General features: G+C 41.4%; 2 protein-coding genes across 5 annotated transcripts; one reads left to right on the forward strand and one right to left on the reverse strand.

The window, feature by feature from the left end:
- Window positions 1-6,373: 6,373 nt before the first annotated feature.
- EDRF1 (erythroid differentiation regulatory factor 1) lies at window positions 6,374-53,509 on the reverse strand. 3 transcript variants are annotated; one of them, XR_008445643.1, is made up of 26 exons: window positions 53,299-53,502; window positions 49,881-50,089; window positions 48,159-48,225; window positions 43,230-43,355; window positions 42,322-42,446; window positions 41,701-41,860; window positions 39,701-39,802; window positions 39,274-39,395; window positions 37,883-37,994; window positions 35,960-36,107; window positions 35,765-35,873; window positions 35,268-35,379; window positions 28,574-28,831; window positions 26,775-26,846; window positions 26,513-26,663; window positions 23,995-24,183; window positions 22,669-22,869; window positions 21,982-22,200; window positions 20,753-20,976; window positions 18,251-18,409; window positions 17,719-17,868; window positions 13,324-13,477; window positions 12,491-12,606; window positions 10,629-10,795; window positions 8,691-8,778; window positions 7,176-7,262 (listed from the first exon to the last, which is right to left on the reverse strand). XR_008445643.1 is itself a non-coding variant. In XM_054034288.1 (25 exons), the coding sequence occupies exons 1-25, from the start codon at window positions 53,413-53,415 to the stop codon at window positions 7,091-7,093; spliced, it is 3,741 nt and encodes a 1,246-aa protein (XP_053890263.1). In that variant the 5' UTR covers window positions 53,416-53,509; the 3' UTR covers window positions 6,374-7,090. The 3 variants fall into 3 exon arrangements, 2 of the variants coding, with proteins under 2 accessions (XP_053890263.1, XP_053890262.1); XM_054034288.1 differs by lacking the exon at window positions 8,691-8,778 and having other exon boundaries at window positions 6,374-7,262; window positions 53,299-53,509; XM_054034287.1 differs by lacking the exons at window positions 8,691-8,778; window positions 39,701-39,802 and having other exon boundaries at window positions 6,374-7,262.
- On the forward strand, window positions 52,940-81,142 carry TEX36 (testis expressed 36). 2 transcript variants are annotated; one of them, XM_054034289.1, is made up of 5 exons: window positions 52,940-53,113; window positions 70,850-70,906; window positions 74,727-74,858; window positions 78,445-78,525; window positions 80,755-81,142. In XM_054034289.1, the coding sequence occupies exons 1-5, from the start codon at window positions 52,958-52,960 to the stop codon at window positions 80,983-80,985; spliced, it is 657 nt and encodes a 218-aa protein (XP_053890264.1). In that variant the 5' UTR covers window positions 52,940-52,957; the 3' UTR covers window positions 80,986-81,142. The 2 variants fall into 2 exon arrangements, with proteins under 2 accessions (XP_053890264.1, XP_053890265.1); XM_054034290.1 differs by lacking the exon at window positions 70,850-70,906.
- Window positions 81,143-144,179: the final 63,037 nt, after the last annotated feature.

The raw sequence follows: 144,179 nt of genomic DNA on the forward strand, positions 1-144,179 counted from the left end.
AGCTCAGAAAAACATAGGGTCGGCCATACCAGGTCAGACCAATGGTCCATCTAGCCCAGTATCCTGTCTTCCAACAATGACTGGTGCCAGCTGCTTCAGACGGAGTAAACAGAACAGGGCAATTTATCGAGTCATCCAGTCCCAGCTTCTAGCAGTCGGAGTTTTGGGACAGCAGAGTATAGAGTTGCAGCCCTGTCCATCCTGGCTAATAGCCATTGAAGGCCCGATCCTTCATAAACTTAGCCAATGAGTGGCAATGAGTTCCACAGATTATGCGTTGTGTGAAGAACTACTGCCTTTTGTTTTAAACCTGCTGCTTATTAATTGTATTGGGTGACCTCTGGTTCGTGTGTTTTGTAAAGGGGTTTTATTCATTTAGGCATTTAAAATTAGAGGCCCGTTGTGAAAATTTAGCCTGTATGTGTTGAAAAAAAAGATGCTTAATACAGCTTTCACCCTTCCTCCCTCCTCCTGTCCCACCCCCGCAATACGTGGTGCAATAAGATTAGTTTTTGCTCTGTTTAGGTCAGAAATTGGGGTGTGCTTGCGACATACACTGGATCAACAAATCAGGGATTTGCACATGCTTAGTTTCTGGCACTGCCCCCCCCGTTACTAGGGAAAATGCACCTTAGGCTAAGTAGAAAACATTTGGTCCCCAAAACACAAGATGTGTTCCCACCTTCACCTGCAATTTATTCATAAAATCTCCGGCAGTGAAAGAGTTAGAATATTTCTGTATCTATTAATGTGAAGGCATCTAAAAACTGAGCTAATGCTGGTTAATTTGAGTTCATCTTAGTGATAGCAGTTCATTTTACAGGTCATGTCCTAGCATTGGCTCATAGCCGGAGCACTGTATTCATATATTCTCCCATTAGATGGGGTTTGAACTGGGTTTTAGAAATATAGTACAAAAGTGGCATGACAAGGAAGTCTGAGAGACCAGATAACAATGTGGAGGCTCTGCATAAAGAATGCATATTATTTCACAGGAAGAGAAATGTTTCACTTACTTCTCTAGGAGATCTGTACTTTGAATAGCACCAAGACCGCACTGCCCAGCTACCTCTCCATTAGTAGAAGCTCCTAATTCTCAGACAAGAGATGGGCTGCCTGGCCACCTTACTACAGAGCAAAAGAAAAGGTACATTACCCAGGTTATTTAGTATTCTGGCTTGTGTTCTGACAGTCCCTGCTGTGTAATTTCGCTCAGATGCCAAAGTGCATTAACTGTGAGAAGACCGGAGAGTGAATTGCTGCTTATAAAACACAGGGAACAGAATTATAGGCACTATAGCCATTCCGCTGTTTTTACAATGACTGGTCAGCATAACCACATGACCAATAGTGTCCACATAAACCATCTGGATCAGACCTTGATGGAGGAAGTTGGTCCCTATCCCAACAGGTAAAAATACATGGCTTAAGTTATTTTTAATATTCCTGCCACAGATATCTATAATTGTAATTTAAGGGAGAATGCTAACAGGGCTTACTAATTTAATTAAAATGACAAAAATAGAGACCCATAAATTAGAATGGCAGCTGGGATAATGAAGGATTCCACTAACATCACTTGGGAAGAGTGGTAATGAGGGTGAAACACAGGCCACATTGCAGTAACCTGGTCTGAAAACAAAAGGTAACCTAACCACGTCAACGGCTATAGCTATAAACAACAAGGAGAAATAAAGGCACAGGCGCTTCCTAGAGCCATTGAGCCACACAATACAGTGGAGTACAGGCCTAGTGCTTTGCTCCGAATTTCGTTCACTTCTCCATGCCAAAGCGTGGCTGACACACGCTTCTGAAAAACCCCAAATCCCGCAGAACAATTTAGGCTTGCTCCTGTTCCAACTGCCATCTAATGGCAAAGTGACCTTTGAGTTTTGGGGGTTCTAAGGTGCAACTGATGTGTGTTTTCGTTCCAGTTCCTGGCAATGGTTTCTCTCATTTACGTGGGCTAACAAGAGTCAGCCAAAAAATCAGTTCCTCTGCTGTTGCCCAGCTTTCTTGTTTACAGCAAACAAAATCTGAGCACAGCGAGCAGTCAGCCTGGCTTCAATTTCAAGTGTTGTTAATTCTGATTTAAAAGAATTTGAGTATCTAAAGATGCTAGATGTAGAAAGGTGCATTTTCTATTCTGCTTTAGCAGACAGAGTGCAACGCTGTTCTCCAGGAAAGAAAAGGTGATATGGAGAGTTAGTGAGATGATTTAATATTTACTTCTTTTATGGCCGTTGGTACTGGCTTCATGAGAACTATAATCACAGCACACTCTGAAGGGCCCCAACTCTAGCCAAAATAGCAACATGGAATTGCAGCCTGATACTGGTGCCTTTGTGCATGTCTGGATACACAGGGAAAAAAAAAATATATAGAAAAAGGCATGAGTGTCCACTTCAAGGAACAAAGAATTTCGCAGTGTTGCCAATGCTCACTGTTTTAGCATGAATATCATATTTGGTACTTTTCTTAAAGGCTGAGTTCCTGGAATCATGTTATATCTAGGACTCTCAGCTTTCATGTGAAAGTATGGGCTTGTCTACACTTACTGGGGGATTGATGAGCGATGATTGATGCGGTAGTCGATTTAGCGAGTCTAGTGAAGACCTGCTAAATCGATTGCAGATTGCTCTCCTGTACTCCACTGGATTGAGAAGACTAGGGGAAGTTAACGAGACAGCATGTCGACATCACGTAGTGTGAACCCCGCAGTAAGCAGATCTAAGCTACATCGATTTGAGTTATGCTATTCATGTAACTCCAATTACGTAGCTTAGATCGAATTTCCCCTGTAGTGTAGTCAAAGCCTAAGTTTGTGTCCTTTATGGGTTCAGAAAACAGTTTGAAAACATGAACCCTAAATACACAAAAAACAGAAGAGTTATTCTTTTAACGCATAATTTTGTGGGTGCCTGACTCATGACTTTCGATTGGTTCAGGTTAGCCATACTGCATTTGGTAATTTGAAGAAAAGAAAATATATCATTATGGATAGTGTGACACATATTGCAACCCTGCACATTATCTCTAGGAACCACTGTATTAAATTCATTAACGTTTTCTGTATGACTGTGTTCTACTTCATGGTGGAGGGTTACCACAACTCCTCCGAGAACTAAAAACAGTCAGCAGGGTATGTGTGAATACCCCTGGGATTGCAAACCGATCTAGAGCACCACCCACTGGAATGACTTGCATATATTCAATGAGGCTGGGTGTTCCAGACACTAGGAATCAAAGAAAGGGCTTCTAGTATAAAAGGATGAACTAAATTACATGTGGTCTTCCTTTTGATTCAGCAAACAGACAGGACTGTTGGTCCTAGGGGACCCCCAACCCTAGCGGGAAGAGTTGGAAGGCATTGGCCTACCAAGGTCCAAAAGACTGATAAACATACCAAAAATTGCCCATTAGTAAGTGTATAGGAACTTCTTTTAAAAATAGGTTTTCCCTATTATGCTTTTGCCTTAAACATAAACATGCTTGCTGAGAAAGCAGTATGGATTATTAGTACAAATGTTGTCATTGTCCTCAGAGAGAAAGCACAGTTTAGGAGCGGTCATTAGACAAACTGGCTTGCTGGGATATCACAATGTACAGCAGGGAACGTGCAGCCTTAAAAACCTCTGGCCAGAAAGGAGGAGGACACAAATTCCTGCCACGAGACAGATGATGGCTGGACTCTTGAGGCCTGACTGGGCACTCCTGGAATGGACAATGGAAGGGGAATATATGTACAGTTACCTCTCAAACTGTGAGACACACTGACTGGTGAAGGCATAAACCCCGAAAGAAACATTGTCTTGTCAAACTTTGTTAGAATATGCTTTAGGAAGGGAGTGGGCTGGCTTTATGGATTTAACATTGTCATGTATATGAATCATATGTTCTGATCAGCTGGTGCAAGCTAAACAGTGTTAGGCTGGGTCACACCCAAATAGGAGACCCCCAGGGAACATGTGAAGGACCTGGTGCTTATGATTCAGCAGTTGGTACTGTGATGGTGAAGGTCCTGATCCTGCAAGAAGACTTACACACATGAATAACGTCATGCCTGTGAACTCCTAGTGATGCTATTTATGCATAATTTTTTGTTGTACTGAATTAATGGGGCAGCCTCATGTTAGAATGCACCATGCCGCCTTGCAGATCAAGGCTTAAAAAATGAGATCTTAACCACTTGTAACAACTATTGAACAATTATTGGGAGGTAGATTTAAACACTGATGCCCTGCTGAAATTCCAGTTTTGAAAGCAGTCAAAAGTCAAAGTGATAATCTCAGCCAGATGCTAAATAGCAGAAAATACCTGACCCTGCTCTTATAAATTCTGCAAATATTTAAAGCATTTTTTTAGAACTTGCATTAGTTTACAGTACTAGGTTGGGCTTCTAGCAGTTAAAGACCAATGCAATAACAAACGACAACTGGCCTTTAGTTTCAAAGTTTTGTACTTTTGCATCAATGGATGGTTGTGGGGACATTTTCTGGCACTCCACTATCAGCACCAGTTGGGGAGCCAAGGAAAAGCTTGTCCACGTTACTCTACATTTATTTGCAGTTAGAGATTGTACACAGATGAAATGATAACTAGGTGGGGGTTTTTCTCTCATCAGCAACTCAGTATTTAAGATAGGATCATGAATAGATTAGATATCCACTGAACAAGTCACAATGACACCCATAGAAAAGGTGTTTATAAAAGAGATTATGTACATCAATGGGATTATTATTCCAAATTCTGACTACAGCAAGCCAAAGTTGTTTCCCAGTGCTTCACAACAGATGAGTTTTCATGCTTGAGGAAAAAGGTGTAGCTTGCTAACCACAAATGCCTGGTGAACATGTCAAAGAAGAACAACTTCTGTTTTGCAATCTAGTTTCCACTGCAGTGTGGAATTGTATCATGATTAGCCATTAAGAAATTACAGAAGTTACCTACAGAAGTTACCATTTTTACAGGGAATCAGACTCAACGGATTAGATTAGACGTCTTAGGCTCCCTGTTTACTTTTTGGCTCTATAACTATAGCCCTTTAAAAACAAATCAGAAGAATCTTACCCTTTCTTACTTCACAGGTGTTTGTTTTTGATGTAAACAGAAAATTAAAAAAAAAAAAAAAAACACTGAAGTTGCTAATCATCCTCAATTGATAAAATTGCTAGGAAAGTATGGCCATCCTAGCAGAAATCTAGATTCAACATATTATTCATATGCATACACCTCTGAATAAATGGCAAGGTCCAAAGTGAGCCACGACAATTCCAGAACCATTTGGGTGGCTGCATAACAATAGGTATGATTGGAAGACAGGAGGTTGTAAAAGGATGTTCTCTTGGTAATACATTTGGCTTGTTCATTTGATGGGTCCGGATGTCTAATGAAAAAGATCTACCTTGACCTGCTGAGTCCAGGTCAAGTTTGACAAGAAAAATGTCATCTTCATAATATGAGCAAAATTTAATATTAAAATCAGTGAGATGCAACATGAAAAGCCATATAATTTTTATAGTCAGTTTTCAGAGTGAAACTGCACTCCAACATGATGATAATCAGGATTTCATGATGAAACCTACTTCCTCCCTCCCCCCCAATATAGGACCTTCCAGAATAAATACTGTTCAACTCCCTCCCTCCCCATTGATGGCTACATGCTAGTTCTCAAAAGAAAGGCAATGAAATAGGTTTCAGTCTTAAGCAGAAAACACTGCTTTGGTTTTGCACTAGCATTTAGAGAATTTCTAAACAACTTCAGACAGAATTTCTTCTTGCTTGATGTGAATATGGAGCGGACAATTAAAAATAGTAATGGAAGGCACTGTCCAACACTAACATCTCTAGTAGGTAGATTGCAGGGAGTCCAGATTAATGATGAACACATATACAGTACTGTTTAACTTGTGTAACTTTTTACTTCAAGAAAAGAGAGAGACACATGGCTTCCAATCCGATTTTGATTCAGGAGAGTTAGGAACATGATAGCTATTCACCAAAATAAAAACTTGCATCTAAGAACTTCTGACAAATCAGATGACAAATCACTGCTGTACAAATATAGTTGTAATACTTCTAATTTATAGAGCAACACTAGTAAAAGTGACTTCGTATCTCATGCTTCTGAATTCCTCATTGACACTTTGGGAGAGATAGCTACCTGTTTTAAGTCCTAACATATTGACATGAGACTAAAGCCTGATTTTCAGATTTCCTAGTGAAGTTAATCGGAGCTACGGATGCTCAGCACATATGAAAACGAGGCCTGTGTTTTTTAAACCTGTTTTCAATGCGATTGTGGAGTTTGTGATCTCTTGGACAGAAACATTAAATGATGGCAATAAAAAAAATAATCACTCAGATTTGTATGTTCTAGTTTTAATAAATAAAATTTATTTAAAATATGCTTTATCATTTATTCACAGTTTCAAGTTTGAAGAAGAGGATAATACTATTCCTGATCCAAAAAATCAAAATACAGCTAAATCCATTTCACTCTGTGGTGAAAATGACATTCCAGCAAAGGCTAATATCTGTGAAAAATCTTGTATTGAAGCTAAAAAGGCACACATTTATTTTTGTGCATGGTATTAACTGTAGTTAAAAAGGAAATATGTTTGCATATATAAGGGAAATTTCTTTGTACAGTTTCAGTTAACATTACTGGAAAAAGTCTTCCAATACCGCTTTGCTTACGAAGTAACATTTTATACAAAAAATATCAAACTGATCCAACTGTAACAGATTACATTTTTATGCTAAACATTTTATTTTGCATCACTGCAAAGCCCACTGCTTTTCAGAGAAATCAACTTTGTATTTCTCAAATGTTAAAGATTGGGAGCTTTACCTCTAGATTTCAATTTTAGCACTTCACAAATGTAAAAACATTAATAACCAAATCATAACTGAGCTGTCATGGGATAGCCATGAACTCCTGTTCTTTTCCAGCTGTACCATGTTATAAATAGGCAATGCTTACCTCAACTTCAATAAAACTAAGCACCACATGGGACAGAACCACTGACCCCATGTTTAACAAGGCACTGATATTTCTGCTATCTGTAGCAGTTTTATATTTAGTAAGTCACCGAATTCCTGTCTTATCGGCTTCACTGTTCTGAGTCAGCTGCCCCAGCAAATTTAAAATGACTTCTATTCTTGCTAGCAGAGTCACACTTTTGTTGGCAGTTGCACGCAATAAAAGGGAGTAAACTTGCTTGTTGGTCTTAAGAACTTCCTCCTCTTCATTACTGCCACTGAAAAAGGAACCAAAGATATCCTGAACTATTACATTGTATCAAAGCATAAACAATTACATTGTGCAAATATTAATGTATTAAAACTGACTACCCAAACCATCAAAATCTTGTTCTCCCTAGGATTCCATGACTCCTGGTTCTCCCACTACCTCTCTAATCACTCCTTCAGTGTTTCATTCAGAGTATCCACCTCATCCCTATTCCAGCTTTCAGAAAAAGTCCTATGGGGCTCTGATCCTCACCTTGTCATCTTCCTTTATGGTCTCTGGGCAGCATATGCACAAACATGACTTCAAGTGCCATCTATATTACTCCATGCTACCTGTCTCCAAACAGAAATCTCAGCCTGCCTTTCTGACAGCTCTTCATGACCATTGAGCCACCAGTTTAAACTCAGTGGGGCCAACCCAAAACTCTTAATCTTTCCCTACACAAGCCCTTCTGCTTTCTCTGCCACCATGGGCACCACCATCATTCTCCCTGTCACTCAGGCCTGTAATCTGGGCATCATCATCTTTGACCCAGCGCTTTCTCTTACATAATATCTTTAGGATCTTGCCTTTCCTCTCCATACACAGCTAAATATGTTATCCAGTCCCTCATTATCTTGTGTCTTGGCTACAGCAGCCTTCTCCTTTCTGGCCTTGACAAATGACATCTTGCCCCACTTATCCATTCAAAACACGGATGGCTAAGATAATTTTGCTGGCTCATCGCTTCAACTGTATTACCTTTCTCTCTGAACCCCTACACTGGCTTCCCCTTCTCCGGTACATTTATGCCATGTTAGGAAATAAAACTCTAAAAGCCAGTTTTTAAAATTTTAGAAAAAACAAGGTAATTTTTTTTTTAAATATATGTGACTAGTTGGTTTAATTGTAAATCCATCAAGAATTGCCAAGAAATAAAGCAGCAATTAGTTCATAACATTTGGCACAAAGCAGTGTCAGGTTTATTTAACACAGAGAACAGGTATTCAATAAAAAAAAAAAAAGCCACTGAAATGCAAGCTATTTCCAGGATAAATTACAAAAATGCCCAGGATGAAACATCACTTTGAATTACTTTTCCCCTGCTCACAATTTTACACAGCCAAATTCAGTTCGGCTTAAGCACTTAATTTTTAAAGACATCTTGCTTTATGCAGGGTTATAGCCAGATTGTAACTTTTGTGGCTTGAGCACCGCAGTTTCAAAGAGGAGGTAAAAAATTCCCTTCTGCATTCCCCTTGAATGAGTGCATCAATAACCATGGATCAGCAAAAGCAATTACTCAATTTCCAATCTGACCAAGCTAACCATTGGTGTGGAGGCATGGGGGAGGGTAGGCATTCCCCCCTCACCCTATAGACAGAAAATGTAATGTGCAAATATTGTATGCCCACTTCATGTAAAAAGGTTAGAGAGAAAAGAGAATTTGACTTACCCTCAAAGCACTTCTACAATTTTTGAATGACACACATTAGCTGTATTAAGTTTGTATGGCAATAGCATTCTGCTTTTATTTTGCAGACCTTGAAAAATTAAACACTAACATAATTAAATTGAAATGTATGTACCATGTATACAGCCTATCAATTTAAACAGAATATTAGTGATTAGAACAGTATATGGGAAAAGAAACCCTAAATATTCTACTCTGACATCACACCCTCTTCAAGCCTATGAAGTATGATAGCACAGAACCAACACAATTACTAGTGTTAGTCAATTACCCTGCACATCAATTTGTTTAAAAAGACGGATTATAGTTATACTCTGGTCCTTGGCATTGCGTATATTTACACTGCCACCCTGTGGAAGCTTTTTTAAAAATTAAAGGCACCTTACTGCTGCTACATAGAAAAAGTCAGTCTCTTTTCTAGTCTTTTGTCCTTCCAGATATACATCTCTCCCCGCTCTGCTTTATGGTCCTTGTATACAGGAGGATGGATACTTCCCTAAATTGCATTTAGCCACACAGCATCCAACATAACAGCTGCTTAAACCCTGGCCAACGACTGTATTCTAATGTGAAAATACAGTACTTCGATCTTAATGCCAACTGTGCAGCTAATACAGCATTCAACAATAAAGAAAAAAAACTGTCAATGTACACAAGACTGGAACTAGCTGGTAGAACAGGTTTTGTAAACATGACTCCAAAAAGGTGATTTTTTGCTATTATTTATGCTATTTCTGATGCTCTACAAGCTGCCATAGTGTCTACACAGTCTCAGCTGATGAGGTCACCACATATTTGCAGCTGATGGGATAGAATGTATTTTCTGGCTCTCCCTAGGCTAGATTAAATATAATTACATCCAAGAGGAGTGATCCTGGTGTCGGCAATCATTACACTGCCACAACTCTGTTCTAGAGAGCACTTTAAGGTCAACTCAAAAAGAAAAAGAAAAGAAAGAAAGAGGCCATGTTTTTGTTTTGATTTAAATCCTAGCGGTTAGATACTGTTTGAGAACATAAGGAAATGCTTACACAAAAAAAGATAATCCTTTGGCTGCCACTCCAATACTTATTTTAGAAAATATACAGTTCAACCTTGCTAAGCATTAGCCCCAAATTTGCACATAAAAACATCACTCTTCATATTTTTTAGCTGTAGTGGGGACTTCAGCATATCGTAAATGTCATACTTCAAACTACATCATCATCTGCAAAATTCAGTACTTTGCAATGGGTCTCCCAGTGTCTGTTAGCAATGTTCTGTCATAGGTGGAAACGTAAGGTAGACCCACCCATGTCAAAGGAAAGCACATCCACCTAACATGCGGCACAAACAATATATCACTATAGAAAGATGATGCCAAAAGTCAGAGATTTTAGGCTACCTGCCAACAGGTGATTGCAGTGCAAGTTATAGATGATCTCTGTACATGTGCACGCACCTTCCCCGCGCGCACACACACCCCACCCCCGGGATGAGGGACAGATAGACATTATGAAACATGGTGAAACAGACACTCCCTCTCTCTAATCTACCAGGGACAATATAAAGTTTTGATCATTTTTCTTTTTGTTACGGCCATTCATAGGTTGTTTTTATTTTCTCTTCTCGAGATCTTAGGCAGTTCTTTGGAAACAACAGATACAAGAATCTGCCCACACACAAAGAGCAGACAATTTTTTTAGGTCATTCCCTCAGTTACACAAATCACAAAATAGTAAATACTCAGAAGAGTAAGTCAGAGTTGAGATGTAGCTTGATCATTTACACATGCACACATACAAATTATCTTTCCAAAAAATACAAATGACATATACAAACACTGCATTTTCTTGCATGTGTGTAATATGTATAGAATCAAATTTACAATGCATATAATCCAGGATGCATCTTACCAAAGCTTAACAAGTCTCAACTTACCCAATTTTCTTTTTTGTTGACGTTAGCAATTTAATTGATTGGAGGAGGAGGAATGACAATCGAGATTCAAATATACTGAGGAGTTTTATTACTTCATCTTTATTAAGGTTAGAAGAGGAGTCACCAGGTGGTGTCTTCTCATCACTACTTTTCACATCCTCATTTATCTAAAAAACAGAAAGATATTTCACCTAACCCAACTAGCAAATTATATTTTTAAATCAGGTTCAAATAGTACAATTTCAATTTAATTCACTTGTTAAAATAGACAATGTTAATGTCAAGGCTATTATTCCATGCTGTTTATGAAATTGTTTTGGTAGTAACTTACAGCAGCATTTTCACCAGTTACATAAGGCTGGCTGTGACTTTTTTGATGTACTCGATCAAATTTAGTTACGAAAATAATGGGAAAGCGTGGATTTTAGTATCTTGCTCAGATTATCATTGCCATTGGAGAATGACAAATGTATCTCAGCATAAGCAGCAATATTTACTTATTCAGCCATCAAGATCCCGCTGATAGGGCTCAACTGCAAATGACCTTCAAAACTGTTAACACTTGAGTGACATGGTGGATCTTAATGGAAAATATAAACCTCGTTCAAAAGTTTATATGCAACTCTCAAAGACTTCAGAAGATCAATAAGTGTACTATAGATGAGGACTACTACTGGAAAGGAAAGACTCATCATGTCCCGTTATGCAGAAATACATCAGTCCCAATCAATCTCTGCAGAACTATGAGAATTCAGAACTACATTTCTCTTTGAAATGTTGGCAATTAGCTTTAATAAAACTACAGTTAGGTCCAGTGTTACTAGGATTACATTAAAACTTGTTTTATAAACTTGAATTCATCTGACCAAGTTACAATATGTCATGCCAATAATCTACAACGAGGTTTGGGTATACTATTTTTGTCCTCAACATTTTAATGCAGAACTTCAGTTCTGCTTAGATCGTCAACTATACTGTTGCTGTCTGACAAGGCAGAACTTGACAGGATTCCAAAATGGGTTTAGCCTCAAAACATAAGATTGTTTAACTTGTGCCTTCTCTTTGTGCCTATAGAACAGTGGTGGGCAAACTTTTTGGCCCAAGGGCCACATCGGGGTTGCAAAACTGTATGGCGGACTGGGTAGGGAAGGCAGTGCCTCCCCAAACAGCCTGGCCCCCACTTCCCGTCCCTTGACTGCCCCCCTCTGAACCTCTGACCCATCCAACCTCCCTGCTCTTTGTCCCCTGACCACCCCCTCCCGGGACCCCCAGACCCTAACCGCTCTCCCGGGACCCCACCCCCAATCCAACCCCCCCTTCCCCCTGTCCCCTGACTACCCCGACCCCTATCCATACCCTGACAGGCCCCACGGGACTCCCACACCTATCCAACCCGCCCCCCCCGCTCCCTGTCCCGACTGCCCCCCCCAGAACCTTCTGCCCCATACAATACCCCCGCTCCCTGTCCCCTGACTGCACCCCTGCCCCTTATCCAACCCCCCGACCCCCATACCATGCCACTCAGAGCAGCATGTCTGGCAGCTGCGCCGCTCGGCCGGAGCCAGACACGCAGCCCTGCTGCCCAGAGCGCTGCTCGCATGGCAGCATGGCTGTGGGGGAGGGGGGACAGCAGGGGAGGGGCCGGGGCTAGCCTCCCCGGCGGGAACTCAAGGGCCAGGCAGGACAATCCAGACACAAAGAGAATTTAACAAAAACCTGAAGATGAACTGTGATAGCTTAATATTTAAAGAATAGTTCAATTACAATTTAAAAACCAGTATTTTATTCCCAAATGAAAAGGTATACGTGACTACACAAGGTGCAAAGCAATAGATAATCAGACCACTTGTCCTTTTGCTTACCTGTTCACATTCAGCTAAAAGCTCCTTTCTGATCAGCTGGAATGCACACTGGGTCTTTATCAATATGTCTAGAGCCCCAGACAGAGTCTTTAATTTTCCAGCACTACTGTTTTGACCTAAAATGAGAGAGACATGAGCTCTGGACTAATACAGCTACTTTCATGCAAGGATCTCAGTGTGTCTTACAAACCTATTATCATTTGTATTACTGTGGTGCCTAGGAGCCCATGTCATGAACCAGGGTCTCACTGTACCAGGTGCTGTACACAAAATACAGACAGCCCCTGCTCAAAGGAGCTTACAGTCCAAAGTATAAGACAAGAGGCAACAGATGGATACAGACAGGGAAGTACAAGTACACCATATAACAAGACTGGTCAGCATGACAGGCAGTGGTCTCAGCATTCCAGCAGCCTAGCTGTTGTCAAGGGTTAGTTTTTGGGGGTTTTTTTGGGGTGGGGAGAGGCATTGTGGAAAGAGGAGACTACTAAGGAGGCATTTTAAAGGTGGATAATACTTATGGGGAGTGCCTCCCAAATGGGTGGGGACAGCACAGGAGAAAGCACAAAGGTGCTTGTTTGAAAATTTCACAAGTGGGCAATGGACTAAAATAGGTCTTTCCCAGAGTGTGGTTGTGTCCCAAAACAGTAGAAGATTATTACTTTCTCAAGAAAATGGGGAAATGGACAGTAACCATTTTAGTGTAGTTGTGGCCATATTGGTCCCAGGATATTAAAAAGAAAAGGTGGTTAAGGAATATCTTTTACTGCACCATATTCCATTGGTGAAGGAGATAAACTTTCAAGAGATTCTCTATTTGTAGTCCAACTTACTTGCCATCTGAAACTCTGCAAATGCTACTCTTTCCAACTGCACACGAAGGAGCTCACAGGGTGCATCCTTTAAGAATTGAAAAAGCTTCACTGCTTTACTGTAATGAAGTTCAGCTAATACTCGATGCTGTTTCCTTAGATGCTCATCGCCAACCTGTAACAGAAGTACATTATGTAGTAAGTGTTTAGGCATTCACGTAACAGTGAAAAAAAAAACTGTCTGGGGGGGCAGGGCACAGACGCAATCACTCTTCTGCTCAATCCACAATTGTGAAATTTGGGGGGGGAGGGGGGCGAGAGAATGTAGGGTCAGCAATTTCCCAGGAAAAGCTAGTTTAAGACAGTGCGCTAGTAAATACCCATTTAAACCAGGAAAAATAAAATTATTCTTAGAATATACCAATGGAAATTACTAAAAAATACTTAGCTATTTGATAATAGTTTTGCAGTAACAGTCTATATTTTCAATTAAAGAAAATAAAACAAAAACAGCATCTAAAGTTGTATGCTATTGTCTTTGTTACCTCAAACAAAAACCTTCTGAATATGAGAATTTCCCTTCTTTGTCGGGCAATGAAAATTATATGTTTGTTGAGCAAATAAAGAAGGGGAATTCCGAGACTCAGAAATTTCAGTTTCTGTTTGAGATAAACTGTCCAGTCTAGTACTCTGTCTCTTGATCTGGCTGGAGTATAACCTCTTCACCTGAACTCAGTGAGGACTCAAGTCAGAATATTCTAACAGGAGCAAAGATGGACAACCACTTGACCCAATTCATGGCTATTTTGAGAAAGTTCATGAAGATGACAAAGAGAGTCTTAGATACAGAAACTAAAAGGAAGAGTGTGTAGAAAGGCAGACAATATGAGGAAACATTATGGCAAAATGCAGTTGAAAGAATAAAGACACCAGAACCACTGACTTTGGCTGAAACGTATGCAAGTATCAGAATCAGACTGAGGATGAAAGTACTAACACTACATTGCCATTGCCAAGTACATCAAAAGAAAGCCAGATCCAGGTTGCCCAAAGACAATGAGGATGAATTATCACTTCTTTAAATCACATATGGATATGTTTGAAACAATACTCTTTCAAAACCAAAACAAAAGAACTTGAGAATCTTTTTTTTTTAAATGGCAATACATAACAGGAAATACACCGCTCCTGCGCTCTGGTAACACAGAAACCTGCTCAGACTCTGCCAGTTGGTAGCAATGTTACATAGTTTGTTTATGTTCTCTCCACCAACACCTTTACAGTTCCATGCAGCAATGTTATTTACAGTGTCCTTTGTATCTTAATCCCTTACCTCAGGGTCAGAGGAGCACACATCCAACTTCTCTGAGATTTCCATCAGTCCAGGCTCAGCTATCCCTGTTCCTCTCCTCTCCCTTCCCCCCTTAGCATTTCCTTCTTGTCTCTTTTTATCAATCTTTAGCTGGTATGCCAATTAATTCTTCAGCTCCCCCATGCTTCCCACGTTAATGGGTGCCAAAGCGATCAGAGTGGTGGCTCATCTGCTAGCGCCCAGCACTCTATCATGCTGTAATATTTCCTTTTCTGATGCTGACCAATCAACTTTTCAAGGAATGATCAGCTGTCTCAGGCCAGGCTACAAAGCACTCCATCGAAAGCAGGTAGCAGATGAACTGTTAGACGCAGTTACTGATGACTTGAGTGTGGAAACACTCAATGAAATACATGAAAAAGCAGTTACATTATTACAAGATAGCTGGAGTGATGTGCACAATGACCCAGTGATAGCTGTGTGCAGATAGGGAATACTGTGATTTCTGTATCAGCGGCTGATAGTGGAAGCAATAAGACTGGAAAGTACTGTGCAACATTGACAAGAAAAGCCAAGACATTAGCAAATGAATTGCATGATTGTGATGCTAACAGCTACTTGACAGACACAGAAAAAGATGCAAAGTATGGGAAGTAATTTGGAACAAGATGACAACATATGGGTTACGTACTGATGTGCATCACAATGGCTAAATCTACTTGACAAGACTTTCATGAAAGCATTTGGTGTAAGTGTTGTAGATTTACAAAATATAAATAAATAAATAAATAATCACCATCAGCCTACAGCCTAGTTAAAAGAAGGCCAAGAATCTGTAAAACCCCAAATCCCTGGTAACACATGATGGAACAGTCAAATATCATGCCTGGAAACACATTAAAAACTGGCTGCATTATTTCAGGATTGTGAGTGATTATGAGGCAGAATGTGAAGACAAAGTGGTCAGTATAATTAATAATCAAGGAATTTACCAAGAAGCACAGAAGTCAGTCAATTGAAACCAGTTGCTCTGGCACTTAACACATCCCAAAGAGACATATCAACAATTGCTGTTGTATGCGAAATATTACTGGATCTACTGGTGAAGAAAGATCTTGCACCACACAAAGCAAAAGTACAAGAGAGATTGCATGAGGCAATTACTCCTGCACACATCTTGCCCATCCTCCTTCATCCAAAATACACAGGAAAGAAATGCTCAGGTGAACAAGAAGAAATTGCAAAGCAGTGGCTGCTCAGCAAAAATCACAACTTTCTCCCTTTATTTGCAATTGAAGTAGAAGCTCCAAATTCAAAAATAAAATGTTCTCATCCATTATCAAGGACAATTTTCCGCTGTAACAAAGGTGGAAAAAATCTGAAGAATGCTGATAATTCATCTGACTTCAAAGCACTAGTGGTGCCATTACATTAGTGTCCAGCACGTTCAGCACAAATCTTTTCAAACTTTGGATACATCCATTCAAAACTGAGCAATAGGCTCGGTCTATCCACTACACCAGAGTTGGTCTTCAGCTACAGAATGCTGCGTGGCCAAACGGACCTGGACTAGTAGCCTGCAACTCTGCAAGCTTCTGACTGCTTAATGTTTCAAGCCTACAACTCCGCATTGTTGTTTTCATATAATGAAGTGTTTTTGACTTTTGTTTATATAATAATATTGAAAAACTGAAATGAGTCATGACATTTAACTTCTTTGAGAAAACATCAAACCAAAAGTATACAGACATTCCCATGTTCAATATTACATAATATATATATATATATATATTATGTCCACTGAAGATGTGTGTACAATCCTAAATTAATCTCTGAATCTACTGCCTTATGTAACCACAATTTGAATCCATATGTAAAACAGTGTAACGTGTGTGCAAAAGCAAAATAAAGTTAGAAAGCAACAAGCACTTTTTAAGCCACCATTTCTTTATGTTATAAGAAAATAACCCACAGCTATGAATACCGACCTTCAGCAAAAAAAAAAAAAAAAATCAGATGAATGCCATGGAAGGCGAAGAAACTGCCAGTCTTCAAAGAGAGCAGAATGTGTTTTATTAAACATTTATATTGTGGTAATGCTAGAGGCCATGATCAGGTTGGGCCTCATTGTATTAGGCAGTATGCAAACACAGTGACAGCCCTTGCTTAAAAGAGCTCATAAATTTCATAGGTCAGGATTTGTAAACAAAAATCCACTTTAGATTATAATCATTAAAAATATCCCCGTTATCTGACTAGCATGGAGGGCATGGATTTTATTAGGATAATCAGGTGTTCAGATAATCGAGAGAGCAGGAGCCATTCAGCAGCGCAGTGGCCTCCCCTGTAATTGGGGGCTCGTTATCCTCCTCGCAGTCTTACCCTGGATTTTCTGCTCTGCCCAGCTCACTCACTTCCATAACAGTATGGCTGCCGAGGGATCCCGCACTGTCACTGATATGAGATCCCTACATTCACCAGATGTGGGGCAAAACAGAGACCCTCTACCCCCGGCCAGGACTCTGCTCTCCCTTTCAAGACCGCATCTTGTGTCTGCAGTGATCGGCTGTCACCAGCCCTGTGGCAAGACAGGAAGCCCTCTATAGCTCTGCTGTCACGTCCCTGCTGACACTCCCGTGACGGGGGCTGCAGAGTGCTCCCTGCACTGCTGCAGGAGCCATTCAGCAGCAGGGGGGCCTCCCTCATAGCCAGGCTAGTCATCCTCCTCACGATCCTGGCCAGGGGTTTCTGCTCTATTATCCGAAATGCCGCATTATCCAAATCCCTCCCTTGTCCCGCAGAATGAGATACATGGGGAACAAGGAAGGGATTCGATAATGCAGGTGTTCAGATAATAGGGTTTCAGATAAACAGGAGTATAACGTACACATATTGTATTTATATTTTTATATATACACACACACATACACATTGCACTCCTCGTCAGTACCCAGCCCAAGCCAGGGAAGCTAGTGAGTGGACCAAATTTGATGATGAATCCTGGTTGCGTGCCACCTGAGGCATACTGCGCATATGCTAAGAAGATACAGAGCACAAATTACAGCACACAAGAAAAAAAAAATCTCAAAATTCTGGACTATTACCTGGTTTCTCAAGCAACTATGATACATGGAAGCCAGTCTGTGGTGAATAGTTGCAGCCCGATACTGGCAGAGGGGTTGTCGTGCAGACTCTGTATCAACATCACAGTATTTCAAAGATTTCATCATGGCCTCACTAACTTCCTTCTCTATCTACAAAAACAAGATTTCATGATGCAGCGTCAAAACATTTACTTTGAAATAACGAAGACCCAATATGAAAGAACAGGTTGTAGATGTTTACATAGCAGTTTATATTTTAGTTTCTACAAAAGAAAAAAGGAGATATGACAATATAACTATTTACGGTGTGCTCTTCTTAATGTGCCGTATTCTGTTAGCTGCTCCACAACAGTTTTTATCCTATAAAGATTTACAAATTATGTATGCACTTTGGCTCAGAGCAGGAGTTCTCTACCATTCTGCTTGTTCTTCATAAATAAATAAATAAACAAACAAACAAACAAACAAACAAACAAAAAACCCTGAAGAATGTTTGTTTCAGTGGATGTTATTATAAATCCTCTTTCATTACCTGTTCCTGAGCCTTTCTAGATAATGGTGCATAATCCTGCTGCAGAGTTGCCATAGTAAAATAGGTAGTGGACAGTTCCCAGTTCACAGAATCCCACACAGCTGGATGCATCTCTCTTTTGCCCAGTGATCTTAAAGCCCTCAGATAGTAATCGATAGCCTATAGAATACAATAAATGTGTAGTAAAGCAGTAGTTATTGACACGGGTTTATAGCGTAGTAAGTGGTAACAATCCAGTATCCTCTACTCATTCTAATATGGAAGCATTTCACAACTCATCTGGACATTTTCTTAGCATTTTCCTCAGAATCATTTTTGTAATCTATTTAAATCATGCATCTCCTACATCTAACAACTGGCAATACCATGCAAATACAAAATTGGAGTTTAATTCAGACTAAAAATGTAAACATAATTTGTGTTGTATATTACAGTGTGTAGGTATGGAAATAGAAGCAAAATTAAGCGAAGATAAAATCCTTATCTCTTGTGTAGAAGGGAGGGCTTGGTACAAGGGAGCTACACAAGGGCAGGGACCGAAACCACCCAATCCTGGAAGCAGAGTATATTATACAATGAGCAGCTAGTCCCCACAAACATGGGAAATGTGGTGTACTTTAGACACTCCCTAGCCATGGTCCATCCAGCTTCCCTGTACACACGCAAGCCTACCTCCAACATACTACAAAGACACTGCAGCAGAGCCCGGCTTCATGTACAGGAGACTGCAAAGGCTATCCAACTCTTTTTCCTGAACAAATGAACTGCCCAGTTTGGGTATTTTGAGCCCACCGAGGGCCAGGAGGATTTCTGCCCAAGACCTAACACACTGAGGTCTTGTTTATACAGATACTAAAGATTCCATAGCATTATTCATGAGAGTTGGGGGGTCCCAGTGTTCAGGTCAAAAAGATCCCTCTACCTTAAAAAGTGCTGTCAAATTCTACTTTAACAGTATATCAGTGGTATTCTATGTACTTCAGGAAGTCCTGAGAATCCTTTTGAATTAAAAGTGCTATTTAAATGTATGTTACTTTCTTCTGAGACCTTTACCAATCAATCAGTCAGCAATGAGACGGAGAAGACTGAATGTCCCCAGCTTCTCCTAGTAGCTTAGAGATCTGTCCAATCATTAAATGAATGCTGCAAAAACTAAAAAGGACAATATTTAACTATAGCAAGGGTAATCTTTAAATTCATTGGTTATAGTGTTTCCATCAGATATGTTCACAATTTTTGCTCTCCTTTAACTGAGGTCCTAAACTCCATTAAGGACTGTTTTATAGCTAATCTGAAAACTCAATTTTGAATACACTTTTTGAATGTTTAAAATATAAAATTATATGGTTCCTAAAAGACAAAAAAAGTAGTTTTTTTTAAAGAGTTTAATGTTAGTTTAAGGTCATATGTTAAATACCACTTTCCAAGTCCCAATATTATTGCCTATGTAACCATTCAAAAACAAGGGACAAGGGACATTATAGACCTGGGACAAACAGAAATACATATGTTGAGAAATATCAAAATTATTTACCTCATAAATTATGTGTATAACATCAGGTAAGCAAGGTAACAGCAATCTTTTTACAGATTATCAGATCTGGAATAAGTACTACTAATCAAAATACTAAGGGTCAGATTTTCTAAACTCAGACATGCACTTCACACTTAATTTGAATGTGTAATTACACATGTAAATGGCTATGTGTAAGTGACTGTGTGCACATATTGAAATCAGCACATTGCTTCACAGAAATTGCACTCACAAATTAAGCATGCAGTTATGAGAGCAACTGCCTGCTTGTCGGAGGAGGGAGGGCAGAAAAAAAAAAAAAAAAAAAAAAAAAAAATCTACCGCCAACTTCACTTTTTGTAACTGACAAAACGTATACCTGTTATTTTTTCATAGCGAGCTCCTTCTTTAGTTATGTTTATTCTTAGTATTTTCCTTTACCACTTTCAAATAATATGAAATCAATACACAAAAATTACAAAATATTTTTAGTTTCTACATTTAAAGCTTTACTTTAAATAGTCATAACATTTCTGCCATTTCAAAGTGCTTAGAAATCAGTGTGTCTAAATCCAAAGGTAAAACCCCACAATCAGAGGCAGATTATGAATTTGTGGGGCCCTGGGCCAGAGCAAGTGGGGCCCCTCCCCACCCCTTCCGCCTGCAGTTCCCCCACACACCTCAGCGCTATTACCATGGGAGAGTAGGATCAGGTCACAGGGGCTTGCTCCACTCCGCCCACCCCTCCTGCCAGGGGAAGCCCCCGCACCCTAACTCCGCTCCCTGGCAGGAGCGCCGGGTGGGCAGAGCGGATCGGGGCATGCCCAATTGACCAGGGCCCCTGGCCACGGGCCCAGCGGCTAATCCTCCACTGCCCACAATAAAGATTAGTTTGAAAATGCTGAACTACAGCAAGTGATCCATCCAGAGAAATAGCAAGGCCCATTCTTTTAAGCGAGGAACTGCGATCTGATCAACAGTCCTTTTACCTTATTATAGTAAAGGGCCTCTTCTGGGGAAAATTCTCGCTTAAAATCTCCTCCGGCAGCACAATGTGCTTGAGCACAAATTCGCATCAGTCTTCCAGTGTTACATAAAAGAAGAGCAGAATTGGTTGCATCATCAATTGACTCAAAGTTATGAATCCCTTCTTCAAAGCAAGAGAAGCTTTTCTTCCACAGTTGCTGCTCTGCTGTAGATACACTTTTGCTCACTAGATCAAAGGAAAAAGAGGTCTTACAATTTAATTCAAGCTTCTTAAAAGATTTTTAAACCATCAACATCTATATTAAATTATTGTTCTCATGTTTCTATATAGTGTTAAATTCCAGAAAAGCATACAAGTCAAGACTGAAGATTTAATAGTTCACCAAGAGTGCTCGGTCTTGGCCAGAGCAAAGGAAAACTTAATCCATTATCTGTTGGCAACTAGCGATGATGTATCCTTTGTGGTTAGTGTCAAAGAGGTTGAAATTTTGAATAAGCCAACAAACGGTACCCTGAACTATATTGCTGAAAACGGTCAGTGCCTTCTGATAACATTAAGTCAAAAACCACTGAAAGTTAACAGAGAGCTGGTAAGACAAAGATCATTAAAAAGACAATTAATTTACTCAATTACCTCAAAGATACTTACAGTAGGAAAGACATAGTAAGTAGATAAAAATAACTCAGATACTATGCTATGAAGTAACCATCAGTAAATTGTTTAATAATCAATTGCTTAAAGTTTACCATTAAGGTTCGATTTCAGCTAAATACTATTCTGTTAAAGAAAAAGAAAGGACAGAAAAGTAATCATCAAATCAGAAATTTGGCAATAATATCCTACAATAATAGCCTGACATTTTGAGGGCATTTTTGTGAGGAGAATTGTGCTCGTATTCTCTTATTTTTTCCAGGGAATTATAACTACTATAAAGATTCTCCAGAGTCTTATATTCCATATTTTAGTACAGACTAAGGTATTCACATTTAAGTTTGAGTACCCTGAAAAACACTGTTTATAATGGAAGCACTAATATACCATTAACTCCAGGAGAGAGTATCTGTTACAAAGAAGTTCTTTGAAATTCCCTTTATTCCTGGAAAGGAGAGTTCAGGAGGCCTCTCTCAAACACTGTTGCTGAAAATGATAATCACTGTTACACTGCTTCACTGATGTAAACCTTTGAATAGAATAGTGTATGCAACAAGTGAAAAAAAAAATAATACGTACCCACTCTCTCAGTCTGCACTGCAGCAGCCTGGTTCATGTAAAATACTCCAATTTCATTTCTGATGTTACCCATCCTCTTCAGGACTTGTGTATGCTGCTCTGGATTTTGTTTTTTTAAGTTACTAAAAAGCAAGATTTCATTAGCTGCCTCATAGCATTTGCAGCTAACTGAAAGCTGACATTCCAAGTCTGTAGACAAGTCAGTGGCCCACGCAAATACTGGAAAACCAACAGCAAAAACTGCATGTCAATTATAAATTCTTTCTAAACAAATTTTATTTATTTTAGGGACTACGAAAAAAGTGTAGTAGTAAAGGTTTGATAAAATGACTGAGTTGTGCCCAAAAATCAAAGGGGTTCCACAGAGTCTAAAGAAAGGCAGAATTTGGCCATTACTTGAAAGATGTAAAGAATTTTTTTTAAAAGAAACTCTAGATATATCTAAAGTACATGATTTTATCATATACTCTCCAGAAAAGTCATATTCCTAAAAAGCTATTTTAATTTCTATGTTCAGCTTTCTTTTTGACAAGAAAGAAATAGCACCAAAGCACCAAAAGGTTCTCCCACCCCCAGAAGTGATATAGTATACTGTTTTGCCAAAATCTGAGGAAACACTGTGGGATAAGTATTGGCTGACAGGACCACACTAATTCAGCCAAATATATTATTATTTTGATGTTATACCTTGACAGCTGGATTCTCTATGAAGACTGTGCAATATTTCATGATCTTCTTTTGTTTGGTAGTTATATTCTTCAAGATACGCAGCTCTGTTATTTGCATTCTGGGCAAGCATTAGCTGGATATCACCACAAAGGGTTAAACATTGACAAAGAAACAGTAGCACTTCAGCAGGCATATTGGTGCAGAGGCAGCAGTAAGTATCTGGTAGGGGGAAAAACCCAAAAAAGCAAAATTAAGCACTAAAAGACTTGAGACATGTAGAATCCAAATTTAACTATTCGTAGAAGAGTGACCAGGTAAGACTGGTGACATTTTACACAACAAGTTCTGACCCCTGTATGTAGTCCGAGTCAGATACTACTTTTTATCCCTGTTAACACTGCACAGCAATTACAGATAAGGAAGATGGACTGAAATCTATCCCTGCTCATACAGAACTGTTAACTAAGCTACAAATGCAAGATCTAAACCTTCCCTCAGTTATAACTGTGTAAAACCACTGAAGACAATAGGATTTGGCCTGCAGAATTTTTATTACTAATGATGATGTATGAACCAGGAAGAAGAGTTTGACTTTCAGATCTCAGACTGATTTTCTAGGGATGACAATTAGAAACTATTCCCCTCACATATTTTTACTAACAAATAGAGCTTGATCACAATTCATTGAAAGACAATGAAGATGGCAAATCGCAATGCACTTTTAAAAAAAAAACAAACAAAAAAACCCAGAATAGAATTTCACTTTAAAGCCATTATATTTTCTGATTATTCAAACTCAGTGTTATAACCAGGAAACAGAATCAGAATATTCTCCATCATTCTACTCAAAGCCTCAGTATTAGTTGGGGATGCACTCCACTCTATGGGTATCTACTTAAAGTTTCTGAGTGAATATAGCACTTCTGAAAATGAGGAATGTATAAGAATAGCTCAAGCCAAGTATAATGAATAAAGGTGCTATTTTAGCTTTTCCACACATTCCAGGCACCAGACTTCAAGTCCCAGTCTATACACCGAGTTCTGCCATCTATACGCTGAGTCCTGCCCCTCTGCCTTCAAAGTGAAACTGCCACTTGTGCAAATTGTGATCATTTTGTAATGGGGACAAAGGGAATGAGACAGAAGAAACCTATGATCCAAACTAAAAGGCTTCCCTGTGTCCAACCTGCCCAAGCCAGTTCTTTACTATAGTCTATTTGTTAAAAGCATGGGATTTATGTGCCAATTCAGTCCTCAGATGCCACAGACTTTCAATGTGTGGCAGAAGTATTTGCCAGTTTGTGTATGTGCACTGTTTAAGAAGAAAACATTCCAGTTACTTACCATGGCACTGCAAAGCTAATTTAATGTATCGTAATGCTCTTCCATATTTCTGAAGACTCATAGCAGCATCAGAAAGAACATAATAAGCCTTCGATGACTTCAGAATCAGCTGGAGTTTCATTTTATACTGCCAGGATCCAGGAATCATTCCTGATTGACTGGAATGTTTATCCTTTTGAAATGAGCCCACTATAAATACAAAAATAAAATAAGTAAATCTTAAATCTAATCCATAAGAATATGATTTAGTCACAGAGGTCACGGCAGTCACAGATTCTGTAACTTGACTGGAACCACAGCGACTTCTTCAACTTCAGTTGTCAACTGCTGAAACCGGGGCTGGAGCCGGAGCAGGAACTGCGTGCCCCGGCCCCGCAGCTGGGGCTGGAGCCGGATCCACAAATGTGACTTTTTTGGTTTGTACTGAATCCTTACAACCCTAGTATTAGCTCAGAATCGACAAGAGCCAATAAGTGGAGGCTTCCCTGGTTCTGAGATCTCCACCAGCAATGAGGAAATTGTACTGTCCAATTTCTGCCTGGAAGAAGGAACTGTTGAAATCTTCCACACTGTTAGTGCCAAGGCATCCTTCGACTCTTCTGATGAGACTGTTTCCTTGATGCTGGAGTAGCCCTGGTACCAGACAGAATGCGCCACTGCTTGGAGCCAAAGGTCCTGATCCTGGCACGAAAGGCTTCCGTTTCACCAGTTCAGGGGGCTTTGAAGCAGACAAAGATCTACAATGTTCAGGCCAGAGACTCATTTCTGTATAGGAAGGCAGACCCCAGGGTTTGGCTTATAGAACCACATCGTTAAGTCAGCCTGGAGAAGAGCACACCTCTCTTTTTTGGAGAAGTATGATACATCATACAGGCAATCTAAACAGTTCAGACACACAGTGCAGTGGGTGTCAGCAAAGGTTCTTTTTAGGACATTAAATTTTAGGGAATACTGCTGTTAATCCTGCCTTCCTTCCCCCCCTTTCCCCCCCCCCCCCCGCCCCAACTCTTTCTTCATGTATGGGAAAGATTTCAGGAGAAGCATGATACTACACATGTTTTGCGCAACAAACCATAGGTACAATAAAGGGAGAAACTTTGTTTCTCACCTATCTTTGAAATTTCTTGGTCTAGTTTAAATTCAATCTCTATTATCCAAACACTAGCTGGTACCCTGAAAGACTTTAGTTCCTTTTGCTGCTTGAAAGGGGAGACTGAAATCAGAGGTACTGCTTAGGTGTTTATCCTAGCTCAGACTGTAATGCAGCTATTTGGTGGTGTGTTTAGTCTTAAATTCTGGACCAATTACTGGGAGGAAAACCCAATATGTCATTTGCAGATCTACAAATCACTGACTTCCAAGTGACACTATCTATTGTAAATCAAAATTGGAGGAGAAATAGTAGACCTTTTCAATGATTATTCATTCAGAAAGACTTGGGAAATTTTAGTATACTTTTTTGGTTTAAGAGTTGACAAAGCCTGCCAATATTATTTTATGTCTTGGAAGCAAAAGTCACTACCTACCTTCATGGCAATAATCTTCTTAGTATTTCATCCACCACGATATAGCTCTTTATAACTAGATTTCAAAGTTTAATATATATTCTAAAAAGTTAACTCTTAAGAAGAATATAGAAAAAGAAGCTGCCCTCCACTGAATATACCTTGTCATTTTCAGCTCCCCCCCACCCCCAAAAAAATATTTAGCAGCCAATTCAGCTTTCAACTAAACTACTGGATTAATGGAAGGAAACTAACTAAAAATTAAATTTTAATTATGCATCTAAGAACCCCTACATTTGTTTTTTGAATTAGGGTTATAGGACAACTGTGTCTTATTGCTATTTTACATAGAGCCAGAACACTATAGCAAGGTGCTCCGATACTATGGTGAAGCAGTAAATGCAGGCTATTGTAGCTTTAGTGATTTAAACACACTCAAATAAGACATTTTCATTCAAACACTTCCTACTGTTCTTGCTTAAAAGGCAGAATTATAACTGCAAGGCTAGCAAATAATATCCTGGTTAACATTTTATATGTTGGCAACATGCGCATGTGTAGCACAACAATGAGCATGATGTGGACACTAAAATTATTGCCAAAATCCACAGTCTTATAAAAATAATTTCTCTAAGTGACAAAACCTAACACTGCCAAAAAAAAAAAAAAAAAAAAAATCTGAAGGGGGCACTACATCACAATCTATGAACAAAATGAAATCCTTATGGAAGCCAGTGGCAAGCCACATCTCAATAAAATGCAGTAACCTTATGTACTTACTATAAAAGGATCTTTAATATGCTAAAAGAATCCCTACTGTCCTGTTTCTTTTCATATTTAAAAGGAAAGGCCTATATTCTCCACTTCTGTTTGTGTGCAATATCCTTTTTTTGCTTTTTCAATGCATGGCGTAATTGATGATTTACAAGTACATTGTTTAGACGATCAAAATAAAATAGCAGCAGTGTGCTGTGCCGGTGAAAAGGTCCTATTTGCAAAACAATTCAGCTTACTTTTGTCTAAAAACAAAGCCATCTGTTTTTCCAGACACTCAGGACCACCACTTGTGGATTCATCTTCGTATTTTAATGGGATTGGGGTGTTGGGGTCGGCTGCAGGAAGGTCACCGTCTTTTTTAATGCTGCTGTCAACAGATTTCAAGCCCTTTAAAAAGAAAAAGCCTTTCATTAAGTATTTACTTGGAAGGTGAACTAAATATAAACATAACAAAACCCACACATTTTGACCAGGACAGAACAGCATTAGGAAACTTACCTCTAGAACATAGCTGAGCACAAGTCTACACCGTTCCTCAGTGTCATGACAAACAGGAAATGCACAACTAGGCTTAATTAAAAAAAAAAAAAAAAATTTAAGGCGCCAGACCCACTTAAAGAAAAACAAGCAAACTAACTATGAAGCTTTAAAAGATAGACAGCAAAATCCAGTTTATTGGGATACGTTAGACTATTATGAAAGCCATTAATGGAGTATGCTAAACTTCATACTATATCTAGACCACAACATTTCTTTCCTTTACTTCAGCAACTGAAGATACTGTCTCTTCATTGTAGGGTTTAACTAGATTATTTACCTAAACTGACCAAAATTCATAGTCAGCCTGTTTTAGTGACCCAAAAAACTAAAGTAAGGGCCATAGAAGGGTAGCAGCCTTTTTTTCCAGAAAAGCAGCCATACAGTGACTGCAGTGCAGCCCCAGACCCTAGAAGGAGGTAGGAGAGGGAGCATGCGGGCAGGTATGTAAATTCTATTTCCTTCCACATAACCCATTACTCTAACTGTGCATGGAGGGATGAATTCACCCTAACCACCTTTTCTGAATGACAGGAACAATCTCCATTGACCAACTTTTAGTATGGGAGAAAGATGAAATCCTGCCAATAGATCATCAATCCAATCCCTGCAAATAGAAGTGCAGTACCCTCCAGTAATGAATCTGAGTTTTAAGAAGAAAAATCAATGTAGGGCTTCCACCACCGACAGGGTGCTATATTTTCAGCAGAGGGGCCTTGAGGTACTAAAGCTTGCAGGATATCAACCAGCACAGGTGATGGACAGATTTTGCAGAATATCACTTTTATTTGGCATAGGGACTTATAAGAGAAGTCAACCTTTTTGATATGATATACATGTTGCAGGATAACAAGTGCTTCACTGCCACAGATATGGCTTAATTAACTGTCAAGAGGCAAAGTGAAACATTGTTAACATTTGGGAGCTAAATGACAAAACTCAGTTTCACATTATTTGGTTGTTTTAAATATCGTACTAAAGCAAAGCTGCTTTGGTGAAGGTTGACAGATAGTAATTGCATTATATTTTTGCTCATCTACATATTATGGAAGCATATACCAGGCAAGTTTTTGGAAAATTTATGACTGAGGTGCATGCAGACAGCATTATGGTTTACATTAACGCTGCCTAATTAGAAGCATCTTTTCATACACGTAAGTGGGACAGGAGGTAAGATTTCTTCCCTCAGAATGGCTTCAACACAACCACACTTTCAAACAAAGATTCCTAAATTATGAGATAGGACAAGGAGGGAGCTTAGAAGTAACCTCCCCGCAAATCCATGGAGTAACGCTCAGATTCTCTGCATGTCAAACTGTTAAGGTACATTCCAGAGATGTGCTGGGAAATCACAAATTTTAGTATAGACCACCCTTAATTCTCCACAGCTGTTAAATACATTTCCATATTCAGATTATTCCTACAAGGATGAGGTGTCTCTATAGGTGTCTGTGCAGAAAGTAACAGGCAAGTAGAATACACACCCAAGATAATAAAGCAAAAACAAATTAACATGCATCTGCAATAGGATAAAACTCAGAGCCACAATTCGGCCAAAAGATTTTATTTCCTTTCTGACCCATAGTGCAATTAATCTGAGGTACACAACAAACTGGTGGCATGAAAGGTCTTTAAACAGTTCCTTTTTTAAGGAACTGCTCACAGTTAACTATATTTTGACTATACAAGCCACACTACGTTCATTTCAAGCTTTTTTTCCCCCCTTAAACTCAGCACAGCTTGTTAGTACTGTAACTTACTCGTATTTGGTGAATAGATTTATATTTTTCTGGTACTGATAACTCTCCAACAGATCTGATTACAGCTACTGCTTTATTGTCATCTGGCGGATCGGAGCTGGTGCTGTAGGAACCATTTTCATCGCTATCCGGCATTTCTTCTTCCTCTTCACTATAACTTTCATCAGAGTTCCCATTTAAAGGAAACTCTGCACCTTCTTTTTTAGGCTCATCTAACTGGAAGAGTTCTGAGAGCATGTAATTCGCTGAAGCAATAATCTTATTTAAAAAAAAAAAAAAAAAAAAAAAAAAAAAAAAAAAAGGTATTTTAGAGAATCCCAGTACTGCAAGTTACTAACAAGTTTTTAAATAGGCCACTCAAATAGAAGTTTGCATCTTTCCACTCAGACAAAGAACAAGTTTAGAAAAGGGTCCAATAAATGCACGCACAAGACTGTACAGGTATCTGCAAAATCCTAACCAGTGCATGCAAATAGGCATTAATATGTTTAAAATGTCATAGCCAATTTAAAAAGACTGCCACTACAGTAAAAGAATAATGGTCTATGGGGGTTTTTTAGTGTATTAATACATTTAAGTTTACAGCTGTTTAGTGAGCAAAACTAAACTACTCTTCCAGGATCACTCTCCCTTAACAACTTTTAGTCATTTTTAATAGTATTTGACTTCTGCTAAGATACAGTCCATGTGGACTGTACAGATATGGATGTTATACATTTTGCACTGTAGAAGTCCTGTAATAAAATAGTTAATATTAGGTTTAAGAAGTGACTCTACAATTCAAAGGTAGTATGACAACAGTTGATCAGAGCAGTATCTGGGGGTGGGGGGAGTGATAAGACTTCTGGATTCTATTTCTGACTGCTTTAGACTAGCTGCACGATGATGTTCAACTCAATGTCTCAGTTTATTCATCTACAAAAACAGGCATAATATATTTGATAAGGTTAGTTAATATTCAAATACTTGGATGAAAGGCACTATTGATATACAAGGTATTATATTCTGATTATCCAAAGGTATTATTCATAAGTGTGAAGATTACTAATGAAGAATACATTTAAATCTGCTTAATTTACAAGAACATCCTCCAACCTTAGCTCCATTATTAAGAAAAATCAAGCTCAAATACATCCATCGCTGCGAACAATAAAACTTTAAATCAGAATTTTAAAGATAAACACACCACTGGTGCACAAAGCAGAAACTGGCTCTGCAGATATGCATGACAAAACAACTTACAGGAAACTAAGACATTACAACCCTATAAAGGGTCAAGATCCCAAACCTACTCTCAATGCAATGAACATATAACAGGTTGTGGTCAAAATTTATGCCATTTTGGAGGTTTGCCTTTATAAAGTAACAAAAGCCCTGAGATAGGAATGTAGTAACAAACTTTAGCTTCAGCTCCTTCCTAAGTAGATTGTTCTTGGCGATCCTCTCCATATTACTTTGTATCCCTCTCGCCACATTTCTTGACACAGAGAGTAACTCAGTCATTTGAGATCCAACCTGACTACCAGCAAAACAGCACTACTCTTCTACAGAGTTCCAAAGCTAGATTCTGGCTGCAGGCCTTTACTTCTACCTCTCTACTCCAGACCCATCTCTTTCTGTTCAAACTACAGTCTTATTCTCTTTCTCCAACAGCTCCTTGTGGAGGTCTATCCATCAGCTTGAGCTCAATATAGCTAAATAGAGCTCTTAATTTTGCCCCTCCAAACCTTCCCTGCTACCTCCTCTCTCAACCACTGTGGACAACACCATCATTCTACCGGTTATTCAGACCTGTAACCTGGATGTTATCTTCAAGTCAGACCATTTTCTCAGTCCTCACATGCAGGCTATGTTCAGTACTGCCAGCCTGACGTGATCCAAAAATCGCAAACCAGATCCCCCAAAATCATGAGATTGGCCCCAGAAACCATGAGTATATCATCATACCATGTATTTTGTTATGTCTTGACTTAACTTCCCTTTATTCTTCTGGCACACACACACACGCACACACACACACACACACACACAGCCAGAAGAATAAAGGGAAGTTAAATCAAGACATACCAACATACATGGTATGATGATATACTTTTAGGTGAAAAGTCAACCTTTAATGCACACAAAAATGCATGCCTCTTCTTGGCTGCTCAGATGGAGACTCCACTTACTATCTTAGGAGTGAGCAGAGGGTAACAGGGAAACTGCCATATATTTCCTATCTTGACACTCCCTTCTCCTCGGTCTGGATCGCAAGTAGAGAAGTCATCCCAGGCAGTGGGAGACAAGAAAGTGCTGCTGCTGGGTCCGGACTTTCCCCTGACTTCCCGCTCCACTCTCTCTCCAAAGACCATCCTCTCTGCTATAGAGCCATGCAAGGCAGAGCTCAGTGGCAAGACCCATCTGTGTCCTGTGCTCCAAGGCTCTCACACAGCTTTGCCCATGTGCCCAGCCCTGAAAAAAAAAATCACAGGATCAGAGGAGCTGCTTGCATCATTGTGAGAGCTCCTCCTGCAGCTGCCAAAATCCCATGACTCGTGATCTATTTGCAAGAGCTGGCAACACAACTCTGGCTTCCCCTAGCTGCTCAGACAGGGCTGCCCACACCCACCACTATCCCTCGGCTGAGGGAGCTGCCATTCTATGCTCTCCGTCTCTCACCCCATCACGGTTCTCTGAACCCACACTCTGCCTCCCGTTTGTCCCCACAGGCCCAGCATCCCACTCCTACTCATTCTGTCCATCCATCTTGCATAGTGTCTCAGCTGACCTCACAGTCCCCGTGTCCTGTCTAGCTCTCCTGAGCCATAGCACGTCAGCCATTTTGCCTGTCATTGCGGCTTCAGCCTCAGTGAGAACAGTGGCAAGTGTCAGCCAACTTTATTAAGGGCACTTCCCCATGTAGATAGACTGTAGGGAAACAGAGACCATCTTGCTGGCTACAGCCCCACTGACAGGAACAGAGATGGTGGTCACTTTGAATAAGAAAAAATTAATGAATTGGCAGCCTATCATCATGTTTTCATGGAACAGGTTAAAAAAATCCCAAAATCGCTAGAGTTGCGATAAAAATCACAGGAGCTCACAATACTGCATTTCTAGGGGCATATCTACAGAAACATGTACTGCATGGCAAGCTGAGGTGTTAATCTACAGCACTCTAATCCCTATTAGACACACTAGGGAACCTTTAGTGCACAGGAGTAGTGTCCTCACGGTCAGGGCACAACACAGTGGAGTGCTATAGATTTAGAGCACAGTTTTGCATGCAGGAAGTGTTCGTGTAAACATGCCCAACAATATGTCCTTTCTTAACCATCCATGCAGCTAAAGCGCGTGTCCAGGCTCTCCTCATCTCATATCTTGATTACTGCAACACCCTTCATTGTGGGCCTGACAAGTGTAATTGTGCCCAGCTGATATCCATTCGGAACGAGGCTGCAAAGATAATTTTCTCAGCCTGTTGCTTTGACTATGTCATCCCTTTCTTTGGGTCCCTTCTATGGCACCTACTTTATCATATCAAACAAACTACTTGTCTTCACTTTCAAGGCCCTTTATGATCTATCCTCACCCAACCTATCTCACATTCAGTATTGAAAGGTCAACTCTCACCTTCAGTTGGGCCCATTCCTCACTTGTTAATATTTCAAACTGGCAACTTCATTCTTTCTGTCATACTGCTCTCAGGCTTCGGAGACGCTCCCCATGAACTCATTATCCTCCTTCAAAACCCTCCTTTCCTGTGTGGCCTAGATCGCTAGCGTGCTGAGAACACAGTCTATTATATTTACTGCTACTACTACTACCACCACCACCACCTCATTGTTCCCTTGTACTCCATCAGTCTGTCTCTATCCATCTGTTGTCTCTGGTCTTATACGTAGATTTTAAACTCTTTGGGGCAGGGACTGGTTTCTTGTTCTGTGTTTTTTGCAGTGCCTAACAGGTTCATGACAGGGATTCTTTGTACAATACTACAAATAAATAATAGGAGACAAATGTAGCATTTTCTCTTATATAACCTTCTGTTTGTTTTTAAAAAAGGTTTTCTGATCATAGCCACACTTGAAGATTAGTTTAATAAAAGCCCACATACAGTATATCCAGATTTTTTCAGTGATGTAAATAAGTCCACAACTATGGTGAGGAAAACCCCTGGATATATCAATGGACTTTTTGGCTAATCATCTGGCTTTATAAAAGTTTAATTCACATATTGGTATAAGTCAGCTGCAAACCACTGTGGTGGATGGTAGCATAAAACCCTAGAGAGACAGACTACAAGTTATTTTTGAGGTAATGTATTTATGTACTGTTAGTTATCTCCGTTAAAAAAAATTTTTTTTTAAAGCCAGTGAGTGTTCATGCAAAAAGCTTATATTAGCCCCCATGGTTTATTATATTTTGCACTTTAGTTGTATTTTGTCTGTTCAGCAGTCTAAATACCTCATTTGGAGGAAGGCTGTAAAAAAGTCATTAATAACACTGCTATGAAGTCTCTTGTGAAAAACAGTTTGAAAGTCTCGCCTAATATATCTACTTTTTTTGCTCTCCTCCTACCTCCACCATATTTAATGGACATCTTTGAAAACTGAAGCCTTAAGCCTTTTACGTATCTATGAAACAGGTACTTCAGGAAATAGTAGTAGCTGTTTTGAGGTCCCAATGCATGAATAAGAGCAACCAGTGTGATGAGAACCAGGAGGTGGAGGAGGTCACCACCTAGGTGCAAGGAGGAGCAACAATGAATTTGGAACTAGAAGTCACTCCCTTCCCCTATGCAAGATTAGGTAAGGAACAGAAGACAGTTCGGGATCCCTTCCCTTCCCCCCTCTCCTCCCCCCAACACTATGCCAAATACCAAAATACAGATGTAATGAAGTAGACAGTGAAAGCTAACATCATGGCCTTTACCATGGTGATAGATATACCACTTTAAAAGTGATCCATGAGCTGTAATACTATATTTTAAGATTATTTTTATGTCACTTCACAACTCTGATCCATAGCATCCTACTGATAATTTAACTCCCTATGTTCTAAGCTATACACTGAGTCCAGATGACAACCACCATTTGGTTGTTTCATGATCTCCCTTTCACATGTACAGAGTCAATTTTCAGTTGACAACAGTAACAGTCTGAATAAAATGTTTTAAATCTAGGCTAGGAAACTGCCAACATTAAGTGAAATTTTAGAGTAAATATATGAGCTTCAGTGTTAGCTATCTTTCTAGATAATTTTTCTTTGCAAAGTTGATGATGTTTCCTTAAAAATACTGTATTGTGGTCTGCACGATAATACATTTTACTGTCCGCACAGCTGCTTCAGAGACATCACGGTCCATTCTGCAATTCTACATCTGAGCCCAAAAGCCCCTTTAGATTCTCACAATCTAATACATCAATACTTTAGGGAAAAGACTGACAGAGGATGCTGAAAGAGACACACAGATCCCATTATCCTCTGCTGCCAGAAGGGAAGCAAGCTCAGGTTTGTCAGCAGGAATACTCAGGGCCAGATTTAAAGCAACAAGGGCACTTCAAGTGCAACGTCCCTGCATGACCTCCCCATAGCCAGTTCTTTCTGGGTTAGGATTGACTCTCCCCAATATAACCAGATTCTGGTTTTGCTTAGAGCAGGGGTCCTCAACACAGTGCCCACAGGTGCTATGGTGCCCGCCGGGGTGTCTAATTGCGCCTGCATACTGGCCGGCGGACAAGCATCCGCCGAAATGCCACCGATAAGCAGCGTCATCCAGAGGCGTCGCTGCCGATTTTCGGCGGTGACGCCTCTGGATGATGATGCTTATCAGCGGCATTTCGGCGGCCATGCCTATTGACGTTGCCACTTGTCGGCAGCATTTCGGCAGATGTTCGTCCGCTGCCACGGTCCTCCGTGGCGCGCCAGACGAAAAAGGTTGGGGACCACTGGCTTAGAGTATGAATAGAAACAGCCTCTACCTCTGAAACCGCAGCTTTATGAAGCAGCATAAGCCTTCTGTGTTCTAGCTTCAGACATTTCTACTGCCTTTCCTACTGCTGCTGAATATGTAAGATGCCAATCAATCAACAACTTGAGAGGCACCACAGTCTAGTGTTTAGGAGTCAGGACATTTGGGTTCTATTCCTGGCTCTGCCATGCAAGTCTGTGTCTCCCTCCTACCTTCTGGCTGTCTTGTCTATTTAGATTAGACGCTCTTCAGGGCAGAGACTGGTTTCTTAATATGTGTTTGTACAGTGTTAAGCATGAAAGAGCCTTGATCTTGATTACAGAACTTTCCCCCAAAGAAAAGTTAATATGAAGTTTTAATTTAATCATAAGGAGGGATTTTAGATCCACACTGGTGATTTGATCTTCAAAATAAGAAAAGTGAGGTTCTGCCTAAAAAAAAAAAAAAGATCATGCAGGCACATTTCAATTGTCACTTTTCAGTCCAGAGAACTTTTATAACCAAGGCCCACTGTCACTGCATTCTAGTATAATTTGTTCAAAGTAAATCTTAATTGTGACCCTTTAGAGGCTGAGATGAGCCCATTAACACTTGCAATCACATTGTAATTAATATAGCATTTGGTTACCTTATTAGTGCTTTTAGTTGAAGGTAGAACATCAACATCTGTATTTTCATTATATATAAGCCACACATCTCTCTGCACTAAAAATAAATGTATTAAAATAGAATTCTTACTTGTGGATGTCTGGCTTTATCCAATAACTTAACACAATTAAGGAGCAATGTTCTAATGGTGCCATAGTGTTTCTTGTTCTGTTTTTTTTTCATCATCATATTGCAGGCAACTCTAAAAGAAAGTTGAACAAAATAGTAGACGCTCTGAAAAATATCACTGAAGTGTCTATTATAATTGTTTTCTTTTTATTTTCTGCACAACTAAGAATTCTACAAATCTCATCTTTTTGAGCAGGCTTCTAGAGAAGGACTCAGGTGATCGAGAAATCTGAGGAATGGCAAGACTCTGATTCAGTTAATATCATGATTTGGTTGGCTGATTGTTGTACATATAAGGGGAATGTGGTGATGTTTTGGTTTTATGATTTTTGGATTGCATTTTTTAAACTGATGGCCAGAGTACCTAAGTGCCCAAGACAGACACTTAAATGACTTAGATTTAAATCTAAGTAAATAAAATATTGCAACAGAGTTTTGCTTCTGTAGGACACACTTACTTGTACAAGAGAATTGCCACTGGCATCGTGAAAGGGTTTTGGTATTTATCTTCGGTTTCTTCACAAAGAGTGGTGAGGTCATAGAGCTTTACTATATCGCTTCCACTTGCTAAAAGAGAAGATTTTTCCATTAGCCAACCTGACAATATATAGGTCTCAAACATTACTTATTATCCCAACCAAGGAATTGCTTACCTTTAAATAGCCAGTAAGTATGTCCTTCTTTGGTGCAGTTAGATTTCAGAAAAGATAAGATATTTTGAGCAATATCCTTTATCACTTTGGTAGAAAAATTGGAGTTTTCCAAATTGGGAATATCTTCAGTCTTGATCATTTCATATTTCTGTATAGAATGTATTTTAAACACATTTTGAAAAATCCTCATAATATATACTAAGGTTGGCTATACAAACAGAGAAGCCTTTCATAATCTATTAAACTGAAAACAGGAGTTCCATTATTATGTTTGCTAATACTGAAAGCTCTCAAATTACGAGCTATGAATTTAGTGCTGCATCCAATTGTGTTTGTGTAATTTTACTACTTATACCCTTTGTACTGTAAATTGCTTCGTGTAGAATTCTTTTAATAAAAGGACTTGTCAGGGCCAAACAAAGAGAAATTCTGTGGTCTGGCATTTAACACACAGTAATCTCAATAAAATGATGCAGAATGAATGTGGTTATGCTGAACAGATTAACTGTAAACGGTATAGTCTAGCCAATTAACAACTCCGTTGCCTCAATATATATTAGTAATTTAAATAAAATCTGTACTGACTGGATGGCAGATCCATACTTTTACTACACACTAGTTTATAACCACATTTCTGTATTTTCTTTACAAATTTCAAGACTGCTGTATAATTTAAGATTTTTCAAATCTGCAAAATTAAGTTTACAGAGAGTTTGGAGTTGTACACTTCTTAAAATTTGGAGGTAGTTATAAGATACACCTAAAAATATCAACAAATGATAGTTCAAAATAGAAATGCTGACACTTGGCCCTTTCATGTTTTCAGAGCACTTCACACAACAGGCTTCAATCTAGCTGGCTTCTAGGTGCTACCACAATATATATCCTAAATACAAAGATTATATGAAAAGAACGTTGTTTAGATTACAAAGTCAAGCACTCAAAAGTTAAAAAAAAAAAAAATAAATCCAAGAGTTACAGTTGCCCAGGCATCCTTAATTCTACCTCCTTGTGCATCCAGCTGTACACTAAATGAGTCAGGAGTCCTGTGGAAACAAACTACATATGCAATCATGTAATTAAAGACACTATCATAATACACAACAAGAAGAGAGAATAAAGTTTCATCTGCAAATCTGGAATGTCCTAACTTTGAAGTGCTTGACTTTTCAACATAGATAACATTCTTTTAATGTCTGATTTCCTAGGTGTGTGTGTTAGTAAGGAAACAAAGCAAACTAAGGCCTGGTCTACACTGGAGGGGGTGAAAGGGGGTGGAATTGATCTAAGTTACCGTGGTGTCTTCACTAAAGTGAGTCGACTGCTGCCGCTCCCCCATCGACTCTGCCTGCGCCTCTCGCCGAGCTGGAGTACAGGAGTCAACGGGAGAGCACTCGGGGATCGATTTATCGCATCTAGACTAGACGTGATAAATCGATCCCCGCTGGATCAATCGCTGCCCGCCAAACCGGCAGATAGTGAAGACATACCCTAAATGTCCCCTTCATGCATCTTCATCAGGGCTTGAATTCTGAATACCTTCAGCACTGAATCACATAGTCCTGTACTTCAAATGGTAGAAGTACGTACATTAGCTGGCAGCAGCAGGCGGCTGTTAACCTATTTTCAGGTGGTGGGGGAAGAAGGGCCTCTTTTTATCAGTTCAGCCACATCTGAAGAGAATTTCATGGAACTAACAAGAGTGATATCTCTAGCCCCAGGACTTTGTTTGCAGTCAGCCTTTAAAATGTGGGAGGGACAAACAATGGAGGTATTACAGGTTCTCAAAAAAAGGTTGATAAGAGCTTTTCTAGTGCAATGTTGCTACCAGTTCCCACATACCAACTTCATTGTTATGAATGGATAAGTTGAATTAATGAAAGAATTGGTAAAGTGGACATAATGTAAGACATCAGGACTTACCTGAACAATGCCATTAACATGAAAACACATCACAAGCTCTGGGACGTTACATATTAAGTTGTCCAACCAATAGTCAATTCCTGTCAACACGTTTATTGGCTTGTTGTTATCCCTACAACAAAAATATTTCTGGTATTGCTTGGAGCAAATAAAGATTTTTTTTAAGTCATCAGGGTACATCTAATAGAGGTTTTGTTTGTTTTTTTAAAATCACCAGTTATGATAAATGTCTGTTGAAAGCTTAGCTATGTGTGTCAGTACAAGGAGAACAGAGCAACCTTAAAATTGAGGTAAAAAAGCTTTCATTTGTGACAAAGGTTATATTTTAAAGTAGCACATGGGGGAGCTATACTAACCACTGTGTTGATACTAGCATCTGTTACTGCTAATGGAATGCATGCACATTACTGCCCTCACCACTTTAAAATTACAGCCCACCTTATTACTGAGATCACCCATAATTTTTCCCCTAAAAAAAGTGTTTAGAAAACTAAGGGATTAATAGAATTAGCTGGAACCAAGCACATTTCAAACTTTTTTTTTTTTTTTTTTTTTTTTTTTTATACACAGTTCTTCCAAGGCACCTCAGTTCTGGGCTGCATTTACAGTGTCCAGCTATGTGAATCCTGGGTGTCTTTTGAACAAAGATGGCCCAAACTGGCTTCAACTTTTTAAGCTTGCCTCCATCTTCCCCACCCTATAAAAGGTATTCTTGTCTTTCCTCCCACCCTTGCTGTGGGAGACCAGGCTCCTTCACCTCTGTATGGGCAAAAAGAACCCACAGCAAGAACAAAAGAATCAGAGAACAGAGTAATCACAACATCAAGTAGATATTTTCAGCTATTTATGGACAGTAATCAGTAACTATATTTTGCATGGCATCCAACACTTAAGCATTTGAGCATCTCACAAATATTAATATATTTATCCTTACAACATCTGCGAAAAGTAGAGAAGCGATACTCCCATTCTACAAATTGGGGATTAGAGCAGAGATTAAGGACCCTGATTTTCAGAAGTGTTGAACACCTACAACTCCAATAAAGACAATGGGTTGCAGATAGTTGGCACCTCCAAAAATCAGGCCCCAAGTGTTTTGCCGAAAGTTACACAAGAAGTCTGAGGATGAGCCAGAAAGAGAACCAAGACATCCTGAATCCCAATTCAGTGCCTTAAACACAGAAACACCCTTCTAATACCTTATGAAATCATTACCATATCAATACTAGAGTATAAAATTAATCTTTAAATGCAGATTAAGAAATACATTATCCTACAAAATTATACACACACACACACACACACACACACACACACACACAACTGAATATGAAACTGAAGCAACAAATGAGCACGTTTGGGATGCACATCACAGTAGTTTAAGAATTCACCTGAGACGCAAGCTCACAGCAGGGTATCGTCCACCTCCAAATATAGGCATATTTGATCCTACTAACATGTGAATATCTTCAAAGGTCCACAAGATGTTCCGAACAAAGTCATTTTTAAGTCCCTTTGTTTAAAAAAAGAAAGGGTCTATAAATAATCCACTCTGTTAATTTTTTCTCAATCACAATCCGCAGAATTACTATGAGAAAGCAAAATGCAAAAAAGGCAAATAAAGAACAGCACATAAAAGACTATGCTAGGTGTTCACAGTAACTTAAAAGACCAAGATTACAGATGACAAGAGCTACTTCTACAAAAGGATTTAATTTTTCTTCCCTCACCACCAACCCGAATCCAATTTAGACCAAATTTAAAACGATTTGTTAAACTGGGGATTGTGTTTCCACTCAGATTCCACATAAAGCATACCTGACTGTTTTCCCCGTCATTGAACAAAGTACTCAGGTTTTGTTCTTTGGGGGCTGAGGCCACATGCCCCACTACATATGAGGATTCAAGAGGCACACTTCCCTGTGAAAAGCACAAGGACATAAGGAGTAATTCTGTTGCTGAGGTCAAGTAGGCCATTTTCAAAAGTGTATATATATCCTGAACATTAGAAGCATAAAAAGTGAAAACCTTAATTCCAACTTTATTTTAATGTGTACAACCTTCTTCAGCCAGTGGCTTACTTCAGTTTTTTCTTACTGTAGCTACTGCATTGGAATTCAAGTATAATTTGTTCAGTATAAATCTTAATTGTGACACCTTTACCAATGCAATCTAGATTCTATGTGGTTATCTAGAGCAGAGAATCTTCATAATTCTTTATCAACCATCTGTGTCATCTAGTGTCCCTATCAGTGATAGTGTCTTCACAAAGGTGGGTGATCATTACCATCTGAATGTAAATAGAATGCTGGAATTTTTTTAATGTATTAGACTTACATTAATTATGAGGCTACTCTACACGCACAACAATACTACTTTTCATAATGTATTTAAACATCCATTACATAGACTGAACTCTTAAAATGTTGTACAAAGTCCCTTTAACTTCAGAGAACCTTAATATTCAACTCTACTGTCTGATACCAAGATAAAGAAAGAAAAACCTGGCTCCTATGTTGCACACATGTTTTCAGCCACAAGTCAGTCTCATTTTGGCCCCTTTGTGAGCATTTATACTGAGGTCTGGAGCAATACTAACCAATCAAAATGCACATGTAATTGCTTGTATTATATTGTAGGAGTTCAGTAGAACTGCTTCTACTCGGGGGAGCCAATGCCATATGATCTCTGCTTACTTTGATATATAATCACAAAATAGATATCTGCATATGATGTTTGAATGGCTTAGAGATTAACATCTTTCTGGATGCCTAACTTTCTCTCGTTTTCATTAGTGTAAAGTCTACTACACTTAATAAATTCGCGGCCATAATGCAGAAAATTCCAGATAAGTTCGATAAATACATTCTGAATGACTGATTTAAATCCCTGTCTACATACACTCTTGATGAGCATCAAGATTTTCTGTTCTTTAACATAAATACAGTTTGATCAAGATTTTGCTTCAGTAAATCTGGATGTTTTCTTCAACATCAATAAATACTGGAATAATATTAACATGCACTGTGAGAAGACAAAGAATTCTGAAATTCTTCCAGATTCCAGGTTCATCCACTTCAGCCCACGTCAATGCTACAAAAGATGATGATGATCACCACACCTTAGCACATCCTCACAGTACCAGAAAAAAGGCTAAAATAGAAGTTCAGTGGAAACAACACAGGAAACAGAATAAGGAAAGAGCCATCTTTTTTCAGTACGACTGTTAAAGAAACAACAATTGTCAAAACGCAGTTCCTTTAAGATGGTCATTGACTAAAACCAACAAAGAGCAAAAATGTGCAAATATGATTTTTCACACTAACTCAGTACTGCAACACAATGTATGAAAAATCACTTTTCTCAGACCCTCCCATACTTTTGTTTTCTAGGAGCAGGCAGGCCATTCAAGTTAAAAATATAGACATATAAATATATTCCAGTTTTTTATGATCAAGTATACTAAAATGGAGCCACAAATGGAAGGCAACTGCTCATTCTGGAATGACCCAACATTAGAATTATATATAGAAAACACATTAATCCTATTTAAGGAAAATCAACTATAGGCAAAATTAGTTTTTGATGGCTATCTGTATACAGCTCATAAAGCATTAAGTATCATACATTACTGCTCAAAGAAAGTCAAAAATGGTGCTTTTAGAGTCTAGCTGAGCAAGGCTTCTTCTACCCGTTAGATTCTGCTTCTTTGGATAAAAGGAGGAATCTTGACTACTACATGTTTATAGCTTATATTAGGCACCAAATACCGCTCTCCTACAAAAATTAAGGTTTGTTAAGATTTAATCCATACTAACCTGATTAGAAGAACCTGGATCTTCAGATACTGAAGAAGGCATTTCAAAAGGGGCTGGCCAGGAAGCCCTTCCTGCTTCATCACTCTCATCAGCAGCTGGATCTTCAGGATGTGGTTCTGCAGAGGAAGGAACTGGCTGAGCAGCTCCATCACCATTAATGCTGACAAAGACAAATTCAAAGAGATTAAATATCATAACAAAATCTCAAATTCAATGTCTAATCAATATTTACTGCATTTTATTTTCACAAAAAAAGAGAGACAGATGCTGATTTAGTTATAAAACTACTCAGCAATACCCATCTTGTAAATTCATCAGTTAGAGCAGAAAGATGGGTATCCAGGCTCATGTTAAAAATCCTTGAAAATTATGTGTTTTTCCGGAGAGCAGTACTGCAATGTGTTTTCAGCTAATCATGCTTAGATACTAAAATATTTTAAATAAAGAACTTACTTGCATCAGTGTTATATTCTTAAAACTACATCCGCTCTGGATTTTGTTTTAGGATAAAGAGACAATTTCATATCTTTAACTTTTATTTCAATATAATGAACAAGAGAAAAGTAAATTGGGGTAGAACTCACAAGTTCTATGCAAATAAAATTAATATAATCAAACTACCTGTAATATAAAAACTTGGAAAGTATGGCCTTCTGGTACCAGTGTTCTTTACTCTTCTTCTTTCTTTGCCACTTCTGATCTATTAGTCTTTGATAGAACTCTTTTAGCCACGTCCAGTCCCCTGTCTAAGCATCATAAATAAGCATGAAATTAATGTGAAACACCACATAGACAAAAGAATCTAAGTTAAGCATTTAGCAGATACAGTATACCCATCCAACACGAAATGGCACAAAATAAAAGAAAATCTGTTAAAAGATAAGGTTTCACAAAAGTGTCTTGACAGCTGAACTCTGCAGTCAGAACTCAGTTATACTTAACATATTTCAGTGAAATCTACTCTTCAAAAAACAGATTATAGTTTCATGCAATGTTAAAAGACTGAGTAATAGATTTGTAAAGCTGTCCAGCAATATCAAAGACATTAAATGAAAAGGTGAGAAGGGGTATTTTAAGCACACAATGCCCTCAGTTAAAAAGATGTCTGATCTGCTAGTGCAACTTGTAGTTCTATAGCAACCAGAGAGAATCCACAATAAGGTTTTGTGAACACCTTTTTGTCTTTGTACACCTCTACCCCGATATAACGCGACCCAATATAACACGAATTCGGGTATAACACGGTAAAGCAGCGCTCGGGGGGGGTGGGGGGGGAAGAGAGAGAAGAGAGCGGGGCTGCGCACTCCGGTGGATCAATGCAAGTTCGATATAACACGATTTCACCTATAATGCGGTAAGATTTTTTGGCTCCCGAGGACAGCATTATATTGGGGTAGAGGTTTATACAATTCTCAGCAATTTTTCTACATTTGCTATACCTTTGTGTTGACAACACCGCACTTGAAATTTATATATAATATAATATATTTGCCAGGTGGCCAAGGACATTAACAAAATAAATGGTTAACCTGAGATGATCTCATGAAGAGCTCCTGAATATCTAGCTCATCCAGTAAAAGGGTTCGTCCAATACGGTGTACTGCCATGCTCACATGTGACTTGCTGTATGGTATCTTCAGAAGTTTTTTAATGTTCTTGCAAAAAAGACAAAACAGAAAAGTTATATTCCCCACAGTTACACTGAATTATAAGAGAAGATTTAGTAATTAGAGTGTTCAGAAAAAACAAACAAAAAAAAACCACTATCATGAGTGGGGGGAAAAATAGTAAATATTTTTAAGAAGGACAAGTCACTTTTTTTTTTTTTTTTTTTTTTAATTTAAATACCTTCATTCAGTCATCTAACACTCCTGAACCAAGTATGCCTCAACTAGGTATTCAGAAAGCCTTGTTTGTTATCTGACAGTAACAAAAGGCACCATTTCTGAAGGCAAAAAGACCATCTTGTGTATCTGCCTCCATTTTCCATCTTCTGTGTTTCCCCCCTCTGGCTTTTCTCCCCTTCCTCTTGCCTCTCTGGCCAAGCCTTGCCGCTTTTGATTTTTGCTGTAGTTCTAATAGTCCGCTCTGAGGGAGTACACCATGCTGCCCCAATGGGTTATCAATAAGGCTACATTTTAGTCACAGGTATTTTTAATAAAAGTCATGGACTGGGCACAGGCAGTAAACAAAAATTCACAGCCCGTGACCTGTCCATGACATGTACTATACACCCCTGACTAAATCTTGGGGAGAAGGGGGGACGGCCCAGGAGTGCCGTGGGTGCCTGGGGGGCCCCAGGCAGAGGCATGGCCAGGCAACTCTGCACACTGCCTCCACCCCAAGTACCCACTCTGCAGCTCCCATTGTCCAGAAACCATGGCCAATGGGATCTGCGGGGGCAGTGCCTGGAGGCAGCACGCAGAGCCACCCTCCACATCTCCGCCTAGGAGCTGAGGGATGTCGCTGCTTCTGGGGAGCCCCCGCAACGTAAGCACCACCCAAAGCCCTCACCCCAACCTCCTCCCACACCCAAACGCTTACTGCTGATGCCAGGGGCCCGAGACTGCCTCAGCAGCGGCCGGTGCAGCTGGCCCAGGGGCTGCTTGAACTGCTCAGGCGGCCCCTGGGCCAGCAACTAAGACTGCAGCAGCCCGTGTGATCAAGCACAAAAAAAGATCAGGATTACTTGTCTATGAAGTTTAATCGCTGCCAGAAAATTTCTCTTCAAACTAATACAGTTGAAGAGAATCATTAAGCAACTGGATTCTAATTTACACTGCAAGTGGAAGTTGTCATTGCTTGCCAGTGAAGTTGTAATAGCAAATGTATGTGCTCATCATTAGTTTGAGCAGAGCTCATTCCTATAGAAGTAGTATATCTGGAAAAAAACAAGCCTTTGATATCAGCACTCAAGATATTACTACTCAGTATGCTACTAATTCAACTGCAGAGATTCTACTTATTATGTGTATTGCCACAGGGACCAGGACACCGTCATGTAAGCGCTGTACAAACAGAACAAAGAAGACAGTACCTGCACCAAGAAGCTTACAATCTAAGCATAGGACAAGAGACAACCGATGGATACATACCAATAGACAGAGGCGTAAAAGGAAGAAATAAGACAAAATTGGTAGCATGATGAGCAGTGGTCTAAACAATCTAGCCATCATCAAGTGTTTAGTTGAATTCACAGAAAAGGAAAGTTTTAAGTAGGGTTTTGAAGGATGATGATGTACTAGCTACTTGTAAACATCTGCAAAACTATCTCCCATGCACCTCCTCCATGGTTGGGAGAAACATGCTTGTTTGAAACTTTAGCAAATGGGAGATGATGGCATCATGGGGTGATCAGAGGCTGGAGTCAACATCTCAGGAGTGAATGAGAGATAAACAGAGGGGATAGGCCATGAAGGACCTTGAAAGCGAAGACAAGCAACTTGTGTCTGATTTGATAGAGAAGCAGGAGCCAGTGAAGGGATGACATGGTCAAAGCATGGTGGATAGGAAAATTATCTTTGCAGCAGCATTCTGAATGGGTGAGAGCAAGACCAGAGAGAAGGATGATGAATTAATTGAAATGATGAGAACCTAGACCAGAATTTAATTGTAGATTGTGGATAGGAGAGTTTGTACATTGCAGATTTTTTCAGTATGACATCTCTAAAATTTAGATATAGCCTGGATGTGAGGACCTAGAGGAAGGCCCAAGTAGAAGCAGACACCCAGTTCAAGAGCCTAAATGACAGGCAGAATGGAGCTGATGTCCACAGGGGTTGAAAAATGAGAGTTGGAAGGGGGAGATTAAGAACTCTGTTTTAGCTACTTTGAACTTGAGCCCACAGCTAGACATCCATGAGGAGATGTCAGAGAGAGACACCAAGATTTTAGATTGGACAGAAGGAGACAGGTCTGGAGTACAGAGGTAGATCTTAGAATTGTCAGCACAGAGATGACATTTGAATTTGTTTGCAGGTGAGATTACCCAGAGATAAGGTGTAGAAAGAGAAGGAGACCAAGAATGGATCCCTGTGGAACCCCCACAGAAAGTTGTTGGAAGGAGAGGAGGATCCTCCAGAGAATATGCTGAAGGAGTAACGAGAGAAGTAGGAACAGAACCAGGAGAGGACAGAATCACAAAAGACAAGATTTCAAGAAGAGGAGCATGGTTGACAATACTGAAAGTGGCTGACAGGTCGAGGCGGCTGAGGATGTAGTACTGCTTCTGAGCTTTGGCTAAGAAAAAGGTCATCAGTGACTTTAGAGACACAAGGTGGTCCAATAAAAAGGTATTACCTCACTCCCCCCCCCCCCCGTCTCTCTAATATCCTGAGACTAACACGGCTACAATTACAACGCGCACAACAATTAATGACTTTGGCAAGGACAGTTTCAGTGAGTGGTCACCCAATGAAATTAATAGGCAACAGATTTCAGACAAACAAAATGAAGTAATTCTTCACACAGTGCACAGGTAACCTGTGGAACTCATTGCCAGCGGTTGCTGTGAAGGCCAAAACTATAACTGAATTAAAAATGAATTAGATAAGTTCATGAAAGATAGTCACTGATGAACCTATTAGCCAACATTATCAGGGATGCAACCCCATGCTCTGGGTGTCCCTAAACCTCTGACTGCCAGAAGCTGGGAGTGGATGACAGGGGATGGATCACTTGACATTGCTCTATTCTATTCATTCCCTTTGAAACATCTGGCATTGGCCACTGCTGGAAGACAGGATACTGGTCTAGATGGACCATTGGTCTGACCCAGTATGGCCATTCTTATGTTATGTTGAGTGCAAGAGGGGGAAACCAGATTGGAGAGGATCTTGGCTGGAAGACAAGATAGCAAAAAGGTGGCTGAGACTGCAGACGTGGGATTCTCTCCCAAATTTCCTAGTAGGAATCTTAAAAAAAAAATTCTTCCTAAACAGCACTTGCAAAGGACTTGTTGGTTTCCCAATTTGTCTAAGTTTCATTCATTAGCAAAGTATTGCAAATAGATTAAAAAAAAAATATTACAATTGAATTCTACACTACAAATATTATAGTGCTATTTCAACTAGCATATACTAACTCAGAGCTCACAGAAGTCCCTTTTAGTTGATGTTAACTGAAAAGAAAACCTCCAAAGCTTTTAAAATGAGAGAGGGATTTTTAAGTGAAAAAAGTTTGCATGAATACTATAACAGCAAGTTGACTGAGTTATTGTTACTAAGGATCACGAAAATGAAAGCAGAGGAAAGAGAAGTTGAAAACATAAGTTAGATGTTGAATATGCTATAGAAAACCAAATTCTCATAATGAAAACATTAAAAGAGAAAATGTGGATTCATGTTTAAATGTTATTGCATAATACCACCACAGAAAATACATGGTTATATAATATTAATTATGCAAAAAAAATGTTTTAAATGCTTGAATTTAATACAAGAGATTTTCAAAGCAAAAACAAAACCCAACCGCCACCCAAGAAGTTATCCCAAAATATTGTATTTCTACAAGCCCTACAAATATCTTTATTTGGAGATAATGGTCATCTTGTGCTAATACTTTTGAGAGTACAACAGATAAGATAGCTGTCATATAAGCAAACGATAAATGTCTGAGTATTTATGATAATATTTAATCATCAAGGTAAAACTGGAGGCTCTATTTTTAAAGCAGGAAAGGTTGGTCCCATAACAATATTATTCCACTGATAAGTGTTTTGGATATACAAAAATGCCTCACTTAGATGCAAATATTTTGTTGGAGGGCCCTTGGCACAGTGGATAAGCGGTTGTCCCAATACCATTACTGACCTACTGAGTTCCAAATAAGTGTATTAGGGAACAGATCTCTTGTAGGAGTTTTCAGACAGCAAGTCAGGGAACAGCTTGGCAATGGGTCTTCCTCGCAACTATAACCTAGATACTCATATTTGACTAGGTGTGGGTATAAGCTACTAGAATGCTCTTCCCCTATTGCTAACTTGTGTTAGATATAGTAAAATTTGTAATGCATTCAAATAGGCTACTGAAGTGGTCCTCGTCATGCTCTCATTCAGGTCAATAGCAAAACTCCCACTGACTTTATGGGGACAATACCATGAATGCTTGATTTTAGCAGCTCACCATTTCAACTTTTTCCCCAAATGTAAAATTATTTGGGCCCCCCCCCCCAATTTTCTTTTCCCCTCCTCTTTGCTTCTCACCTTTCCTCAATGCTCTTCTGTCCATCTGTATCTTTGGGTATGTCTACACTGCAAATAAAAATCTGAAGCTATCTGTACTTTATTCAATTGTCACAACTTCCTTTAAACTATAAGCAAATAGCCAAAGTAAAATGAGGTTTTCTTAAATAATTTAACTAACTAAAAGACAACTAAATAAAACAGTCACTGTAGCATAAGCCATAATCAAGATACAATTACAAAACTGAAGAATTATTGAACGATAAACTGCACATACCTCAGAATCGGACACAACATCCACATCATTTCCAACTGAGTCGATGAAGTCATATGCCATGCCAAAGCTATTTAAAAAAAATTAGAAGTTTAAACCATTGCATTTTGATATTTAAAACATAACTGCTTGTTCCTCAAAGTATCTAGTACTTCTTTAAAAAAAAAAAAAACATTTTCATATAAAAAAAAAAAAAGAATCTACAGAGCCATTACAAAGTACAACAGGATCTGAGCTTTAAACGACACAAAATCATTTTGAAGTTACAAGTTGTTTCTTTGAAGCCATCTTTACATTGTTCTTGAAATCCAGTTTTCAGTCATTACAAAACACAATGTTTTAGAGAGACGAGGGCAACTATACAAGATGCTTTATTTGTTTTGTAATGGAAAGGAGGCGAGTTGCAATAAATGTGTTAGCATATCACGAAAAGTGGTTATTTGCCAGAAGGGAATAAACATTAATTTTCCAAAAGTGTGTGTTCTTTTAAGTGATTAAAACTAGAGGAGCTAAGCCCTGTTTAAGAGCTGGACTTCTTCCTTCCCTTCATTTCCATTTAAGATAATGTTGACTATTTTATTATTTTTAAAACTTAAATAAGTTTTATGGAAAATGACTCAGCAACAGAACAGCCTAATTTTAATAAACACAACATCCTTATTATTTGTCTGCCTTATTTAAAACCTGTATCTCTCCAAGTTGCATGTAATTCAAAGAAGAGAGCTTCCTATGTAGACCACTTTTTCAAATTAAGCCAGATGATGCATTCATCTCAATGTGACCAGAGATATTCACATAACCTTGAACTTTAACTACTAGAATTTGGTGTTTCCCTTGGAAGTTTGTGCATTTCCATCTGTGAACAATTCCAAAATAAAAAAGGAGGCAGAGAAAGTAAAAATCGGAATTCACTAGCCTACCTAACCAAAACACATGTATTAATTCTGCCTACTGTTTAATATTTTTTTTTTTTTTTTTTTTTTTTTTTTTAAAAGATTAGAGGTAAAATTCCCTGCTGTGCACAGGGCCCACAAGAGTTATGTGCCACTTAAGCCCTAATTTGGCAATTTAAGAGGTGTGAGCCCTGTATGATTTTCATCCTACATGCCAATCTGTTTTGAGTGACTTGCACGCGTTCAGCAGATCATCCCAGACTTGACACTGGCTGTGATACAAGAGACACATTTTTTCACTGCTGAACTTTCCTTGTCCAATTTCCAAAATATCAAACCACCATGTTTTCCTAATTATTTCTCTTAGGTATTTGCCACCTATTTTTATTTTTAAAACATACATTTATTGTACGCATGGCAAGAAAATTTCCATAAATGTGTCCATTCCTATTCCTGAATTTCCAAGCTGGCAGCCAATTGCTGATCAACAGTCAGGAGGCTACAAATTTGTTTCAGAATATTATTCTTTTTTCCTTATGTGATCAAAGATCAGAATTCCTATTACTATTCAGTCAATCTAGCCTGACCAACTGATACCATCCAATTGCAGGTCTGTAGTCTACATGAAGTGAGTTTGATTGTCTCAGTCCAGTTGCCAGCATACACCTCGTAAAATCTACCATCATAACTGGAATTCTTAATCATCGCCTAAGCAAGAGGGATTAAAGCATATAGGGTGAGGGAAGGCAAAGGAGAGTGCAAAGACAGAGAAAGAAGGAGAAACAGAAGGGCTAATAGAGAATAGGACAATTTGTAGTGATGTCAGTGTTACCTTGAAAATAGTTTGCTCTTCTTGCTGTTTCCAAGAATGGTTGTTCCTGCTGGCCCCAGTTTGGCGCTTTCACGTAACCAATTGGCAGGTGGAAGTTTCAAATCAGTTTTCTCTCGAAGACGGGCAAATGCTGCTTGTGGTGGGGCAGATGAATATTTCACCACAGCACTGCTTTTTACTTCATTACCTCCAAGAAATAACACTGATCCCTAGTTTGCAGAACAGAAATTAGAGTCCTTCATTTATAAATTAGTTTCTTAAAAAGTTATTAGACTTTACTTGATGTCAGTTCAATTCCATTAACTGACTATACTAGAAATACAGTTAATGACAGGCCATTTTCTGCCCAACTTAATTAAGGCCTAATCCTGTAAAGATTTACACATTTAACTTCACACATTGTGATGAGTTCCACTGACTTCAGTAGTATTCTTAAGCATATGGTTAACTTTATGTACTGGGAGAAATGCTACTGAAGTCAGTAGAACTTACCACAGAGTGTAAAATGAAACAAATGCTTTATAAATCTGTGTATGATTTAAATTAAGAAAACACACTGCAGAACACTGGTCTCATTACAGATTAAGTATAATAGTGAAAGGCATTATGTGCTGACATAAATAAGGGTTTATAATTACATTTCTAACTACTGTACCTCAGTCCTAGTGTAAATATACTATTACTAACACAATCGAAGACAATGTATTACAAGTCAGACAACCTTAAGTACATGTGCTGCTATGTGCTCTGCTTATTAGCATCTTTCATTTTAAGCCTCCCAAGGTGTTTTATACCTATATGCAGAATATGTATCATTCCCATAAGATTAGTAGTAACCAACCTATATCAGCATATCGCATAACATCTGAACATCAGAATAAGAAAAAACAAACAGCAACATAAATGCATTTTAAGTATTACCACTTAGAAAACTGAAACAAGCCCTCATTCTGGTGTTCAGCTGTTTTGCAATGTGCCAGTTGCTCATTCTCTACCCCAAAGTTACTGTTATATAGCAGTAATGTGCATGCTGTGTGTAGGAAAGGTCCTGATTCTGCAAATGAATCTGAGTGAACAGACCCTTAAGCCCAGGCAGACCCCCCCCAAAGACCTGAAGTGGGGCCTGTTCCTGTATGTCTCTTTACTAGAGCTTCTAGTTTGCCAATGCTGCATACAATAGGTGTAAAGTCTGAATATGCAACAGTAACCAGTAATCGCTTATGTGACAACAAACATGAAAATTCTTTTAGATGATTGCCTCAGGGCAGCTTCATCTTGTCTACACTGGGATTTCTGACACTTGTGTGGCTGCACCACGCAAACCCCTACTCTAGACAATTTATACCGGTACAGTTTACTTTAATTTGAAACTGAAGCGAACTTCCTCAGATCAGATCTACACTAGGGATCTGTACCAATTAAGCTATACTAGAAACTGAAATCCTAACAACAACAATTTTTATTGGTCTTGTACAGAACCAAATACTCGGTCAGTGCAGAGCAAATAAATAATAAAAACTGATTATCTTGTAGAGCCACGCATTTGTAATATTCTTTTTTATAAGAAAGGTTAGCAACCCTGAGTTTAGTGAGACCAGAGGGATCCTTATATTTCATTTCTAATGACTATTTTCAGAGGGCTTGGCTTTGCAACCCAATGGGGCACACAAGCATAGTTACAGTACAGCTAAACACAACAAAGATTCACTAGCTATGCCCCAAACCCTAGTTTTGGCTGTTGCATTCAAATACTAAAGAAATATTAAGGAGAGTAGGATTTTTTTTTGCAGGGGAGGAAGAGGGGAAGGCAGAGCAATGAGAATGAAGGCAGGCAAGAAGGGGAAATGGTTTGAAGAGAGAATTTAAGGCTATGCTGGTTTCTTTATTGAAAAACATCTCAACAGTGGCTCTGGAGAGCTCCTCTTCTTTCCCCTGCAGCTCAGGCACCACAGCACTACACAGAGTAATTTGGCATACTAGGAAGTTTGCATTGTGGTAGCAGTTCATCATTATCCTCATAGGGTCTGTCAGTTTACTACATGTTTGCAGTGCAGTTTTAGCTGTCCAAGGACACAAGGAGGGTGAGGTAATATCTTTTATTGGCTCAATGTCTGTTGGTGAAAGAGACAAGCTTTCAAGCTATACAGAGTTCTTCTACAGGTCTGGAAAAGGCACTCAGAGTGTCACAGCTAAATACAAGGTGGAACAGATGTCAAACTGCAGTGTCGGCAGCAATGCACCCCACCTACTAAACTGACTGAATTGTACTTAAGGGGTATTCTCTAGAAGCCATTCCTACTGTGATAGAAGAGAAACTGAAGCTAGATGTGTGGTGTTATGAGTTACGCTGAAAGAGGATGGCTAATGAACCTCTCTCTAATTGCATATAGGACACTTATTAATAATTGCCAATGTTTAAAAAGGCACCTTTACATGTTTACCCTGAAATCAGGTCACCTCTATGGAGCAGAATCCAATGAAAGAAATTGAACTCAGTACTGATCATTGCAAGGTGCAATGTTGACAAGATAAACAGATGTCTATTTTATCTAAATTTAGCACTTTTTATGGAAGTACTTTACAAGCACTCCCTCATCCTAGAGAAATAAAGTCCTAGCAACTCCTCTAGAGTAGGTCCATATTTGTCTCCCCTCTTCAAGACAGGGAAAGTCTGTTTCCCAAAGTCAGAGAGGGTCTGTGTCTAGAATGAATATGAGAGTGCCTGGCATAGGCCAGCAGGGCTGTGCTCAGACCATGCTCCTCTTCCCTACTTTGCACTTAGGGTTTGTACACACTACCACTCATGTTGGTATAACTTATGTCCCACAGGAGTGTGAATAAGCCAGCTCTCTCCTGTCAGCATACAGTGTCTTCCCCCCATGCACTAGAGTGTCACAGTTGCATCAGTGCAGCTGCAGGGCTTTTAGTGTACACTATCCCTAAGTGGCAGCCCATTCCACGTGTCAAAAGAAAACCCAGGGGCGGAGTGAAACAGTCACTTCACAGCGCACTCTTTATAACTGGAGGTATGGGGAGTTGAAGGCTGACGGGCACCGAGACAATGGGAAACGGCCACCATGTCAGTGTGCCTGAGTGACACCTGGGAATCCGACAGGTGCCAACCGGGCCGCATGCTGGCAGACGGTGCGGTTGGCCATGCCCCCGGCTTGCGGACACCCCCTCCCACGCTCCGCAGGGGGGTAAAGTGGGCGATACCCCGGCTATGGACACAGGTGTGAGTCCGCAGGGCAGACACCGCGGCGTGTGTGTAGACGGGGGAGAGGAGCGGGCACCCCGGCTCTAGAACATCGTGGGAGGGGGGTGCGGGAGCGGAGCCCACAAGCGGACCGGGCCGCACCGAACCGCGAGCTCCCCGCCTGGCTGCGGGCTCGGAGCCCCGGGGGAGGCTGCCGCTCACCTGCTTCAGCTCTTCTGGGTCTCCCTGCAGCGGGACAGGCGCCCCTAAGTCGCTTCCCGCGGCGGGGCCCGCTTCAGCACAGGCTCCCCGGGGCGGGGGGCCCCCCGTGCCCTCCATTGGCTCTGTCCTCGCAGCCGGCCCGGCCCCGGCGGGGGCAGGCTGCCGCAGAACCGGAAGGAGCGTGAGGCCGCGGCTGCCACTAGCAGCCCAAGAAGCGGAGGGGAAGGGGGAACGGAAATCTCGCGGGGAAGGATCCTTCTCGCGGGACTTGCCGAGAGCGGCTAGTTACAGCCGCTGCCGCAGCCCTTGTGTACGCTCGCGGCTCGCCAACGTGCTTGGGCACGTGCGTCTCTGGCCCGGCGTGTCCGCGCGCCGCGCACGGGGCTTCCGCTAAGGCGCCACTCTGCTTGTTTCATGGCCGTGCTTGTGACCCTCATAAAATTAACAGCAATGAATCCGTGGCATGTTGGGGTGCGTGGAACTGGCGCCCGGGCAAAGCGTGCAGCAGCCATCCAAAAAGCTTTAAGCGAGTGTTAGGGGTCATTAGGAAAGGGATAGTAAGAAAATAGCATAAAGCCGGAAATCCATGGCGTGTCCACACTGAGTCCTGTGTGGCGTTCTGTCCCATCTAGACAGAGCTCTATTAGAACTGGGGAAAGTACAGAGACGGGCAAGACAAATGATTGGGGTATAGAACAGCTTCTATATGAGGTGAGTTTAAAAAGACTGGGACTGTTCAGTTTAGAAAAGTGATGACTAAGGGGGGATATGACAGCTAAAATCATGAATGGTATGGAGAAAGTGAAGAGGGAAGTGTTATTTACCCCTTCACATATCACAAGAACCAAGTGTCACCCAATAAAATTAATAGGCAGCAGGTTTAAAACAAACAAAAAAAGAAGTACTTCTTGAACTCGTTGATGGGGTTGATGTGAAGGCCAAAAGTATAACTGGGTTCAAAAAAGAATTAGATAAGTTAATGGAGGGTAGGTCCATCAGTGGCTTCTAGCCAGAATGGTTAGAGATACAACCCCATGCTCTGAATCATCCTAAACCTGTGGCGGCCAGCAGCAGGGACTGGACAACAGAGGATAGATCATTTGATAATTGCCCTGTTCAGTTCATTCCCTCTGAAATATCTGGCACCAGCTACTGGTAGAAGACAGGATATTGGGCTAGATCAGGGATGGGCAAACTTTTTGGCCCGAGGGCCGCATCTGGGAATAAAAATTGTATGGCGGGCCATGAATGCTCACAAAATTGGGGTTGGTGTATGGGAGGGGGTGAGGGCTCCAGCTGGGGGCGCAGGCTCTGGGGTGGGGCTGGGGATGAGGGGTTTGGGTGGAGGAGGGTGCGCCGGGCTGGGATTGAGGGGTTTGGAGGGTGGGAGGGGGAACAGGGCTGGGGCAGGGGGTTGGGGCACGGGAAGAGGCTCAGGGGTGCAGGCTCCAGGCGGCACTTACCTCATGCGGCTCCCGGAAACAGCGGCATGTCCCTTCTCCAGCTCATATGTGGAGGTGCAGCCAGGCAGTTCTGCATACTGCCTGTCCACAGGCATCATCTCTGCAGCTCCCATTGGCTATGGTTCCTGGCCAGTGGGAGCTGCGGGGACGGCATTTGGGGTGGGGGCAATGTGCGGAGCGGAGCCCTTGGCTGTCCCTATGCGTAGGAGCCGGAGGGAGGCCATGCCGCTGCTTCCGGGAGCTGTGTGGGGCAGCCCTCGACCTTGCTTCCCAGCTGGAGTATCGGAGCAGAGCAAGCCTCAGACCCCACTCTCCAGCGAGAGCTCGAGGACCAGATTAAAACAGCTGGTGGGCCAGATGTGGCCCACGGGCCATAGTTTGACCACCCCTGGGCTAGATGGTCTATTGGTCCAACCCAATATAGCTATTCTTATGTTCTTAGAGTAAGCTATCTCCATGAGCTTCCTTAATATTAAGACTAATGGCATCCAAATTATTGCTTTGATCTGTAATTACCAGACATTCTTTAGCAGATGCTTACAGTACTCCTGACTAGTCAGTTTAACTTGTGTTGAAGACTAAAACCTGGAGGTATGTTTGGTAGTATAATTTAAAATTGAGTGACAGCTTTTTTGACACCTGGATGAGCTTAGGTAGTTACCTACAAATGACAGATTTTTGCACTTTTATTTACATTTTCTCTTTAGTTAATGCAGTTGTTATTCACACATCTCACTATCCATGTGTGTTCTTTTGTTAGCTAATTAGTAAGATGAGATGTAGAATATGAAAGCACCAGGAGCTTTGGCCCAGAATCTCAAAGGTATTTAGGCATGCAACTCTCATTAAAATAAATGGTAGTAAGCTGTCTAAATACCTTTGAGGATCTGGACATTTGTTCTTGCCTGCAACAAATGGCTTGCGATGCTCCGAACTATTCATATTTAGTGTCGTTTTTTTCTTGCTGCATTTGCCACCATGGCATTTAATTCCCTTTAAAGTTAGACTAACCTGTCCACATTTTATAAAACAAGCCAGCATCATCTAAAATGCAAATGTCATTCTCTGATCAGTTTATAAGAAGATAAGGACAAGTGTTGTCTAATCTCTAGATTAGTCAGGACTTCTGGATTCTACCTACAGTTGTGCCAAAACTCAGTATGTGACCTTTAGGAAATACTTCACCTCTCTATGCCTCCTTTCTCTATCTGTAAAATGGGCAAAGCAGCCCTAGTATTCAGTTGACTGTTATTCTTCACTTCTCTTCACAAAAATTGTTGTGAAGTGTTGCTAAACAAAAGAAAATGGCTGCCATGTCCACCTCAGAGTGAGTGAGGGCCAACAAGATGAAGTGATCCCACTGTTTACGGATTCTTTCCAGAGAGAGATGCTGCAGATTATATCCCACTGTCATCTGACAATTTTACCATTTGTTACCTTGAATTTCTCATTGACAGCTCTTTCTTTGTAACCTGATCTGTGCCCTATGATCTCACAGGGCTGTTTTCAGCAGACAGAGCCAACTAATGACAAGTTTGCTACATTTGTTCCCCAAGGATTTACTGGGGAGGATTTAATAGACTTCTGAAGTATCAGTGAAAGAAAGAAATATCTAATACCTATCTTGATATCTCTTTATCTAATTGCTAGGGGAACTAGTGTTTTTCATTTAAAATAAAGATAGTGGAAATTCTAATTATTTATAAAAACTAGAACTTTAAACAAAGCGTTTATTTATTGTTAGCTTTAGAGACTGTTTATAATATCTAATGTTAATGACAGTTAATGACAAATGACAGCTCCACTATTTGTGAGGTTCTATCAGCTCTTCCACTGTAAATCCCATCTTGAATGCATATAGAATATTTGCCATAAAAATTAATTCCAGGATGAATCTTGCAGATAGATCTTATATGATAGGTGCAGTTTCTATTTACATAGTTCAGAGGGCAAATCCCAATGTTCCCCATTCACCCAGTTTTATTAGGTCTCGCTACAGTTTCTGTAGAATCATCTCTAGCCTTGATTAATCTAAATGATTTTATATTTGCAAATTTTATCATCTCACTGATCACTCCGTTTTTCAGCTCATCTAGAGCAATTTAATTAGGTCGAGAAGATATTGTGGATTTCATGTTATGGGAACCCTTTAACACATTATGGGCTATATGTATGCAAACCTTCACTCATGGTGGGTGGGTAGGGGGAAGAAGTGGTTCAGAGGAGCTCAGCACCAAATGGAAAATATGGAGGAAGGAAGGTTAGTTTTGTGGCTAGGGTACCAGACTAGGATCAATTCCTGACTCTGCCATAGACTTCATTAAAGATAATTAACTATCAGACATTCTGCGGCAGAATCAGAATGTAGCCCAGGCTGCAACTTCAAAGTGATGTGTGTATAGCTATTTTCAGAGCGCTAGTGCCAGCCCACTAACCCGAATCTATTAACTCCCAGATGGGAGGCTTACTCCAAATGTTGTGTAGACATACCATTAAATTCATTAATGTTTGGGAGGTGCTCAGATACTGGCAAGATAGAGACAATATAAGTTATCTAGATAGGCAGAAGCATTCTTACTGCATCTGCCAGATTACTGGTGGGAGAGTACACAGCAGGATCTGCATTAACCTTTAACAGAGAGCCATGTGTTTTCCTCCCAACTCTGGTTCAGCTCCCTTAGCAGGTCTTACTGAATGGGCATGCCCATGATACACCCTTCTGCTCCCTTCATCTTTGACGGTCTAGTGCTGCTGCTGGTAGACGTTTCTTGTCCTTGCACGAGTGCAAAGACTGAAATTGTAACACACATCATCCGTCAAGGCTGTAAGCAGCAGGGAGAAGGTTCCTTTCACCCATCCACTCTTTGTGGTCCTGTGCAGGCCAGCCACAATCTTGCCTTCAGTATTCTCACTACAGATGGGCAAATGTATTTTTTGCTTTTTTTGGCTTTGACGTGTAGGAAATTTATGTTTTTATTTTGTAATGGAAAAGAACCTAAATGAATATTTTGTGTTTCCATTACCTGGCTGGAATTAAGCCATGTTAATGATGGTGATGATTATTAATGTAAAACTATCATATTTTCAATGGGTGCTTTCTCTTTTTTAACTACTGTGGAACATGTTAAACTTATTATCTTGTTTGCTTAGGATTCTTGTAATTTTAGTTGCCTAGTTGAATCTTTTACTTTAACAACTGATAATATATATTGATTCCTGTATTCCTTTTAATATACAAGTGGTGCTCAGCGTTGGCCTAACACACTCCGATAGAAATCAGATTTAAATGGGAGCAGAGTTTCGCCAAGAGTGAGTGCCTTTGAAAACCTACATTTGTATCTCATTGGCTGGCATTATTGTTTTAATCATTCCTGTATTACAAGCTGTACAATGTACTAATTTTGTTAGATGAATAAATGTGGCTTCCAAATAGCTTGTTTTAGGAAATGGTTTCTGAAAGAAATTGAGATCGTAAGGATTATTTAAGATCTGGCAAATGTAACTAGTTTCTTAGAAGGTTTTTCATGGACAGATGTTTCAAGATTGAGTGTAAGCAATATATACCAGTAGGTGGTGCAAACTGCTTCTGTTTAAGCTCAAAATGTAATTTAAAATTGTATCGTGAATAGCTTCACCATAAAAACAATATTGTAACTTGTTTGCTCATTTTATATAGTTTAGTTTTAACTTCACAGAAAATGCATTTCCTACACAAATGTCATTTTGTTGGCCTCTACTTCCTTTTGTGGAACAAAACATTCCTTGCTAATGTGGTCATCTCAGAGGTTACAAAATAAATGGGGACATGGGGAGAGAGGTTAGAGAAATGTTGGGTCATTGTGAAGCATGTGAGGAAATACTGCTCTATGTTTGGTTACATGTTTTCTGGAAAGGATATATTTTAATTGAATACTCAAGAATAACATTGTTTAAATACATGTCTATGGCAGGGGAGGCACAGTGAGTTTATTAATGAAAATGAAATTATTATTCATATTAAATTAATATATTAGCTTTTATCCTGCAGAGACCTGCATTGTATTATTATTTAGATTGTGTGAATTGACTTTCGTGATCTCCATGTTTCTCAGAGTAGACATTTGTCGGCATAATGAAATCATAATTGAGCACAATGTAAAGTTTAGAAAGAAGCCTCTGTATCCATAACTAGGATGCTGGGGGGGGGTACGGGCGGATAAAGAATAAACAGGCCTTAAGATATCTCTATTAGGTTTTACACAAGGCCCACTGATTGCTGTAGAGGTGGAGAATATTAGGGCTTGATCCAAAGCCCAATTAAGTCAATGGTAGTCTTTCTATTGACTTCAGTGGGCATAAGATCTGGCCCTTATTGAATTCTATGGCATTGTCCAGCCAGAGTGAATGAGTTCAATAAGCTAGAGAGTTCTTTACATTTATGTTGAGTCTAGAGATAGATTCTTGACAGTCTTTTGTGGGTGTATTAGAAGTAGATGACATAGGGAGTCTTTTCCCACAGTACATTCATATATGACAAAGGGACTGTGCTTCTGATAGCTCTTCCTGAGCACAAAAGGAGATGTGGCTAGTGCACTTAATGAACCCCCAAGGCCCGTAAATTAGTGAGGTCAACCTCCCTTGTGAGCCTGGAGAAAGGAGCCCATATTGCACTGTTCTGCAGCAGGCATAAGCTGTGCTGTTTCAGTCATCCTGACTGCATTTGCCTTGTGCAGACAGAATTTCTCAAAGCACCACTCTCACCAACACAACTTCAAGGAACAAGAGCATAATTCTGCCATATATTTCATGTTATAGCAGTCTCGGATGATGACCCAGCACATGTTCTTTTTAAGAACACTTTCACAGCAGATTTGACAAAACACAAAGAAGGTACCAATGTGAGATTTCTAAAAATAGCTACAGCACTCGACCCAAGGTTTAAGAATCTAAAGTGCCATCCAAAATCTGAGAAGGATGAGGTGTAGAACATGCTTTCAGAAGTCTTAAAAGAGCAACATTCTGATGCGGAAACTAGAGAACCTGAACCACCAAAAAAGAAAATCAACCTTCCGCTTGTGGCATCTGACTCAGTTGATGAAAATGAACATGGATCATTCCACACTGATTTGGATTGGTATCGAGCAGAATCTGTCATCAGCATGGACGCATGTCCTCTGGAATGGTGGTTGAAGCATGAAGGGACATGAATCTTTAGCGCATCTGGCACGTAAATATCTTGCAACGCCAGCTACAACAGTGCCATGCGAACGCCTGTTCTCACTCTCAGGTGACATTGTAAACAAGAAGTGGGCAGCATTATCACCTGCAAATTGTAACCAAACTGCTTTGTCTAAGCGATTGGCTGAACAAGTAGTAGTACTGAAGGACTTATAGGCTCTAAAGTTTTACATTGTTTTATTTTTGAATGCAGTTATTTGTTTGTACATAAGTCTACATTTGTAAGTTCAACTTTCATGAAAAAGAGATTGCACAATAGTACTTGTATGAGGTGAATTGAAAAATACTATTTCTTTTGTTTTTTACAGTACAAATCTTTGTAATAAAAATAAATATAAAGTAAGCCCTGTACACTTTGTATTGTAACTTTGTGTTGTAATTGAAATCAATATATTTGAAAATGTAGAAAACATCCAAAAATATTTAAATAAATTCTATTCTGTTATTAACAGCGGGATTAATCACGATTAATATTTTAATCCCGCAATTAATCGTGATTAATTTTTTTAATCGCTTGACAGCTCTACTTAAAAATATAATTTTCCTGATTTCATCGATTCATGGATTCCAAAGCCAGAATCTTCTAGCCTGCCCTCCTGTACAACACAGGCCATAGAACTTCTGAATTCCTAGAGCATATTCTTGAGAAAAATATCCAGTCTTGATTTAAATATTGTCAGTGATAGAGAATCTATCATAACCCTTGGTAAATTGTTCCAGTGATTAATTACCCTCACTGTCAAAAATTTACACCTTATTTCCGGTCTGAATTTGTCTAGCTTCAATGTCCAGCCATTGGATTATGTTATACCTTTTTCTTCTAGACTGAAGAGTACATTATTAAATATTTGTTCCCCATATAGATTATTTTAGATTGTAATCAAGTCATCCGTTAACCTTCTCTTTGTTAAACTAATTAGAATGCGCTCTTTGAGTCTGTTAGTGTGCAGCATGTTTTCTAATCCTTTAATCATTCTCGTAGCTCTTCTCTGAACTCTCTCCGATATATCAATTTATTTCCTTGCTCGTTGTCTTGTTTTCATGACATACTGTGTCTGATGTGTAATGTGTTACCAATAGTACAGCACTAATGGATAAGTGAACTCTAATTGCTCCCCTATAAAGGATAGCTCTAAACAAGTATTACAAATATTTCAGAAAGATACTGAGGCCTGGTCTACACTTGAAGGTTATGTCGAATTTAGCAGCGTTAAATCGAATTAACCCTGCACCGGTCCACACAACGAAGCTATTTAGTTCGACATAGAGGTCTCTTAAATTCGATTTCTGTACTCCTCCCCAACGAGGGGAGTAGCGCTAAATTCGACATGGCCATGTCGAATTAGGGTAGGTGTGGATGGAAATCGACGCTAATAGCTCCGGGAGCTATCCCACAGTGCACCACTCTGTTGACGCTCTGGACAGCAGTCCGAGCTCGGATGCTCTGACCAGCCACACAGGAAAAGCCCCGGGAAAATTTGAATTCCTTTTCCTGTCTGGGCAGTTTGAATCTCATTTCCTGTTTGGACATCATGGCGAGCTCAGCAGCACTGACAACGATGCAGAGTTCTCCAGCAGAGGTGACCATGCAATCTCAGAATAGAAAGAGGGCCCCAGCATGGACCGATCGGGAAGTCTTGGATCTGATCGCTGTGTGGAGCGATGAGACCGTGCTTTCGGAGCTGCGATCGAAAAGATGGAATGCAAAAATCTACGAGAAGATCTCAAAAGCCATGACGGAGAGAGGATACAGCCGGGATGCAACTCAGTGCCGCGTGAAAATCAAGGAGCTGAGACAAGCGTACCAGAAGACCAAAGAGTCAAACGGACGCTCCGGATCCCAGCCCCAGACATGCCGTTTCTACGAGGCACTGCATTCCATTCTAGGTGCGGCCGCCACCACTACCCCACCACTGACCATGGACTCTGAGGATGGGATATTGTCAACGGCCGCTTCCTCTGAGATGTTAGCGGACGGGGAAGATGAGGAAGGTGAGGAGGAGGACGAGGCAGTCAACAGCGCTTATGACGCTGATTTCCCAGACAGCCAGGATCTCTTCATCACCCTCACAGAGATCCCCTACCAACCGTCCCCAGGCGTTAATCCTGACCCTGAATCAGGGGAAGGATCAGTCGGTAAGTGTTTTAAACATGTAAACATTTATTTTAAACAGAACAGGAATATTATCAATGGGTTTTTCATGATTTGTTTGCCCTAGGCGCTTATCGTTTTAGTCCTTGGCAGTGCAACTACTGCAAAAGAATCTAACAATGTCGGTTTATCATGATTAGTTTGCCCTAGGCGCTCTACTTTTTAGTCCTTGCCAGTGCAGCTACTGGAAAAGAAGGTCTATATGTACGGGGATAGAGCAGAAATCCTCATGGGACATCTCCACGAAGCTCTCCTGGAGGTAATTGGAAAGCCTTTGCATGAGGTTCCTGGGGAGAGCGGCCTTATTGTATCCTCCGTAGTAGGAAACTTTTCCTCACCAGGCTATCATCAAGTACTCTGGGATCATTGCCTTGCAGAGCACGGCGGCATATGGGCCTGGTTTTTGCTGGCTTTCACGCAGCATGCGTTCTTTCTCAGTCTCCGAAATTCTCAGCAGAGTGATGTCGGTATTGGTGACCTGCTTAGAATTAGGGGAATGTTACTATTGGGACTGCTTGCCTGTTCCTTTACAGAACTCTCACCGGTGGTTTGCAGCCACGCGGTGGAGGCGGGAGAGGGGCAGCATACAGGGATCTTTCCCGGGGACAGCCGCGAGGGGGTGGGAAAGGGGCAGAGTTCATGCTTGCCGGATTGCCGGCAGCAGGAACTGGCCAGCGATAGGAGCATTGCTTTAAACGTGAAAGCAGGGCACAGCTATAATTTAAGTTTTAAGCAGCCAAAAGTCTATGGCTTACCATGTCAGCCTGCTACCCGAGTTCCGCTGTCCTGCCCCGGTTGTCTGATCTCCACTGCAAGACCCAAGGCACTGAATGCGAAGGCCGAAAATTCGATCTTGTCCTGAATGCGCATGTGATAGGTGCTGTGCATGGTCTTGTTCACAGAGAAAGACTATGTTCATTGTTCACAATAAATTATCTTTGTGAGGAATTCACTCCCTTTTTCCCATCCCACAGCTGCGAATGTCTCCTGACCTACCATGCCATCCCTCTCGCAGAGGCTGGCGCAGATTAGGCGGAGAAAGAAAAGGACACGGGTCGACATGTTCTCAGAACTTATGGGCTGCTCCCGAGCCGAGTCGGCACAGCAGACCCAGTGGAGGGAGAACATGTCTCAATACCAGCGAGCACACAGCAAACAGGAGGAGAGGTGGCAGCAGGAAGACCAGCAGGCGACTCAAACACTGCTTGGACTAATGAGGGAGCAGACACGCTCCGGCGCCTTGTGGATGTTCTGCAGGACTGGAGGCAGGAGGACAGAGCCCTGTGCAGTCTATCTCTAACCGCCATCCCCTGCCACAAAGTCCCATACCCCCCTCACCCAAAGTCCAAAGAAGGAGGGGCGGCAGGTGCCTTGAAAATTGTCACTCCACCCCTGCAGACTGCTCAAGTACCAGAAGGCGCTCATTCCCAAAAATTTGATAAGTCCTTTCCTTCCCGCTTCACCCAAGCCCCCGTCCCAGTTTCATCCCCTAACTGTGTAGTTGTTAATAAAAGATACGTTTCTGTTAATTACTGTATCCATCATGTTCTTTTAGGGGAGACTGTGTTTGAAGGGGAGTAGGGGGGTTGGTAATTGGAGAGGACAGTCACCTTTACCAGGGTACAGACACGGGGGCAGGTTCAGCAGAAGGTCACACACACATTGCAGTCACTAGGCACCCTGGTCAGTCTGGGAGGTGGTTTTCATGTTCTGGGGGGAGGGCGGGGGCGGATAGAGATCTTATGCAGTGGTCCTTGTCCTGGATCACAGAGTCACGCAGCAGGGGATCTGTAACCGTCCTCCCCCGCCACAAAGTCACATAGCCCCCACACACAGAGTCCCGAAAAGGAGGGGTGGCAGGCTCCGTTGAAACAACCAGTCCACCACTGCGGACCACTCTATTAGCAGAAGCCTGTCATTCCTCGAGTTTAGAAGCTTTCTTTCCATCAGTACGCCCGCTCCCCACCACAGTCTGCGTCCCACTTTCAACACTTTACCGCGAAATGCGTAATAAAGAAAATGGTGTTCATTAACAAAGTTCCATGTCTTTTATTTTTAAAAGTGTGTTGGAAGGGGGGGACGGGGTGAACGGGGTATGTAGCTGGAGAGGATAGTCAACAGTAAGTAGTGGGTAAAGAAATGGGGGCAGCTTCAGCTTCTCTTTAAACAAACTTAATAGTCACAGGTTACCCTGCTCACTGAGGAACCTAACTTTCAAAGCCTCCCGGATGCACAGCGCGTCCCACTGGGCTCTTCTAATCACACGGCTGGCTGGCTGGCGTAATCAGCAACCAGGCTATTCGCCTCAACCTCCCATCCCGCCATAATGGTCTCCCCCTTGCTCTCACACAGATTGTGGAGCACACAGCAAGCTGCAATAACAATGGGGATATTGGTTTCGCTGAGATCAGAGCAAGTCAGTAAGATTCCACATCTCCCCTTGAGACGTCCAAAAGCACACTCCATCACCATTCTGCACTTGCTCAGCCGGTAGTTGAAAAGTTCATTTGCACTGTCCAGGGCGCCTTTATAGGGCTTCATGAGCCAGGGTATTAGCGGATAGGCTGGGTCCCCGAGGATCACTATAGGCATCTCCACATCCCCAACAGTTATTTTGTGGAAGTAAATACCTTCCTGCAGCCGTCTAAACAGACCAGAGTTCCTGAAAACACGAGCGTCATGAACCTTGCCCGGCCATCCTACGTTGATGTTGTTAAAACGTCCCCTATGGTCCACCAGTGCTTGCAGCACCATTGAAAAGTAGCCCTTTCGGTTAATGTACTGGCTGGCGTGGTGGTCCGGTCCCAGGATAGGGATTTGAGTTTCATCTATAGCCCCACCGCAGTTTGGGAATCCCATCACGGCGAAGCCATCTATGATGACCTGGACGTTTCCAAGGGTCACTACCTTTGACAGCAGTAGCTCAATGATTGCGTTGGCTACTTGCATCACAGCAACCCCCACGGTAGATTTCCCGACGCCAAAGTGATTCGCGACTGACCGGTAGCTGTCTGGCGTTGCAAGCTTCCAGAGGGCTATGGCCACTCGCTTCTGGACAGTCAGGGCTGCTCGCATCCGGGTGTCCTTGCGCTTCAGGGCAGGGGACAGCAACTCACAAAGTTCAAGGAAAGTTCCCTTCCACATACGAAAGTTTCGCAGCCACTGTGATTCATCCCAGACCTGCAGCACTATGCAGTCCCACCAGTCCGTGCTTGTTTCCCAGGCCCAGAATCGCCGTACCACAGCATCAACATGACCCATTGTGACCATGATGTTCACTGCGCGGGGTCCCGTGCTTTGCGAGAGGTCTGTGCCACTCTCAGACTTCATGTCCACACCGCGCTGCCGTAGCCTCCTCTCCTGATTTCTCAGCATCTGCCTCTGCAAAAGGTGGATGATAAGCTGTGAGGTGTTGACAACGGCCATAACTGCAGCGATGGTCGCAGCGGGCTCCATGCTCGCAGTGTTGTGGCGTCCGCGCTGTCACTCACCAGAAAAGTGCGCGAACTGATTGCCCGCCGGCGCTTTCAGGGAGGGAGGGCGGGAGTGACGGTTGGATGATGACAGTTACCCAAAACCACACTCGACACATTTTTTCCCCCAACAGGCACTGGAGGCTCGACCCAGAATTCCAATGGGCAGCGGGGACTGCGGGAACTGTGGGATAGGTGCCCACAGTGCACCGCTTCCAATGTCGATGCTTGCCCCGTTAGTGTGGACTCACAAAGTCGAATTACTGTCCTTAGTGTGGATACACACGTTCAACTTTGTAATATCGATTCCACATATTTGATTTAAGTACAATCGAAATACCCTCCTAGTGTAGAAATACCCTGAGACAACATAAGTGAACTTAGAACTATTAAGACTGAAAATCTCATACACAGCTATAGTATAGAGCCTTCCCTGACTCTGTTTTCTTTATTACTATTATTTATATTTCCTATAATATAAACCGTAACGTTTTACAACTTCCATCCTTCAACATTCAAGCCCCCATCTACAAAATCTAAATCTTGCTGTGCCAGAGTGTGTGGTAGTACGAAGACAGAGAGAGAAAGCATTAATGTGGAAATGGTGGTGTCATGTCTCCTTGGCCACTATAAATATAATAGATTCACACTTACTGGCTAAACTAGACAAATGATTTTTAACAGCTTCTTCTTTCTTACATTAACTGCTGCAATAGAAGCATGGAGCAGCGAAAGAGCTGTCAAAACCCTAGAACAGCCTGAAGATATGGGGCCTGTTCTCTTATTTACACCCAGGTAAATTGAGAGTGACTCCATTGAAGTCAATGGAATTACACTAGCGTAAATCAGATGTGATTGAGAAGAGGAACAAGCCTAACGTTTGAGCACAAGCAAATCCACTATATGCACAGTGTGAGGGAATACAGGAGAAACAATTTCTAATGTCCTAAGGAATGGGTGGAAAGTCCAATCCCAGCTCCCTTAAAACAAAACAAAACATGATTTAAATTTTAGCACTAAAACTGTAAGAGTGGTCTGGCACACCCCTTCTAAGTATTAGAGTGGAAAAATTAATGTCATAATCAGCAACAACAAAATGATAGAAAAGAGTACAAATCAATGTACAAAGGGCTAACACTTGATTCATCACAAATGGTTTTGATTTCTACTTGCTAGTTTGCCTGCCAAAAGATCCCTTGGTAGACTTTATGAAATATAAGAAGCCTGATTCAGACCAATATAATAACAATAGAATAATCCAGCTCATGGATAGTCCTTGACAACATTCAGAAGGAGAGTAGCAAAGAAAGCTAAGTAAAAGAGGACTCAAAGAAAGAGAGGGTATCGTGTGATACAAAGGAAGTCATAAGCTGGTCCAGCTGTGGTGCGCAGCATAAAAATGTCATAGACTATCAGGGTTGGAAGGGACCTCAGGAGGTCATCTAGTCCAACCTCCTGCTCAAAGCAGGACCAATCCACAGATAGATTTTTGCCCAAGATCCCTAAATGGCCCCCTCAAGGATTGAACTCACAACCCTGGGTTTAACAGGCCAATGCTCAAACCACTGAGCTATCCCTCCCCCCTCATGGTAAGAAGAAGAGAATAGGCAAAAGATGACATTCTGACCTCAGGTACTCCAGTGTAACTCTGGAGTACTACCTTAAAATCATTAGACCCGCACCCAATTTACACCAGTTTAATTAAAATCATATAGGTTTTTGCGTTTAATTTCTTTGGTATTACAGTACAGACCCGTTTACGCACGGATGTCAGGAGTCAAGCCGTCATGACCACTTGTTAACTGACCACGGGTAAAGAGGGCCATGCTGTAATATCTTAAGATATCTATATATACATGTATAATTATCTAGGATTACATACATATTCACAGCGTCTCTAATACTGCAGGCCTATCTGTTAATGGCACTTTGCAACAATATAACTTCAAATGTGTAATCTAATAAAAACATTATTATTACTACACAGAGGTGAAAGTAACTCAGGACACTTACCAGTACGGGTCGGGAGTGGCTCTGGACCCTGGAAGGGGCAGGGCCTTGGGCGGAAGGGGCGGGGCTAGGAGTCGGCATCCCCCAGCCAGCCCTTCCAGGCCGCCTGGTCCGCGCCGCCTGGGGTTCCCGTGGCGATTTAAAGGGCCCAGAGCTCCGGACACAGCTGCTGCGGTAGCGGCGTCCGGAGCCACAGGTCCTTTTAAATCACTGGCCCCAGGGCAGCTGCTCCCTTTGCCCCCCCTCCCCTCCGTCAGCGGCCGAGGGTGGGGAAAAAGGGACAGGGACCTTAAAGCGCTGCAGGGTCCTTTGCTGTGGCAGCGCTTTAACGTTGCTGCGGCCCCCTCCCCCCGTCGTCAGCCCAGCGCTGCCGCGGCAAAGGACCGCCCTTAAAGCGCTGTCGCAGCAAAGGACCATCCTTAAAGTGCTGCCGCGGCAGCGCTTTCACATTGCTGCCCCCCCCGCCCCCCGTCGGCAGTAAAGACATACAACATGTTTCTGCTCTGCACTTCCTGTCGATTTCTATGTCAGTGAGTTAGTAAGCAAATCTGTAGCGCTTCATAGCAAGTTCCTGTACCGCTCACTAACAAGTCTCGCTGTTAAATAGGTAGCACTGGGAGGCATGGCGCTACCATGTGTTAAGCAGATTCGCACGTAAATGGGTCTGTACTGTAGTTGGAATATGATCTGAACTCAGATACAATCACCTTACACCCCACTATTTTCTCTCTGTATTTAGAAACATCATAACTTACTAATTTAAAAGACTGATGAAAGATGTACGTCCAATATAGAATTCTTATTTACCTGTTATCTTGCATTGTAGTTGTTGCAATGTTTGGATCATATTCTGCCATCAGAAATTCACATATAATTCTGTGTGTGCCAAATCCTGGTCTCCTTAATGTTAACAGCAAACTCTCAAGATTTGGTTATTGACTTCAGTGAGAGTTACACAGATGTATTTGAGGACTGAACTGGACTCTTTCTATACATCTGCATCTCTAATTATGAAGGGTTTTCCTTTAGAGTATAATTTTAGAATTGAAGGTTTTGGTACCAGAAATCACCAATTTCACAAGAGGGATCTTCTTGTTGCATAAATTCTGCTATATGGTATGAATAATTTGTTTTTTAAAGAAACTATAGTGCCCATGAAAGGTTACGTTCCAAAAGGACAAGAAACTGAGGTCCTTTCTTTTTCCATTTTTAACACTTACAGCACAGGCAGTAGCAGTACAAGACCACCTTTGCAATGTGTCACAACCCTATTTTTCATAGCTTACCAGTGATGAGCATTTGTTTATTATCCTTAGTCTCCAAGACTGGCATTGTCACAAGGGTGCATCTCATGCCTCTTTTACTTAGTGAGATTTGTAATGAGTGTCTGCCCATAATTAACTTATACAAGCTTTGCCAGAGTTGTAGTTTTCCAGTAAATTGAGTGACATTTTAAAAGCAGCTGCAGGCTGCAATTGTTTGTTATAGCTTTCAACGTAGAATGGCAGGCTAATATGTTAAGTAAGGAACAAATGTCATACAGTAATGAAAGGATATTGTATTTTGACTATAACTTTAAAACTGTGTATCACATAAATTCAGTTTTATGAAGAGCACAATAAAAATTTCATTCTGTCAAAATCAATGATGGAAAACAAGATGTGTTTGTACATTGCAGATCTATTTTAAATAAATTTGCACTAAAGAAAAAGAAAATAGGAAAGTAGATTCAGGAAGGTTTAAATTCAATTTGTTGCGCACCAAGTATTCTTAAAAGTTTCAAATAAATGGGAGAATGTTTAGATAAATCTTTTAAACAGTTGGTTAAACAATAAATAAAACTTCACATACACATACATAAAAAAATGTTGGAGAACAGTGAAAGAAAATTTTCAGATCTAAGATGTGGTGTTATCTAAATAAGATAAAAATGCATCTCCCCATTTGACTCACGGTTATAATAATAATAATAATCTCAAAATCACTAGAATCCTATTAATGTTAATTTTCAAAGTGTAGATCTCTGGTTATATGCTCACCTGCACTTAACTAAATTGTTAAGTTCATAACTTAATTATTCCATTGTTCATATGGACATTTATAATCTAACTTGAAAACTTTTCCTACAATTGTTCTAAAAGCAGTGGTGGTTCAAAATATTGTTTATTTCCTTCCTAGTCGCTTGAACTGGTAAGATGTTGAGTATGATGAAAACCTCCTTACTGGGTGCTGAGTATTTATTTAGGTCCTGATCTTGCAAAAATGTATGCACATGCTTGACTATGCACAATGACATAATCTCACCATTTTAATCACAAGATTTGTGATATTTGATGTTTTTCTTAAAATACCAGCTCTTCGAGTCCTATTATTTTTTGAAACTCTCAGCTTTTATTTTATTTATTTATTTCAAAAATAAGTTTCTAGCCCTCATCGTTACAGAGAAAAGCTTGAAAATGTTAACTTTACAGGCTCAAAGCTAGAAGGCAAATAAAAGGCCCTTAAATTTATTATTATTATTTTAAATCTAGTGATTTTTTTTTTAAGTCAACACCATGATTTTTTTGGGCCTTACTCGTGATTTTTGAACACTTGGATTTGGTGATACTGGAGTTGTCCCACTGAACTTTATGAGCCTACTCATAGTGCATTAAGTTAAGCATGTGCATAAATTCTTGCAGAATTGGGGCTGTAGTATGTAATATTTTTCTTCACATCTGTTAATATTGAAATCGGTAGGTCATCTTTTACACTTCCTTAACCTCTTGCTTTTTTTTTTTTTTTTTTTTTGGTGGCAAATAGCCTTGCTTATTCATCTGCAGTATAAACTGGCTTTGCATTTTCTTGCACATCTAAGAAACTGAGATTTTTTAAAATGAACACTGATGTGTGTAAGTCTAAAACAATTCAATATAAGTACACAGAAATATATCTCACTGACAATACATTGGTGAGAAAACAGCACCTGTTTTATACACAGCACTATCCTATGGCAACAGTTAGTATAACAAAGTTTAAGTGTGGAAGTAGCCACAGCTGAGTGCACAAACTCTCATAGGGGAAAAAAAAGGCAGGGAGAGAGGGTTTATTTCTACTGCTAATGTTCTGCTTCCACAATAATTTTTAATTACAAAAAAGCTAGATGTTGACTTTTTAACATCAATCACTGTTGTAACTATATTTTTTCTAAATCAAATAATATTTGATTGGAATTTTTGTGTTTTTTTCTGTTTCAGAAATGGTATCCTAACATTGTGACAGCCATACTGCTTTCAAGTGTCCTTGTTTTTATGGTTAGAATTCTTTCTTTTTTCTACAGATATTATCATCCAGATTATAAAATGTTATTGAAATGCTTGTTTTAAAATACTTTATTGGTTCTAAACAAATTAAACATGTTTCAGAGTCTCTATTGCCTTTTTTAAGAGACTGTCCAAGATTTTATTTCTTTATCTCATTTTTGTCCAGCTGCGTTGGAACGCAAGAAAGAATGTTTTTGTCTTCACTTGCGTGTTGACCGGGACCTCATTGAAATATCAGAACCACATGACAGCTTGATTTAAGTAAATGAACATGCAGGAGATTCATAATATAACTTGGTTGATTTTACACAAAGCTTCTTGGTGTGCAGCCTGAAACCCTTAAAGTGTTGCATGGACTCATATCACAAAATGCATATAAGGCAAAGGAAAATGATCCCACTGATGTTTTCTTAGCTGATTCCTGTATTTTAAAAATAGCTTCCTTTAAATAAGGTATAGCTACTTTCCTTTCCCTAAGGAGATGAGTTTAGAACAAATGTATTCATAGGTGAAGCAGAGGAATCTCCTTGTATAGGTGTAAGTCCCCCATTCTCTCTAATCCTTCACTTTGGGGAAGGCATCCACACAATAAGAGGGGTCTGTCCCACCCCTCAGATGATGGAGTCTTCACCCCCACAGGTACTCTCCCTCCCTCAGAATAAGGGGCCCTACACTTGATGAATACCAAGGTCTCACCAACCATAAAAGGGGTCTCTCTCCCTGTGCCAGAATGAGGGAGGGGTCTCCTGCATCCACAAGGATCTTCACTGCCTCACTGAGGTCTCCCCAACCATAACTTATGGTTATGGGGGATGGGGGAGACTCTCACTTATGATCCATAAGTGAGAGTCTCCCCCATCCCCTGATGCAGGGCCTCCCCAGTCCCCTTAAATGGGAGCCTCTCTCAGCCACTGGGGATCTCCTCCACCCCTTTAAAGGAATGGGGTCCCCCTAATCCAGGGAGTTTTCCTTCCCCCATAGCAAGGCCTCCCCAGCCCTGAAATGGGGGGTCTCCAGTGGGCGGGGGGCGTTCCGCTGGCGGAGTAACGGCGGGCCCCCGAGTTTCAGGGGTCGCGGGGCGGGCCGGTGACTATGGCAACCACTGTCCGGCAGCTGAGGCCGCAGGCGGGCCCCGCAGCGCGGCAGCAGGTGGCGGCCCGGGCCCCAGCGATGCCCAAAGGCAGGTTGGCCAACCCCAGCACCGAGCGGGACGGCGCTTGGGTGAGAGACCGGCGCGGGGGGCGGGGGCGACCCGGCTTCAGTCCCCGGCCAAGCAGGACCCGAGCCAGCCCCCTTCGCTCCGGGCAGGAATAACCGCCCGTGGGGAGCGGGGGCAGAGCCCAGCCCAGTGCACCCACCCCGGCCTGGTGCCATGGCACAAGCAGCGGCGCGCGCTGGTCCCGGCAGGGGCAGTTTATCGCTGGGAAGCGGGATAGCAACTGCCCCGGTTGCTCCAGGCTCGCGGCAGCCCTGGGGCTGGCAAAGCGCCCCATCAGCGGGCGGGAGGGTTTGGCCCCGGTCAGCCCTAGTGCTGGAGCGCGGGCCAGAATCTGGCCGGCTCACGGCCCTGAGCCCCACTGGCTTCTCTGCCCCTGAGCAGCTGGGTGGCCGTGGGCACGTTTCTTAACCGGGCCCCGCAAAGGGGAACCGTGGCCGCGAGCCTGCTTTCTCCCTGGGACTGGGGAAGAAGGCCTGCGAGGCTTCTTTCTCTTTGATTTTTATAGAAATCCATCCAGGCCTTGTCGACCCTGGCAGGGTTCTGATAAAACTGGTCTGACTACGTCCCCTCCCCCCCCCTGAAAATTTTTGATTGAAACAAACAAAAACAAGCCTTTCGTTTTCATTGACATATCCTCTGAAATTTTCCAGTTTTCAGCAGAAAACTCACTAACCAAAAGGTTTTGGCCAAAATATTTTAATGATAAAACAAAATCTTCCGTGGAAAGGAAACACTTCATGCAAAATGTTTTATTTGATCAAAAACCCTATTTTCCATTTAAAAAACAGTTTTGTTGGAAAATTTTCAAGCAAACCTACTCTGTGGTCTGGGATATTGACATTACCAATACCAAGAAAATGAAACCTAGTTACTTGAGATAGTTTGACTAAAATTCAATTCCTCTACCCCTTCTACTAAGGACCAAGACAGCTAGCAATATTCATTTCTGAATCAAACAAATTTTTCAACCAACAAAGGAAGAGTCTGAGAAATCTTGACATTACTGATATTTCTGATGTGCTCAGATCTTTTTTATAGGTGATAAAGAAATGGAAAGAAACACAACCACAGTTTTTTCTATATAGATCACCTTTAATCTCTCTCTTTTTCCACTTCTCTGAATGGGGATAATCATGATTATTTCCTTACATCACAGCATTATTGTGTGGATTAATTAATTTACATTTTCAAAAAGTTGCCCCAAGTGAAATGCTTATTATTATTATTTTCTATTTGTAATTAGTTTGTGGTGACAAGGGTATTATCAAATTACATGCTAGAGCTGTGATGTTAAATCCACATGAAACATTTTTTAAAAGTGCTTCCGCTTTTCCCACTGGAAACTTTTTGCAACATTTTCATGAATAGGACAGCACCACAGAAAGAAGTGAGATCAACTTTACAGTTATTGGAATTGATTGAATAACTTTTAACGTCACAATGTCATCGCCCTATGGTGTGGTGTTCCATATGGGTTTAGAAATCAATCTGTAAAGACATACTAAAAATCACTTTACAAACCTAGATCCATTTTTCCCTTGCAACTTCCTTAGACTTTCACAAAAAATCTCTACGTTCAGTGCACATTTTCAACAGATTTTTTCCATGTTTCTAAGGGTACATCTACACTACAGCGGGGAGTCGATTTAAGATACGCAAATTCAGCTACGTGAATAGCGTAGCTGAATTCGACGTATTGCAGCCGACTTACCCCGTTGTGAGGACGGCGGCAAAATCGACTTCTGCGGCTTTTTGTCGGCGGCGCTTACTACCACCTCCGCTGGTGGAGTTAGAGCGCCAATTTGGGGATCGATTGTCGCGTCCCAACGGGACGCGATAAATCGATCCCCGAGAGGTCGATTTCTACCCGCCGATTCAGGCGGGTAGTATAGACCAGACCTAAGCTGCCTTGAATCCTCTTCTTTCTTTTTACTTATAGGTAATTTGCTATTTCTCCTCCAGGAGAAGTCTACCTTATACTTGTCTCAATTATAGGTTACACAAGAGCAGCAGCAGCAGCTTGATCTCACTGTTGTTGAGGTCTAGGCTCCTCAGCATTGTGAATGTATGTACACACATATTTCACGAGTGCTTTGCTTCTTCGTGCAGGTTCTAAGATCCTGAACCTATAATGTGCTGAGCATCTCCTGCTTAGTGCCATCAAGTCCAGTATCTTTCCATATAGCAGCAAGAGTAGCAGCAATAGTAAAGATAACAACCTTGCAGCTGTGACTGTGTAAAGGATGCTCCTGCAACATTAACTACCACTAAATTATGGACTTTCAGAAAACCCCCTGCAGAACCAACAGGATGTTGCAACCCATCATTCTAAATATGCTCTTTGTATGTTACATCCCTTTCTCCTTCCTTCATCTATTTTGTCTTTCTACATCAGAAGCTCCTCAAGGCAGGGATTGTGCTCTCTTCTGTGTTTTTTATGGTGGTAGCACAGTGGGATCCCAATTCCGACTGGGGCCCCAAGTGCTACTTAATACAAATAATAAAAATAAATGAAAATATAAGTAATAAAAATAACTGCTTCTCTGATGCTGATGTGTTTGTTTTCTGGATCAAAACATTTATATTTTCTAGTTCCCGCACCTTGGAATATTCCATAGTCAACCTGAATCAATCACAGACTGTATGCTAAAACAGGTACAAAATCCAGAAGAGGTTCAATATATTGAGAAGAGATTGCCACTAGTATACAAAATTCGGGAGCAGGTTAGTTATTGTGGACATATAATTGACTTGTGGAACTCCTTGCTGCGGGATGTTATTGAGTAAATGCTTACTAAATTATCTGAATAAGAACTAACATAAAAAGTGTAATGGCTTCCAGTTTTCATGCTTAAGAGAATAAGTTGGTGGTCATCTGTGGTAAGGAAAAATTTATCCCAAGATATACTGTTGCTCAGTTATTACTATTTTTTATTAGTGCTGATAACTTTCTAAAACAAATTCTTTATGTGCTGAAATATACTATAATTGGTCTCAGTCCAACAAATGTGGATAAAATATGTATGTATGAAGGTTTGCTTGAAATTTGGTAAGCAATTTTGAATTGTGTGGGAAATGTGTGTTCCCTTGAGGAAGTTTGTTTTGATAACTGAAACAGTTAAAGCCAGAAATTTCAAACTTGAATTCTTTTTTTTAAAGACTTTACTGAGAGTTAGAAATCAAACTAAGTTTCAGAATAATCAGTACAGTGTTTTTAAAGTTATGAACATTTAAAGGCGACAGTTTCATGCATGCACACTGATCCTACAATTGGATCCATGCATGCAGACCCTTGCTTTTTTCCCTTCTTTTAAAAGACCCCTGGAAACTGCATGCAAAAAAATAGTGTTCTGAAACACAAGGGTTGCAATGTTGCACTCCAAATGCAGCAGATTCCAAAGTTAAAGTTGTACCCACAACATTAATTGTGCTACATTGCTCATTTTGAGTATTTTCCGTTTCTGCTTTTTGTAGGACAACTCTTAACACATACCTAAAATATATAGAATGTGCTTTGGGGCCACTTTTACTTTGTGGCAACAATCTTAATTTTTAGAATTTCTTGATTTCTGAGTCCATAAAGGCAGAATTAATGGTAGTTGTGTTAATATTAATTATTTATAGATTGCTATTAATATATGGTGAATGCTATCATTTTAACATGATGTCATAGTAAAACAAAAGAAAGCCATAACTAGCTCACATAGTGCCAGTTTTGGATAACATTGCTCCTCAACTAGACTAATGTGTAGTTATCAGAATCTGCAGCATACATAGCACACTGGGCTCCAGTTCTGGAAGTCAGGCTGTCTTATACTCAGATCCCTGTCCCATAGAAAGTAGGGAACTTAACCCACTTTCCCAAAGAGTTGAATGTCTTGGTTTCATTGAACACCACCACTGTTTGGATTTATCTAGTATGCTTTCTTGGAAGTTGGCACATTTAATCTGGGAGAGACAACAAACTACATTCTTTGTTGCAGTTTGTCATCAGTTTGTCTCTGGCTGCTGTAGGGTGAAATTCCTACCCCTCTACTGAACAACTCTGCAGTTTTCTTGACGATTTCTCTTGTCCTCCCTGAGAAGGTGACATCTTCATAGCGCTATTACAATCACATGAGACCAGAGGCCAAATTCTACTTCATTTATACTGGTTTAAAACCAGAGTAACTTCACTGACCTCAGTGTACTAAGAGCAGAATTTGACTAAAAGACAGTAGTTAGCAGGGGAGTTTTGGAATAGTGAAGAGAGGAATAGAAGGTTACAGTGCATCATGGGATTTTATACCTTTCTCTGGAGCATCTGGCATTGGCTACTGCTGGAGAAAGAATACCGGGCTAGACAGGCCATTGGTCCATACTCATATGACCTTTCTTATGTTGTGACATCCATTTTTTGGGTAGCTGTTTTCACTGTCCGGAAGAATTAATGAAGGTCCTTTCATCTATTTATGATGGATTAGAATGATATCAGCAGAAAGAGAAGGAAGATATATTAAAGAGACTGGAATGTGATGTCATAAAAACACAGTTTGAGAAAGTTTGTGTTGCTTTGACTTTTAAAAAAAAACTGCTGATGAAAACTGTTTCAGTTTGAAAGGAGCTGGAAGGTCACTGTGTGCCAGAGCTGACTGTCTCTAATCTCTCTGTGTGAGGGAACTTCCTGGCTGCGAGGTTAATTACTTTTCTCAGAGGCAGGAATATAGTTCTTTCTTAGATTATATTATTCATTGTTCTTACTTTGCTGTAATCTTAAAACCATTTTTACTATAGCTTTTTTTTTTGCTGTACTTAATTTGTTAAATAATTCCCAGAGATATTATTCAATATATATGTAGCTTTTGTTTTTCAATTTTCCTGCAGCACATAAAAACTATAAATAAACTCACTATTCCTTTGTAAAGATGTAAGTGACTGGATCTTAACCACACTCATGTGTTTCAGTGGTAGCTCTGTGCATTTTATCCATGCAGGATTAATTACCTAGGGCCCTGATCCTGTAAGCAAGTACACATGAGCAGTCCCACTGAACTCAGTGGGAATACTCACATGAATAACATAACTCTGGTGCATAACTATTTGCAAAATTGGGGCTTAGAGGCATATTCATGGTGTAGCTGATCTGCTTATGAAAATCCCACTGACTTCACTATGAGTTCTATGCATGGAGTAGCTATAGAATTGGACCCTTGAAAAGTACTACAGATCTATAATTAAGCAAATAATGTGTGGCTACAGACTAGTTGAGTTTGTATGAGAGATTATATGGTCATGAGGCACACAGCACAAGACCAAACCAAGATCTATAAAGTGTACCAAATGGAGATCTTCAGTTATAACCTAAACCCTGATCCTGCAGCTGATTCCATGCAGGCAGACCCTGGCATCTGCCTGTCCTTTCAGGATCAGGACCATAATTATATTTTTCTTTATAATTGATTTATATTTTCTGTTACAAACCACAATTTATTTCAAATAGCTTTTGTATTATAGCACAGTAAAACTAGATATGCCCCCTTGAGATGAAGATTTACAGTTGTAAGATGGAATATTCCTGCCTCCATATTAAGTGTAAAAATCATTAGAGAAGTTGTAAAAATGAACCGTTACCAACACAAACCGAAAGACGGTGCTTGGAGAAGCAAAAAAGACAAGTCTAGTAGTCCATAATACTTTTTGGAATTTCATATTTTAACCATTTTATACACATAGGACTGAAACTTTATATAATGCACAATTAATTTGTAAATTATTACATTTATTACTTTCCTACAACTCGGTTTATGCATTTTCAGATGCTTTTTTAAAAATAGTGCTTTAATTTTACAAAATGGATAAAAAGTATGCATAAAAGGTGAGTTTAAAAACTAGTTCTGTGCTTCATGGGCTCCCCGAGTCTGGTTACTGTATGGTATTCAACACTTAAATCTCAGATTAACTCAGTTTTGAGTTCCCTTTTGTAGTTCAACTTTAATTTGTTGAGGGCTCACTAATGAGCCATACAAAAAAGTCTTGACATTTCTGTAATATCTTGGTGCTTCTATGGAGAATATGATTTCTCTGATTTGGAAGTTTGCATTTAATCCTGTGCATGTTCAATAAGTCTTGTGAATATTAAATTCTGATGATTTTGGAGAAAAATACAAAGAGCAAATTTTGCAGGAATAAACGCATGTACAAGAAGATTTAATAGATAATGCCTCTGTTAAGAAAAACATAATTTTTGCATGTGTCAGAAAGTACAAACTAAGATTATAGCACAGATGGATGGCATAAGGTATAACTTATCTTTTCTTGATCTCTTTTTCAGAAAGCAGTAAAAAATCACTTTCCATTTTCAACCCATGACAACAGGCATTGTTTACAGAATGTGGGAGAGTACTTTGATTTTGTGAGTATCCAGCACTGAGAAAATCAGCAAGTTCATATCTCTCAACCTGCCAGAGATTAAAGACAATTTTCTTGCAAAATTCATGGATGCTCAAAAAGGTGATGAGAGAAAATGCACACTAAACAGCACTGATAACATGCACAGATTGTTGGGACATAACTTTTTATGCGTAATTACATGTGGGTATGTCTTCTCAATCCTCATAACAGTATAATATAGCATTTACAGATACCTAGAATAGTATGTAGGATCTGGCAAGAGTGATACATACATAATTGACTTCTTGTGGAGCATAGCAGCCCAAATCATGTCACTTTCTTTTAGTCTACAGGTTTATGGGTTAGCCACTTGCAAAAGTGTTTTTATCTGGACACACTGATTGCTCGGTGTGCAAACGCAGATCTGGCATTCTGTTTTGGAAGCAGAGTTTTGGAAGTATTCTCTCTCACACAGCTGTGTTGGTGAAATTCATCTCTTCTCAAAAAGTTAGAATAAATGGTCTTTTTGTAGGCAATAAAGTAGGGATTGTAAGAAACAACCTGTGAGCAAGCTTCAGGACTGCAGCACAACCTCTCTGGACATGTCTATACGAACAGTTAGTGCATGGCCAACTAGGGTGTAAATCTACAGTGCACTAGCCTGCTATGCACTAACTGTCCATGTGGACCCTGCTACCATGCACTAAAAGTTCCATATTGTGTTTTAATATACTCTGCTTTGATAGTAGCATACCCTGTTACAGTCTGTGGGGCTAAAATAAAGGCTGTCCTGCTATCCCAGACTCTGGATCTGCACAAGCATAGATCATGTGCCCCTCTGGTACAACCCCGTCTCTCCCAGCTTATTTGGAGCTAGCATGGAGCTTATCTCTGTAGTGAGCATGAGTTATAGAGGCCTCCCTATGTAGCTGCTCTGCCTGGAAGTTTAGTAGCCTAGAGGAGTTTATAGGATATGTGTTTAAAGGTATCTTAAGGCAGTGGTTCTCAACCTTTCAGGGATCTGATTTGTCTTGCATACCCCAAGTTTCATCTCACTTAAAAAGCTACTTGTTTACAAAATCAGACATAACACTATAAAGTGTCACAGCACACGATTACTGAAAAATGGCTTACTTTCTCGTTTTGTCTCTATGAAATTTTAGTTTGTATTGACTTTGCTAGTGCTTTTTATGTAGCCTGCTGTAAAACTAAGCAAATATATGTATATGAGGTGATGTACCCCCTGGAAGACCTCTGCGTACACTTGGTTGAGAAGCACTGTCTTAAGGGAGCCACCATTCTGAGCAAATTTTTAAAATTTCCTCTTTTGCCTTTTACGTTTGCATGCGTAATAATTTCAATTTTGATTTTTTTTCCTTTTTGGAATGTTGATACATTTCTGTGGCAACAAAAGAGACAGCATGAGCTACTAGCGCGCAGAGCAGGGAGTCAGGAACTCCCATGTTCTGATTCCTGCTGTGCTACTGAATCCCTTTGTGAATTTGTTAGTCTCTAAGGTGCCACAAGTACTCCTGTTCTTTTTGAGGATACAGACTAACACGGCTGCTACCCTGAAATTTGTGAACTTGGGCAACTCTTAGGCCCAGATTCCCAAAAGCATTCATTAATGTTGAAAACCTTCCATTTTTTTGCCCAGTGTGCTATACTCAATGCCTGATCATTTTCAGAGATGCTGATCACGTGGAACTCTAGTGGGAGTTCAGTGGGAGCTGTGGGTACATCACATAAGAAAAATCAGACTCTCTGGGTCTCAAGTTTGGCACACAAAAGTAAGGGACACTTTTGAAAAACTTGGTTTTACACTTTGTTTATCTGTAAGCCATAAATAATGTTATTTATGTACCTCACTGGGCTGTTATGAAGATTCAGTTATTTAGTACTGCACTTTGAATATATAAAGTGCTATAGCAAGTAAAAGAATTATTATTTTATTCATAATAATAGATCAAAAGTCAAGATGTCTATTTCTGGTTTTCCTTTGTCTGTGCACCAGCATAGTTAATCGTGCTACCAGAAAGGTATATATTGGTAGGTCAGAGAATAATATTTATAACCTAACTGCTTGAAGCAGATCAGCAGTGGTTCTGATAATAACTTTGGTAAGTGCTTCTTTAATTTTTAACTGTTCCATGACAAAGTAGTGGATTTTTTCCTTAACATTCCAAACTTTAACAGTGAAACTGTGATCCTGAAATGTATTTATTAATTTTTCCTTTAATCTTTTTCCTAGAGCCTAGGACGAAAGAAGGTTGAACCAGAAAGAAGGCAACAGAATTCACAAAACTTCTGTCTGTGGGCACATGAGTACATTCCTAACAGTCATGATGGTTTTACCATTTATCAAACATCATTCATAGGTGATCAAGATACCAAGCGTCCTTTTTGTAGACGATATCCAAAACAGCACTTAGAAAGGTGCTACATTTATAAATCTATTCCTGAGAATGAAAAACACATGTAGTCAAACCACCATGTTAATTGCAGGACTCCTTATTTAGTATTAATTATTTAGTATTATTTACTCCTTATTTATCAATATCCTTTCTCTGGGTCTGAACCACTCTTACTCATCAAATACATGATGGAATAAATAAATAAATAAATCTGTGTAAAATGGATACTGCAGTACATGTTGCAAATATTTACAGTTGGCAGGTTTATTGAAATTAGCAATTATCTTGCTGTTTACATTCTTTAGCTTTACTGAAAACTAAAATTACTATGAAAACATAAGTTACAATAAAGTAAGTTGTAATGAATCACAACAACAACATTTTGGGAGGTAAAATATAGTTGTCTTTGTATAGTTATATTTTTAAAAATAGCAATATTGGAAGAAGAGAGGCAGGCCCAGATCCACAAGGGGACTTATGTGTTGCTCTGAGCTCACCTACCAGATTGGTCGAGATAGGTGGAGGGAAGCCTATCTTCACCTGGTTTGAGGATCCTCTGGGCTTAGGCATGAGATATTCACCTGGATGACTAGAGTGTAAGGCATTGTGTGCATGCCCAGTGGCAGAAACGTAGGCACCAAGGGAACTTTGACAGAAAAAATTTAGGCACTGAGGGATTTTAGGCACCTACTGGGTTAGGCAGCAGCCAAGCAGGAGTTTTGAGGCTCTCTGGTGCCTAAATTTTGGACTTAGGTGCGTAAATTGGAGTTAGGTGCCTAAGTCCTTTTGTGGATCTGGGCCACAGTGATTATACTTGTACAGTATAATTTGAAATTGATTTATGCCTTTAGGTACAAATTATGGTCCCTCTCTCTGCTGCTGCAGAAGCTCCTCCAGCAGTGGAACCAGTAGCATGGGGGGACAATGTGCAGAAGTTGATGGGGGCTGGGCAGTCAGGTGGGTATAGTGAAGCTGGATCCTTGGAACCCTCCCCCCCCCCCCTCCCCCAGGAACCATGTCACCATGTCAGGATCATACACTGTAGTTTCAGACATGGGGATGAACTTTGCTGTGCTGTGTCATGGGTGTGAAGGGGGGATTCCTCTCTTTACTTTCACCCCAACACACACACCTCTGCCCGAATTTTAATCATGGTGGATATGGCTCATGAGAGAAACTACATAATAATGCAACTGAATTCTATGTTATGGTGTAAAATAAATGTAGGCGTAACAAAGAAGGAGATGGACAGAAAGGGATGTCACAGTGTGTGTATGTGATTATATATAACATTGATAGTGAAGGACCAGGAGGAAACAATTTAGGAAAAGGTTTAGAATGCTAAGCTGTGTGATGGCTTTCATTGAGCTTAGGGTAGATGGGGTCTGGAAAGAACTCATGTTCTTATACTTAAACACCACCACAAGCTAAATAAACTAAAAGTTGATCCTACAAGCCTCCTGCACAAGAAACTCCTATGGATTGCAACATGTGGAAGAATTGTAAGATTAGTTCAAAAAACAACGTGTTTTCCTTCTGCAGAGCATTTTAACTCATATTTTATCATTGTTCCAAAACCAAAATATACACATCTTTGAACAATCTGTAAACAAACACATCGCCATGCAAAATAGTGAAGAACAGGCAACTAAAGCACAAACTTGTAGGAAAGGTTGATTTGACTACTAAATACATTTATTTCCACTTTGAATTCTCTGAGTTGGAAAGATGCAAGAGTTATTTTTGACATATTTTTAATCTATGGATACCAACATGCAATGGAAAATCTCCTCACATCACATCAAAATATATTATATTGGAAGATTTCCAGAAGCATGTAGTCATTTCCTTAGCACATGTGGAAATAAATAAATAAATAAATAAATAAATAAAATAATAGTGATTTTATTTATAAAGTGCCCCCCTACTGAGGTACTGCACAACATTTTGAAATACAAAACATCATTAAACCATAGGAAAAACAGATAAAAGGCCAAGGTTATTAAAAAAGAATAATTTATTTTGTTTGTTTCAGAGTGAATAGAACCAGTCTGACAGCTCTAAAATCAGATTTTCCAAAGCTTTAGCCAACAAATTTCACCCCCAAACTGATTCAACCAATGTGTATGCCAATTATATGGTATGTGAAGTACCCCACACTGTTCAGTATACCCAAGAGGGTAATCTCGGTCCTTCACCAGAAGGAAGAAAAACATTACAAATGCACAAAGAATGTGTATCTGTGGTTTACTATTACAAATGAATATAGTGAAATGAGTCTCTAGTTTGTTATGCTTTTCCCCAACAATCAAAAGATTCCAAATTTGTTTCTCTGACTTATTTTTGCTTTGTTTAAATTTTGACTTAAACTGTTTAAAAAAAAAAGTAGTTGTGGATTATTTTGTCAGTAAATTCTCAAACAGGATTGTAATAGATGCCAGAGGAAAAAGTGGAGTAAATATGTTCTCTATCCAAACTAGAATTTAAATTATCATAGTTGGGCTGAGTAAAACAGGTGATTTCCCAAATCCCCCTGATACTCTAAAGAACATGTTTATATGTTTATAGATGAGACAATATATGTAACTGTATGTAATTTTTAAATAACTGATGAGAAGCCCAATCTATTGGAGTGTTTGGTCTTCTGAGACCAGATCTACAAAGGGATTTAGGCATCCAATAACCAATGTTAGGTGGTACTGCAATCCACAATCCCCTGCCTGCCCTATCCTGTAAGTGCCTAAACTCACTTGCCACCTAAATTTTTATTGTAAAAGTTCCCTTACCACCTGTTTCTGCCTCTGTACACTGCTATCTTTAGGCATTGAGATGCCTATCTCCCCCATAAGCTGCAGCATGTTCCACACACTGGGGAAGATAGGTGCTCTTCTGCCTATGTTGCCTGATGCGATAGGTGAGCTCAGAGGATACCTAACTCCACACTTAATGGCTGGGCAGGGGTGGAAAACCTCATAGCCTTTAGCCCAGTGTTTAGGGTACTCATTTGGGATGTAGTAGATGCCAGTTCATTTCCCCCTTCTGCCAGATGTGGAGAAGGTGAGTGCCCTAACCACTAGACTATAGAACGACTCACTTTCTCTGGCCCAGTCATTAACTTAATTAAAGTGAAACTGCTTCGACAAGAGTATGAGAAGACCCACATGATAATATTCCACAGACCAGTGACTATGGCACCCTCCTCTGAAATAGGGAACTCACTGTTCAAATCCCTTCTCATCAGGCTGTGGGAGGAATTGAACTGAGGTCTCCTGCATCCTGGATGAATGTAGCCTGGGTGCAGTTATAAATGTGGTTAATATTAATATAGCTTGTTCCCAGTACAAGACACTTCTACACAGGTATAACTGTGTCCACAGTAGGGTTTGTACTGGTATAACTTTATCAGTTTAAAATCTCTCTCTCTCTCCCATCCCTAACTGATATAGTTATACCAGTGCAAGATCTGTGTGTAGCTCAGGCCTTGGACCAAGTTAGTATTAGTTTGGTCAACTCAGAATTCCTAAAATAAGTAGAAACCTCAGAGAAAGTATTTGTGGGTTTACACCTGAGCTACCTGTGAATTTTCTCTTGTTGTTTAGACACTTCCTGTCTGCTGCATTGCCCAGGAAGCACTAGCTGGCAAACAATGGAAAACCATTCTACTGTGTTACAAGAAAGGAGCACATACAGCTATCTCCTCCCAGATTTGTTGTTTTATGCCTCCCTTCCCTACAAAGTATTAAAATACTGAGATGATCCAATGCTTTATCTCTAGAACATCTAATTAAAGGGAAATCTATTCATCAGGGAAGTAATCCTGCCTGACTTTAATTTGGACGCATGGCAATTGTGGGTGTGGATGAACCATAAAAAAATACCCAGCTTATGATTCATTCAGGCAGCTGTGTAATGTTTATGACAAGTCAGCAGAGGTTGTCAACTCTATCTTTCCTCCAATCAATGTTTTCTAAATTTCTTATAGCTAAGTAATACAGATTTGTAAGTGAAATTTCTAGTTTATATTTAAAAATTCTTGAGTGTGCTGAGCAGTGAGACTTCAAATAAGAAAATATCAAAAGAATATATTTTTTTTGTTTGGGGGAGAATTCCATTCCAATGCAAAGGAGCCCCAAATCTCTAGGTTTCACTTAAGCCCATAGGGTGAAATCAACTTGTCATTGGACCATCTCTCTGTGGGAGAAGTGCAAATAGGTTGGGTAAGCTGAATCCAGCCTGCTATATAGGCCCCTTTCTCTTCCTCTTCTGCCTGTGGGAGACATACTGCTAACTGAGATGGAAAGCTTTTGGGGGAACCCCTCACTAAAAGTTTGGCAGCACATCACTAAACTGAAGAAGTCTTCTGCATCCATCTAAAAAATGCCAGCTATTTCTGCTCCATATTGCACATAATATCTTGTAAAAAAAGAGAAATATTAAGAATATGCTTTTCTCCTGCTATGAGATTTCTAGAACTAGCAAATACTCATCTAAGTTCCATAAAGCACTTTAGAGATATTACTTAATTAACACTTACAATATCCCTATGAAGTAGGTAAGTAATGGATTCCAATTTTACTGATGGGTTAGTTGAAGACCAAGGGTGACTTACCCAAGGTCATTCAGTAAGTCAACAGCAGGGCCAGGAGCATAGAATCCAGGACTCCTGACTCCTAGACTTCAACGCTAACTAAAAGTGTCCGTCCCCTTGTCTAGGCTTTGTACATATCAGTATTAGAGCTGTGTAGGAAAACGTGCTCAGCAAACATACCCAATCATAGCTTTCAGAAAAGAAAACAAATTTTCATTACCCCCTTTAATGTTCTTTAAAAATGCGAGGCAGTTTTTACCAGTGGAAACTTGCTATTTCCTTAGGTGAAAGTAAATACCGTTTAATTTTTTTTTATTTTAAAAAATCAGAAATAAAGATCTGCATTATGGGCCCAGACTGACAAACCATAACTGCCATAGAGCACAGGGCTTGCTATTGTGAGCAGTGCAGCTAGGCTTGCCACCTGTCCAGGTTTTTGCAAGATCATCCCCATTTGAGGTAGCTGTGCTGTGAAATCTGTAAGGATGTTTATTATACACTGTCAGCTATCCAGTTTTATGAGTACAGGATCATCCTGGATGCCCTTATTTTTTGTACCTCAGAGGTGGAACCCCATGTCCAACACTAGTAAATGGTTGGAGGATCGGTTCTATAACAGTTGCAGGTCATTCATACCTCAAAAGGCATCATTCATACCTCAAAATGCATTAATGGCTCTATACACAGAGCTTCTCATCTTATTGGATAATTAATCCATGCCCCAGTGGCACTTTGGCAGTGCTTTCTTTCATGCTGTGCTTCCCCTTAGATGGTAGTCAGATGGTGTATGGCTGTATCCATTTATGGGGAAAGTCAAAAGACAATAAAGTTTAATTTCCTGATTCTCCTGAGATACAGTGGTTCTTTTTAACAATGATTCTTCACTGGAGGAGAAATTAAAAAGCAGCATGATCAACATATTGCATAATATTTCATGGTTGGGGTTAAGTACCAGGTTTTTAAAGACTAATTTTTAACAAGACTGTAGTATTACTGAGCAAAACCATTTATCAAAAGTGTCTAAAGCTAATAACAAAAGTAAGATTAGACAAAGCATGATATCCTTTGTTCACTTCTTATAGGGCCTGTCTAAATATGTGGTTTTAATTTTCTACCTAAACTTAGCTTACTGTTCTTTGAAACTAAATTTCTAACAAATAATATAAATTTCTGATAGGGTGATCTTAAAAATATTTTGTAGTTGGTAATAGTTACATACCACAAGAGGACAAATAGCTGTGCATACCACAGTTCTAAGTAATAAGGAAAGAGCTTGATTTGAGTCTCACACCAGTTGTATGTTGTGTAACTCCACTGTTGTCAATGTCCACTGTTAGTCCTGGTTTATACTGGTATAAATCAGACCAGAATCAGGTCATAGTAAATTGATTCAGACTCGGATTAAGAGACTTTAAGGTGTTTTTAAATTGAGCTTTCATGTTGTTGCAGGGTTCAAATTCTTTCATTTCGCTATTGTTTCTCTTTTGTCTTTATTAAGCTCTATACCTGGCCCCATCTATTTACTGAATCAGAATGAGAAAATCCTATAAAGTAGAGAAAATTATTTAAAAGAAGTTGCCTATTAATTTAGTTTTAATTCAACATTAAATTATGTTTCTGTCTTCAAGTTTTGGATGTGTGCTAACCATGAGAACTAATAGGATCCCCTTTAGAACATACGTGTATTGATTTTTGGAGAAAGCGATGGCTAATAACTCCTATTTCATTGTTAGCTTACATTTTTGATTTCCATATGGTTTCAATAAAACATTACCCTTCTAAAGCTGCTACAGTGTGTCTTTATATTACAAATTAGAGACTTTCTAAAGTATCTAAATACCCTATTTTAAGTCAATGGTTAACTAACTACCTGTGAAATTTGGAATTCTTGTTAAGCATCATTTTCCTTTTCACAAACAAGCAAGAAAACTAGAGAGACTTTTTTGCTTTAATTCTGGTTTTGTACTTTTTTATTTAGAAAAAATATTTATGCATATTCATGGGCTATATGATCCCCTCTCAAAGAGAAATGTGGAGGAGGGACACACATACTATAGAGATGGATGCCAATATGAAAACCTAAGCATTGATCCTGCAACTGGGTCCATGTGGGGGGACCCTTACTCCCATGTACAGCCTCACTGAAGTCAATTGGGCTCCACATGCTCTGTCCATACAGATTCAATTACAGAACCAGGGCCTTTGTTAGCTGGGTAACTCCACAAGGGAATAAAATTTCCTTTTAAAAAAAGGGGTGGGGAAGGGATCAAAAGAATACGGTGACCCTTGCCAAGATCTCAAGTAATTAAGTCCCTCAGGTGGAAGGGGAGTGTTAGGGTAGTGAAGACAGTAAGAGCCACACTGCCTTCCAACCATGAGGATTTGAAAGATCTACAATGAAGGCAAACCCCAGTTTCTCAAATACAGATGCATCTGTGTGAAGGACAGGGCCGCCCAGAACGGGAGGCAAGTGGGGCAATTTGCCCCAGGCCCCGGGCCCCACAGGGGCCCCCACGAGAATATAGTATTCTATAGTATTGCAACTTTTTTTATGGAAGGGGACCCCGAAATTGCTTTGCCCCAGGCCCCCTGAATCCTCTGGGCAGCCCTGATGAAGGACTGGAGTCCTTGCTGTTCTGCTGGCTCTGCCTTTCCCTTCCTGACAGTACAGCTCTATATTGGCTGATTCCCTCCCCAGCTATGCAGAGTTAGTGCAGCCTTAACTCCTGAGCAGCTATCTAAGTGGGTATTCATGGGTTGTGATGCAGCAGAATGACATTCTACTCCTTCCCTGCCACTGGCTCAAATGTGTATCTGTGGTTTACTATTACAAACCCTCAAAGTACCACAAAAGAAAGATCCTGCTGAGATATGGCAAGGAGACACCACTTCCTCCTTTGTCACCAGAATCAGGGTCACCCTGGTTGGTGGAGGGGCTGATATTATTCTAGGCCATTGTATCATGATACAGTCTGGGACTACTAAATTCTGCTAAAAGCTGTTTGTGAATTAGGTCAGCAGTGGAAACAGTCTCTTCACCTGATTTATCCAGTTTATTTTCATCTTGTTCTTAAATTTCAAAATGTCTAGACTCTGATCTCATTGCCAAAATATAAAGATTTAGGCCCAGATCCACAAGTGTATTGAGGCTCCTAACTTCCATTGATTTCAACAGTCCCAAACTTGCTCACTAGTAGGTGGTCTATATGCTAGTACTTACAATATGAAAAAAATTATGTCACGACTACTGGTATCCTCCACAATATTCTACCCCCATATCAATCTTATCTTAACATATTTGCTCTGCATCAAAAGTACAGAGAATTTATAAAATGTACTTGTGAAAACCTTTGCTAATGAAAACTTCTATCATGTTTTCCTAAACAGCTTTACTCCAGAGCTAACATGCTGATCTAAAATAAAAATGCAATAACTTCTAAAACTAGCTATATTTTGCTATCTTTCCCCTGTAGGTTTTTTGCAATATGTTTCTAGAAATATTTTATGCACTCTGACACAAAACAATATCTACAGCTGTAATAATAAATTAGATGCAGTGGGAATTTAAGCTTGTTCTTGTGTTCAAGGTGATATAGTGGAAATCATTCATAATGAAGAAAAAGTCATTATTATGCATCATTTTTTATTAAACATGCTCCCAAATTATCCTGAGTATATAACAGAATGTTTCTAGGACTTTGTTACAACCATGGTCTAGTTAAATCCATGTGAATAACCCCATATTTGCATAACTGAGATTTCTAAGAATATAAACCTTTCATATTTTAAGCTCTGCCAAGCCTTGCTCCTTTTCTACATATCTGTCATAGTTTTATCATGAATCAAAAAAAAAAAAAAAAAAAAAACCCAGAATCAGTAACATGCATAATCAGGCTCCTTCTGATTTCAGTATGCAAATATACTACATATTGATGAAAATTTTCTGAGTCTAAAGTTGTTTTGTTCTTTTTCCTCTCAGCAGTCCCTAAGCCTTTTAATTTTAATATTTCATGCACTGATGCACAAACAATATAAACATGAGATCATGTATCAAATAACTAGTTAAAATATATTTGTTAGATGGTTCACTTAATAGATTGTTTTTCTTGACTAACTTTAAGACAGGTTATGTATTCTGAAAAGCCAATAACAAATAGATCACAAAGGCCCAAATCCTGCAGCTGGAAAGGGGATTGCTGCACCTGTATGCATGCTATCAATTGGAGGATCAAGGCTATCCCAATACCAGCAGTTGGTTGATCAGTGAAATTCGGTCATTTGATCACCAGTTGCAGGGCACAGTGTTAATCACAAATGCCTGTTAAATTGTGAGGTGATTAAGCTGATACTCAGCCAAGACACAGTTATGTTCTTGATGCATCCTAATGAATGAACTTACATTCATAAGTCACCTAAGCAGGGGCAATGTTCAGATGGGATATGGATTAATTACTCTAAAATGATCAGGTGGTTTTCCATTACACAAAGTCAAAAAAATATCACATTCATGATTATTGCAATATATTGTAGTACTGTTCTATGTATTCTTAGACTGCACACCATGCACACACAATATGCTATAGGACAGGGGTGTCCAACCTGAGCCCGACAAGGAGCTAGAATTTACCGATGAACATTGCCAAAGAGCCACAGTAATACGTCAGCGGCCCCCCATCCGCTACCAGCCTCCAGCGCCTCCCGCCCACTGGCAGCCCCGCCAATCAACGCCTTCCCCTCCCTCTCCCTTTCCGTCTCCCTTCCCATGCCTCCTGCCTGCCGCGATCAGTTGTTTTGCAGTGTGCAGGAGGCTCTGGTGTGGAGGGGGGAGGAGCGAGGGCATGGCAGCCTCGGGGGGAAGGGGCAGGGGCTTTGGGGGAAGGGGTGGAGCGGTGGCTGGACCTGGGCCAGAGCAGGGGGTTGAGAAGTGAGCACACCATAGCACATTGGAAAGTTAGCATGTGTAGCTCCAGCCTCGGAGTCAGCACCTATGCAAGGAGCAGCATATTAACCTCTGAAGAGCCACAAGTTGGCAACCCCTGCTATAGGAGATATATTATCGGTTTCTTAGGACATACCCCTTTTTATTCTTGTGTGTCTTTCCAGCCATCTTGGTGCTCCTGACAAAAGAGACAAACAAACTAAACACTAAAAATGAGCTTTGTAATAGTTCATATAAGCATCAGATAAAGATATTTGACTTCACAATCAAACACCCAACAGTAACAATCATGCTGAGTGTGAGAGAAACCTGTCCCCATGCCTGAGTCATGGACCTTTGTATACAAATGCATGATTTAGCTATTAAATGCAAAGGTGAAACTGGCTAGGAAAAGGGAGGGAAAGATGGCACAACTACCCTTGTTGCTCAAAAGGCAAAAAACTAGGGCCCGATCCTGCAAAGTGCCGAGCACCCATAACTCAAAGATGAGTCTGTTACAGGTCCTCCTCTGTCTTGAACAACAAAGGATATGAGCCTGTTCCCGCCGCACTTAAAGAGGGTTGGAATAGTCTGAAAACTGACAGCACTAATTCAACAGGCAGTGAGCACTTGGGCTGTGAAAAATGCCAAACAGAAGATGTTAGCTTTAAAATCCACTCTGTTCAGGTTACTTCTATGACCCCATGAAAGCTCAGGTTTGTAAAGAATGGAGCTGCTTGCCTCCTACACAGGTTAGGACCTCTGATATTCTCATTGCAATCCTATGGGTTTCCACTGGAATTTGGCCCCCTCATGTTTTTGTGCATGCAGCTTCTCCATAGCCCCCATTTTTCCATCTCTAATATTGTCACTGAGGTTAGTATTAACTCTCATCAGTGTAAGACACATGACAAAAATCGGGTCTGGATGGTTCAAGGGTTTTGTAATAGGATACAGAGTCCTTTTCACCTCTCCATCACTGGTTGGGATCCAAAAGGCATTATCCTGTTAAATAATGCAGGTACAAGCAATGATTTATGTTACTTATGCATTTATTACTTGTGTTATAGAGTCCACAATCAGGATCCAGGTACCATTGTAATAAGTCTGCATCCGCATCTGTCTCACCCAAGGAGACACTAACAATGTTTACCCATGTAATAATGCTAGTCTTTACACACACTTCAGCTGTTTTGTGTGTCATTGCTACCTTCCCCACAAAGGCAAAGATAACTCTAATGCAGTAATTAAAGTACAGGAGGGGGAAGATACTAGCTTTTCTATGCACATTTTTGGAAACCTGCTTTAGGTGAATTGCGTTCAAGCCTTCACAAAAAACATCCTCCTCACAGTTGCCAAATTCAGAGACACCATGAATGGAATGGAGACTGATCAACCTCAGGATGGACCTCTGAAGTGCCTTCCCCATAAAAGCACATGGGAACAGCGAGGGGAAGGTTCTACAGCTGTGTTCAGACTGTGCTGTATCAATTCCATGGGCTGGGAAAGGATGAGGGAGGTGTAATGTTTATAGCAGGAGTCTCAGGACTCATGGATTCTATTCTCTCATCCTTTACTGACTTGTTAGTTAACCTTGGATAGGTCACAACCTCTGTGCATTGGTTCCCCATCTGTGAAATGGGGATAGTGTTACTTTTCCTTCTCCAAGCAGTACCCTCACTTTCATGTTTATGTATGTCCAAATAACAGGGGGGGGGGAAATCAATCAACCTCCCCAAAAATTACCATCAAGCCTTTTTGGTTTTGGCAGGGAAAGAAGAAAAAGTTATCACTGGTATTTTATTATTACTCATGGGAGCTGCTCAGATACAGTGAGTAAGAATAGAGCGTGCGGGGGGGTGGGGGGATGGTGACAGTGATTAATGTTTTTAAAGCACTTTGAAATCTTTGGATGAAAAGATCTAAGTGCACAATATTATTAATCATAAGCAAAGGATTTCTGTTTCCAGGACTGTCAGTCTGGCACCTTCTATGACCATTACATTAAAAAGAGAAGAGAACTAACCTACACCCTGGTAAGATCAAAGACCGTTGCAAAGAGCTATAACCAGGCAAGAGGGTTGTGAATTCCAGCAAATATCCCCTGATGTGACTCTAATGAATCAGACTCATTGGGTTTATTTATCTCTTAATATCACACATTGTCTGTGAAGTTAAACCAATACAATAATGCTTTGCATTTCTATAATACTTTTTATAAGGATCTCAAAGTGCTTTTTCAAACAATAATTAAGCCTCTCAGCACCCCATGAAGTATTATTAACTCAGCTATTTGGCAGAAGTGGGAATAGAACCCAGGAATTCCCTTGCTTTTATCACCTGACCCCCACCTGAACAATACCATGACCTCTTTTGAAACAATTTTAATTAAGCAGTATGGAACAGCAAACTTTTTTCCATGTGCTCCTCTCCCTATGCACACTGTGGTTTGTTTTAAATAAGCTCAACGGTGAAGTCATTTAAGGAAATGAAGATATTTCATAGATATTTGCATGTGAATATAGGCCACCCTGCTGTTTGATTAAACTGAAATTTAAGAAAACTATAAGAATCTAGGTTCATATACAGTACAGTACTTTACATTCGCATTGCAAAGGTTGTTGGAGAAAAAATGATGATAATATCCTTGGAAGCACATGACTAATGAGAATATATATAGCACTTCTGAGACAGCTCAAATGTATAATTATTGTGAAGATTTCACAGACACATAAATATAATGATCTTCAGCTAAGCAAATTGCTAGCTACCAATGAAATAAATACTGTCCCTTCAGAATTTGAAATAATTTGGTACTGTAGGTGGTGGGAAATGATTCACCTTAGCTGTTATCTCTGGAACAGTAATATAGAAATATATCTGCCAGCACTGTTGCATTTACATTGTTCTTCATATCCTGTGGAGTTTGTCAGAAGATCTCTGGTCCCTGCTGATTTCCAACCCCTTATTTTGATAAGCCGCTGCACAGCATGACTCAACAATGGGTTGGAGCAGCTAATATTGTTTACCACAGTAGGCATCACAGCCATAATATTTTTCCAAGAAACACTGATGTGTTTAAAGGTCAGGTTGTTACTGATTTGACTGCTTAACATGAATTCATCCTTCTAGGAGTAAAATGGTGTACATGCCTTGGGATAAAGGTTAAACTGTTTGTGCACTGAATTGGTGGAATACACGAGACTTTTGCACACAAACAGCCTATTCTGGTCAGTCAAGGAGATGTAGTGCTTTACATTGTAGTATAAGTTTTGAACCACTGGCATCCTCTGAACATATTTAGTTGCAGAAGAAAAATTATTGAAAACTTTGTCACATGTAGACACCACGAACCCACACTTGCCAACCCCCCCGCACACACACACACACGCTGCTGTTGTTCCTCCTTGGGCACCAGACTTCAAAGGCAGGACCTGTTCTGGCTGTTTGAAAGTCAGCAGTCAAGGGTGCCCTAGGCTTGAAGAGGCTCTCACAAGGAGGCAGAGACAGACTTTGGCTACGGCTTGCTCAGTTCCTCATTCCTCCATGTGGCATGTTAGGAACGAGCATGAGTTCCCTACACTGAGCCACACCTCATTCTCAATCCCCTCTAGGGCTTGCCCAGAGATTGGAACCTCCCAGAGCTGAGAAGCAGCCCCCTCTCACAGACATCAAGGGAAGGGATATGTGTGGGTAGGGGTTAGAGGTCTGTGTTCTCTTTCCCTCCTGGATCTCATTTCTAAGCATGCGTGTTCCTGCCCCAGACAGAGTTTCCTCCAGCCTCTGAGAAATGTCCTGAGCCCATCTGGGACTTAAACTGGGCTCCTGCCTACTTGCTAGTGACTGCTCCAACCCCCTCAGGGACTTCCTTACCTCTTTATGCTGCCTCCTGACCTGCCAGCCCCCCTGTCTTGCAGCCTCCTTATGTTTTCCAGTCCTTGTCTCCTCTCAGCTTCTGTGCCTGAGGTTCCCCCTATCAACTAACCTGCCTTTCTGTGCATCTCCTCCCAGCCGCTGGGGAAATTTTATTTTTAATCGTATTTTTTTTTTTTTACTTTGTCCAGCAAGGCCTGATGTGTGATAGCTGGGGCCGTTGTGTCAGATTAAAAACAAGTAGACCATGGGCTAATAGGTACAATTTTAAAAAGGGACCAACAGTAGGTACAAAGAAGGCAACTGAATAGAGCTGATACATATTAATAAAGTAACTAACCTGTGCTTATCTCCCTGATGTTTATCCCCTTTCCCTACCCCTTTGTTTGGGGGTGAGAGTTAGTCTATTTAGGTTGTACGTTATTCAGAGAAGGTACAGTCTTAGATATTTGTACAGGTAGGGTTGCCAGGTGTCTGGAAAGTGCAGTCAAAAAGGGAACCTGGCAGTGTCTGCTCAGCACTGCTGACCGAACCCTAAAAGTCCGGTTACCTGGAGTAAGAGGCCTCCACCACCGGAAGGCGGGAAGAGCAGCAACTGCTGTTGGAGCCTGAACGAGCAGTGGAGTACTCAGGAATGGCTCCAGCAGAGATGGGTACTGGCAGCTCCCCATCCTGCCCTAAGTGCAGATCTCCCTGCCTCACTCCCCCCACCCCCGACTCCCAGAGCACGGCTCTCCTTCCCTCCCCCTCCTGCCCCAGGCACCCCACCCCCGGAGTGTGGCTCTCCCTCCCCTTCCCTGGAGCGCAGTTCATTCTTCCCTGCCCCAGTCATCCCACCGCACCCCCAGAGCCTGGCTCTCCCTCCCTTGTCTTCTTCCAGTTACTCACCCCTGTCTGGCTCTCTCTCCAACGTCCTCCCCCAGTCACCCCTCCTCCCTTAGAGCCCTGCTCAGCTGGCAGGGGGAGGGTGGTGGAGAGAGCAGCAGGTGATGAAGGGGGGGCGGGGCCTTGGGGAAAGAGGCAGAGCAGGGGACAAGCGAGGTTCTGGCGCTTAGTGTCTGGTTTTCACAAATGAGAAAGTTGACCACCCTATGTACAGGGCCTAGCACAATGGGGTCTCTGTCTTGACTGAGGCCCTAGGGTGCTACCACAATGTAAGTAATAACAAAATGGGAAGAATATTTTTAAATCTAAATTTACTTTTCATCACTGAGGCTGTTTAACTTTTGCATTTGCCTGTATATAGTATGTGGACTAATCAGTTTAACTTTTGTTTTGAGTTAGGGCTTATTGACACAGTGCAGCAATGCTTACCAAAGCAGTGTAAATTGAAGAGTGGTCCATAGCATAGCACTAATTGCCCCATACAGACCCTGATGATATACTTTAAATGGTACCTAGTGCACAATGATTTGAAACGATACTATGTTATTATGCTCTAGCAACCTTTTAGAACACATAAGCAGAGTCTACATAGGTTAGGTAGAGTGCAACATTTTAGAGAACTCTCCAATTTATTAGCCCCTCTCCCTCCCATTGACACACTATGTAGACAAGCTCTTAGTTTCACTTTCTGGTTTTCATCTAGTAGCATACTGCTGCAATGGTTGGGTTGCAAATACCACAGGAACGTGTTTAAATCCAAACAAAATAAAGGTTTTCATTGAAACTTTTAAAAAAATTTAGAAGACATTTGTTAAAATTTTATTTATTCAAATTTTGTAACACAAGAACTCCAGTTCTGGCACCAGAGCTCAGGTCAATCCCTTGATCTTGTTTTCATGGGCATATGTTAATACCTTGATCATCTTGGCATTTGCTTTAGGAACAGATGGAGAAAGCAGTCCATAACGTTCCTGTTGGCCTAAAAGCAGAATGAGTGTCTACTAGAGTCATGAGTAGCCTGCTGGCTGTCTTCAATAGCACATGACTGGTAGGTGACTAGCTTTGCTTTCACAAGAAAGAGATGCTGCATTGGTTTGAAGAATTTGTTCAACTGTATTAGTAAAACTTAAAAGTACCATGTAGGTACATAAAGAGAACAAAAGTGAAATAGCGAATATGTCATGAATATAAATGCTTGCACTAGAATTTAAATATCAAGCACACCCTTGAGCCTGTCTTAGGTTCAGAAAAGCTTTTGGATTTTTTATGATAGACCCATCTAGAAACTCTACAGAAGAAGGATGTATGCTTAAAAAAAAAAATCATGCTGCAGTTTGGTTAAGAACATAGAACATAAGAATGGCCATACTGGGTCAGACCAAAGATCCATCTAGCCCAGTATCCTGTCTACCGACGGTGGCCAATGCCAGGTGCCCTAGAGGGAATGAACCTAACAGGTAATGATCAAGTGATCTCTCTCCTGCCATCCATCTCCACCCTTTGACAAACAGAATCTAGGGACACCATTCCTTACCCAGTGTGGCTAATAGCCATTAATGGACTTAACAACCGTGAATTTATCCAGTTCTCTTATAAATGCTGTTATAGTCCTAGCCTTCACAACCTCCTCAGGTAAGGAGTTCCACAAGTTGACTGTGCGCTGTGTGAAGAAGAACTTCCTTTTATTTGTTTTAAAACTGCTGCCTATTAATTTCATTTGGTGACCCCTAGTTCTTGTATTATGGGAATAAGTAAATAACTTTTCCTTATCTACTTTCTCCACATCACTCATAATTTTATATACCTCTATCATATCCCCCCTTACTCTCCTCTTTCCCAAGCTGAAAAGTCCTAGCCTCTTTAATCTCTCCTCATATGGGACCCGTTCCAAACCCCTAATCATTTTAGTTGCCCTTCTCTGAACCTTTTCTAGTGCCAGTATATCTTTTTTGAGATGAGGAGACCACATCTGTACGCAGTATTCAAGATGTGGGTGTACCATCGATTTATATAAGGGCAATAATATATTCTCCATCTTATTCTCTATCCCCTTTTTAATGATTCCTAACATTCTGTTTGCTCCACCTCTGCACACTGCGTGGACATCTTCAGAGAACTATCCACGATGATTCTAAGATCTTTTTCCTGATTCGTTGTAGCTAAATTAGCCACCATCATATTGTATGTATAGTTGGGGTTATTTTTTCCAATGTGCATTACTTTACATTTATCCACATTAAATTTCATTTGCCATTTTGTTGCCCAATCACTTAGTTTTGTGAAATCTTTTTGAAGTTCTTCACAGTCTGCTTTGGTCTTAACTATCTTGAGCAGTTTAGTATCATCTGCAAACTTTGCCACCTCACTTTTTACCCCTTTCTCCAGATCATTTATGAATAAGTTGTATAGGATTGGTCCTAGGACTGACCCTTGGGGAACACCACTAGTTACTCCTCTCCATTCTGAGAATTTACCATTAATTCCTACCCTTTGTTCCCTGTCTTTTAACCAGTTCTCAATCCATGAAAGGACCTTCGCTTTTATCCCATGACAACTTAATTTACGTAAGAGCCTTTGGTGAGGGACTTTGTCAAAGGCTTTCTGGAAATCTAAGTACACTATGTCCACTGGATCCCCCTTGTCCACATGTTTGTTCAAAGAACTCTAATAGATTAGTAAGATACGATTTCCCTTTACAGAAACCATGTTGACTTTTGCCCAACAATTTATGTTCTTCTATGTGCCTGACAATTTTATTCTTTATTATTGTTTTGACTAATTTGCCCGGTACCGAAGTTTGACTTACCGGTCTGTAATTGCCGGGATCACCTCTAGAGCCCTTTTTAAATATTGGTGTTACATTAGCTACCTTCCAGTCAATGGGTACAGAAGCTGATTTAAAGGACAGGTTACAAACCCTATGAAATAGTGCAATTTAATGCAATTTCACATTTGAGTTCTTTCAGAACTCTTGGGTGAATGCCATCTGGTCCCGGTGACTTGTTAATGTTAAGTTTATTAATTTATTACAAAACCTCCTCTAGTGACACTTCAATCCGTGACAGTTCCTCAGATTTGTCACCTACAAAAACTGGCTCAGGTCTGGGAATCTCCCTAACATCCTCAGCCATGAAGACTGAAGCAAAGAATTCGTTTAGTTTCTCCGCAATGACTTCATCGTCTTTAAGCGCTCCTTTTCTATCTCTATCATCGAGGGGCCCCACTGGTTGTTTAGCAGGCTTCCTGCTTCTGATGTACTTAAAAAACATTTTGTTATTACCTTTTGAGTTTTTGGCTAGCCGTTCTTCAAACTTCTCTTTGGCTTTTCTTATTACACTTTTACACTTAATTTGGCACTGTTTATGCTCCTTTCTATTTACCTCACTAGGATTTGACTTCCACTTTTTAAAGGAAGTCTTTTTATCTCTTACTGCTTCTTTTACATGGTTGTTAAGCCACGGTGGCTCTTTTTTAGTTCTTTTACTGTGTTTCTTAATTTGGGGTATACATTTAAGTTGGGCCTCTATTATGGTGTCTTTAAAAAGCGCCCATGCAGCTTGCAGGGATTTCACTTTAGTCACTGTACCTTTTAATTTCTGTTTAACTAACCCCCTCATTTTTGCATAGTTCCCCTTTTTGAAATTAAATGCCACAGTGTTGGGCTGTTGAGATGTTCTTCCCACCACAGGGATGTTAAATGTTATTATATTATGGTCACTGTTTCCAAGCGGTCCTGTTATTATTACCTCTTGGACCAGCTCCTGCGCTCCACTCAGGACTAAATCTAGAGTTGCCTCTCCCCTTGTGGATTCCCGTACCAGCTGCTCCAAGAAGCAGTCATTTAAAGTATTGAGAAATTTTGTCTCTGCATTTCGTCCTGAGGTGACATGTTCCCAGTCAATATGGAGATAATTGAAATCCCCCACTATTACTGAGTTCTTAATTTTGATAGCCTCTCTAATTTCCCTTAGCATTTCATCATCACTATCATTGTCCTGGTCAGGTGGTCGATAATAGATCCCTAATGTTATATTCTTATTACAGTATGAAATTACTATCCATAGAGATGCTATGGAACATGTGGATTTACTTAAGATTTTTACTTCATTTGGTGTTTTAACTGAATTTTACAGATATTCTCACATCAAGGATCTTAGCTTGAATCCTGGAATTATTTCAAATACTGAAGTGTGATAGTAACAAAAGAAATCCCCTCCAGGATGTCGCTCCTAGTTGTTGTTTCTGCCAGGTTGCCTCCATTCCTCACTCTCAACACGGCAGGTCAGAAAGCTGATGCTATTTTCTTTAGGCTTTAACTAGGTTTCTCAGAGGAAAGGGTATTTCATGAAAGATATACAAGTGTGAGGGGGAGGTGTGACCAGAGAAAAATTCTAGATTTTTTTTAAAGTAGGAAAAGAGACTTGCCAGAATGGAAGGTTTGAAATATTCATTTGAATAAAAGGTAGATAATTCTATTTTCTTTTCTATTCCATAGAGATGCTTATACTGCCCTCATCACTGTAGTATCTGAGCATTTTCCAGTAGTGCATTAAGTGATGTGATTAACATCTGACATGTATGTGGGGGAAAACTGATGGGAAAACTCAAGACTTGCAGATGCAAGGTGGACTGGAGAACTCTAAGGGGAGACTGCTGGCTGAGAAAAGTGGCCAGTGGAAACATGTGACTACAAGAACCAGGTTGAGGAGGAAAAAAGACCGGCTAGTGAAGGAGAAATAGAGCTGAGGAACAGGTTTGCTGAGCTGGAAAATGAAGGGGCACAGCAGGCAGTAACAGAAGGTAGGAAAGCGAGAATGGGATAAGAACGAAGATTCTCTCATGGAGCGGTAACTGGTTAAAAGATAGGAAACAAAGGGTAGGAATAAATGGTCAGTTTTCAGAAAGGAGAGAGGTAAATAGTGGTGTCCCCCAGGGGTCTGTACTTGGTCCAGTCCTATTCAACATACTCATAAGTGATCTGGAAAAAGGGGTAAACAGTGAGATGGCAAAATTTCCAAATGATACAAAACTACTCAAGATAGTTAAATCGCAAGCAGACTGCAAAGAGCTACAAAAGGACATCACAAAACTGGGCAACTGGACAACAAAATGGCAGATGAAATTCAATGCTGATAGTATTCAAAGTAATGCACATTAGAAAACATAATCCCAACTGTACATATAAAATCATGGGGTCTAAATTAGCTGTTACCACTCAAGAAAGATCTTAGAGTCATTGTGGATAGTTCTCCGAAAACATCCACTCAATGTGCAGCGGCAGTCAAAAAAGCGAGCAGAATGTTGGGAATCATTAAGAAAGGGATAGATAATAAGACAGAAAATATCATATTGCCACTATATAAATCCATGGTATGCCCACATCGTGAATACTGCGTGCAGATGTGGTTGCCCCATCTCAAGAAAGATATATTGGAATTGGAAAAGGTTCAGAAAAGGGCAACAAAAATTATTAGAGATATGGAACGGAGAGAGAAGAGGAGAGGAGAGATTAATAAGACTGGGACTTTTCATCTTGGAAAAGAGACAACTAAGGGGGGATATGATAGAGGTCTATAAAATCATGACTGGTGTGGAGAAAGTAAATAAGAAAGGGTTATTTACTCCTTCTCATAACACAAGAGCTAGGGGTCACCAAATGAAATGAATAAGCAGTAGGTTTAAAACAAACAAACAAAAGGAAGGTTTTTTTTTTTTGTTCACACAATGCTCAGTCAACCTGTGCAAATCCTTGCCAGAGGAATTTGTGAAGGCCAAGACTATAAACAGGGTTCAAAAAAGAACTAGATAAATTCATGGAGGATAGGTCCATCAATGGCTATTAGCCAGGATGGAAAGGGATGGTGTTCCTAGCCTCTGTTTGCCAGAAGTTCGAATGGGCAACAGGGGATGGATCACTTGATGATTACCTGTTCTGTTCATTCCCTCTGGGGCACCTGCCATTGGCCACTGTCATAAGACGGGATACTGGGCTAGCTGGACCTTTGGTCTGACCCAGTATGGCCAAAAGAACATAAGGGGGAACGCTGGAGAATTGCACCAACACCAGGAAGAGGCAGGTCTATGGGACTGGGGACTCTCTACTAAAAGTATGTCTACACTACGGGATTAATCCGAATTTAGATAATTCGGATTTGAGAAACAGGTTGTATAAAGTCGAAATGAGTGCGGCCACACTAGCACAGTAATTCGGTGGTGTGCGTCCAAGTACCGGGGCTAGCGTCGATTTCTGCACCGTTGCACTGTGGGTAGCAATTCCATAGCTATCCCATAGTTCCCGCAGTCTCCCGCGCCCATTGGGATTGTGGGTTAAGATCCCAGTGCCTGATGGGACAAAAAACATCGTCGCAGGTGGTTCTGGGTACAGCCTCACTTCCTCCCTCCCTCCCTCCCTGCATGAAAGCAACGGACGGCAGACAACCATTTTCGCGCCTTTTTTCCTGGGTGGGTGAACACTGCAGACTCCATACCATGGCAAGCATGGAGCCCGCTGAGGTCAAGACAGCACTCATGAATATTGCAAACACCTCGCGCGTTCTCGTGGAGTTTATGCTCAGCCAGGACCAGAAAAACGAGGCGAGGAGGCAGCGGCGGCGGCAGCGCAGCGACAAGCATGATGAGGACATGGACACGGACACAGACACAGAATTCAGTGAAACCACAGGCCCCGGTGCTTTGGAGATCATGTTGTTAATGGGGCAGATTCTATCCATGGAACGCCGATTCTGGGCAAGGGAAACAAGCACAGACTGGTGGGACCGCATAGTGTTGCAGGTCTGGGACGATTCCCAGTGGCTGTGGAACTTTCGCATGCGTAAGGGCACTTTCATGGAACTTTGTGACTTGCTGTCTCCTGCCCTGAAACGCCAGAATACCAAGATGAGAGCAGCCCTCACAGTTGAGAAGCGCGTGGCGATAGCCCTGTGGAAGCTTGCAACGCCAGACAGCTACCGGTCAGTCGGGAATCAATTTGGAGTGGGCAAATCTACTGTGGGGGCTGCTGTGATGCAAGTAGCCAAAGCAATCACTCAGGTGCTGTTACGAAAGTTAGTGACTCTGGGAAATGTGCAGGCTATAGTGGATGGTTTTGCTGCAATGGGATTCCCTAACTGTGGTGGGGCAATAGACGGAACCCATATCCCTATCTTGGCACCGGAGCACCAAGCCACCGAGTACATAAACCGCAAGGGGTACTTTTCAATGGTGCTGCAAGCACTTGTGGATCACAAGGGACGTTTCACCAACATCAACGTGGGCTGGGCGGGAAGGGTTCATGACGCTCGCGTCTTCAGGAACACTACTCTGTTTAAAGGGCTGCAGCAAGGGACTTACTTTCCGGACCAGAAAATAACCGTTGGGGATGTTGAAATGCCCATAGTTACCCCTTAATGCCATGGCTTATGAAGCCATACACAGGCAGCCTGGACAGGAGTCAGGAGCTGTTTAACTACAGGCTAAGCAAGTGCAGAATGGTGGTAGAATGTGCATTTGGCCGTTTAAAAGGTCGCTGGAGATCATTATTGACTCGCTCTGACCTCAGCCAAAGAAATCTCCCCATTGTTATTTCTGCTTGCTGTGTGCTCCACAATCTCTGTGAAAGTAAGGGGGAGACCTTTATGGCGGGGTGGGAGGCTGAGGCAAATCGCCTGGCTGCTGATTACGCGCAGCCAGACACCAGGGCGATTAGAAGATCACACCATGAAGCGCTGTGCATCAGAGAAGCTTTGAAATCCAGTTTCATGGCTGGCCAGGCTACCGTGTGAAATATCTGTTTGTTTCTCCTTCATGAAAACCCTCCCCCTTTACTGACTGATTTTCTGTAAGGAACCCACCCTGCCCCTTCCCCCATCTTTCTTTCAAACCAAATAAAGTCACTATCATTTAAAAATCATTTATTCTTTATTAATAGATTAGAAAAAGAGGGAGGGAACCCGGGTGGTATTTGGGAGGAGGATTGCTGGGAAGGAAAAAGCCACAAAGAAAAGGTTAAAAAAATGACAGCCTTTTGCTTGGGCTGTCTACTGGGGTGGAATGGGAAGGTGTACGGAGCCTCCCCCCCCGCGTTCTTACACGTCTGGGTGAGGAGGATACGGAACATGGGGAGGGTGGAACAGGGGCTGAAGCGGCAGTCTGTTTTCCAGCAGCCGTTCCTGAACCTCCACCAGATGCCGGAGCAGCCCCAGCGTTGCATCCTTCATCCTCAGGTCTTCCTGCCGCCATCTCTCATCTCGATCGTCTCTCCTCTCCTCACGTTGGTCCCTCCTCTCCTCACGTTGGTCCCTCCTCTCCTCACGTTCACTGACTTCTTTCCTATACTTTGAAACTGTTTCCTTCCACTCATTCAGATGAGCTCTGTCACTCCTGCTGGATTGCATAATTTCAGAAAACATGTCCTCCCGCGTCTTCTTCTTACGACGCCTTATCTGTGATAACCTTCGGGATGGAGGAGGGAGGCTTGAGGAATTTGCAGCTGCTGTAGGGAGGGGAAAAAAGAGAGAATTGTTTTAAAAGCTACATTTTGCAGAACAATGCTTATACTCTTTCACGGTGACCAACACTGTTCACATTACATAGCACATGTGATTTCTGTGCAAGGTCGCATTTTGCCTCTTAATGCTGAGTGCTTGTGGCTTTGCTGCTAGAGATCACAGGTCTGGGCAACAGAATTCGGCTTGCATGCGGCCATGGTAAGCCATTGTTTTACAGCTTCTGCACCCTCCTTTCCCACATACCAAGCATAGCCTGTAGAGTGCTGCAGAAGCCTGGCCAATCTCAGCCAGTTGGGGGGGGCAGTGTGGGGGGGCTTGTCTGGGCCCCTTCAGGCAAGTAGAGTGCTGCGGTTTTTCTGTTAACATTCAGCAGCACCAGAAAACAAACTAACCCCCCCCCCCCCGCCATGAATTCTCTGGGATGATCACGGTACCCCTCCCCCCACCGCGTGGCTGGTATCAGGGAAGATCCCTGCAGGCACCAAACTACCCCCCCCCCGCCGCCGACCCCCCCCCCCCCACCATGAATTCTCTGGGATGATCACGGTACCCTCCCCCCACCGCGTGGCTGGTAACAGGGAAGATCCCTGCTAGCCAAACGCGGAAAACTTCAGGGCCAATTTCCCATCTGCGCTTGGCTAACTGCAGGGAAGGATTTATTTTCCGCCACAGGCAAACAGCCCAGTAGGAATGGCCACCTCTGTCCCCTTAATTAAGTTCCCGTATTTCAACCAGGTTACCAGGAGTGATATCACTCTCCTGAGGATTACACAACAAGATAAAGAACGGATGTTGCTTGAATGCCAGCAAACACCGGGACCATACGCTGCCAGGCTTTGTCAGGCAATGATACCAGATTACTTGCTGCAAGCATGGCGTGGTCAAGTGTCCTACCATGGAGGAGGGAATAAGGATGCACTGCCCAGAAACCTTCTGGCAAGGCTTTCGGAGTACCTCCAGGAGAGCTTCATGGAGATGTCCCTGGAGGATTTCCGCTCCATCCCCATACACGTTAACAGACTTTTCCAGTAGCTACAGACTTTTCCAGTAGCTGAACTGACCGCGAATGCAAAGTCAGGCAAAGTAATCATTAAAAACCGTTTGCTTTTAAAACAAGTTTTATATTTTAAAAGGTAAACTCACCTGAGGTCCCTTCCATGGGGTCAGAGTCTTGGGTACTGGCTTGGGAGGCTTGGGAGGGTACTTCAGTCAGGGTGATAAAAAGATCCTGGCTGTTGGGGAGAATGGAGTGCTGTGTGCTCTCTGCAAGCTCATCCTCCTCCTCCTCTACCCCATCGGCAGAATCCTCAGGCGTCGAGACTATCCCCGACCCAGAATCCACGAACAAAGGTGGGGTAGTGGTGGCAGCCCCCCCTAGAATTGCATGCAGCTCAGCGTAGTAGCGGCATGTCCGCGGCTCTGACCCGGAGCGACCGTTTGCCTCCTTTGTTTTTTGATAGGCTTGTCTGAGCTCCTTGACCTTCACGCGGCACTGCTCAGAGTCCCTATTGTGGCCTCTCTCCATCATGCCCTTGGAAATTTTTTCAAAAGTTTTTGCATTTCGTCTTTTAGAACGAAGTTCTGCAAGCACTGAATCCTCTCCCCATACAGCGATCAGATCCAGTACCTCCCTCACGGTCCATGCTGGTGCTCTTTTTCGATTATCAGCCTGCATGGTTACCTGTGCTGATGAGGTATCTGTGGTCACCTGTGCTCTCCACGCTGGGCAAACAGGAAATGAAGTTCAAATGTTCGCGGGGCTTTTCCTGTCTACCTGGCCAGTGCATCCGAGTTCGGATTGCTGTCCAGAGCGGTCACAATGATGCACTGTGGGATAGCTCCCGGAGGCCAATACCATCGAATTGCGGCCACACTAACCCTAATTCGAATTGCTAAAATCGATTTTGGCGCTACTCCGCTCGTTGGGGTGGAGTACAGAAATCGATTTAAAGGGCCCTTTACATCGAATTAAATGGCGTCGTTGTGTGGACGGTTACAGGGTTAATTCGAATTAAAGCTGATAAATCCGAATTAAAGTCGTAGTGTAGACCAGGCCTAAGAAGAACAGATAGGCCTGTCACCAGAGCTGAGCCAGTCAACAGAAGGATGTGCTGTCTGCCAGGAACAAAGCTATAGAATGTGGACCTGAGGCTGAAGAGAATCCTGATGGGAGCAGAAAAGAATCCTTCTTGGGGGATTGTCCTTCATGGGGGAATGATTGACACAGCTAGATTCTCACTGGAACACATCAAGGGAGACTATGCCAGGCTGGGGGAAATGCTTAAGAAAATGGAGGCTCAGATGATCTTCAGTGGGATTCTACCTTTCCCTAGAGGAGGAGAATGAAGGAGAGACAAGTTTATGATGATCAACAGATGGCTCAGGCAGTGGTGCTATAAGGAGGGTTCTGGGATATTTGACCACTGGGAGGCATTCACGGACAGAGGGATGTTCTTATGGCATGGACTCCACCTGAATAGGGAGGAAAATAGACTTCTGGGATGGAGGGTTGCACAACTTATTAAAAATAGCTTTAAACTAGGCAAAAACTACTAAGATGTCTGTACCCCAATGCAAGGATCCTGGGTAACAAAATGGAGGCACTATATCTACTGGTTGAGGAAGTGAAATCAGATATTATAGGGTAACAAACACGGTGGAATAGTAGTCATGACTGGAGCACAGATATTTAAGAGTATATTTCACTCTTACCTGAACTACACAAAGAAAGGTGGTGGAGTAGCATTGTGTATTAATGACAAGGTAGACTGTACAGAAATTAGAAGTGATGGAATGGATAAAACAGAATCTGCTTGGATGCAAAAGCACTTTGGAGAAGATAGATAACAGAGGCTCCATTGGAATAGTGCTAGGTGTCTGCTACAGCCCCCTGGGATTCAATCTGGATATGGATGGAGACCTAATATTTTTAATTAAATAAACAATACTGGGAATTGGGAAATTAGTCTTATATATAGATTGCAGGACAAGTGCTGCTAATAATAGTAAGGCCCAGATATTCCTGGATGTGACAGGATTTCATCACCAAACCAACAAGAGGTAATGTCATTTTACATTTAGTGTTGGTAAGAAGCAAGGACCTCAGAGAAGAGCTGGTTGTAGAGGACAGCCTTGGTTTGAGTGATCATGAGCTAGTTCAGGGTAAATTAAATGGAAGGAAAACAAAAATAGATCTGAAACTAGGGTCCTTGATTTCAAAAGGGCAAACTTTAAAAAAAAATTAAGGGAATTAGTTAGGGAAGTGGATTGTACTGAAGAACTCAAGGAGCTGAATGTGGTGGCTTGAAATTAGCACCTGCAACTTTGATTTAAATTATCTGAAGCATGCCTCCCATGCAAAGGGGGGCGGGGGGGGGGAAATCACAGGAAAGGGTTGCAGAGCAAACTGGATGAGCAAGTCATCTCAGACAAGTTATTAAGAGAAAGCAGAAAGCCTATAAGGAATGGGAAAGATCAGCAAGGAAATCTACCTCTTGGAAGTCAGAAAGCATATGGGAAGAGTGAGAACTGCAAAAGAGCCAAGCAGAATTGGAACTTGCAAAGGGAATTAAAACCAATAGCTAAAAGTTTTATAGCCATATAAATAAAAAGAAAATCAGGAAAGAAGAAGTGGGACCACTAAGCACTGAGGATGGGATGGAGATTAAAGATAGTCTAGGCATGTGCCAACACCTAAATAAATACTTTGCCTCGGTTTTTAATGAGTAATGAGGAGCTTAGGGGTAGTGGCAGGGTGGCTAATGGAAATGAGGATATGGAAGTAGAAATTTCCTTGTCTGAGGTGGAAGTCAAACTCAAACAGTTTAGTGGGACCAAATCAAGGGGCCCAGATAATCTCCATCCAAAATATTAAAAGAACTGGCACAGGATATTGCAAGTCCAATAACAAGGATTTTTAATGAATCCATAAACTCAGGGGTCAGACCCGATGGCCAGAGAATTGCTAATATAGTACATACTTTTAAGAAACGGGAAAGAATGATCTGGGAAACTACAGGCCTGTTAGTTTGACCTCAATTGAATGCAAGATCTTGAAACAAATTTTGAGAGAAAGTAGTTAAGGATAGAAAGGTAAACAGTAATTGGGATAAAATATAACATGGTTTTACAAAAGCCCTTGATCATGCCAGACCAACCTGATCTCCTTCTTTGAGAAGATAGCATATTTTGTAGACAAAGAAATGCAGTAGATCTAATCTACCTGGATTTCAGTAAGGCATTTCATACAGTTCCACATAGGAAATTATTAGTTCTATTTGAGAAGATGGGAATTAATATGGGAATTGAAAGGTGGATAAGGAAATGGCTAAAGGGGAGACTACAACAGGTCATACTGAAAGGTGGACTGTGAGCGCTGGAGGGAGGTTACTAGTGCAGTTCCTCAGGAAACGGTCTTGGGACCAATCTTATTTAATAATTTTATTCATGTCCTCAGCACAAAAAGTGGGAGTATGCTAATGAACTTGGCAGATGACAAAGTTGGGCAGTATTGCCAATATGGAGGGGGACTTGAATATCATGCAAGAAGATCTGGAGGATCTTGAAAACTGGCGTAATAGAAATGGGATGAAATGTAATAGTACAGAGTGCAAGGTCATGAATTTAGGGACTAACAACAAATTTTTTTGCCATAAACTGGGGATGTATCAGTTGGAAGTGACAGAGAAGGAGAAAGACATAGGTGTATGGGTTGATGACAGTATGACTATGAGCCACCAAGGTGAGGAGGCTGTGAAAAGGCTAATGCAATCCTAGAATGCATCAGGTGATGTATTTCCAGTAGAGATAGGGAAGTGTTATTGCCACTATACAAGGCACTGGTGAGACCTCATCTGGAATACTATGGGCAGTTCTGGTCTCCCATATTTAAGACAGATAATTCAAAATGGAACAAGTACAGAGAATGATTACTAGGTTGATCAGAGGAATGGAAAACCTACCTTACCAGAGGAGACTCAAGGAGCTTGGCTCACAGGCGCTGACTGCCATGTCCTTGCTTCCCCCCTCTCTCCCCAGCTTCCTGCATGCCACGAAACAGCTGATTGCGGTGGGCAGGAGGCACAGGGAGGGAGGGGGGAGGCGCTCATCAGCTGGATTTGCCAGCAGACAGGAGGTGCTGCAGGGACGGGGAGGTGCTGATAGGGGAGCTGATGTTACTGAATTTACTTAGCCATATTTCTGGTGACACTTTTTAAAAAGGCCATAAGTCAGTCACTTGTCAGTGTACTTTGATTAGCTTGTCCGAAGAATCTTAATTGCCCAATCAGAGCAGAATAGCAGATTTTTCCTCTACTGGCGAAGAGTAAGAGGTTATTCAAGCCAAACAAGGATTTTTCAGAAAATGGAAATCCAGCCCAAATTGAGCCAGTAGAAAATAAAACTAGGGCAGGCAGAAATAAGAGGAAAATTAAGTGGGGTTAAGAGGGAAATTAAAGATCAAATCACCAAAGACAGAAAAAAGAAATTCTTTCAAGTATACCAAAAGCAGAAAGACTATGAGTCTTTGAGTCTGCTGGATTACCAGAGAGCTAATGGAGCAGTTAAGGAAGATAAGGATATGTCAGAGACGCTAAATGGTTTCTTTCAATCAATTTTCACCATAAAGGATGTTGGGAAGATGCCGAACAAGATTAGTTCTGAGGTAATTGATCAAGGTGAGGCAGCAACAGATACCAAGGTACAAAGAGAGGAGAGGCAGGAACTGAAACTAAAGAACAAGTCACCTAGACCGAATGATATTTTGAAGGTATTTTAAAATGAAATGGCTGAGCTGCAACCAAAAATATGCAACCTTTCATTAAAATTAGCTAGTATGCCAAAGTATGGGAGGGTAGCAAATGTATCTATCTTTAAATAAGGCACTGGGGGTGATCCAGAGTGTTACTTTGGTACCAGGATAATTGTTTGAAATGATAATTATGGCTGGTCCAAAATTTTCCATAAAAATGGAGTTGAATGGAAAATTGGGTTATTAAACAGAAACATTACAGTTTTTTGGGTGGGGGAAAAAAACAGTTTTCCATAGAAAACACTGGTTTTCTCAAAAACAAAAAAGACACAGCTCTGAAAAAAACATTTTTCTTTTTCAGCTGAAAGTGTTCAGTTTTTTGATGAAAGATTTCACAGAAAGATCCCCTTTTCCAACCAGCCCTAGTGATAACAAAATTATAGAACACCTGTATCAAGTTCATATAATGTTGGGGCAAACCAGTGCAGCCTCTTTAAAGGAAAATCATGCCTCTCTAGTTCACTAGAATTCTTTTGGATACCAGAGAACCAGTTGATATAGTTTATTTGGACTTTTCAAAAGCATTTGACAGATGATGAAGTAAACTAAAATTGTCATGGGGGAGAAGCAAAGCTCTGTCATGGATTAGAAACTGGTTGAGAGACAGAAAACAACATCTCAGAAAAAGGGTCAATGTTTGGCACACCAAGTCTCACTATATTTATTAAGGATCTGACAAAGGGGCAAGGATAGTGGAACCAGGATTCAGGGGATGAGGGCCTAACACCCCCACAACAGAAATATCAGGGGGGCAGATCTATGCATGTGCAGAGGGTGGAGATGAGAACAGGATCCAGAGGAGAGTCTCGAGTGGCTGCTGCAGGGCACAACAATGGGACTGCTGCTGGGAAGCTGGTAGGATTCCCCTGCCCCACCCAGTCCCACCTTTAAGCCTATCCTGGGTCCTGAGGGACAGGGCACTTGCACCTGAGGAACATAAAGGCACAAGGTGCCTGCTGCCCATGGCACTAGCACTGGGCAACAGCCACCAAGGAACTGCTGTGGGAACTACTACTGGGATGCCCCTTACCAGCCTACAGCTGGTTGCTGTCCCCCTCATTCTACCTCTTATCTCTCCACCACCCCCATTCCCAGGGAGTTTCCACCCTTCACTGTCTTCGCCCTGCCCTGCAAACAAGTGAACAACGAGGTGGCAACGTTTGCTGATGACACCAGGTTACTTAGCAAGTCAAGACTAGAGAAGATGTAGGAACTTCCAAGGGACCCAGGGTAGTTGGGTGTATAGCCACCATGATGGCAGATGAAATTCAGCATTGACAAAATACATTAATGAATATTGAAAGGAATCATCTGAACTACTCAGACACATTGACAGGTTCTAAATTATGTACAGCCCCTCAGGACAAAGATCTGGGGTCACTGTGGGAATCTTAATGGAAAACCTCTGCTCAGTGTGCACAAGCAGTCAAAAAAAAGGTTAAGAAAATGTTAGGCTGTATAAAGAATTGCATAGAAAAATACTAAAAATGTTATATAGCCATTATAGAAATTCCACGTATAGCATCACCTGAATTGCTTTGCTTGATTCTGATCAACCTGCTTCAAAGAAGCTACAGCAGAAATAGAACTGATAAATTATTAGACCTATGGGAAGGCTTCTACAGGAATTGGAATAACAAAAAACAAAAACAAATAAAATCAAGTTAACCAGAAACATTGAAATAATTTAAATAAAAATTTGTAAATTCAGTAAGGGAATCATATAATCTTCATAATGAGATTTTCTTGTTTATATATTTAAATCTCTTCAGTTTGAGTCCTTAATATTTTGCAGGTTGCGTTATGTGCTTTGAGGTACTTGTGAGAGGAAATAAACAGCTGCAATTTCCCCCCTTTAAGTACAAGTATTCTGTTTGCCATTTCTGATTTAACTGAAAGATAGAAGGTGTCCCTTAGAAGCTTAATGTTATTAAGATCAGCAGGAAGACGTCTGACATGGTTTGCCATTGTTCTTAAGAAATAATTAGACCGCCTAGTGGAATAAGCCTCAGTGGAATACAGGTATATCTGTTTTATAACCCTTAAGTCTTGAGTCTTAATTATACAGTAGCAGTCATTTTTGCACTTCAGCCCATTTTGCTATATATTGACATTACTAAACTGTCTCATGTTCTCAGTGAGAGTGGCCATTTTCCTGCAAATTTACTTCTTAGCAACCAAAAGATGGATTAGCCCGACTCCTATTTCAGTAGGAGCGTAGTCCTTTGGTGACAGGAACGGTGTCCAAATTAATTCGGGTAATTTCTTCAGAGTGTGGGTAGAAGGGGCAATTGTGGCTACATTTTGAAAGAGGGGCACATACACATGTAAGACAGGCTTGCTGCTATACTTGCACACAAGTTAAAGTTTTCAGTGGGCTGTGCTTATGCAGCTATGTAAGAACAGAGAAATAAAGTGAGTGGGCCTGGGGACATGGGCAGCTGTTTAAGAGCCCAATTCTGCTGCCTTTGAAATCAGTGGTAACATTCTAGGTACTTCAATGAGAGCAGGATTAGTCCCTAGAAGGATGCAAGTGCATTTTCTACAGGTAGGTCCCTTCATGTAATCTGTGTGTTTGTAGATGTAAATAATTAGAATTGATTTTCCTCTCTCCTATTATATATCCATATACACACACAAGTCCTGTAATTAATATTTAGTCCAGTATCAGTGCAAGTATTATAAATGCCCTGCTTTCTCTGCTTGAGTTGTGAGGTTTGAATATGTTGGGGGACTTGCAAGTAGTATCTTTGGCCCTTTACAGATAAAGGTAAATCTGAGGCAAAATGACTTATCCAAGGTCAAGCAATGAGTCCAGGGAAGAGCTGAGACTACAACTCAAGTCTTCTGAATCACACTGTCATGTCCTATCCATTAGACCTCCTTCCATCTGATGATCTCATAATGTCTTACAAATATTAATACCTTACTCCTTTTGAGGAAAATAGATATCTCCATTTTACAGAAAAACTGAGGAATGAGGAGTCTAATGGCCCAAGTCTCAGAGCTGCTAACCAGAAAGGTCACAGTATCTTCAACAGCAGCTGCAGATGCTTAGTGCTTCTGAAAAAAGATCAAGTTAGGTGTCTTGCTTCAGTTCACATGACGTCTGTGGCAGAACTAGGAACAGAACTCCCAACACTCCTGTGCATAGGTGCTAGAACTAGAGGTGCTGGGGGTGCAGCAGCACTCCCTGACTCCAAGTGGTTTCCATCTTATACAGGGTTTACACTTTTGTTCAACGGCTTTCAGCACCCCCACTTTACAAATTGTTCCAGCACTTTACAAATTGTTCCAGCACCACTGCTTCTGTGCTTTAAACTCAGAACTATCCTCCTTCCCCTAGCCTTACCTCCGTTTGCCTCTAGGGAGAGAAGAATGCATTTCTCTATTTTCATTAATGGCAGTTTGGAGGGCTGAGGAATCATTCAGTTTGTTTAGCCAGTGCTCCCTCTGCAGCCTCATCTGACACTACACAGAGAGGAAAGGAGCTCCTTTCTGTTGCATGGACTTCCTGAGAGCCACAGTTTGCATATCAGTGACCTCAGTGCACAACATTCGACTGAAAAAACATGTGCTGAATGTTTTAAGTTTACAAAGGAAACTCAATGTTATAAAAATATTTCAGTGAGCTCCCCAGTAGATGGTGCTGCTGTAAACTTTTGCATGACTCAATATGCAAATAATCCCTGGGATTGGAAGTGTGGGCTGCCCATAGAAATTTGTGCATCGGCTAAAAGCCTGAGTCCTTGCTTACCAAATGTTACCCAAAGGGGCTTTCACATTTTGGGATATTCCAGAACAATTTGTCCTACTTGTTAAGGAATGTGGCAGAGTAATTTGGGCACCTTCAGCATAACCATGTAGGCTACTAAGTGGTGATAGGACAATGCAATAAAGCTGATCTAGCTAATGGCCCGGCCATGCCTCTGGCGCTTATTCCCCAGAAAGATCAGAATGAACATGAACCTTGATGCCTTCAGAGTGAAATGTAAGACCTACTTCATTGACCATCAAAACCCACCAAATCAATACAATAACCCCCCCCGACCGGGCATTAGAGAGAGAGAAACAGAACTGTGTGAGCTCCCTTTAATGAATTTGTAAAGGTGCTCAGATACCATGGTGATAAGCACAGTATAAAAGCCTAGAGAGTTAGGAAGATATCTATGCTTATAATAGTTCTTTGTAATCTCTAAGTTTAGTTACTGACATCTGTTGTGCGATTAGACTAAGAAAAAGAAACAGGTATAATGGATCTAGAAAGTCAAGTTCTTTCCTGAGTGCTTTTCCTTTCAATATTGTAATAATCTGTACATTGGCCACCTGAGTAATGGGAAAGTATGGAAGTTTTTATAATGTCCTATTTGAAGAATTACACTTGTAGGTGGGGTTTGGAGCCACAAGTGTAGAGAGCACCGAAACGGAAGTGAAAAGCAAGTTTATGCAGATTAAAAAATCCCCGCATCAGGTAGAAGCCATCTTTGGAGAGGAAGTTATCACTACAATCGTATTCTAAAGAAACTCTGCTTGTTACCCATCATGCATCACTAAACAAACCTCCTCCCAGGAACTGCACTACACTGAAGAGGTCCACTGAGGGGTCCACTGAGGCCAGATTAATCAAATCCACTAGCAGGCAATTAGATCAACATTATTTTGCATCCCTTCCTCTCTAATTTAAACAGAGGTAGTTTATTGGGCTGCTTTGATTAACATTTTGTATGGATGGATACACTTAAAGCAGTGACTTCCACTTTAATTCCAAGAAAGCAGCTAGACCAGGGTGGGCAAACTACCCTGGATCTGGCCCGCAAGCTGTTTTAAAGTGGCCTGTGAGCTCCCGCTGCGGAGCTGGGTCGGGGGCTGCACGATGCGGCTCAGCTCCCCTTCGGCGCTCCAGCCGGGGCACCGGGACAGGACCACACCACGCAACTTGGCCCTGCTTTGGCACTCCAGCCGGGGTGCCAGGTCGGGGGCTGCACCACATAGCTCGGCCCCGCTCCACACGGCACCACAGGGCTTGTGGAAGCTGAGGCATGGCCTTGCACCAAGAGTCGGGGACCACTCCATGTGTAGGAGCTGGAGAAGGGACATGCCACTGCTTCCGTAAGCGCCGCTCGGAGCCTGCACCTCTGAACCTTTCCCCATGCCCCAACCCCCTGCTCCAGTCCTGATCCCCCTCCAGCTCTCCAAACCTTTCAATCCCAGCACGGAGCACCCTCCTGTACCCCAAACCTCCCAGCCCCACCCCAGAGCCCGCACCCCCAGCCGGAATCTGCACCCCACCCACACCTCTGCCCCAGCCCTGATCCCCCTCTGAACCCCTCGATCCCAGCCCAGAGCACCTTCCTATACCCCAAACTCCTCAACCCAGCCCCAACCCAGAGCCCGCACCCCCAATCAGAACCCTCATCCCCTCTCACAACCCAACCCAATTTTGTGAGCATTCATGACCTGTCATACAATTTCTATTCCCCGAAGGGGCACTCAGGCCAAAAAGTTTACTCTCCCCTGAGCTGGACTCACCCTGTTGTGCACTTAGAATGCTTTCCCTGGCCTAAAACTCCTCTGTCTTGGTTAAGTTAGTTCATCCATGCTAAATCCTTTGGAACTTTATCCTGGTGGAGCAAGATCAGGAGGAAATAATTGTGCTTAAGTTTTCACACGCACTGTGAAATGCAGACTTTCATTGTGAAGTTAGATATTCTAGTTTAAGTAAGACAAAAATAAAATTAGCCATGAGAGACCACAGCATGGTTTCCTCTATGACCGGCTAAGGTTCTGATCCTGCAGGATACTCACAGTGGCAGATTCACGTGTCCATGTAGAGCCCCATTATCATCCTAAAAGCAGAGATCCACCTATGCAGAGTAACTTGAGGGATTTTTACGGCTTTTGATTCCTTTCAGGGTTGCAAAGGCAATACACCTAGGAGTTGTCTTCACTGCAAGAGTTAGCCCAAATCAGTATACTCACTCCTCTCAAGCCAACACACACACACCTCACTGCCATGAAGGCAATGGCTTTATCCGGGTGACATCTAGATCATCATTTGAAAGCAATGAGGTTGCACAGGTGTCACCAAGAATCTATTACTGGTGGCAGTGAACAAGATGGAAATAATTTAAGATGCGTTTCAGATTCCAGCCTGGGTTTGCAGGGATGACAGATAAATCATTGTTTAACTTGCAAACAGAGCACATTTGATACAGAAATCATAGAGACACAAACATGGAACCACACAATGCCATTATTAGAGAGTTGGACCACACTTTAAGGCAGCCAGAAAGAAGGATTAGGAAGAACAACAGAACATTCAAAGACTTAAGGATAAGATTTTCAGAAGAGCTAAGTATGGGGCTAACCTTTCTCCCACTGAAGTTAAACGGTGTAGAGCAAGGCCACTTGGCATTCTTTCGCCAATCTGTGGCAGAAGTGGGCTGAAACTCTAAGGTGTTGTGTTACGTTTTAGAAACAGAGTGTTCTACAGTCACAATCACATCACAAAGAAGTTGGCTTGATTTAAGTACAAATCAAGCTCCATCATCCCCAGCTGGTGCTGCACAGTCAGCTTTCCCCAAGAGCTGGGCTCACACTCTCCCATCCTCTTCGGGGCACTCAAAGACAGTCCAAGCCAGCATATAGCCACTTCAGGGTAGCCCCTACTGGGGAAGCTAGGGACCAACTGAAAGACAACTATATACTGAGTTTTTGTGGCTTGGCAGAGATGTTGAAAATATAGAATCAAGTGTTAATAATCCTAAAATCAGATATTTACCATAACTTAGCTGGGGAAATCACAATTTGTGCATTTATTGCTAGCTGTTACTGTATATTTATTTTCAGTGGATTGAGTGTTTGTCTTTACTAGGAGCCCATGTAATAAGGAATTTCAAACCAGGCATTTGTAGCAAGCCCCTGAATAGAGTGATTGCTATAAATTAATTCTCTGCTATTAACTGAGTGCAGGTGTTTGGATTTTAACCCAATTAACAATTTGGAAGGACAGTCGACACCTGGGGGCTTTAGGTTCAAGCAGACTCTTGTGAGACAGAGTAGTAAGCTTACTAAAATGAGTTTGGGCTGGAGATGAAAGTGTTTCTGGTTCAATCCTGATGGTGAGTTGGTTGGTTCTGGTGTGCTTCTGGGTGTATGGGGAGAATGGGAGCTCTCTCTCAGAGACGGAGGAGTAGGGGCCGTAGTGGTAAAAAGCAGAGTTAAAAGCCTATAATGCTACTGTACATTATATTTCCCTGTAAGTTTGATCTTCCCTGCCAGCACCTGATCCTTGATTTTTTTTAAAAAAGTTGAGTTTAAGTTCTCAGTAATAAATATGGCCTTGTTAAAGGATTTTGTTTGGTTTGTTTTCCACAGGGAATAGGTTCTTTCAGGTTGTTTCAGTACCATCTTCACTAAACAACAGGTTGCCTTCATGTTCTGTGCAAAAACAAAAAAAAAAGTGTTGCTAGTGCTTATATGCCTTGCAGTATTTGGTGTTTTCTGAAAGTCCTAGCTCAGGCCTGCACAACATACGGCCTGCAGGCTGCATCTGGCCTGCGTGGGCTTACTGTGCGGTCTGTGGGGGATGAGTAGGCAAGCGGTGGGGTGAGGCAAGCCAATGGCTGGCTGGCTGGCCGGTGGGGTGGTGGTGAAGAGGCCAGAGCAGGTTGGGGAGTGAAGGTGAGCCAGCGGCAGGGGGTGGGAGCAGCGGCAGAAGGTAAGAGGCCAGCGTCAGGCAGGCAGGCGAGCAGGCGGCGGGGTGAGGAGGCGAGCAGGCAGCGGGGGATGAGTAGGCGAGTGGGCGGGCAGTGGCGGGGGGGCAGGTGAGCCGGTGGCGGGGGAGGGAAGCTGAGGAGGCAAGCGGGCGGTGAGTAGGCGAGCCGGGGGGGCTGAGGAGGCGAGCGGGTGGGCAGTGTTGGGGGGAGCAGGTGAGCCGGCGGCGGGGGAGGAGGGGCTGAGGAGGCGAGCGGGCAGGCAGGTGAGCTGGAGGCGGGCAGGCAGTGGTGGTGGGGGGGGGCTGAGGACACAAGCGGGTGGCGGGGGGTGAGGAGGCGAGCCGGGGGGGGAGAATGATGAGCTGGGCGGGCAGTGGCGGGGGGCCTTTGTACTTGGGGAGGGGTGAGGAGGTGAGCAGCGAGTCGGTGGCTGACCTGTTCTACTGATCTTGTCTCTCATAAAAATTGGTCCTTTTTTCTGCTTTTCTCTGGGCTGGGGGTTGTCCCAATGCTGCAAAGAGGGTGTTCCCAAAGGAAGGTGCTTGCTTCTAATCCCCGAGGCCGTCAGTATGTCTGCTCTTCTGTAGTCAGCCCACTTGACAAGTTTGATTGTCCTTGGTCTGGCTCCCAGCCCCTCTCCAAGGCCTTGGCTACACTGGCAATTCACAGCGCTGCACTTGCTGCGCTGAGGGGTGTGAAAAAACACCCCCCCTGAGCGCAGCGAGTGCAGCGCTGTAAAGCGCCAGTGTAATCAGCACCTGCAGCGCTGCACGCTCGCTCGCAGCACTGCAAGCTATTCCCCTCGGAGAGGTAGAGCTCTCGCAGCGCTGGCGGTTCGACTACACTCGCGCTTCACAGCACAGCACAGCCATGGCAGCGCTGTGAATCCACAAGTGTAGCCAAGGCTCAAGGGTTGCAGCTGTCTGGAGGTGCTTGCCTTCCACACCTTCCTCATTCACACCTCATTCATTCAACAGGGCAGTTGATTACAAAATGGGGAGAAGATCTTATTCTACTTCTAGCAAAACAACATTTTTCTTTTACCTTAATTATACTACCAAGGTTCAATACAAAGTCATATAAAAGTTATACAAAAATGCATAATGTAGAGATTTATCTACAACTGCATTGATTGACTGCTGTGTGCAGTAATGTAGTGACCCCGGTGGTGGTGGTGGGGGGGTTTGGCGGGGCCGGAGGGTTTCAGCCCTCAGCTGTTTTCTTTGGAATAATATAGCCCTCGCCACTTTATGAGTTGTGAAGGCCTGTCCTAGCTCAGGCCATTTGAGAATATCAGCTTTCATTTTAAATAAAATAGTGTTCAATCCTCTTGGCTGTGGAGAAAAGCTTGAAAAGGTGTCCTGAGTGTGCTGAAAAGGTTCACAGACTAGAATGGAAAACCAACCCCAAATATATAAATCAGTTTTTTTAATCCGGTCTCATAATTTGTGGGATTTTGAATTATGGGTTTTCAATGCTTGAGGTTGGCAATACTGAGATTATTTTAGTGCATCTCCAATAGATAGTGGCTCAGATATATTCTGCTCTGTGTGCATAATATATACTTTTTTTGGCCCTGAGGAGGGAAAACAAGAGATTAAGTCCCTCACACGAATTATTTCTGGTTTGGTGGTTCCTGTTCTGATGATGGTTGCCAGGAATTAGTCATAGTTCTTTAGTGCCAGAGTATACTTGCTTCCCAACATGCTGAGTATACCAAGTCACTGGATTAATTAACAGAGACCACCTCCTCTATGGCTGCCTGCACCAGCACTGAAATATGAAGTTGCTTTTAGCATAGCTAGCATCAGCTGTCATACTAAATCTCTACTTTAGCACAGATTTACAGTGGCTGCAATGGAATAGACCAAAGGTCCATTCTGTTCATATCTTGCTTCTGGCAGAGGCTAATATTTGATGCTTCAGAGAAAGGAAAAACAAAACCCAAACAAACCATAATGTTCAGACTATTCAGCAGCTCTGTGCATGGCTGTGGGGAAAAATTATTTTCTAAGACCTATAGGAAATCATCTTGTAGTCCAGCGCATGAGATCTGATGCTTATTATTTGCTTGAATAGCCACAAGTGTTATAAATGGTCAAAATGCCTCAAACACCATTATTTGGGTCTCTGACCTGTGACGGGGGAGCCTTATCAAGGGGCAGCCTGCCCATCTGGGAAACAAGATGCCAGGATATTATGCTATAAGCTGCATAGCATGGCCATGAGTTTATGGTCTCATAGGGCAGCACATCCTGCAGAAGTAGATCCCTAACTTTCTTGTTCAGTGTGTTTTGTGTCCTGCTCTGTGTATGAGCCATGTCTGAGCCACACAGGCTATGAATTTGTTACAGTCCTTAGTTACTCAGCCTGGCTCTTACTCAAGCTGCAGAGACTGATGCTTCTGGCTCTTGAGGTCCCTGGTTCAATCTCTGCTGTTAGCCAAGATGGTGGAAAACACACAACTGTATATTTTAGGAGGGTCACTTTATTCTCCAGTTTGCAGAAGTGATAAGTAGGCTGTCAACTGTGATTAATTAACTCATGCGATTAACTAAAAAAAAAAATTAATCGCAGTTTTAATCTCCCTGTTAAACAATAGAATACCAATTGAAATTAAATATTTTAGATGTTTTTCTACAGTTTTCATATATAGTATTCTGTGTTTGTAATTGAAATCAAAGTGTATATTTTGATTACAAATATTTGCTCTGTAAAACTGATAGTATTTTTCAATTCGCCTTATACAAGTACTGTAGTGCAATCTCTTTGTTGTGGAAGTGCAATTTAGAAACATAGATATATTTTTTTGGTTACATAACTGCACTCAAAAACAAAACAATATAAAACTTCAGAGCCTACAAGTCCACTCAGTCCTACTTGTTGTTCAGCCAGTCACTAATAGAAACAAGTTTGTTTACATTTACAGGAGATAATGCTACCCTCTTCTTATTTACAATATCACAAGAAAGTGAGAACAGGCATTTGCATGGCACTTTTGTAGCCGGCATTGCGAGGTATTTACGTGCCAGATATGCTAAACAATCGTATGCCCCTTCATGCTTTGGCCACCATTCCAGAGGACGTGCTTTCATGTTGATGACGCTCGTTTAAAAAAATAATGTTAATTAAATTTGTGGCTGAACTCCTTGGGGGAGAATGGTGTGTCTCCTGCTCTGTTTTACCTAGATTCTGCCATATATTTCATGTTATAGCAGTCTCAATGACCCAGCACATGTTCATTTTCAGAACACTTTCACTGCAGATTTGACAAAACGCAAAGAAAGTACCAATGTGAGATTTCTAAAGATAGCTGTGACGTTGCACTCTAAATGATTTTATAAAAATATGCTAATGTAACTGGAAAATCCTTCATGCAAAAGATCTTTTGTAAGGTATCATTACAAAGCTTATAATCTACTGAGGGTGGTCATCCTATTTGTATAAATGTATCACTCTTGTATCTGAAACTAGAAATGTAAAATATAACTCTGAGGGCCTATTGTGATTATGCAAAGCGTGGGCCATTAATGGTGGTTTGGAATCTTGATGACTTCAATTAACCAGGACAATTGACTGCAGATGGCTGTGTTTTACCTGTAAGTCTTCCTGTAAATGTGTGTGCTGGCAAGTGGGAAATGAAGTCTTACAGTAACATGTGATCAGGTCACCTGAACTGAAATCCATCTTTAACCTGGTGTCTTTCCATTGAGAAGGGGGTGGGGGGAACCCAGAGGGACAAAGGATTCCCGCCTTATGCAAAATATATATAAGTGGGTGAAACAGAGGAAAAAGGAATCCATCATGAGGAATCCCCTAGCTACCACCTGAGCTGGAATAAGGGCTGTACTAGGGGAAAGGATTGTGCCCAGACTAGGAAGGCGTCCAGTCTGTGAAAGAAACGTATTGAAACATCTTTCAGGGTGAGATATTATCTGTACTCAATTGTATTACTGTATTAGACTTAGATTTGCATGTTTTGTTTTATTTTGCTTGGTAACTCACTTCATTCTGTTACTACTTGGAACCACTTAAATCCTACTTTCTGTATTTAATAAAAATCACTTTTTACGTATTAATTAACCCAGAGTATGTATTAATACCTGGGGGGGGAGGGGCGGCAAACAGCTGTGCATATCTCTCTATTAATGTTAGAGGGCTGTGAAGGTTTGCGCCCCGGGTTGCAGGGCAATACGGCCAAGTGGCCAGAGGTTCTCCCACTCCACCGGTTCCCAGCCTCCGACCCTAACCACAGCGTAGGACCTTGCCCCTGGCTCAGCAGGGGGTCCCCACCAAAATATGCTGAGTCTTGCCGGGGGGCAAGGTACCAATCTGTCACCCCCTCCCCCTCGGGTCGCTTCCTACCGGCTTGAGTGTTGAGGTCTCCCATGAGTCCCTAGGTTCTCTGCGGTCCTCTGGGTCAGTCGCATCCCCAGGTTCCTCCTGTAGTAGGGCTTTGAGCCGGCCTGGAGAGGCTTTAGTCCCCGGCGCCTCCATGGCCGGTGGCTGGTCCTCCGGAGGAGCTTCCCGGTCAGGTCCTTCCCCTGCAGCCACCAGCCCAGACTGAGCTGGGCTCCCTCCTTTAATACTCCCAGAGCACTTGGAACATGCCTGGTACGGACGGGGCGGGACTTCTGCCGTCAGTGCTACCGGCCCGATGCTGCTGGGGCTGGTGCAGGGCGGTGCTGCCATGTCACAAGGGCGAACAATTTATGAGTTTACCCTGTATAAGCTTTATAGAGGGTAAAACAAATGTATTGGGGTTTTAGACCCCATTGGAAGTTGGGCATCTGAGTGTTAAAGACAAGAATATTTCTGTAAGCTGCTTTGTTAAGTCTGCAGCTTTGGGGCAAGTAATTCAGACCCTGGGTCTGTGTTGGAGCAAATGGGTGTGTCTGGCTCAGCAAGACAGGGTGCTGGGGTCCCGACCTGGCAGGAAAAGCAGGAGCAGAGGTAGTCTTGGCACAGCAGGTGGCACCTCCCAAGGGGGGTTCTGTGATTCAACCCGTCACAATAGCTACAACACTCGACCCAAGGTTTAAGCATCTAAAGTGCCTTCCAAAATCTGAGAGGGATGAGGTGTGGAGCATGCTTTCAGAACTCTTAAAAGAGCAACACTCCAATGTGGAAACTACAGAACCCGAACCACCAAAAAAGAAAATCAACCTTCTACTGGTGGCCTCTGAAGCAGATAATTAAAATAAAAATGCATTGGTCCACACTACTTGGCTTGTTATCGAGCAGAACCCGTCGTCAGCATTAATGCATGTCCCCTGGAATGGTGGTTGAAGCATGAAGGGACATATGAATCTTTAGCGCATTTGGCACGTAAATATCTTGCGACATCGGCTACAACAGTGCCATGCAACCGCCTTTTCTCACTTTCAAGTGACATTGTAAACAAGAAGTGGGCAGCATTGTCTCCTGCAAATGTAAACAAACTTGTTTGAGCGATTGGCTGAACAAGAAGTAGGACTGAGTGGTTTTGCAGACTCTAAAATTTTGCATAGTTTTGTTTTTGAAAGCAGTTTTTTTGTACATAATTTTACATTTATAAGTTCAGCTTTCACGAGAGAGATTACACTACAGTACTTGTATTAGGTGAATTGAAAAATACTATTTTTACAGTGCATATATTTGTAATCAATATAAAGTGAGCACTGTAGACTTTGTATTCTTTGTTGTAATTTAAATCAATATATTTGAAAATGTAGAAAATGCCCCCAAAAATGTAAATGGTATTCTATTACTGTTTACCTGTGCAATTAATCACAATTTTTTTAAATCGCTTGACAGCCCTAGTGCTAAGTAGAACTAAATACTAGGTTTCATTTTAGAGATATCAGGGACCCTGCCTTTGCATGCCCTTGGTTATTATATCGGTTGCATTTTTTTTCAGTTAAGATAACTCACTTGGATGATATTCCTACCAGCATAACTTGACAGGTCTGTTTCCATTTGCACTGGCTCTCTAGAGCAGTGCTTCTCAAAGCCAGTCCGCCGCTTTTGCAGGGAAAGTCCCTGGCAGTCTGGGCCGGTTTGTTTACCGGCAGCGTCCGCAGGTTCGGCCGATCGCAGCTCCCACAGGCTGTGGTTCAACGTCCCAGGCCAATGGGGGCTGCGGTGCGGGACGAGGGATGTGCCGGCCGTGGCTTCCAGCAACTCCCATTGGCCTGGAGCGGTGAACTGCGGCCAGTGGGAGCAGCGATCGGCCAAATCTGCAGATGCGGCCGGTAAACAAACCAGCCCGGGCCGCCAGGGGCTTTCCCTGCATAAGCGGTGGCCCGACTTTGAGAAGCACTGCTCTAAAGGAAGCTTCACCCATAGCACAGAGGGACAACACAAAATTCTAGGTACCACTCATGCCTCTGTGAATGTGTGGTCTCCTCCTGGGCCCCCCCCCTTTGTGGCTTCAGGGAAACCCTCCAAGTGACCCCCGTCACCTCAGTTTTTCCTCAATTCTTCAAATAAACTCAGTATAGCCTTCGAAGTATATAAATAGCCCTTTTTCTGGGGTAAGTGTATTACCCAAAGTCCTACTACCGTAAACCAGAATCTGCCCTAGCACAGTCCAAACAGTACATTTGTTTCAGTAATCAACACCAAATACAATTCTAGTGCCTCTCCCCACACCTGACCCCACCCCAGCTACCTTAGCCCTGCTGGCTCACCTGCTTTGGTTCCAACTTTGGTCTGGAGATATCAGTGAGCTTACCCTTCCGTTGTTCTTCAGCCCTTTCCAGCCATAGCTGTCTGGCCTGGAGAAATTTGCAGTGATACCCTGACTACCTACTTTCATCAGTCTGATCTGGCTCCACTGCTTGACTAAGGAACTCTCACTGCTCCCTCCTTCAGGGATATTCCCTCTATGAAGCTCCCAGCCCAGCTCTTCCTTACAGTGCTTCATCACTTTCAGGACTCTAGAATGTCTCCTGTTCTAAACTCTCACTCTAAGAATTCTGAACTCTCCTCTTAGGAGATGCTCTCATTTATAACAGCCACACACTTCTCTTTACATCGATCTAGGGGGCAGATGGACTGGGAAAAGAGCGCTGGGCCCAATTTTATTTAAGGGTCCAGCTACCCTGTTACAGCCCCATAGCAATCACCCAAAACAAAGTTGTGATTCCCCCCCCCATGGTTAGGAAAAAATATTTTGAAGTGTTGCTAAAGCAGATGAGAAATGAAACAGTGAATCCTGGCCTAACCAAACAATGGTCAATCTGTGAGAGAGATACTTCAAAAGCAATTTGTTTCCATTTCAGAAATGACAATAGAAGTTGGTAAGGTTGAACTGAATCTACATCACTGATAAATGATGAGTCGTACCAGGAAGTATGCAATTTGGAACAAACTGGCTCTCAGCTTTGTGAGGAAGCAAAGTTCATGGCCCAGATTCTGATCTTAATTATACTGGAATAAACTGTACTGAAGATATTTATATCAGTTTAATTGAATTCAGAATCTATCCTAATGTTTCCACCAGAAAAGCTGGAAGATATTTTTCTGTTCCACTTTGTCTTTTATTTTATACTTCTTATAGTTTGGAACTTGAAGTTCTAATAACCTCTGTCACATACAATGCTGTATTCATTCTTTCACCTGAAACAATCAACACTTAATAATCAGTTGCCTTCTAAACTGGAGACTTAATTACTACCATTAAGCAACAATTTCCCACCACCTTATCCTTCTGTAACACGATACATATACTAAACTCCTTGTTAGATATAGGAATTAAGTAGAAAATATATTCTTTGAAGACACAGGCAGGTATTTTAGATCAACTTATCTATCCAACATCCTGTAATACTGCATTTTGGTACCAGCCCCCTCCTCTCCTCTCTCCAAATAATTTCAAGGCAATTTGTGCACAAAACCAAACCAAATACTATTTCGCGAGACAGAACTGTATGCTTGAAGTTACAGAGGATGGCAAATAAAATGCTATATCTAATAGAGAAGACTGGAGAGCAACAATGGATTTTTGTTTAATCTTAAAGTAAAAATCTCACGTGACAGCCATTGAGAGCAGGGAGGGAGAGGGACCAGTCCTTAGGCAAAAGCTTCATTGAAGTCAATGGGAGTTTTGTCTTCCTGCAGACTGTAGACTGTCTGCTTACTCCAGATGTTGGATTTTGGCTCTTCTACCTAAAGAAGGGAAAAAAATGAAACAATGAATATGAAAATATCAGAAGGGGAAGCACCAAGGAAATACATCACAGAGGACTAAAGAACAGTGAAGGTTAATTCAATGGTGGAAGAAATGCTTATAATTTTTTTTTTAATTTTAAATCAATACATTTCAAACCAAGACAGCCAAAGAATTCTAGGCAACACTCTATCAATGTTAGCATCTGATAATACTGAAGAATTAATCAGCAACTATTGTGGTCAATTTTCCCCAGTGCAGCTTATTGCCTCTACTTTCGCAGTACATACAGTCCCTAAACTGCAGCAATTAAAACCTATGCTTGTTCAAGACACTTTAATGTGAGCAGCTAAATGTTTATCTTGAATCCAGTTGCATATAATATATCCTACTTGCAAACAGAGGTGGTTCAGATGAAGATTAACAACATTTTCCTACTAGAAAGAGTTTGGCCCTGGAAGCTGTCTTCAGTCTCGAACTGTCTTACTCTTGGGGGTTTCTATGGCTGGACATGACATTCCCTACAGGGTGAAATCCTGGCTCCGCTGAAGTCAGTGAGCATTTTACCATTGACTTCAATGTGGCCAGGAATTTGCACAGTCTTTTGTTGCCACAGAAAAATGTTTGCCTATAGTTAGGCCTTTAACAACTGTCTGAATCATCATCTTATTTAAATTAGTGAAGCTTCCAAAATGGCTAAGCTACGTTAGCTGCCAACATTTTGTCTCAATTTGAAGGGACAAATTTTGCACCCTCAGATGTGTGTGCAACTTTCACAGTCTGTAATGGACATGCAGAAAGAATATGGCCCATCAAACTGAGTTTCAGGACAGACCAGGAACACTGTGCCACAGGAGACTATTTCAAAGATGCAGATCACTTAGTCTGTTTCTCCAAAGTAACATGTCAGTACCACGTTATGCTGTCTGTACACACACTTAAACTTTTCAGATGGTTAAGGCTAAAAGTGACCATTAGATCATCTGTATACAGGTCCTCCTGTATAACACAGGCCTTAGAATTTCACCCATTCACCCCTGTATTGAGCCCAATAACTTGTCTTCTGCATTTAAAGGGAAGAGTATGAATTGGACTTCATTCAAATCCTCTTTGTGCTTATGTAGCAGGAGAATATAATCAGTTATTCTAGAACTTTTCCTACAGCATCAAAAGACTGGCTTGAGGGCTGGATATCATCCAAGCAAGGGAATAGGCTCATTTTGGTGGTTGTTTATTTTTAATTTTTTTTCTTGTCAATTTTAAGCTTATGTTAAAAAAACCCCACACACAATTGGAGGAGCTATTTTTCTGCTTTGTGCACTCTTGCTTTTAATCAGCTATAAATGTTCCCTTTACTAACAGTGCTTTAAAAAAAAAAGCCTTGATTGTCAAAAGATATTCAGAAGGAATATGCATTAAAATGATGGTAAAATCTGCAAAGCAGAAAGAATAAACATAAGAGCGAATACAGATGAAGTGCAACAGTTGATAGAGGAGCTCATTCATCGGAGCTAGCAGATTAATCTGCACATAATGAGGACTATGTTCAACATGCCTGTGGAAGAAAACTTCCATTAACAACAAGGGAAACATTGTTGGGAAAATACAGAAAAATATATCCACTTGAGACACTTGATCATGTCGCACTGGAAAATCCAAAGGAGAACCATGCATCCTGGAAAGCAATCTTGTATTCAGGCTAAAGAAGGTCTGAGTTAGATACAGGCTAGGCATTTCTTCTGACCACCTTCTTAATGGAAAAAAAATACAAAAAGAAATTCCAAATGAAAAGTTCCTGGTTGCTCAGCTGTTGGAGTGACCTCTCCAGACACTCTTATACATTTCCAACCTCTCTGTCTATGGTTTGAAATATGAATTACCGGAAAAAAAAAACCTGGGGGGAGGGGAAGGCAGAAGAAAGTGTGTCATTTCTTTTTGGTATTTTGTTTCTGACTCTAGCCTTTGATCTCTGCAGTAGTGTAGTTCAGACAATCTGTAGGAATATTGCTAAATCAAATTACTTTGTTATATTTTACTACAGTCATTTGTCAGTATATACCAATTTTTCTTTAGTTTTTTTCTCTCTTGATCTTTATCAGAGATTGCTGCTTTCTCTTTGATGTCTTCTTTCTTATTTGACATTTGGGTCTGGTTTCCCATTTAATTATCTAACTCTCTATTGCTATTTTAGTTTAAAAGTTCACTGCAATATTTTACTCCTTCTGTTTCTCAATTCATTGCTCTGCTCCAGCTGATTCACCAGAAAATGACTGGGGTAACTACTGTGTTAGAGAGTTTTGTACATAAATTCTCCTGGGAACTGACTGGAGCTTAGACTCTTTAATCACTAAATATGAACTGGGAATATAGGCTCAATTTTTGTGGTTATTAACAGATCAAAGTTCCCATTGTAGTAAATGGAAGCTTTGTTTGATTAAGCACTGCAGAATTTGGCTCATCTAACATAAACTTGACTTTAAAATAGCAACTATGTAGTAAAAGATCTATTAAAATATTAACATAAAATGATATTTCACTTACTGTAGATTCAGTTACATGCAGAAAACTACATTCTAAAAATGATATGGCTGGTATTTAAACATAAAAATCGGAAAAAAAAGGTGTTTCCCACAACATTTGTAACTTAGCCCCTTGTGCATGGGTAGTGTTGTATATGGTGTGAGCTTTAATGCCTTACTATAAACACAGTAACCATGTTTTGTTTCTTGCAGAAGCTATAATTTTGGATGTCATGGTTTGTTTTTCTGATTATCATTGCATATAAATATCCATTAAGTTAATGTGTTAAAACAGAAGACAAATCATTACGTGTATAACTTACGTGTATAATGTCAAATAATCTGATACATCATGTAGTAAGTAGTAGTTAGCTTTGTTTCCTTTTTGAAGCAAGTCAATCTGCTGCTTCTTTTGGTCTCTACATGGTTCTTCTCACTTTAGTGTATGTGTCTCACAGATATTAACAGATTTATCCAGAGTATATGCCTGTGAGCTGGAGAAATCTTCATCCTCATTTTAAAAGAGGGTATACAAAGTCACAGAAAGCGAAAGAGATTTGCCCAAGGCCACACAAGAAGTCAGACAGAAGCAAGAATTGAAATGAGATCTTCTGCGTCCCACCCAGTCCAATACCTTAACTGCAACACATTTTTCCTCTAATAAAGGTAGCCCTTGGTCCAGAAAAAAGGCCTTGTGTTGATTCACATGACCAGATTTTTTTCCATCAGGATTTAATCAGTTCTTGCTTAGGGTGATCCATTTAACTTAGGTGGGAAGTTGGTCAGTATTTTGATGAATTAATATGCATATTTTAGCTAGTACATACAGAAATCTTATGCATCTCTTTTGGAATCTTCTTTACACTGTATTTTCCAGTGTCTTGCACATTAACTCCAACCAGAATATTGTACTAAGATGATTTTCTTTCTTGAATTTATCTTTCTGAGGAAATAAAAAAGGGAACTCAAATGTTATAGTATGTGTTGTTTGAATTATGTGATCAATAATGTTGATAATATACAAAAAATTCATCAGCACTTTGAGGGACTGCGCAAATGCCTCTAGATGCCAGAGTCCCTATATGCACAAGGAATTGTCTCAAAGCATCTGCACACATCTCAGTATATCCATCAGATCTGATATCTCAATATAGTTCCTCTAAGCAGTGGAATGCCAGGTGCATCGAAGAGAGGTTAGGTGTGATAGGCCTTTTTTTTTTTTTTTTTTAAAGCAGACTGTCCTTTACTTGAATGTGTAATTGCTGAAATAAATGCAAATCGTTTCAATATGTGATCTTCCAGATAAGATATGCTTGCGTGTGAAACCAGAATAGTGCAACTCAGCACATTAAAAAAGCACATATGGATGAAAAGCACCTTTCTTCTTCCTATAATTCAGAAATGGCTTAAGAGGAATTTTACCAATTTTCCAAAAAGTTCCTTTCTTTCTTAGGACACACCTTTTGAGTAGAAATTTCTCAGGCAAGTTTCAAGCACCTGAAAATAGAACATTATCATCAAAGTGCCTTTTCAAACATGAGTAGCATAGCTAACCGCTTGTATGACACTAATTCTAAGAACGTGTATATAAAGCAATGAGATAACAGATTGTGCCATAATACTGCCCTGAGCTCAAATCTACCTAATAGTCTCATTCCAGCGCTAATCATCTTTTATTCATAGCATCAGTGGATAAGGGAAGAGACCTAGCAGTGGGGACACCTAGTTTCTAATTTTGGCTCTGCTAGTTACTTGCTGTGTGATGGTCAAGTTAGCCTCTGTGTGCCTCAGTTTGCCCATCTACTTTTGTAAAGTGTGTGGACATTAACAGATTAAGTGTTTATATAATTATCATTATTAAAAACACAATTTCAATGAGCCATGTACACTTCCAGGATTAGTCCTTACGAATGAACTAAATTTGTCCTATAGTAATAGAAGGAATGCGTTGCTGTGGGCTTCCTCATCCCACTGTAGCATTTGCAGGTGGGTGTGGGTTGGGAGACAGCATGGAAATCAAAACAAAGTGTGCTATTGGTGTGTTGTGCTGCCTGTTGCCAGCTCTAGGGGAGGCAGTTGCTACTGTGTAAGGGCTCTGCCTGCATTAATGTTTGTCTAAATATCCCTTGTTCCTGCAAAGTGCCCCTGATGATACACTTTCAATATGTGCTGCAAAGCATTCTGGCTTTTTAGTATAGGAAAACCACATATCTATAAATACTCAAGTATATGCCCACATATACTGAGGTTCATAAACTGTTTGCAACATTTTACAGTATGGTCTTAGTCTGGGAATAATTTTAATTACCAAGGGCTGGAATGTTGCGTGTTGATACCCACATAGAAGAGGCCCTTTGTGTGGATCTGCTCTCTCCCTCTGCAGCAGAGGCCCCCTGTGATTTACTCCCTCCATATCCTTGTAGGTACTTCTCTGCAAAGGTCCAAGTGGATGGAACTCTGTGGACTCTAGAATGAAGGAAGGTGATAGGGGTCGGAGAAGGAGTACTCCTGTCTTCTGTATTGCCTCTTCTCACAGGTGTCTATGCAGAAAGCAGGATGGGAAGTAACAGAATTCAGTATTGCCTGCCTCTGGGTCCCCTCCATGACCACTCTGTCCAGTTGTGGGGGACCCAGCAAAAGGCAGTGCAGCTGCCAGAATGGCAGGAAGGCCACCAGATCAGTAGATAAGCCTAAAAGATGGCTCCTGACTCAGTGCAGAATGTGTGCTTTCCCCATGGATCTTTGAAATGAGGTTGGCCCAAGCCATAGTTCCATAACCTCTTTCCACAGTGCGAGTAGAATCTCGGCTGTTCTCCTCATTCTCACCTCTCCAGTGACCTTTATTCACAGAGGGAGCCAAATCAGGCAAAATTCAGTTTGTGCATGAGTGTTAGAAACTCAGCTGGCTCCAGGTGCACCCACCTACCAACCCAATGAGCTTGGCTGGGCTCAACAAACTCTCACTAAGTGACTGTGCTCCCTGACTGGACAGAAGGGCCAGCCACTCCCCTTTTAAGCTTGGTAGCAACAGCAGCACACTGGCTGCTCAGTGTGTTCTGTGCCTGCAACTACACAAGATGTGCTTCCTGTGTTGGCCATTGTTCCAAACTGTGCCTGCTCCTGTTTTAGCCCTAGTCCCAACCTTCCTCAGAACTCCTGGTTCTGACCAATGGCTTGTTTCCTGACCATGACTTTTTGGTTCTGCTCCAACCGCTAGGCAAGACTCCTGTTCAGGCCACTAAGTCACATTGCCTACTGCCAGTGTCTTACAACAAGCTATGATGGTTGAGGGCAGAGGTGTGGTATAGAGTGCTGTTGGGAGTTGGTGATGAATACAGATTCTTTAATATCAAAGGGAGATGGCTGAGTAGTGGGAAGAATTTCTCCAGCAGTAATGGCTAATAACCTGGGATAGCTTCACATAAGGAGAGGAGGGAGCCTCATCAATATTGAGGCATTGGACTGAGACTGGACAAACCTCTGTACAATGTACTGTTGGGAGGCTCTTATGCTGGCTAGAGGAGGAGGAGATGGCCTATGGTAATCTTGTCCTCGATGTCGTCATCGTCAGCATCCCCCTGTAACTTTTTCACATGTACAAAAGGATACATTCCTAAAGAGCAATGGCACGTCGATGATGAAGGAAATAGCATCTCAGGACCTCACGGTGCAGGATACTTTAGCCACAAGAACCTCAAGTTAAGGAGCTGATTTCTTTTTGTATTTTAGGCCAAATTATGTCCCTCCCCATTTCCTTGTCTCACCTCTGAGCCCCAGCTCCTTTGTTGACAAAGCCCTGGTGGGGCAGGGAGGAGGAGGAATACAGTAGTTTGGCACTAAGTGGCTCTACAGCAGTTTCACTTGCTATGGACTGCTGTAGTATATGAGGCCTGGGAGTACGCCTTACAAAGGGAATTCAAGCTCATGGTTCTGTGTTATGGCATATTTCCTGGCTCACCACGCCAACACCTGCTGTCCCTCCATTCTATTCTGCCATGGACAGAGATATTAGGTCTCACTCACAGGCATCTCTGTGGCCAACACTTTGCTACAACAGAGTCAAAATGGTTCCACTATACTCAGCACCTTGCATGCCCATAGGAAGTATGCATTTGACCCTAAGCCATGGAGTTCCTTAAAAGATGGTGTTTAATATCTTTCAGAATTTCCTTTTAACGTTACTCGAGGAAATAAAATTGCTAAGGCATTCGGAACTTTACAAAACCTGGCAGAGCAGCTGGGTGCATAATAATGGAAAGACAAAGGAACTTAATCTGTGATATACAGGGCAGGGATGGAGGTGGGGTGGAAGCATGATGTAGTTATAATGAGAAACCGCAAGATTGACATGAAAAAGACGGGACAGGCAGCAGAGTATAAATAGTAGCTGCAGCTTATTTGTAACTTTCATTTTTAGGTGGGGATGATTGACACATGGATGGGCAGGATGAAGGTAACCTCCCTGATCTTTAACTTGCAGGTCAGATGCAGAAAACTTTGAGAAAATACTCCAACATGTAGATGTCAAATTGAGTGACAGCCGCGTGTGAGGTGAATTGCATTTACTGGCTTTTTTACATGCATCACTTCACAGAAATGATGGCTGCCATTTGAACAAAAAGACATCCTTCCCGACCGGGGTCAAGAAACTGACAGTGCCCACCCATTAATAGAAAACACTGTCATTTAAAATAAAATGCTGTGTGGAAAACTTCAGAAATCTATTAGCCACCACAGAAGATAGTATCAGTTTATGCACACGAATTACGGTATACCATTCCAGTGATAATGTACAGCACAGTGTGTGGTACAATTTTCATCTGTAACAATATATATAGAATGCCATATGGCTGACAGCATGTACTACACATGTCAGGCTGTTCTATTTTCTAGCTATCTACATCTTATTTGCTTCTGTCTAATTATCTTATTCTGCTGGAGGGGAGGGAGAGAGAGTCAGAAAAGCCAATAAGAATTTAAAGATCAAAGGCAACTAATTGCATGAGTGACTTAATTCCAGTTTCAATATATTTTTGTAATTTTTTTTTTTAAAAAGAGGCACACTTAAATTCATTGCTAGAAATGCGGTTCTATAAGTGCCTCTTCCTGAGATCTCAATAATACTGTGCTCTTTGTTGTCCACTTATGTTTCACTCCCAGCATTACTTTTCTAGCTACTAAAGTGCCCGTACAGCATGATCTTCAGTCATATTTTTTTAAAGTGGTATCTAGAATGATTTTTTCCCAGCAGAAGAAAAATTGTCCTACAAGGAGCAATATAAAATGGGACCCCAAAATCTGAGAGTGTCTGAAACTCTTTAGGGTGGGATTAGATTTTGAGCCCTGAATCCAAACTTAACTGAGGGATTTTAGACCAAAAGTCCTAGGATCTGTTCTTGTTCAGATCTCTGCTAGTTCTGAATTGAGCAGTCACTCCCACTCTACTATATGAGCCAGAGCGATTTGCTGGACTTCTGTCCTTGTCATGATAGCCTTGGGCAGAGCTAGGCGCATGTGCTCTACTATGAAGAAATGTCTGTCGTATTATAAAGAGTAGAAGATGGTAGATCCCACCTCTTCTCCAATGGGAATGGGACATAAAGATGGCCACTTCCCCTCTGCCAGATGGAAGAATCTAAAGAAACCCCAGTAAGAGGGGGAGAGTGGGCCCACCATCCACTTCAGAAGATGCTGGAGGGTGGGGGTTAGGAGGCCATCTGCCTCCACCTTAGTCTTCCAAAGAAGATTGGAGGACTAGAGTGATGTAGTGATGTAGAATCAAAAGCTGTTAGGAGAGCTAGGGCTGGCTGCAGGGCTTGTTGGAGGAGGTAGACTGTAAAAAGAGACGCTTACATGGTCTGATAAGGCGGCCACTATAGCTTTTGATACCCTACAGGTAAATGTCCAGGCCTTTGGAAACACTAAACTCTTGAGGTTCTCCTATTATTAAGTGTGGTTTTCTTCCCCCAGTATCTCCCAGCAAAAATATTGCTGGGTTTTGTATCTTTTTTTATTATTATTACTATTGTTTATTCCTTGATATAGTCCTAGAAGGAGGACAGGTATTACTTAATGGACAACCAGGGGTGGAAGGAGGGAGAGGGAATGAGTTTGTAAGTCACATGTGAGCAGTAACCTGTCAAGTAGTAAACACTTAGAGGTTGTGCTGCACGAGTGTTGAGGATACGACAGATCTACTTAGAAGCTGGAATGTTGTCTGTCACGAATAGCAGCAGCTATAATCTTCAGGTTTTGCACTCATGTAGAGCTATAAAACAAAACAATTCCATAGTTAGAAATGATTATTATGGGCCAATGAGCTTAAAATAGTGACATTTTTGGATCATTAATTTTTGCTAGCTGCTGTTTTTTTAAATGAAACTTGACACCATAGTGAAAAGTCAGTGTAGTTTTGAAACAAATGATCAAAGTGGTCAGGAAAAACAAATGCACACAAATAATTGGCTTCATATACTGGTTTTTGGGTGACAGATGCTCAATAATTCTAGTTTGCATTGGTCTGTGAGTTTAATATAGTCATGATTTATGTGTAAAACGTGAACTCCCTTTTTAATCCATGCGGTGTAGTCTTTCAAGCAGGTAAGTGTATATAATCCATTAATATGCTATTTAATGCTACCTTGCTAAGATACCCCAGATCTGCATGATGATTGGAATATTCCACAAGGGGGTATTAGTAAGGTAATTGTCCTCTCTGCTTACAAAGGCAAAATGGTATTTCTAGTAGAAAGCTCATTGAAAATTCAAAAGGCAGCCAAAATTAACAGCACTCTGCTCCGTGGTATGAGAATCTGTTGCCATATTTTCTCCTAAATCCAATTAAATGTAACTATCCATTTAGGATAAGAACTGCTGGCAACATTTTCTAAAAGTTGTCCTTATTGAATAACTTAGCACTTAATACAATGACATTTTGCTCAGTGCTTAGTGCCATTTCTACTAACTCCTAACATGACTGCTACTGTAATTTCATCCTCCCAGTAATGTTTGTTCTTGCTTTGTGTCAGCTCCAAATACACAACAGTTCATTAACATGTGTTTATCTTATGTGGAAGAAGTATCTTCCACACACTCGTTTGGCGTGAAACCTGTTTCTGCAAATGGTATATAACTTCTCTTTCCCAACCTTTCAGTGAAGAGATTTAAATTTCACACCAGAGGTGTTTACAGCTGCGGAAAGGCGATCTAGTACAGCAAGGCAAAAATAGAAAACGTCTAACATGGCAAATCTGAATACTTACTACAATGGACAGTCAAAGCGGCAACTCTATGAACATGTTTTTGTTCTGAAAACAGCCCAAACAATATATGATTTCTCCACCCCAATTAGGCTGATCGTGAATCAGAATTGCACTGTTGCTACCCCAAGGCACAATGTCTGATGGAGGGGGCCAGAGCACAGGCAGCTTTGCATAACCCTTACAGAGTCCCCTACAATGTAAGCATTCTGGGATGAGTTCAGAATGGGATGGAGGGGGATGAGCCTATGGTGGGTGTGAGGAGGCATAGTCAGGACAGTTTTGTGTGTTAGTTATTCTCTGACTGTTGCCAAGCCCTTAGAGGTCAGAGTACCACTAAGGACAGCCCTGAGGGACCTACTGTGGGGGTCATGCTGGCCCCTGATCCCTCAGAACTGGGGAGGAGTAAGCTTTCTCCCCTCACTCCCTGTGCGTGCCCTAGCATGGCTACCTGGATGCACTCACCTCTCTATTTCCCCCCCAAAACAAAGGTCATTTATGAAAGGCAAGATATTGAAAATTCCAGAGACCGAATGGCTTATTAAATAACTTATTAAAATTTGATACGATATTAAATAATTTTACAAATGATCAGTTACTCACAACGGGCTAAATCCCACCCTTCTTAATCATGCCAACTTCATTGAAGTCTGGCCCTGCATCAACAGACAATGCAATGTAAAGATTGAATAATATTTCACCCATACTTACCAAAATACAGGGCAAATTCTGCTGTGTTGCATCAGGATAATCCATAGTAACTCCAGTGAGTTGAGTGGCATTACTCTAGGTTTACACCAAAGTAACAGGGAGTAGAATAGAGTCCCAGTATGTAAAGCCTGTCAGAATGTTGAGGATGAGTGGTATCCTGAAGGTGAATAAACTATGTTTATAACAAAATCACACCATTTACCTCTAATGGTTAGCACATACAGCCACTGACTTTTGTCTCAGTAATCTGACCTGCAAAATATATTCTCTCATCTTCTGTTCAAACTACCTTTGTTTATGTACGTGTCTTTTGTAATTATAATTAAATGTTTGTTTCTTTTGCCCTTTCAGTTGGCTAAATTGTTCTTCTATTCCTAAGCTCTGCCGGTGTTACCAGATATTGTTAAACAGTTGCTGTGTTTCACCAGGTCTGCTTTATACAATAGAGTTTTGGTTTCTGGCTCTTAGGCACTATTGCTATACAAATACTTAACAATAATAATTTCAGTGGTGTGTCCCATTTCTATGTTGGTCTAATTTTGTAAAGTACCCTGGTATATTTTTAGGAGGAAAGGTGCTAAGTAGCTCTAAGATATATGTAATGAATATGAATGGTTTACTTATTTAAAATGGCATGAAGGGTTAGGGTTTGCTTGTTTGTACAAGACCGCAGAAACTCTACCAGGAAGCTGTGTGAGCCTTCTTCACTTCCCCCTCCTGAGAGGGAAGTTTCCTTCCTCCTCTCTTTTTATGACCTTTTAAAGTAAGCTGTTTCCCCTTGCTCATGCCTAAACTGAGTTTTCACATGTAAACTTGTTTAAATTGTTTCTTAAATGTAACCCAGATGCTTTTTATTATCCCACAAGAATTTGTAGGGCCTCATGTTCCCTTCTGCTTCTGCTAGTTAACTCATATCTGGCAGGAGGAAGCATGGAAGGGGAGGTGAAATCCAGCTTGACAACCGCCCACAGAAGCTATTTTGTGACATCTCTTCAGCGATCCAGATCTGCTGGTAGTCAAGGCAGGAGGTTTTCCACACCTAAATACATGGTAATGACAGGTGGCAATTACTGCACGCTTGGGATGCTGCCTTTGCAGTTTCCCACTCTGTACTGTGGGACCCACCATTTCAGTGATGGAATCTCTTGTCTGCATAGCCTTTATGGGAGCCGTGCTGCCTAGGGTGTTACAATAGATAGCTCACCAACAAAGGGTTGCTATAGTATGCTATGTTTAGGGTAATATCTAGGAACATAGAGAATTTTTCTTTCAATAAGTGCTTGATGAGGACAGTACCTGGAAAGAATAAAGCCTGACTGTTGCACTGGCTTTACTCTCTTGCTGCTTATGCCTGAACACTGAACAGAGGTCTTGATGAGCTGGGTGCGGTGGGCCTTTGATGACACCTGGATGGGAGAATTCCAGGGAAATCTGCAGCTGCAGTAATGTTTGTTCCTAGTGGTTGGCTTGGGAAGGTAACAGAGAGCAGGAGTGGAAGGTCAATAATATAGGGACACAAAGGACCAGACCAGGTGGATTCTCAGATGCTACATAGTGGGGTAGGGTAAATCTCAGCTGCGTAGTGACTGTCATGGAAAGTGAGTGCATAGGGGTCTGTTTTGTTTTTTAAATGACATAACCAATCCCCTGGGAATGCTGTCACCCTCCCCTGGACATTCTGCAGATCTTAGACAATGAGCTGTGTTTGGAGGATATTTTGAATCGTCAACAAAGGTTACAGCTATCTAGTACTGTTCATGGGCTGGCAGCTCAGGTGGCTGAGTAGTCTTTATCAAGTTTTGACTCTTGAATGCAGAAATAAATGTTTTTTTCTCAGGCTGATGTTCATATGTCAACGGACTTCTCTTTACTTTGACAAGCATCAGAGTTCACCACTTCTTGTTAAGCCCCTTCCAGGAGATGTTCACTTTGTGGGACATGCAGTACTTGTGCTCTTCCTCTTGCATGGTTGCCACTGTATTTCAGTTTGCCCCCTTGAGCTACAAACTGCTATTGGACTGTCTACTGTACCAGTGGTATCCCCCAGTTACATGTATTTGGCCAGTCAGCAGGAGGAGGGTACTCTCAGAAGGTTTGCAAGAAACCCTCTCCGGATAAAAGGTTCCTGACATGTGGATGTGTCCACTAATTTTCCCTTCCTTTCCTATCCTGTTCTCTATTACATGCAAATGTCAACAGGTGTGATCAAGTATAAAGAGGCATGTGGTGTGAATGTGTCACTGCTGGCACAGAAAGACTTTCTGAAGGAAAAAGACACCTGTGGTGTTACAGAAGATGCCAATTTACAGTCATCATTTCCTGGCACCTCTCCCCTTGGTACTGACCAGCTTGTGAATGGGCAACGTGTTACCCTAGTAGCCGTGTTTGAGAGCAGTCAGCCAAGACACCATGTATGTGCCTTAGTGTTTTATTAAGCAAGTGATTCCCAGTGGGTACGTTGGAATAGCTGTCAATCCTGATCTCACAAGCCTATGCTTAGATGAATGTCCCATCATAAATCCAGCTCTGGTTTGGTTTGCTGTTCAAGGATAAATAGCGTTAGGTTACACAAAGCTAATACAGAGGGAGCATCTGAGTCCTGATTGCTTTACGCCTCATCATGAAAGCTGCAAAACCACTTTATTTATTTTCTTCTAGAGGAATCAAGTTTAGAAATACTGGGACATGCCTTCTATGGGACTTCTTACAACCTAAATAGCTGATTTATCTTTCTCCTCACCTCTTCCTACTATTCTCTGCACTTGATATGCTTAAAATTCATCACTCCTTACAAATTTAGAAGCTATAATGGGGGACAATTCAGCTCTTTGAATTACTTCATCATCCGGCATGGGTCTGTACCATACGCTAAATAATGCTGTTAAGTTTGGTTTTGATTTTATTGCTTTACAGTCTTGTAACATTCATAATTTTGGCTAATCTTAATGATGTTTGTTTGAAAATTTTACTCATTATTTAAGCCAACCTTTTCCAAATTGTCTGCTAATTCGGAGGCCTCACTTTTTTGGGAGCCCAACTTGGGAAACCTAAGGCCTGATTGATTTATTTTTTCGGAGATGCTGAGCACTTTCACCTTCCATTGACATTAATGGAAGATGAGGGCACTCAATACCTCGCTGGATTGTACCGCTAGTCCTGAGTGAAAATGCCAGTAAGCTGCAGTGGTTACTGTGTAGCCGGATGTACTTTCTTTTGAATGAGATGTTAAAATGGCTGTGGGGTTGTTATAGAGATGCCATGCAACTTTTCACAAACGAATCGGTGTTAGCCTGGCCAAATTCCATCCTGAATAATTACGTTTTGTCTACCCTGCACCTTCCCGAAGAGAAAACCTTCATCTACACTTTCTTTCCTAATCTACTGTAACTATTCACTGTTAAACAGTTGCTACCTTTCATCCCCAAATGGCTACATTCCAGCGGTGGATACAGCATTTTCTATCTTACTTATCTTGCAGGGGGGTTGCAAAACTTAAATAATGCTAGTAAAGCTGTAGGACCTTTCACTGGAGGATTAACCATAGTCGGGCAACTGGCGTGCTCAGGTTGCTGCTTGTCATGCTGACCAGTATTGTTTGATTGTTTCCTGGTGCGATCCCCATCCGTATCCACCTTTTGTGTTGTATATGGATTGTAAGCTGCTTGGGGCAGAGACTGTTTTTGTTGTCTTTGTACAGTACCTAGCACTATTGGATCCTGGCCCTTGACCAGGTCTGTCACAATACATATAAATAATAATATACAGTGCAAAGTCTTGTACTTCAGTTTGGGATGGTAACCCAGCTGTCTGTTTTGAAGCAGTGTAACTAGGATGCATATAGTGTCTGTAGCTCGTTATGCCTTGTTTTACCTTTACCCTTTCATGTTAAACAGGGATATGGGGGGATGAGGAGATACTGAAGCATAGAGCATTAGCAGTACAGCACAAGCTGACTAGCACCACAGTTACTTAAAATTTGTCTATCTGTCAAATCCCATATGTTTAAAAAATAGTTCAGTACTTCATCTGGCTATGGTACAATCCAGTTCTCTTGTATCTGACTATGGAATGCTCATCTACCCAAGTGATCTGATTAGCTGAGCATTGTGATTCATACTGCTGTAAATGTTTCACTGTTCTAACTCTGGCTAGGAGATGAAACCATAATGAAGGGGCAATAATATCTGGGAGACTTTTTATTTTAGAAATGTATATGGAATAAATAAAGAGGTTCTCCTGCATATATAAAGCTGTAGGTAACAATAACCCTCTTTGCATTGAGATAACAAGACTAGCCACACAGCCAGCTGTCAGAAGTAGGATACGTTTATTTCCCATCATAAGCGCAAGGTGTGGCCTTAATTCAGGAAGACAAATATATAGACCCTCATTTAAAAAGGGCACATGCTGACAGCAGGAGGAAGTCTATTGTAAAATCTAGTATACTCAACTCTGTCTCCCCACTTTGGTGATGAATAATTATTCCATGAATGTAGAGAGGAAGGTGGGGCATTCCTTGATGAATTAGTGGCTAGATGTTATGACCACTCTATTTGGAGAGTATAAGGGGAGACAATTTTTACTGCCTGTTGCAAGTAGACAGAGTAGATCTTCCCAAAGATCAAAGTATGTCTCTAGGGCAGCCAGTAAATTAGTGGAGATTATAAGCGAGTGTGCAGTCATTGAAGTCTTGAAAGCTCAGTTCAAGAGATCAGAGAGTATTCTTTCCCCTTTCTGTTTGTAAGTCTCTCTTTCTAGAATAGATTACTTTTTTTTAATATTTAAAAGCAATATTCTTGGATGTCATAAGAACAAGTATTTCAGTAGGACATCATCTGATCACATCACTCCCTGTTGTGCATGTTCTTATTGTAAGGGGACTGTTGGCCCCTTACTAAAACTCTGTGGGGGGTGTTTTGGTGGGCTAACTCCCAGTGCCAAAAGAAAGGGGAAGGATCAATGGGAAATCAGGACCCTGAGACTGACAGTCCCCAGGAACAATGGGGAGAGGCCAATGCTCCGGGTCAGCCTGATTGACAGGGCGGGCAGGCTAATCAGGGAGTCAGGAGGCCTGGGGGGTCCCGTTCTCCACGTGAGCTGGAATTGCCTGGGTCAGACAGAGTGGGGCCGAGCTAAGGAGAAAGCAGGGGCCCAAGCTGTGCAGGGGAACAGAGCTGTGCCACAGGCGCCAACTTCTCCTGGCGCCAGTGGATGCTCGACCCCCCGCCTTTGCCCCACCCCACCGCAACTCCACCCCTGCCCCACCCTCCCATTCCAACCCCTTCCCCAAAGTCTCCGCTCCCTCCCTGCCCCTATTGGACTCCTTCCCCAAATCCCCGCCCTGGCCCCGCCTCCTTCCCTGAGCGCGCCACGTTCCCACTCCTCCTTCCTCCCTCCCGCAGCTTGTTACGCCATGAAACAGCTGTTTTGCGGCGGCAAGCGCTGGGAGGAGAAGCGGGGACCCAGTGTGCTCAGGGGAGGAGGCGGAGCGGAGGCAGAGGTGAGCCGGAGTGGGGGGCAGGACGGGGAGCTTGGCTGCCGGTGGGTGCTCCAGCCCCGGAGCACCCATGGAGTCGGCACCTATGCTGTGCCAGATCCAGAGGGGCCAGAAAAGCAGCCCAGGGAGCAGAGCCTGCTTTGGGAGCAGGGCTGCAGCCACAGAGCCAGAGGGGCCAGAGAAGCAGCCTAGGGGGCTGGACGCAGAGCAGCAGCATCAGTGCTGATTAAATAAATTGTATTTGCTTTAAATTGTATGTAATGATCAGTGGGTCAGGGAAGTGCCCAGTGCAGACAGAGTACCCCGGAGTGGGGACACCCTAGCCCCGTCCTAAGTGACCACAGCAAGGTTGGGGGCCAAGCCCCCCAGGAATCCTGGGCCCAGCCTTGTTGGGGTTACAAGGACTCTGCCAGACAGGAGAGTGGAAGGGGAGTCCTCGAGGGCAGGGAGGCTAAAGGAAATGGGAGCAAGGACTCAGATCCTTCCACTAGCCCATTTCACCAGGGTAGTGCAGAAGCCAGGAAAGTTCCCCACAATAGCGGGACCATTGCCCCGCTTACATAATTATGGGCTGATGCATCCCTTAATAGAGAGTCATGGAGACTGATCCCAGTGATGTCTGTTTGGGGAATCATATCACTTAACTAATTACAGCATGTTTTAGAGCAAATCTAGCCTCCACCAGAACTTTTAGGCAGACTGAGAGCTCTTCAAGGCTTTCTGATTGGGTATAATGAATGTATGAGACAGAGAGAAAGCAAATAACTTGAAAGAGGAGATAATCACTATGGTGGGGGAAGGAAATGTAAAACAAACTATCCTAAAATTTGCAAAGAAAAAGACAAGATTAAACTTCTCTATTTCAGGAAGGGATGTCAAGTTAACTTCTAACATCCAAGCAGGGAGATATGTTGGGATAGTGTCTTTATACAGAGGATGGGAACAGATCTCTCATTTTCCATAACACATCTAAATTCTGTATATTATAACAACCTCAAAATAAAATGAATGCTTAGTAACTTTTTAAAAGTTAGTGCATGTGCTACTCCACATGGGATAGAGAAATTGAACTGTGAACTTATTTAGACAATTCACCTATTGGGAAATATTTGGGACAGAAATTACCAGTGAGGAAATAACTCAGGGCCATATTGTATCATCAAGCTTTAAGCTGAACTCTCTATTGGAATCAATGCGGCTAATCCATGATGAGTTTTTTAGAGGTACTATTGGTTCATTTGTGCTAGTGTTTTGTTTCAGGAAGCCATCTGTAGCCATGCCTATGATTTTTGTCACATCTGAGAAGCTTAACCCAGTCAGTACTCAGCTAAGAGAGCTACAAGGAGCACTGAAAGGGCAGCAGGGAGTACAGTTGGCCGTTCAGACAACGACCATCCTGCAAGATGCTTAGTGCCTGCAGCTAGTTTGGTATCTATCAGTTAATTTCTTTTAAGAGCAATAGAACCCTAAAACACTGGGTGACTGGGGAAATTCCACCACGCCTATCTTGAAGTCTTTACTCAAGCAAAAAACATCTCTTACTGAAATCCATGGCAGTTTGCTTAAGTAAAGATTGCAGGAACAGGTCCTTTTGGTTTTGTTTTCTTTCTTAAATGAGGACCAGTCCTCATGGGAGCACTACAGAAGTTCTGAGGCCTAAGCCAAGCAAATCAAATTTTGATATGAAGGCAGTCTAAATAATAATAATCCTAATAACTAGGTCAGTTGTTGATATATTAACTGATCCTCTATTCCTGCCTTTGGGGATAACTACATCTTTGTATTGTGGACAGATCTAGTGTTTGCTGTATTCAAAAGTTGTTCCATTAAATCTTTAAGGGCCAGACTGGGATACCTGCACAAAGTACTACCTTACTCCATGTGAAGCCCCATTGAAGTCAATAGGATTAATTCTGTAGTACAGTACTACCAGCCTTGATTAAGGGTTTCTCAATCTGGCCCTAAATATTGTTTCCCACTTACAGGTTCTCTTTTCCTGGTTAATCCACACCCAGGTCTATAAACTAGCCAGAAGACAACAAAACTTTGTTAAAAATAAAGAATTACTAAGTGTTGATGAAATGTGCCGGGTTGATAGTCATGCCAACAAATCCATAACAGGATTGCTACTATGAGCTTCCTCATGCTGCATTGCTAATGTGCCTTAGCACTAACCTGGAGAGAAAACCCACGAGAATGAGAAGGTTTTTCTGTTTTATGCCAATTCCACCCTTAGTTCTTCTGCTGACTAATCACATCTGTCCGTTAGTGTCAGCTGACAGGTGGGTTTTTATTATGTGGGCAACTGGCTACTTGGAACTGGACTAAGATCACAGATTCATTTCACTGAAGTCACTAAGTAGTCTTTGAATGTGTCTTGGTCCCTACCAAACTGGATGACTTAAAACCTTTACCTAAAAGACTACAAAATTAAAATTATTTATAAAAATAGTAATGCCTTAATAAAGAAAAAACAAGCAAAAAGATCTTCTTTAATGTTAAATATTGCTATGATAAATTGTGTAAAATAAATGGTCAGTGGTAAATAAAAATGCTTAGAATTTTAGAATTGTCTGTCGTGTTTACAATATGCCACAGCTTAAGTGAGTGACGTGACACAAAGTGACACCTACAATGGTGTGCAACGTGCATCGCTTTGTGCAAAATATCTCCTAAGGGCTAGGATGAAAACATCATCTTTCTGAATATCTTAAGCTGTAACATCTGCTCAAACCTGTGGCAAAAAAAGATGACATTTGTTTTTACAGTCTGAAATTCTTACCACCCCAATGAATTTCTTGGGTGACATTCTCTATCTTGTTGGGG

The sequence above is a fragment of the Malaclemys terrapin genome, chromosome 7 (assembly GCF_027887155.1).
Source record: "Malaclemys terrapin pileata isolate rMalTer1 chromosome 7, rMalTer1.hap1, whole genome shotgun sequence".
NCBI lineage: Eukaryota > Metazoa > Chordata > Testudines > Emydidae > Malaclemys > Malaclemys terrapin.

What these genes read in the sequence shown, in the direction of transcription:
- TEX36 (XM_054034289.1), top strand. Translation starts at nt 52,958, where the DNA reads ATGTCAGTGTGCCTGAGTGACACCTGGGAATCCGACAGGTGCCAACCG. An exon ending in CAAGTGTCCTTGTTTTTATG is followed by an intron (nt 70,907 to 74,726) that starts GTTAGAATTCTT and finishes TATATTTTCTAG; the next exon opens with TTCCCGCACCTTGGAATATT. An exon ending in TATACAAAATTCGGGAGCAG is followed by an intron (nt 74,859 to 78,444) that starts GTTAGTTATTGT and finishes TCTCTTTTTCAG; the next exon opens with AAAGCAGTAAAAAATCACTT.
- EDRF1 (XM_054034288.1), bottom strand. Translation starts at nt 53,415, where the DNA reads ATGGAGGGCACGGGGGGCCCCCCGCCCCGGGGAGCCTGTGCTGAAGCG. An exon ending in ATGTTGTGTCCGATTCTGAG is followed by an intron (nt 43,356 to 48,158) that starts GTATGTGCAGTT and finishes CTTTTTTGCAAG; the next exon opens with AACATTAAAAAACTTCTGAA. An exon ending in GGCTTTGTTTTTAGACAAAA is followed by an intron (nt 24,184 to 26,512) that starts GTAAGCTGAATT and finishes TTGTATTTATAG; the next exon opens with TGGGCTCATTTCAAAAGGAT.